The sequence below is a fragment of the Quercus robur genome, chromosome 12, assembly GCF_932294415.1.
Source record: "Quercus robur chromosome 12, dhQueRobu3.1, whole genome shotgun sequence".
NCBI lineage: Eukaryota > Viridiplantae > Streptophyta > Magnoliopsida > Fagales > Fagaceae > Quercus > Quercus robur.
This window is the reverse complement of record NC_065545.1, coordinates 16,338,332-16,482,510: the sequence shown is the minus strand read 5'-3', so window position 1 is coordinate 16,482,510 and position 144,179 is coordinate 16,338,332. Positions and strand designations below refer to the sequence as shown.

General features: G+C 35.1%; 10 protein-coding genes, 2 non-coding genes and 2 pseudogenes across 17 annotated transcripts in view; 6 read left to right on the top strand and 8 right to left on the bottom strand.

The window, feature by feature from the left end:
• Window positions 1-20,079: 20,079 nt before the first annotated feature.
• LOC126708968 (uncharacterized) lies at window positions 20,080-21,399 on the bottom strand. Its single transcript, XM_050409011.1, has 3 exons — window positions 21,137-21,399; window positions 20,878-20,971; window positions 20,080-20,477 (listed from the first exon to the last, which is right to left on the bottom strand). Exons 1-3 carry the CDS (start codon window positions 21,256-21,258, stop codon window positions 20,358-20,360), a joined length of 336 nt encoding a protein of 111 aa, XP_050264968.1. The 5' UTR covers window positions 21,259-21,399; the 3' UTR covers window positions 20,080-20,357.
• A 1,337-nt stretch (window positions 21,400-22,736) lies between these two features.
• Window positions 22,737-32,316, bottom strand: LOC126708964 (leucine-rich repeat receptor protein kinase HPCA1-like; annotated as a pseudogene).
• A 1,416-nt stretch (window positions 32,317-33,732) lies between these two features.
• Window positions 33,733-40,915, bottom strand: LOC126710117 (probable LRR receptor-like serine/threonine-protein kinase At4g31250). Its single transcript, XM_050410493.1, has 3 exons — window positions 40,214-40,915; window positions 35,907-36,512; window positions 33,733-35,014 (listed from the first exon to the last, which is right to left on the bottom strand). The coding sequence occupies exons 1-3, from the start codon at window positions 40,884-40,886 to the stop codon at window positions 34,344-34,346; spliced, it is 1,950 nt and encodes a 649-aa protein (XP_050266450.1). The 5' UTR covers window positions 40,887-40,915; the 3' UTR covers window positions 33,733-34,343.
• Window positions 40,916-43,543: 2,628 nt separating this feature from the next.
• On the top strand, window positions 43,544-46,364 carry LOC126709985 (uncharacterized). The gene is made up of 4 exons (XM_050410366.1): window positions 43,544-44,043; window positions 44,553-45,090; window positions 45,600-45,864; window positions 46,046-46,364. Exons 1-4 carry the CDS (start codon window positions 43,646-43,648, stop codon window positions 46,180-46,182), a joined length of 1,338 nt encoding a protein of 445 aa, XP_050266323.1. The 5' UTR covers window positions 43,544-43,645; the 3' UTR covers window positions 46,183-46,364.
• A 7,025-nt stretch (window positions 46,365-53,389) lies between these two features.
• Window positions 53,390-53,462, top strand: TRNAR-ACG (transfer RNA arginine (anticodon ACG)). The gene has a single exon. It is a non-coding gene; the product is annotated as a tRNA-Arg (tRNA).
• Window positions 53,463-53,642: 180 nt separating this feature from the next.
• Window positions 53,643-57,525, bottom strand: LOC126709119 (trihelix transcription factor ASR3). 5 transcript variants are annotated; one of them, XM_050409216.1, is made up of 5 exons: window positions 57,362-57,510; window positions 57,082-57,136; window positions 56,418-56,995; window positions 54,593-54,649; window positions 53,643-54,425 (listed from the first exon to the last, which is right to left on the bottom strand). In XM_050409216.1, the coding sequence occupies exons 3-5, from the start codon at window positions 56,896-56,898 to the stop codon at window positions 53,896-53,898; spliced, it is 1,068 nt and encodes a 355-aa protein (XP_050265173.1). In that variant the 5' UTR covers window positions 56,899-56,995; window positions 57,082-57,136; window positions 57,362-57,510; the 3' UTR covers window positions 53,643-53,895. The 5 variants fall into 5 exon arrangements, with proteins under 5 accessions (XP_050265173.1, XP_050265174.1, XP_050265172.1 ...); XM_050409217.1 differs by having other exon boundaries at window positions 56,418-56,990; XM_050409215.1 differs by lacking the exon at window positions 57,082-57,136 and having other exon boundaries at window positions 56,418-56,990; window positions 57,362-57,525.
• A 4,336-nt stretch (window positions 57,526-61,861) lies between these two features.
• LOC126709253 (gamma-glutamylcyclotransferase 2-1) lies at window positions 61,862-65,257 on the top strand. The gene is made up of 9 exons (XM_050409402.1): window positions 61,862-62,148; window positions 63,181-63,302; window positions 63,416-63,492; window positions 63,633-63,689; window positions 63,864-63,920; window positions 64,061-64,101; window positions 64,314-64,385; window positions 64,516-64,595; window positions 64,706-65,257. Exons 2-9 carry the CDS (start codon window positions 63,194-63,196, stop codon window positions 64,918-64,920), a joined length of 708 nt encoding a protein of 235 aa, XP_050265359.1. The 5' UTR covers window positions 61,862-62,148; window positions 63,181-63,193; the 3' UTR covers window positions 64,921-65,257.
• Window positions 65,258-78,236: 12,979 nt separating this feature from the next.
• On the top strand, window positions 78,237-82,157 carry LOC126709039 (proteasome subunit beta type-6). The gene is made up of 8 exons (XM_050409109.1): window positions 78,237-78,527; window positions 78,743-78,819; window positions 79,371-79,426; window positions 79,723-79,795; window positions 80,261-80,372; window positions 81,138-81,211; window positions 81,672-81,746; window positions 81,843-82,157. The coding sequence occupies exons 1-8, from the start codon at window positions 78,419-78,421 to the stop codon at window positions 81,972-81,974; spliced, it is 708 nt and encodes a 235-aa protein (XP_050265066.1). The 5' UTR covers window positions 78,237-78,418; the 3' UTR covers window positions 81,975-82,157.
• Window positions 82,158-84,382: 2,225 nt separating this feature from the next.
• Window positions 84,383-88,647, top strand: LOC126708620 (AIG2-like protein D). 2 transcript variants are annotated; one of them, XM_050408432.1, is made up of 6 exons: window positions 84,383-84,579; window positions 84,841-84,913; window positions 86,405-86,497; window positions 87,154-87,249; window positions 87,539-87,622; window positions 88,343-88,647. In XM_050408432.1, exons 1-6 carry the CDS (start codon window positions 84,431-84,433, stop codon window positions 88,484-88,486), a joined length of 639 nt encoding a protein of 212 aa, XP_050264389.1. In that variant the 5' UTR covers window positions 84,383-84,430; the 3' UTR covers window positions 88,487-88,647. The 2 variants fall into 2 exon arrangements, with proteins under 2 accessions (XP_050264389.1, XP_050264390.1); XM_050408433.1 differs by lacking the exon at window positions 87,154-87,249 and having other exon boundaries at window positions 84,387-84,579.
• Window positions 88,648-89,643: 996 nt separating this feature from the next.
• On the bottom strand, window positions 89,644-97,642 carry LOC126708201 (L-arabinokinase-like; annotated as a pseudogene).
• Window positions 97,643-97,901: 259 nt separating this feature from the next.
• On the bottom strand, window positions 97,902-101,288 carry LOC126708619 (putative pentatricopeptide repeat-containing protein At5g08310, mitochondrial). Its single transcript, XM_050408431.1, has one exon. The coding sequence runs from the start codon at window positions 100,890-100,892 to the stop codon at window positions 98,355-98,357; it is 2,538 nt and encodes an 845-aa protein (XP_050264388.1). The 5' UTR covers window positions 100,893-101,288; the 3' UTR covers window positions 97,902-98,354.
• Window positions 101,289-118,091: 16,803 nt separating this feature from the next.
• On the bottom strand, window positions 118,092-134,236 carry LOC126708618 (L-arabinokinase-like). Its single transcript, XM_050408430.1, has 29 exons — window positions 133,877-134,236; window positions 133,575-133,682; window positions 133,058-133,126; window positions 132,872-132,955; window positions 132,669-132,745; window positions 131,934-132,000; window positions 131,129-131,186; window positions 130,937-131,004; window positions 130,794-130,856; window positions 130,099-130,152; window positions 129,883-129,982; window positions 129,683-129,792; window positions 129,480-129,599; window positions 128,956-129,012; window positions 127,675-127,847; window positions 127,423-127,585; window positions 126,801-126,884; window positions 125,438-125,563; window positions 125,043-125,173; window positions 124,891-124,972; window positions 124,047-124,134; window positions 123,600-123,643; window positions 123,385-123,480; window positions 123,222-123,298; window positions 122,582-122,782; window positions 122,216-122,381; window positions 120,578-120,649; window positions 118,825-119,028; window positions 118,092-118,402 (listed from the first exon to the last, which is right to left on the bottom strand). The coding sequence occupies exons 1-29, from the start codon at window positions 133,982-133,984 to the stop codon at window positions 118,283-118,285; spliced, it is 2,970 nt and encodes a 989-aa protein (XP_050264387.1). The 5' UTR covers window positions 133,985-134,236; the 3' UTR covers window positions 118,092-118,282.
• An 8,679-nt stretch (window positions 134,237-142,915) lies between these two features.
• On the top strand, window positions 142,916-143,038 carry LOC126710665 (small nucleolar RNA snoR77). Its single transcript, XR_007649721.1, has one exon. It is a non-coding gene; the product is annotated as a small nucleolar RNA snoR77 (small nucleolar RNA).
• A 652-nt stretch (window positions 143,039-143,690) lies between these two features.
• The window catches only part of LOC126709483 (uncharacterized), a 3,870-nt gene continuing 3,381 nt past the window's right edge, over window positions 143,691-144,179 (bottom strand). Inside the window, exon 3 of the mRNA XM_050409742.1 lies at window positions 143,691-144,179. This exon is cut by the window's right edge and continues 123 nt beyond it. Within this exon, the coding sequence (XP_050265699.1) occupies window positions 143,950-144,179 (230 nt within the window). The 3' untranslated portion in view covers window positions 143,691-143,949.

The following is a 144,179-nucleotide window of genomic DNA, read 5'->3' as shown; positions in this document are numbered from 1 at the left end:
GAAGATCTTCATCAAATTAAATTCTTGCAACCATCTACAATGAAGATTTTGTTATTCATACTTCATTTTTTATCATCTTATTTTATGAGTCTAACTGCGATATTTAGTTTACTTATTTTTAATGAACACCCTTTTAAGTAGGAAAAGAAATTTAAAAAAGAACAAAATAACAAAAGATATCTTTCATCAAAGTTTCTATAAAATAAAATTATAAGTATAGAAGATTTAAACCTAATAAATTAGTATTCTCTAGGTAACAAATAGAAAACCATATATTATCATTTTAACTTTCCAAGCATGACTACCAGTTTACCACATAATATTCAAAATACAAGAAGAAAATTTTGGGACATTAAAATTTAGTAGGAGACATTGCATAATGGAAATTTTAAGAATTATAATAGTAGGAGTATATGCTCATTTACAAAATATAAATGATGAAATTATTCAACTTTTATTTGGGGGGGGATGAAACTACCCCAAACATAACGGAGAAAAGTGCTACTTTGTCAATTTGTGTGTGTGTGAAACAATGTGTTTTTTTTTTTTTTTTTTTTTTTTTTTTTTTTTTTTTTTATGACTTGAAACAATGTGTTAAAAAAATCAACCTAAAAAAATTATGCATAAACAATGAATTTTGGTTCAACAAATTGCCTAAACCAAAAACGAAGTTTAGGAACACATCAAAATGTCACGATATTTTTACAATACCTTTATTTCTAGCTATGGTGGGTTTTGGTTTGATATTTTATTATTTTATTTTAGAGTAATGTTACATCCACAACATTTTCACAATAAATCATAAGTTGTAAATTATTATTAGTTTTAAATTAGGCTAACCACTTTTGACTGTGCATTAAAAAAACAAATAAAAAGCCAATTGAAGAAAATTGTGCCTAAAACAATGAATTTTGGCTTACCAAATTTGACTAAACAAAAAAAGAAGCCTAGGAAGAAAACAAAATGTCACACAAAAAAGAATCCTAGGAACTCAATAAAATGTCACAACATTTTCGCAATTTTTTTTATTCCCAGCTATGGTAGGTCTCAGTTTGATATTATTATTTTATTTTTCACATCCATGGTATTTTCACAACAAATTTTAGATGAAAATTTATTACTAGTTTTAAAATTATACATTTAAAAAAAAAAAAAAAAAGACAACACAAGAAAATTGTGTGTGAAACTGTGAATTTTGGTTCACCCAATTTTACTATATTAAAAAAGAAGTCTAAGAATACAACAAAATATTACAACATTTTCACAATACCTTCATTTTTAGGATCCGAAGAGATAGTTTTTTATTTTTTTTGAAAGAAATGCTACATCCATAATATTTTTAGAACAAATTCTAAATGACAAGTTGTTATTGGTTTTGAACTGAGCCCACTACTAATATCACTTTTTTATCCATAAAAAATGCCTTGTCGCATAAAATTTGTTGTAAAATTATTGTGAAAATGTTGTGAACATAGCATTACTCCTTAAATTTTAAAATCAAGCAATTTTTCCCTTAATATTTTGGAAAATAGAAAATATGTCACATTGTTATTCTCTCAGTTAAACCTTAATAAAAGCTTATAATTCTTAAAATATTTATTGTGTAATGTCTAAAATACTCTCACTAAATTTTAACATCCCCAAAATTTTCTTAATGTATTTTGAGTTTTAGATGGTAGTAATTCTCAGTTTCTTATTTTATTATTTTATTTTGACCTTTAAAAAATTAACACCTCAATAATTGTGAAAATATTGTAAGAATGTGTTATGTCAGTGTAACTATGTATGCACATATAAATATTTAAAAGAAAAGACAAAGAGAGCGCAAGCAAAACCGGCATAAGGTGGAAAAAGGAAAAAAGAAAAGAAAAGAAAAGGAGGCCCATGAACGGTGCAAATTGTCAAATAATTGTGAAAATATTGTAAGAATTTGTTAAGTCAATGTAATTGAATATGTACATATAAATAATAAATATTTAAAAGAAAAGACAAAAAAACAAAAGCACAAATAAAACTGGCTTAAAAAAAAGGGGCCAAAGTAGTGAAGCATAATGTAGGTTGAATAAACCAAAATCACTGTAGATGGCATAGGCTCTTTTTATATAGTTAATAGAAATCTAATACCCCCAAAGCATCGTGCAAAAGGGTCGTCAGCACCCACATACCCGTTAGTTTTACGAAAACCAATGAAAGAGTTAGGCCGACGACACCAAACATGGCAACCCCACAGTGAGACTTGACAGACATCTCCATATGTCAACAGGAATGCTCGAACAAAGCAGATGGCTGATGAATGTAGAGAGGCAGGCGGGGTTAAACAGAACGACGGGTCCAGTTTGGCTTAACTTTATCCCACGAATATCTATGTAAGGAAATTTCTTGTATCCCACGATCAACCCTAATCAAAGGAATCCCCATAAGGAAAGGATCCCGCAAAATACATATATTAATAAGGATCTTCGCTACAAGGAAAGACCCTCTCCTCCAAGAAACAAAGGTCAGCTTTATACTACTATAAAAACACCAAAGTCCTCACAAATCAAAGTACGCAAATTCACTCCAACTCTAGCACTATAGAGTTGTGAAAGTTTTCTAACTTAACCTTCGGAAGGTACTTGGCCGATACCACACCGGTACTCTTTGCAAAGTCTTCTTTGTTTTTGTTTCGCAGGTTCTGTCTAGAGCACGTGAGGACTGTGCGGCTTACTGACGATTTTTAGTATCGTCACTTTTATATATATATATATATATATATAATTGAAATAGTTTAAGCTAGAAATATATGCCTAAAGTGAGAATTGATTTTTCTATCAATATTTTAAAAGTTGTGACTCACCAATTGTTAAGATCTTTCAATGGTGTTTTATTTATTTATTAATGTCTCTTTATTATTTATTTATATATTCAAATTCAGTTCTTATTATTATTATTATTATAAAATAAGGATACATCTATATAATAAAGATATTTAGGAAATATTTAGAAATGCTATGGGTAGATTTCAGGTTTGTTGTACTTTCAATTTACTAGGAACCCAATCGTAAACTCTCTTTTGAGTGAGGAGCAAATATTGTTTTAAAAAAAGTGATTCAATGCATCTCAAAGCTATATTTTATCCTTCTTTTTATTCTTACCCTATTTTTCTAACAATTTTAATAGAATATTTCAATGGAATGAGATTTGAAGTAGACTTTTAAAATTATAAATCAAGGCTTTATGATCAAGTTATAATATAGGTTTGACGGGACCAATTTTGGTCGCCAGAAAGCCAAGATGAAATTCATTCTTACTACATGTTGAATATTATCTACATCTTGGATCGATCCAAACTTAAAGCACTTCCTGAACCAATTCCCAAAGATATCAATTCAATCAGGGCAACAAGGAAGAATCGTGAGGAGGACAAACTTGTTTGTAGAGGGCATATCTTGAGCACTCTTTCCGATTGATTATATGATTCTCTATCTTTCTCTCTCTTTGACCACTTATTTTTCTTATTTTTCACCCTGCCCTCTTCTCTCTCTTTTTCTTGTTTTCTCTTCTTTTCTTTTTATATCTAGAAAAATATTGATGACTAGAAAACAATTGCTATTTTACAGCCGCCAAATAAAAGAAATAGTGAACTTGTAATTTTGTGTGAAATAGTTGCTTTTCAATATTCAATATTAATGTGTGTGAATTTCTTGTTTGTAGACTAGCAGACCTTAGCCACAGCAGGTGCACCATACCAAGCCAGCATGCATAGCTTCAGCTCCAATCTAAGTGTACCACCTCAGTCCAGCATGCATAGCCCATCCATTCCAAGTGCACCATACTAGTCTAGCATGCCCAACTTCAGGCCAGGTGCACCATCTTAGGCCAAGACAAGTTCAGCCACTCAATTTGCACCATCTTAGTCTAGCATGCATAGCCCATTCACTCCAAGTGCACCATACTAGTCCAGCATGCCCAACTTCAGGCCAGGTGCACCATCTTAGGCCAAAACAAGCTCAGCCACTCAATTTGCACCATCTCAGTCTAGCATGCATAGCCCATCCACTCCAAGTGCACCATACTAGTCCAGCATGCCCAACTTCAGGCCAGGTGCACCATTTTAGGCCAAAACAAGCTCAGCCACTCAATTTGCACCATCTCAGACCTAGATACACCAATCTGGTCCAAGTGTAACACCTTATGCTAGGACAAGCTTATCTAATCCATTTCAGGCTAGCAGAAGCACATTCTTCTACTCTTATACACAACAGCACAGCTCCACTCCAGCTGCAACACACCAGTCAGGCAGCACCCACAAAATCCAGGTGCACATCACAACTCCAGCAGCAGCAACCTAAATCTAAGATAGAAAAAGACAAGGGTGGTCACATCAAAGACTCCAAAGGCTTCTAAAAATGTATCCAGATATATGGAAGCAATCAGACATAGTGGGAGTCAATCATCTGTGTATGGTCCAAGAAAATGAAGAGAGCACAAGTTCATTTTTCTTTTGCTTGATGAATGTAACTTGTTTTGTTTATTTATAGTGATAAAGTTAACTATGGAACAATACCCTTTGTTTTATAGAAAGTGATGGTAGAAAGTGTTGTTTTGTTTAAACATAAACCCTTTGTCCTGCTTTAATACTCATAGCAATGAGTAGCAGTTAATGATAAGTTGAAGATGTATTCCTATTGCCTTTGTGTTGTTTAGGTTAATATTGAATCTTGTGTCCTGTTTTGGTTTTCACAGCAATGAGAAGCTGTTAATGAAGATGCTATGTTAGATATTTTATTGAGCTTTGTTGTATATCTTAACACTAGTGATACTGACAGGTTTGTTGTATATGTGTTGATATCCTTGGACCATTGGTATATAGAGTTTCTATATTTCATGTTTCAAACCTTGTTTCTTTCCCTTTGCCCAAAAACAGATACTGATAGGTTTGCTAGGATGATATTTATTTCTCATTTCAGGAGTAGGATCAAGAAAATAAGTCAAATTGTTATTTACTTTAAGATTTAACAATCAATTGGTGCATTATTTGCAAATTTCACCCATAATGAGAGCCTTGAAGCCAAATACATCTTGGGCTAGGAAATAGTAAAGGTTTGCCTAACTTAACTAGGCATGCTTGACTTAACTATGCTTCCCAATAAATATGCACAAATTCATAGTATTTAGGCAAAGATTCACAATATTTAGGCATAGATTCACAGATTCATTAAGCAAGTTCACAATAATTACCATTGCATAACACATCACCAACACACTGCTAGTCTAGTTATCAAGGAACAAGGGTATTCATTTCATTCCAGGAATGGTATCAAAAAAAAAAAAAAAAAAAAAAAAAACCAACAAGTGTTTCCATGCTAACTACCTAACCAAAAAATTTACACACTGCCAACCCTTTACATTAACAATTACAGGATATTGAAACTCCCCCATCTATGTAACATGCTAACCAAACATACACTTCCACCACCCACCTAACCAAATATAAACACTTCCACACTTTTCACTTGCTGCCTAACCAAACTTTCACTACCTGTCTAACCAAACATACAATTACAAAGACAAATCCCACATATCACCAATAAAAATGCCAAAGCCACAATGTAAAACTTCTCTCTCTTGTAGTAGCTTGCAACCTCAGCCTCTAATCTAATAATCCGTCGCCTTTGCTCTGGGATAAGCACCTTACCATGTTCACATATCTCATCATCACACCTGTACGGCACCGAGCTCCCAAAGCCCATACAGGCCTTGGGCCCAGACCCATCTAGGCCCCGGGCCCAAGCCCATACCAGCCTTGGGCGCAAGCCCAGCAGATAGTTCCCGTTACCTTATGCCCTTCTTAAAACTGCCTTAGGGCCAAAAACAAGTTTTGGTTATTAAGCTCCCGGGGTTGACCGGTTAACATTTCTCGGTAGAGCGCATGAGTCAATACCCGGGAAGGTCATGATATGCACGGGAACATGAGTCGCCGAACATAATCGGTGAAAATGGAGCCAAGTTCCAAGATCATAAATGCTGCACCGCCCTCTCACCTAAAACAGCCACTTTAACCAGATAATACTGGACCTTCAATAGCACTAACGATGAACATAATCATAGTCTCCCCACTAACCTTGGCTATAAATAGAGGAAAGTTGGGAGAAGAAGGGGTTGAGAAAAATTGAGAGAAAAGGAGTGAAAGAGAGAGCTTTTCAGCTGAGTGTTGCTTTGAGTCTCTCTGCCGAGAACGACCCATTGTAGGAAATCCTTAAACCCACTACAAATAAATTGTGAGCCCAAGGGATCTAAGGCCTAGAGTTCTTGTACTTGGTTCTTACAATTGGCGCCCACCGTGGGGCCATCCTACGAAGCTGTGGTTCGAGTGAGACTCAAGCAAAGAAGATGTCAGAGGAGCGCTCAAGAGGGCACGTTCCGAGCAATTCCGCAGGATCTTCCCGGGGATCGACGTGGAGGGAGAGAAGGCAGAAGCGGCTGGAGGATAGGGAGCATTCAAGAGGAGAGGAAGGGTCCGGATTGGGAGAAGGATCGGACCAAACGCACCGGACGATTTCAAACGTCTCAGCACATCGGCAACCTGATGATAGAGACCAGGAGCTGGAGCGGTTGCGCAGATTGGTAATGGACTTGGAGCTGGAGGCAAGGGGTCGGCGCCACGAAAGGGACCACAACCCCCAACCCAGAAGGAACCGTGGCGAGGAAGGTTCCAGCCGACCTGTTACGCAACAACACCGAGACCGATCCCATTCTCAAGAGTCACGTCGTCACTCCCGGGATATTCGTCGTAGACGGGACCGTTCCTGGTCACATGGATATGATAACCACGGGTCAGAGTCGCTAGAGGAGCGGCAGCACCACAACGCCGCGATGGATGCCATGAGCAGGGCCTTGCGGATGGCGGCCCGGTCTCCATTCTCAGATGAGATTGAACGGGCACCCATGCCGAGCAGATTCACGCGTCCACCATTCAATTCCTATGAGGGGAGGACAGACCCCGTGGAGCATGTCAGTCATTACATCCACATGATGTCGTTGCATGCGCACAACGATGCATTGATGTGTAAAGTATTCCCCTCTAGTCTCGGCTCTACCGCACTGAGATGGTTCAATGGGTTGCGGAAAGGTTCTATACACAGCTTCGCCGAGCTGATTCAGGAGTTCGGCAGCAGGTTCGTAACATGCAGCCGAGTGCAACAACCGGTCGACGCCTTGCTTTCCATGAAAATGAGGGTCGGGGAAACCCTTCGGAGTTATGCCAGCCGATACTGGGAGCTCTACAATGAGATTGGTGGGGGAAACGAGAAAATTGCGGCTAGCACCTTCAGGATGGGGCTCCCCGAGGATTCTGAACTACGGGAGTCGCTGACAAGAAGACCCCCGGAGGACATGAGGCAACTGATGAGACGCATAGAGGAGTACAAACGCCTGGAGGATGACCGGCTGCAAAGCAGGGGGAAAGCCCCTTTTTCAGGGAGAGTTCGGCAAAGCTTCTTGCCGCCAAAGCCGAAAAGGGACTTCAGAATGCAGGAGCCGGAGGTGCAGATCGAAGGGGTTAATGTGTTGTTTAAAGAGCCCGTGCACAAGATATTGGAACGAATAAGGAACGAGCCATTCTTCAGATGGCCGAACAAAATGGGGGGCGACCCATCTCGGAGGAACCAAAGCCTATACTGCACTTATCACAGAGACAAGGGGCACACCACCGAGCAGTGTAGGGTATTGAAAGATCATCTCGGGCAGTTAGTGAAAGCAGGGCACCTGAAAGGGTTTGTAGCAGATTCCACTGACCGGGAGACCGAGCAGGGCGCACCACAGAGAAGGAATCCCCTTCCACCACCCCGGGGAGTAATCAACGTCATTCATGCCGCACCGAGAGGGGCAGCGGCGGTTAGGATGGTGATGACAGTGGCTTGCGCGGAGGGAGAATCATCCAAGAAGCAAAAGAGGGCTGGACGGCTAGACATCTTGTTCGGAGAAGATGATTTCGAAGGGACAATCCAACCCCACGACGACGCTTTGGAGGTGACAGCCCGGATAGGCGGATTCCTGGTGAAGAGGGTGATGATTGATCAGGGTAGTGGGGCTGACGTCATGTACCCGGACCTCTTCGAAGGGCTCGGGTTAAGAACCCAGGATTTGGCGAAGTATAACACGCCATTGGTCTCGTTTGACGGGAGAATTGTGATTCCCGAGGGGCAAATCTCACTCCCAGTGGACATGGAGGGCAAGGAAGTTGTAGTTACATTCATAGTAGTCCGATCGTTCGCACCTTACACCGCAATCCTGGGGAGGCCGTGGATTCACACCATGGGGGCTGTTCCGTCCACCCTTCACGTGAAAGTAAAGTTTCCTACTGAGTACGGAGTTGTAGAGGTAAGGGGGAATCAGCAGGTGGCGAAGCAATGCCTCATAGCCGCGGTCCAGTGGGAAAAGGAACAGCTCGGCCAAGCTGAGCACGCCGAGAAAGAGACTGCATAGCAATTACAGATACCCCAGGAAAAGGGGGCGGACGTTGCCGAGGAGTTACTGAAGGTAAGAATTCTCCCAGATAGTGACAAATACTTCCAGATAGGTACAAGCATGAATGACCGGGAAAGGGTAGAGATGTTGTTGTTCCTGTTGCAGAACATAGATGTCTTCGCGTGGAACCCGTATGAAGTGCCCGGCGTAGACCTCGAGTTCATTGTTCACAAACTCAATGTGGACCCATCATTTCCTCCGAAAAAGCAGAAGCCGAGAAGAGCGTCAAAGGAGCACGTCGATGCAGTAAACCTGGAGGTCCAGCGGCTGAAGGAGGCTGGGGCCATAAAAGAAATATTCTTCCCGAGATGGCTAGCAAACACTGTCGTAGTAAAGAAGAAGAGCGGTAAATGGAGAGTTTGCGTGGACTTCACCGATTTAAACAGAGCGTGTCCCAAGGATCCGTTCCCGATGCCCAAGATTGATCAGTTGGTGGATGCCACGTACGGGCACCCGAGAATGAGTTTCCTGGACGCCTTCCAAGGCTACCACCAGATTGCCTTGGCACCCGAGGACCGAGAGAAGACAGCATTCATATCCCCGAACACAAACTACCACTACGAGGTCATGCCGTTTGGATTGAAGAATGCCGGAGCTACCTACCAGCGTATGATGACAATGATATTCCGGGAGAAAATTGGTTGCACGGTGGAGGTTTACATCGACGACATGGTAGTAAAGAGCAGAAAAGAGTCGCTGCATACTGAAGACCTTCGGGGAGTGTTCGAGATACTACGGCGACACAGGCTGCGCCTCAATGCCGAAAAGTGCACTTTCGGAGTGGGGGCTGGCAAGTTCCTGGGTTATCTGATCTCCACTCGGGGAATAGAGGCTAACCCCGACCAAATAGAGGCAATCAATCGCCTAAAACCACCGAGCAACCCTAAGGAGGTGCAGGTGCTCACCGGGATGTTGGCCGCCTTAAACCGGTTCATCTCCAAGTTTGCCGATCGCTGCCGGCCATTCTATCAACTTCTGAAGAAGTGGAAGGGGTTTCAGTGGGACGAGAGCTGCGATGAAGCTTTTCGAGAACTAAAGGAGTATTTGGCAAAGGCGCCGAGGTTGACGGCCCCGGAGCCCGGGGAGGATTTGTTTATGTACCTTGCAGTGACCAATCATGCCGTAAGTGCTGTATTACTAAGGGACCGGGGAGTGCAAATACCGGTGTATTACGTAAGCAAGACCTTGGTCGATGCCGAGACAAAGTACCTGCCTCTTGAAAAGTTGGTTTTGGCCTTGGTACACGCCACGAGGAAGTTACCACACTACTTCCAGGCACACACAGTGTTCGTCCTCACCGAGTATCCATTACAATCACTGTTGAAGAGATCCGATTTCACAGGACGGATTGCTAAATGGGGGACTCGGTTGGGATCGTTTGACATAAGATACCGACCTAGAAGCTCGGTGAAAGGGCAGATTCTCGCTGATTTCATCGCAGAATTCACACCTAAGACTGAAGGCCAGGTAATCTGTAGTGCGGAGATTCGCCCGTGGAGGTTATTTGTGGACGGCGCATCAAACGCTATGGGGGCCGGGGCTGGTATTGTCATAATCACCCCTGAGGGTATGCGACTGGAACATTCCTTCAGATTGGGGTTCAAAGCCTCGAACAATGAAGCCGAATATGAGGCCCTGTTGGCCGGACTAAGGGCAGTATTGCAGCTGGGCGCCAGGGACGTAGAAATCTACTCAGACTCTCGGCTGGTCGTTTATCAGATCACTGGGGACTTCGAGGCTCGGGATCCTCGAATGAAAGCTTATCTGAGTACGGCAAAGCAGATTATCGGTCAGTTTGGAAAGGTAAAGATATCCCAAGTGTCCCGGTCGCAGAACAAGCATGCTGACTCTCTTGCGACGTTAGCCTCATCGGCTACAGAGGACACCTCGAGGCTTATCACGATTGAACTTGTAAGGGAACCAAGCATCTGTGTGCAGACTGCCCTCGACCAGGCCGGAGTAGAAGTTGCGCGGGTGGCGGTGGCCGGACCATGCTGGATGAACCCGATCATAGACTTTCTTTCTGAAGATAAAGTTCCAGAGGATGAGGCCGAGGCCAATAAGATTCGACGAATGGCTCCCAGGTACTGGTTGTCTTCGGACCGAAAGTTGTACAGAAGGTCCTTCGCGGGCCCTTACCTCTTGTGCCTGCATCCTGAAAAAGTTAAGGAGCTTCTAACCGAGCTGCATGAAGGAGTATGCGGCGGGCATGCCGGGGGACGATCTCTAGCACACAGAGCAATGACGCAGGGGTTTTGGTGGCCACAGATGCAGAAGGACGCCGCCGAATACGTTCGGAGTTGCGAACAATGTCAAAGGCACGCCCCAATGATCCATCAGCCTGCCGGACATCTAAACCCTGTCAGCAGCCCGTGGCCATTTGCACAATGGGGGCTTGACATCCTCGGGCCATTCCCCCGAGCAACGGGGAACCGCCGTTTTGTATTGGTGGCCGTGGATTACTTCACAAAGTGGGCTGAAGCTGAAGCCTTGGCCAATATTCGGGATATCGACGTGAAAAAGTTTGTGTGGAAAAACATAGTTACAAGGTTTGGGGTGCCGAATTCACTAGTGACAGACAACGGGCTACAGTTCGACAGCAACGCTTTTCGGACCTTTTGCGGCGAGCTCGGCATCAAGAACAAGTATTCAACCCCGGCATACCCCCAGAGTAACGGCCAAGCTGAAGCAGTAAACAAGACTATTTTGAACGGGCTCAAGAGAAGGTTGGATGGAGCGAAAGGAAGGTGGGCAGAAGAACTACCCAGTGTCTTGTGGGCCTACCGCACGACCCCCAGGAGATCCACGGGGGAAACCCCATTTTCTCTGGCATACGGAGCAGAAGCAGTGATACCGACCGAGGTGAGCTTATGCAGTGCGCGGGTCGTTGGGTTTGACCCTGTACAAAACGCCGACCTTATGATGGAGCAGTTGGATTGGCTAGAAGAATGCAGGGAGGCTGCGACCGTACGTCTTGCCGAGTATCAGCAGAAGCTAGCGCAAAGGTACAACCGAAACGTAAGGACCAGGGAATTCAGTGCCGGGGAATTGGTGTTAAGAAGGGTAGTAGGGAACATGCGGGACGTGGCTGCAGGGAAGCTTGCTCAGAGTTGGGAGGGACCATGCAGAGTCACAGCCGTAGCAGGGGCAGGGGCTTACTACTTGGAGGACCTGGACGAGAGGCCGCTCCCCCGACCATGGAACGCCAACAACTTGAAGAAGTTCTACGCGTAACCATCGATGTAAGCCGAAACTTGTATTCTATGAAGATTAAGAGTATGATGAACTTTTTTGTCTTTGCTGTTTTTTACCCTGTAGCCGCACACCAAGAGAATCACCAGCAGAACCTAAGGACAGAAACCTGACCCTCGGCTCGATCAATATCGCCGAGCAGGTGAAAACCTTACAAACAAAATCCTAAGGACAGAAACCTGACCCTCAGCTCGATCAATATCGCCGAGCAGGTGAAAACTTTACAAACAAAATCCTAAGGACAGAAACCTGACCCTCGGCTCGATCAATATCGCCGAGCAGGTGAAAACCTTACAAACAAAATCCTAAGGATAGAAACCTGACCCTCGGCTCGATCAATATCGCCGAGCAGGTGAAAACCTTACAAACAAAATCCTAAGGACAGAAACCTGACCCTCGGCTCGATCAATATCGCCGAGCAGGTGAAAACCTTACGAACAAAATCCTAAGGACAGAAACCTGACCCTCGGCTCGATCAATATCTCCGAGCAGGTGAAAACCTTACAAACAAAATCCTAAGGACAGAAACCTGACCCTCGGCTAGATCAATATCCCCAAGCAGGTGAAAACCTTACAAACAAAAACCCTAAGGGCAGAAACCTGACTTTCGACTCGGTCAAAATCACCGAGCATGTGAAAACCTTACAAACAAAAACCCTAAGGGCAGAAACCTGACTTTCGACTCGGTCAAAATCACCGAGCATGTGTGAACCCTGTAATTAAATCTATGAGGGCAAAAAATTGATTCTCGGTTAAAATCAAACATCCGGACAAACGGAAACTTTGCAAACAAATGCTCGAAGGACGGAAACTCAATTCTCGGTTAAACCAAAACCTGATAAAAACTTAACCCTTTTTACAAAAACTAAGTCCAAATAGCGCTCTCAAAACTACTCACAGCTCCGCACAACAGGTTCTCGGGGGTACATTCTATTAAGCGGCCATAGCATTGGTGTGATTCAAGCAGAGCACAAACGGATATAATTCCATTCAACAAAATTGAAACAGGAAAAGAAAACGGACTTCCAATTAAAAGAGTAAAAGCAATTGTTCAGTCACCACAGCCCGGTGACATAGGCAAATAAAACCAATAAAATAAAACAACGGTTCAATCACCACATCCCGGTGACATAGGCAAATAAAAACGAAATAAAAATAAGCTAAAATAAAATCAACTAGGGGGTTGAGTCGGTGGTGGCACTTCCTGTTGGACGATCAGGGAGAAAGGCTGGGCCTCGTCAAGAAGTTCCTGCACGGTCGGTGTGCTCGTAGCCTCCAGTTCCTCGGGCTCAGCATGAGAGTCTATTTGCTCAACCAACTCCCTCATACTGGCCGTCTCCTCCTCATCTAGAGCAGCCGGGGCGTTCTGGACGGCAGGTAAAGGACTCGGAAATGGAATCTGGCCGGGGTCTCTCAGCGGCGAGTCTTCAGGAACTCCCATTGCTTGAAGAGCAGCAAACCACCTGGCCTCGAAACCCATATGCCGAGCCCGAGCCACCACCGGCTCTGCGGAGTTCTCGGCGTCGGCAAAGCCCACGTCGTACCACTTCTGCTCCGCGGCCGCCAAGCCCGCCCTGAGATCAGCTATCTCCTCAGCATGAGAAGTGTTGAGACTGAGGGCTTGGGCCAGTTTAAGTTCCGTCTCATTTTGCCTGGCCAGGAGTTCAGTACACCTCTGTTCGGCAGATGCTCGGAACTTCTCCGCGGCAGCAGCCTTATTCTCGGCAGACTCAGCAATCTTGGCCTTTTCCTTAGCCGTTTTTACTGCTGCCTCCCGCGCCACCTTCTCGCGCTCATTTTCCTCGTCAAGCTCCCGTGCCCGGGCAGCCACGATGTGAGCTAGTTGAGCGGCCTAGCAAGCGTGAAGGTTAGCAAAGCGGCAAAAGGAAATTTACATGGAGCAAATAGACAAAAGAATTACCGCAATGGCGTGCCACTCTAACCGGCGCCCCACGGACTCCTCGGACCCGTCCTTAAAGGCGTGCACGTCCTCGGGAAGTTGGAGAGCTCCGGCCAAGGTTTGGGCAATGCGGCCGCCCTCGCCCTTATCCCATATCCGAACAGAGGCCGTTGATGGCAATGGTTTGCCATCCAGAAGGAACTTCGGCTCCCACGCCGGAGCCACTTGGGAGGAGGATGCGCCCCCCGTGCCGGCTTCGGTCTGCGGCTCACGGATGACAATCCCCCCTGTTGGTCGGGGAGGAGTCCGGACAGCGGCGTCCCCCGGGGCCATGGAATGTGGCTCGGCCACTTTCTGTTTTTTCCGGGCACGTCCGGACTGCGAGGTTGGAGGAGGTTGAGAAACTGGACCCCGACCTTGGGTAGGCGGGGGCTGGTTGGTCGGCCGGGCACCAGGCACGAACCTGTCTAGGGTCATTATTCGCCTTGCCACCATGCTTGCACCGGGCTGGATCGCTTCAGCTAGCAGGTTAGCCGCGTCTGTCACTTGCTGTTGATGCTCGGCGGGTGGATCCTCGGGATGGGTCTGCTCTTGGGCTTGGTCCCCTTGTTGTATAGCTTCGTGGGCTCTCTCTCTAAGGCGCCGGGATACTTGCTCCGCGGAATCGTCTCGAAGGGGAACTAGTTCGTCCGCGGTAGTGAACCGCCTACCAAATTCCCTCGCTTCCCCGGTTGTAAGCTTCGGTGGCAAGAAGTTCACGTACCGGACGTCTATGTACGAGAGCAGAGGGCTGTCAACTAACAACGCCTGCTTGAATGATTGCCAAGTGGAGTAAACCGGTTCCACGCCGAGGATCAGGTGTGAGGCCCGGAGTTGCCCGTCCCAGTGCACGAAGATCTCGGAACGAAGGACGAAGTTTAAGTCCTTGACGTGGACGGCTCTGAGGTCCTGAGTAAACACTTTGCCGTCTGCAGAAGAACAAATAACACGTTAACTTTTAACAATAAAAGATTTTCTTTTACTTAAACAACTACAAGAAGGGGAAGGTACGAACCCACTTCACGCCGTGTGAGGGGGCAAGGGATCTCCCCGGCAAACCAATTGCCGCGCACCCTGACAAACTCCCCGGCGGAGTTCCTGTTCGAATCGGGTAGGCACGATATCAGCCGTACCCAAGCATCCCTTGTCTTTAAGTAGTAATTTGTGGACTTGCTCCCACAAAGGCTGTACATTTGGTTAATATCATGGTGATCTAGTTGTAAGTTAAAGGTATGGTTTAACTGGCCGACACAACTAACTACCCGGTAAAAATTGGGGGGAAGCTGGTCGGGGCACAGCCCATAGTAGGTAAGTGTGCTTATCAGGAGGGGATCTACCGGGAACCTAACCCCACCTTCTAAGATGGACATCAAAGGAAAGAAGGCTGTACCATGCCCTCGGTGGAGTTCCATATCACTCTCGTGGCAGTAAGCCACGTCCACGTCACGGGGGATACTAAATTTACTCCTAAAGTTGGCCAAAGCAGCCGGGGTATCTAGAAGGTAAGAATAACCCATCTACAAAGCCTAAAACTACAAGAATAAAATCAAAGAAACAAAGCTGAAGGAACAGGAAGGGAAAAAGAGACTTACGTTGGGTTCTAAGGAGGAAAAGAACGCTGAGCAAGCAAGCACACAGAAATGTGGTCGGCAGAGAGTAGGCGCTAAAAATCAGAGGCAAATGAAAAATGGAGTGACGTTTGGAGAAGAACTATTTATAGAGCCAGAAGAAATGGGGAAAGATGAAACGCTTGATCAAACAATAAATGGGCACAGCGAACGAGCGACCCAGCAAATGCCAAGCGTAACCGATTTGCGCACCGCTTCGGTTCACGAACCGTCAGGCAATAATGACGTCTGCGCCTGGCGCCGCGAAACGGCGCGTCTTTTGAGATGGCTATTAATGAGAAATGACAGCCAAAAGTCCCAGACTAAAAGATTCCCGAGGTCAAGAAGCCCAGGCAGTTCCTTGATTCTCCTCGGCAACCGAGTATGAATCAAGGGGGGGCTATTGTACGGCACCGAGCTCCCAAAGCCCATACAGGCCTTGGGCCCAGACCCATCTAGGCCCCGGGCCCAAGCCCATACCAGCCTTGGGCGCAGGCCCAGCAGATAGTTCCCGTTACCTTATGCCCTTCTTAAAACTGCCTTAGGGCCAAAAACAAGTTTTGGTTATTAAGCTCCCGGGGTTGACCGGTTAACATTTCTCGGTAGAGCGCATGAGTCAATACCCGGGAAGGTCATGATATGCACGGGAACGTGAGTCGCCGAACATAATCGGTGAAAATGGAGCCAAGTTCCAAGATCATAAATGCTGCACCGCCCTCTCACCTAAAACAGCCACTTTAACCAGATAATACTGGACCTTCAATAGCACTAACGATGAACATAATCATAGTCTCCCCACTAACCTTGGCTATAAATAGAGGAAAGTTGGAAGAAGAAGGGGTTGAGAAAAATTGAGAGAAAAGGAGTGAAAGAGAGAGCTTTTCAGCTGAGTGTTGCTTTGAGTCTCTCTGCCGAGAAAGACCCATTGTAGGAAATCCTTAAACCCACTACAAATAAATTGTGAGCCCAAGGGATCTAAGGCCCAGAGTTCTTGTACTTGGTTCTTACAACACCATTGGAAGAATTTACACTTTCGCCCAACCTGAAATACAAAACAAGCATGAAACACAAGAAGTTTGAAAAATAAACTTCCACCACTAAAGAAGAATTTAAACAAAAAAAACTGAACCCCAGTAAAACAAAATACACAAATTGAAATACCTAGTAGTTTGGACAACCATAAAACCCTTTGCCAGGGTTGTCTGTTGTTCACGAAACGACTAACACTAGTTTTTTAGCACAGTAGCACCTCAATGAAGCTCTCTTCCTCAAGCTTGAACTGGTTGAAGAGCTTGCTTGTAACACCCCATAATTTTGATACCAATTTAATTCTTATACATAAATTAAAAATGAGGCCTCCAATTAAATAGATTTAATTGATTAGGGCCTAAAATATTAAAAATAAGATAAATACTATGGTATATGAAGCCCACGTGAGGTGGCATGAGTAAATATATGGGCCTTGATAAGCTTTTAAAAACCCTAGCCTTTTACCACTTAAGTTATACATGTATATACATAAGAAGGTTCCTTTTGTTTCAGCCGCAACACATTATTAAGGTTTTATTTTCTTCTATGCGGCTGTGCGTGGAAACCTGCAAGTATGATTTTCCCATGCTCTAAATTTAAGAATTTTGAATATTCAATAGCTAGCAATTGTCATGAACCTAGACTATAGTTATATTAATAGAAAAAGGGCTCCTATAATTGTTATTATATTAGATTAGAAATGGTCAATATGGCTGTATGTCAGGAAAGGGTACTCCACAGGCTTTGAAATTGTACCTAATAGAGTAATAGGCTTGAACCTTATCAATTCAAGTTTGTCACCATGTGGAAGGGTAAAGGTTGCTTAATGGTTGATATTTATCTTCTTATCATCCTTTTAGTGACGTGTATTCAACTCTAAATTATTGTAGAAGGTAGCAATGCTTTTCAAGCCTAGACTATCTTGTTAGCCCCTATAACGTTGGAATAAGAAATTATATATTATTTAAGTTAACCAATTTCCATCCATGCACTGCCATTGTTCAAAAAATTGACTAGCAATATCTTATGTTTTGTGGCATCGGGGATTTATGGTGGCAGATATAGGAGGACACTATAATTAGAATAGTTGTGAAAATTTTGGAAACCTGATTGACAAGTTCAAGCATCAAATGGGGCATTTCAATGCTCCCATTTATCAATTTAATAACTGCAATCCCAAGTAGTGATGGCCACGAATTCAATAGCCAAGCACACTGACAAAGTTGAAATGTATTTCAAAGAAACTAGACACCTTCATAGGCCTTAATGATGATAGGTTAAACTATTTAAGTGTGAAAATTGATTTTAAGTGGGCAATTGTGTATTGATGGACTTATCTTTGGTGTTGCTAGGTTCTAATTCTACTGATTTGTTGTGATTCAAGAGAGGTTGGTTTCATATTTTTGCAAATAAGAGGTAAGTGGTGTGTACTAATTTTGGGGGTTTTTCCAAAATAGTGTTGATTATTAAATTATCTTATATCAAAGAAATATGTTGATATTCTATATATAAATTGATATTTTATAAATGTTTGATTTGCACATTGACTATTCGTTTTATGAAAAATTTGTGGGACAACCTGAATTTATTTAAACTTGTGTGTGTGAATATGTCTTTATATTTTTGAGAATTATGAATGGATTATTTTTGTGAGCATATTGAATGTGTTTTGAAAACCTATGGCAAGTTGTGATTAAAAGCTCAATATTATATTTAGTCCTTAGTAAGAGATAATCATACTGTAACTAGTCCTTAGTAAGGGACGATCTCAGAAAAGGGGACAGTGCACATTTGATAGCTCCTTAGCAAGAGGGTATACTATTGATGATCCCAAAAGGAAGCTCCTTAGCAAGGGAGTGCACATTTAGGTTCCAAAGGAGCCTTTCTTAAGAAAATGGATGAAAAAGAGGTTCTAATTCTAAAAGGGGACAACACAACCTTGTCAACGGAGCGTAAACGTTGACCATGAGAAAAGCCTAGGAATTTGTTTATATGATGGTATTGATATATATATATATATTATGTTGGCTCACAATATAAAGATATTTTTTATATGAAATATTTGATGATAAAATATTGATGAGTTACAAGTTATGAATTTGTTGTAAGAATTATTTGTTTGAAAGGTTTGTTCCCACGTCCCAATGTTAGTGAATTCCACTTATTGAGTTATTTCACCCTCTCCTCCCCCCCCCCCCCCCCAACCCCTCCCCCCTCCCCCCTCCCCCCCTCTTTTATTCCCCCTTACATATATATTAGAAGGATCATTAGATTAGAGATTTTTGGAAGACAACAATTACAAATTATTTTGTGGAACTGAGGATTTTATTATTATTTTTATGGTATTAAACATTATATTGGAGAATTATTTTGAGGATGTTTTATCTTTGGTAGATTGGAGCTATGACATTTGTGATAAGATTTTAAGTTGCTGATTGCTTTTATTTAATATTTTTATGGATTATTTAGATTGAATACACTTTTATTACTTATGATTTTGGGGTGTTACATTGCTTCCATCTGATTAGGGACTTTGAAATGGTTGATGATCTTGAGAGATGGTTGATGATAATAGTGGCTTCAAGTGATAGAGATGGTTTGAGAGGGAGGCTGATGATTTAGAGAGACAAAGAGGGTAATTCTAGGGATTCAAGTCTGATTTGGGGATTTTCAGTGTCTAATTTTTTATGAATGCCTCACATGACTGGGTTTAGGGCAGGAAAGCCACATGTCGAAATGGGGCATGCCATGTGAAAAAAAATTATTATTTTATTTTTCCGTCAGCCACATATGCTTTTTTCGTTTGTTGGCTGACAGCAAAGACTTAAATGTCACGCGATAATTGGTTTAGGGACTAAAAGTGGTGAAATGAAAATGTAAGGACCAAAATGGAAAAAAGCCAAAATATAGGGACTAAAAGTGTATTTACGGCTATAATGTAAAATGCATTATTTTACCTTAAAAAAAATTACAAAATTAGAAAATAATCACATCATTTTTAAAAAAAAGTTTTGGACTAACACTTATTACCATTTTCATTTTTCACTTAACAAAAAAACAAATCGTCAATTTTTTCCGTCCATTGCGCGAGTCTGTGATTGGTTGTAAAAATGAATTAGTTATAACATTCGGAAACAACTATTGAATCCACGGTTACAATCTGGTTTTAAATTGTAATAATTTCATCATGTTGGCTTATGAGTTTACTTAACTTCTACTTGAGATGTATAAAGATTGAAGTATTCAACATAGGGAAATTCTCAATTAACCACTTCTGCACGTCAAAAGACTCAAAACCTAACTCCAGCAGTACACGTTGAGATCGTGAGATGATGCAATCATGCGGTTGATTTTTTTCTTTTTAAACAAAACTACACTGCCTTAGTGGTTGGATCAGTACAGTCTGATATAATCAAGACTAGAAAGGTCATATAACAAAAGAAGAAACAACTCCACAGGTAGTGCCCAAAATGACAGTCAGTGGACTGCCATCTTTGCTAGCATAGCTTCGAAAGTTAAGGACTCAATTTTTATCTATAGAATTTACAATTTCCCCCATTTTTACAATTCCATAGGACAAATTAATTCCTAAAACTTGATTTTGACATGTGGTTGCTGGCTGCCCCGGACCCAAACAAGGTCAATACTCTCATTCCCTTCCCTCTACTTCCCTCCCCTACCCATTTATCTAAATACACTTAAAGAGATCCTAAACCAAACAGTACATTTTGAGTGACTCAATGCTTTACCTTAAGTTAACCATTTCTTCAATTTTGAATATGCCAAAATCAGGTCTCACTAGTCACAAAGTTAAATTAAGCAATCTTACAATGTAAGAGTAGATATTGATCTAGACAGTAGACATGATAAAAAATATTCACCAAAAATACAGCCTACTGATTAAACTACAAAGTAGCATGGAAGTCAATGCCAATGCACCAAGCATGAAAATGAGTTTGGACAGTTTGACCATAATGCAGGAATTTCAGGACCCACATCTCCTGTGTTTTGCTTACAGGGGTTCAATTTCTCCTTCTTGACGCCCTGGAAAACATTTCTTTGATGTTCTTTGATTCTGTCTCCACTTTCGCCTTTTTAGCTTGCTTTCCAGTTCTTGTACTCTTTTTGTCGCTCCCTTTTCCCTGATAAATAGTGCAGTATAAAGAGTATTTATAATGTAAAATTATTTAACAGCAAAAGCCTGTATAGCCATTTGTAGAACATATTTGCAGATAAATTTAGTTAAGGGCTATGTGTCCAAAGTTAAAACAGATCAAATGTCATGGGTTAAAATAGAAAATGGCCCAAAGTGAATGGTTTAAAAGCATTGGAAGAATATTCAAATATCCTTCCCACAGAAACTTCGATTTTTTAAAATTTTTCCCGGGGGTTTTTTGGGAGTGGCTGGGCTACAAAATAGGGGTAGCTCTCTCCTCCACCAAGATTTTATAACAATCCACGTATGACCAGCAGGGAAGCAGACATATCACAACTTGAAATTGATTTACATAGCAAAGTGGCTTTAACTCTGAAAGTTCATACCTGTAAGACACTCTGAGACCCTGGGTTACTTTCTGTAACAGCTGAAAGGATTTCAACATCTGGTGCTTTTCCATTTGCCTCTGCTAAATCTAACCTGCAAACACGTTCGGTAAACTAGACATGGTTAAAGCATCTTCAAAGAATACACTCTAATCATAAAAAGTTGTGTGATTGCAATACTTCCTAAATTCATACAAAAACAAGATTAGATGTAATAGTGTGTCAATGCGTTGAAGAGGAAAAGTTAGGGAGGGAATACTTTAGATGGTTACACAGAAGCTTCAGCCAAGGCTCATACTTCATGTACTCCCCCAAGATTGAAACTGCATCAGCTACTGCACTAGTAACAAGGGAATTAATGAAGAGAAACTGTAATTTCATGCCAAAACAAAGCAAGCACTCTCTCCCCTTTTTTCTAGTATGGGCAATATTAAATAACCAGTTATAATACTCTTATGGTTTGTTTGACAATCAGATTATGTGGTATAAAAAGAAAATTAACTGATTGACATTAGTTCAACCGATGCCGACATTCTTCAACCTTTTATGTATAGAAGGGGATTAAGTATCACCATATTAAATGGACACAACAAAACAAATACAACAACTACATGTCGTTTTTTAACTGGGTTTGAAGTCGAGTACCGCACCTTTTTTTTTTTTTAATGGAACGTAGGAAGTAGGAACTACCGTGTAATTTTTATTTTTATTTAATCCAAATAATATTTTGTTACTTACATTTTACATTTTACCCTAACAACGAAAACAAAAAATTGAATCGATGATTTTTAAGCCAAAAAGAAACAAATTTTTTGATTTTAAAAAAAACCTTCAAAAGTCTTTTAATTCAATCCAAACACAACCAAATAAAGAAAAATTGGCTAGAAAATGTACCAAATACACAATCAATGGAACTCAAATGCATTTTATTTTCTTTCATTTTCCAGTTAATTTGGTTTCTACATTTTTGTCACGGTCAATTTAGTCATTGTTATTTTATTTTGTAGTTAATTTGGCTTCTACTATCAATTCACTAACAAAAAACACCTATATAGCTAACGGTTTGTACGGTTGGCATACTTAAAACCTACATGGCTTATAAAATAATATTAAAAAAAATATAACTAACACTAAAAAATGTCACCTCATCATTTAATAAATAGAAAAGGCCACATCCAAAAATTAAAAAACAACAAAAACAAAAAAATGAACCAATGATTTTTAGGCAAAAAAGAAATGAATTTTTTTATTATAAAAAAATAAAATAAAATAAAAAAAAAACCTCAAAAGTCTATCATTTTCTTTCGATCCAAACACACACAAAGAAAAATGGGCTGGAAAATGAACCAAATGCATAATCAATGGAACTCAAATACATTTCATTTTCTTTCATTTTCCTGCCAATTTCATGTCAAATTAGTGAAAAAAAAAATTATTTTTTTACAAGCCATTGTAAATTCCTTGGTTCTTTCATTTTAAACGATTGGTTTTCTCATTATCACATGCAGAATCCAATCCAACAGTCTCCTAACTTGGATCACATAAAAATCAAATCTTGTGATAAATGTCTAGTTATAGATGATCGACATTGGACAATAAATAACCCATGCACTGCTTTTAGGCCTTAGACAGTGTAGTTCATCATAGCCATTACAAACTCTATTGCTTAAAGACTTCCACTTAAGTCACTCACAACATTTACATTCAGCAATCATCAGCATAGCCAAAAATACACAGTGCATGATTTAGATTGAAATAGGCAAATAGGACACTTAAATTTGTTTGCAAAAGTACCACAAGCAGATATACTTGGCACACAATTTTGGTAGATTATTATAGTAGGAGTATTGACCAGCTCGGTCTGGAATTTCTGAAACAAAAATTTCAATTTATAACTTTCTCATTATTGAGTTCTTTACTATGTAACTAACTCAAGACAACTCTTTTGTGATGTATTCACAAGCTAAAGAATCAAAGATTGCAATCACAGACCAAAAAAGGGAATACATTTCAGAAACTGTTCCAGCTCTTTGCCAGACAATATAAGTATGGTTTCAAGACAAATTGCATGTTTTACCCAAACTGTGGTACAGGGAAAAAACTTTTTGATTCCAAGTTCAGCATTCTGAATTGTAAAATCATATTCACATAGGCTCTATTGAAGGAGGAGGGAAGGACCCACTATAACCAAATACATCATTGCTAGACGGGTGATGAGAACTGCTCTTACTAGCTTCATAATAATTTGTTGTAGTGGCTTCAGAATCAGCACTAAGGTTCATCCCAGAAAGCTTCATAATGTTCTCAATTTCTTTAACAACCTCATCCATTGTAGGCCTTTCGTCTCCTGAGTCTGCCACACACCTCATTGCTAAATCCACAAACTCTTCTAAGCCTTCAAGATTTTTTCCCATACCAATGAATGGATCAAGAATTTCATGAAGATTGTATAAATCCTTTGACTTATCAATTGCTTTCCTTACTTCTATCACAATATACTTCCCTCGCTGTATTGGCTTTCTTGCAGTTATTAGTTCCAACATGACCACTCCAAAGCTAAAGACGTCACTCTTCTTAGTCAATTGTTGGGTCATGTAATATTCAGGATCCAAGTAGCCCTAAAAAAACAACAAAAAACCCATTCTCCATGTTAAAATATGATGCAATGCTTTGAAAATTTTCTACACAGATACTTAGGATAAAATAACAAAATAAAATTATATATATATATATATATATATAGATGGATAGATAGATAAATAGATACCAATCACCTTAAAAATGAAGGGAATTGGAAAATTTAAATGGGAGGAGGTCCTATCCCCTATTATGGGGACTTCAGATCATAAAGTGCACATCTCTTTCCCAACAATGACATGCTGGTTCTGGCAGTAAAAAAAGTGCGTGCGTGTGTGTGTGGGTGCATAAATGCTTACATTTGCTAGCATGCATAGGGGCATTCCTAGAAGGCTAGCAATCAGCATGCATGACAAGATTATATACTAACCAATGTTCCTTTAACTTGAGTGGTGACAGAATTCCTTTCACCATCAAACTCAGACTTGGAGAGACCAAAATCGGCAACTTTTGCATTAAAACTTTCATCCAATAGGATGTTGTTTGATTTGATGTCCCTATGTATGATGGGAGGATTTGCATGTTCATGCAGATAGACCAAGCCCCTAGCCGCACCAAGGGTTACTTTAAGTCTGCCCATCCAATCCAACCTGATTCCTGACTTCCCTGCAAATACAATATGCATGTTATCAAATAAAAGGCAAATGATTGTGTTCTTACTTGAAAATTTTTTGAAGGAAAGTTAATAGGTACTACATATGTCATGATTAACAAAGCTGTCTCCAAGTTGGGTTGTTAAGGGAGGGGTGTACACTTGAAACTAGAACATAGGACTTCAAGGTAGACAGGACAAGTCACAAAGGAGGTTTTGGAGACTAAACCCCCAAACTCAACTCGTTAAATCTTTCAGCTGAATTATATTAGGAGTCTCTATGAGGTTTATATTTTCTGGCTAGCAATGTCAGGGTAATTAAAATAGCCACTTTCATTTTTTCAAGAAGATGAGGCCAGAAAAGCATCGAATGATGTTAATATAGACACAAAATTCATCTCAAATGTCTCTAGTTGGAGGCATATTATTGAAACTATATAAAGATTATATGTTCATATTCTAGTACAAAGTTCATCATTGCTTTCATAGTTGAATACAAGTTATTATGTTGCCCAAATTAATTCCACAATGGTTAAAAATATTAAAAATAAATAAACTGGAAATTTTTCATGTGGTTATTTACAAAGTATGCAATGATATTCAATTGTTGCTAGAATTTATATCGAGTGGAGAATGTAAAGAACTGATAAAAGTACCTGAAATACTATCCATTAGAGTACCATTTGGAATATACTCATACACTAGCATTTGTTCACCTTGCTCAAAACAAAAACCCAGAAGGCTGACAAGATTCTTGTGATGGACCCGTGATAGAAGTTCAATTTCAGTTTTGAACTCAAGCCCACCTTGCATAGAATCACATTGAGCTCGTTTGATGGCAATCAGTTGCCCAATGGGAAGAGTTCCTTGATAAACCTGTACAAATGTTCACAAATAGACATTTGGTTATCACTTGAAATAATCCATGAATATTCTAAGAAGGCTGAGAAGTTAGCTTTAAGTAGAATTTTCTTTAAAGAATAGAAGTTCAAATTCATTTTGACTTTTGAGTAATCATTTTATTTATATCGATAAGTTACACATGCATCCAATGAGTCTTGCAAAATAATAAATAATAATTATAAAAGACTATCAAAATTAACCTTCCCATAACCCCCAGATCCAATACTATTTGCTTCTGAAAAATTGTTGGTGTATTTCTTAAGCTCTTCAAAAGAGAACCACTTGGCTGCTTGTAATTGAGGAGCACTACCATTTCCCATATTTGGATCCCAATGTGCTGCATTTTCGTGACATGAATGCAATAATAAGTCCCTATAAATTCCATATGATTAACTAGAAAGTGCTAGGCCTACATTATAGCCATCTTACCAAAAGGATTGTTCTGTTCACTAGCTCTTTCTGCTATTTTCTTTTGGTGGAAAGCATAAACTACTGCAAGCACTACCAATAACAAAAGGACAGACCCACCAACTGCTACTCCAATTATAATGCCACTGCTTGTGCTTGATGATTTGTTCAATGCTATAGGTACCTCAATGATAAGAGAGAGAGTATGCATCATGATAAAATTGCAATAGCATCCAAATAACATAGAGAAAACATAATAACTATTACTTTCCAATTCAGTGTGAAATTCAGAGTTACCTGCTGCACAATTCACCTACGTAAAGGCCATAAGATAGAAGGGTCCAAAACTTGGTGGAGGGTAGAAAGACAGATTGTTAAGTGCAAATCCAACCATTGTAATTGCTGTTTGATTGAAACATTCCTGACCAGATGGGAAAACTTCCAGGCTCAGTTCAATGTTTCCTGATGACTCCACAGTAGGATTACTTAGAGAAACTGAATCCACAGGAAGTGCAGAGGACTGAAGAGTTTCCATGAGAAACTTCGCAAGTTTTGCATAGTAAGTTGTGTTTCCCAAGTCAAAGGAAGCAAGACCTCGGAAGACTAGTATGCCCTTGTATGGATACACACATTTACAGTTTGGGCTGGCAACCTGATCCGAATTGCAGGAAATTTGCATACAGTTATTTGGTGGTGGAAAATATGAGGAATTTGGTATGGAAGCCGTGCAGTAACTCTTTGTCACTTGATCTGTTTTGTCACATACTATGTTACCTTCAAGTCTGCAAAATGTTGTTGATAATTACAAGAAATAAAGATAATAGATAGGAAGTACATTGTTTGCCAAGTTAACTTCTACCAAGTAATCAAATAGCTTGCACTTTTTCAATACAGTTAAAAAGAAGAAGAAGAAGAAGCAATGACTAGATAATTAAAGGTTACTACTTACAATAACGTAATGTTTCCTCCAGGAATTTGTTCAACATTACTTATGGAATTGTTTCGCAAATCTATAAGTTGCAATTGGTTGCTATTTGTGGTACTGATATTCAAGGTGCCATTGAAACGGTTGTTCCTTAGTACCCTGTTCACACATGCCAGAACATACACCTTTTAATCATCATTGTCATTCTATGAGGATAATGTGTAGAGTTTTTTGTGTTCAAATAGGTTACACATGTTTGTTCTGTTTGGATTTTCTTAACTCTCAATGACAATGACACTAAATGTGGTGCTACTTGAGAGCAAGCTGATACTCACACTTTCATTAAATCGGGAAGGCTGAATAGGTCAACAGGAACTTGTCCTTGAAGTTGTGTATTTTCCATCATTCTGCCATTCAAGATTAATATGTTTATTAATATTGAGCACTTCAAACCTCCATGCAGCTTGACAGAATTTTATATTGGATTCACACGCACACACATAGAGAACTATGGAGGAGGATCATACAATTTTGTCAATAACGGTAAGGAAGCAATCCAAGGAGGAACATCAGAAACAGTGAAACTATTGTTGCTCATATCCCTAAAAAATACATTTCAGTCAGAACGAGAATTGATCACAAAATATTAGATTTATCATAATAGATATGAGACCATGATTTATATCTGTTTTAAAGAAGAAAGAACATTTAACTGGATCTTTTATTAAAAGAATGTTTAACCGATAATCTTTTATAATAGTCTAACCATGCCTACTTGCCACCACACCAGTGAATTCAGTCACCATAGTTATCACTACTTACAAATAGCTGAGGGAGTTCATGCCAGTAAGGTTGGCCATAGGGCCACTCAGGTTGTTGTTGGACAAGGACCTGGAAGCAAATTACTGTAAGCCTCTCTTAGTTAAGTGAAAAACTTCTCAAAAACAAGTTTAAAAGCTTTGATCATCATATCTATCTTTTTTGCTTACAGCTCGATAACATTTGTAAGACTATTGAGATTTGAAGGTAGCCCATTTAACGAATTCCGATCAAAGCGTCTGTAGCCAAAACAATATATTCAGTACACAAAACTTGATAGAAGTTCACAGCTAGCATAATCTCAACTATGAATTCTATTAAATGACAGAGCTTCTTACACCATCTGCAAAGTCTGCACTAGTCCAAGTGTGGAAGGGATGCTACCAGTTAAATTATTGCTGTAAAAAAGCCTGCCCAAAAAAATCAGTAGCAGGTAGAAATTAATATCTCAAGTGACAGTGCTCATATAATTATTGGGAATTTGGGATATCCAAATTTAGAAGTTGTATTCCTTAATTTCCATGGCAAAGATATTTATTCCGGTATTCTACATTAGAGAAAAAGGGCATTAAGAAGAGACTATATTAGTTACATACATTTCCCATATGTGGTTATTTCAAAAGCTAGCCACCCATTTTCTCCACTAGTCAGACCATATGTAGACAAACAATGGATAGATCTTTTTCAGCCACAAAAGATATAATCACAAATTCATGATAGCAGACAGTTCTCAAAACTTACACATGTATGAGAGTCATATTTGGGTTGAAAAGTTTAGGTGGAATTGTGCCCGACAGCTTATTGTTTCCAAGATGACTGTAGATAATGAAAGAATCTTACATGGATATTAATTGGACAAAACAAAGCAATAGTGCAAAGAGGATTTAATAAGCTCAAAAGCACAATGAGCCTTAACATACAAGTGCCTCGTTTGAAGTAGCATATCAAGACCAGATTTAGTCCCATTCCCATCAGAGACTGGGATGGATCCTTCAAGCTGGTTGCCAGTAAGGTCCAAATAATAAAGGTTGGACAGAGTGCCAATGGAATTTGGAATTTGTCCAGTGAATTTATTAGAATTCAAAGATCTGCAACAAAGAGAGCCAGAAATCAGTGTCTATCAGAACAGACATAAATCTGCCCTTAAATTATTAGAAAGTAAGAATGTAAAAGAAAGGATACTAAATCAAATATTGAACAGCCTCATCCAAAACACAAGCATCCATAAGGAATTTCACGTGCATTGGCCATTACGGCAAAACAATGAAAGAATTGCAAACTCAGAAAGCCTTACAAAGAGATTAGCTGCTGTAAAGAACCTATTGTGCTTGGAATAGGGCCAATGAAACCGCAACCCATCAGGCTTCTGGTGTGCATATAAAAAGACCAAATGTTAATTACAAGAATTCTAACCACACTATCAAATTCTCTGAAACCAATCATTATTTCCTTACAAGGTTTGTAGCTTCTTCAAATTCCCAATTTCTTTTGGAAGTGTTCCTGTCAGGTTCATGTTGAAAGACAGATCCCTATATGAAGCTGGTAATTAGGATTGAATTACAATAGACTAATTGAACAGCCACTACCAAATACAATGTATAATGCTGGTGCTCTTGAATTTGATTCACTTGAACATGCAAATGAAATACATATTCTTATTCACTATTTTTATGATAGTAACCCCAAAATGATTAGTTGTTAAGACTGAAGTCTTAAAGATAAAAGAGCACGCCTTGGAATTGGAAGCATGCATTGAACATATTGAACACTGAAGCTTAAGATATATGAGCGCTGTAGACTAAAAGTAAAATTAGCTCTAAATGGGTTCCCATTACAATAGAAGAGGCTAAGTGCAATTAGAACTTAGAACACCTACAAAGTCTGTAACTCAGAAAATGTCCCGATATCTCCTGATAGCTGACCCGTCACATTAATGTTTGATAACATTCTGAAATTGAAAGCAGTCAGCTTAATATCAATTTGAAAGAATGAGCAACCTTCCTTCCAAAAGCATTAATTGGTGAAAACAAGCCAAAGAACATACATGGCGGTCACACGTGAATTGTTGCACTCAATTCCTACCCAAAGGTCACCACAGGGATCAGAACCCACCCAAGTGGAAGGAACGTTCATCCAGTTAGACTTGAGAGACAGTAAAGCTGTAGCTGCATCAGAAAAAGAAATGAAAATCTAATCATTCAATCACCAAAATTGAGTACAAAAAATAATAGGATCCTAATAATAATAGAAAGCACCTTACAAAAACTTACCCATTTGTCACTGTGGACCAACCAACTAAGTATTATATTTCCAAGTTGTTGGAAACATATGTGTGGCATGTATTCCTATTTGTTTTGTGTTTTGGAAAGCTAAAAAAATACTAATACGTTTTTCTATTTTTAGCTGGGAAAGCATAGTCGCCCTTAAATATAAATGTTCTTGTTATGGATATTCATATCTATGAGCTGAGAGACTGGACAAAAGAGAAAACAGAATCATTCAGCTCTGGATTGCTGAAGATTCATTGCCAAGCCACTTAATTTGTATGTCTTTGTTTTATTGCTTTAGTTCCATATTGTATTTGTGTGTTCTTGTAGATGATTCTGTTCTGATAAATTTAACGGTTGTCAGTTGATACCATTTGTCAGGACTTGAGTAAATGGAAACACTAGTCATGTCTTTTCTATATTCCAAAAGAATTAGTCAAGTTACAATTAGGCTCCTTATAATCACTTAAATAACCTAATTCGATATAGTAAACAGCCAATTTGGGAGTCACCATACACCTCACATGATACAATTTTTCAATGCAATTCACATAGTCCAGCTTATCAGAGCTCTAGTTAGTAAATTCACAACAATTGGAATCAAGATGGGAGAAAAAAAGAATCACAATTTTGCTATTTTCTTTACTAGATTCGTGGAATGGTCGAAAGAGGTTTTGCTGGGAGTTAGAGAAATCATTAAATTAAAGATGGAAATTTATGAAATATAAAAAAGTGGTGTGTTGGAACTTGGAATTGACTGTGGTAGAAAGGAACACTCACGTAAATGTAGGTTTTCATTGTGTGGGAAACCTGGCAATTCATTTGAATTGAATGAGATTTCTTAGGAGGGGGAGAGATAGACACCATTGGGGTTTGGGGTTTAGACTCTGCCGCTTCTTTTTACATGACAATTTGTTGAAGGGCAAAACTTAGGTACACTTCCAATCTTTGGTACTGTACTTATGTTGAAAACATTTTATACACTTCCAATCTTCTGCTGGTGCCTTTTATATTAGTATAAAACTATAAATGGGTATTGGGGAAAATCTTTTTTTTCAAAACACAAGAGACTTTACTAATTGAGCTATCTAGAACTCACTTATCTGGAGTTAAAAAAAAAAAAAAATCAATATTAGAATAATATTTTATTATTATGAAATAGTTTTTTTTTTTTTTTTAATAAACTCCAAACTTTAACTTTAACCTTAAAATTGTTTTAAACTTTAAGGACCCTTTAAAGCTCTTTAGTAAAATCACCAAACATTTAGCACTTTCATTTAAAAGAGCTTTAATCCCTTAAAAACACTTATGAATTTCAACCCCTCTAAAATGTAAATTCTTATAGACTCTAGAGTGTGTCTTCGTATTATCAAAAAAAGTACTTTAATTAAAAAAAAAATTGTTTGTGATTAATTAAAAATATTTTTATTCTTAGTAGAAATTGATAAACATTTGATGATTTTACTAAAGAGTATAAGGGCCCTTAAAGCTGAAAACAACTTTGAAGTTAAGTGTTTGTTTGGCATTACGGTCAGAAGTAGAGTTTGTGTTTTGAGTCTTGACAAATAACAATGAATAGTATTTTTAATTTCTTGATTATAAAACATGAATAGTGGTTGTAGAGCTTTAAAGCTTTGAAAGTTAGCTTTAACCTTAAAAAGCTAAAAACAACTTTAGGGCCCCTTCAAATGCTTCTCATGTACTTTAGCACCTGCTTAGCTAAACTAAAAAATTAAAAATTGAAGATCCTAATAAGTTTTATGTCTAATGATGTTATAATCCTGAGATTAACACACACAAAAATTAGAAATGGAAAATTCGTCTCCAATTGGTCAAATTGTTGTCATTGGTCAAGCGGATAATTGGTTTTGTTCTCCTAAGCATTATAAATGCAACTCAAAAGAATTTATTCTTGTCACTTCCATGTTTTTTTTCTGCAATCATATAAAGGGTTTGATTCCCCAAAAAAATGAGAAGATAGAAGTGTTTGATTAAGAAGGAAAGGAATTGGAATAAGAAACCCAACACAGATATTGGCCTATAATTAATCTTTAAGGTCTGAAGAAATAAGTACCTAACCATGGATGCCAACTATATATTAACAACGAGTATAGAAAGAAATCTAAAGAACACATTGTCGTCTATCAACATATCAACAGAAACATCATCAAAAATATATATATATATATATATATTTATATATATATCAACAGAAACATGAATAACTGAACTACAAAAAAGACACAGATCAAATTGAACCAAACTTACAGTCTAAAACGTCTGTAAACGCTGCTATAACCGAGAATTTGATGAATGCAAGCAACACTAACGCCTTACTCCATTGACCCATCATCAAGAACAATAAGCTTCAAACCCCACAATTCTAAAGTTGGTAAGAAAATCCTTGGAGAGGTTTCAGAATACACCCGTATAATATGTTCCCAGTAATCAACTCCTGCAACAATTTTTTTCTACAAAAGTCAACCGTTCGAAAACTCTTGTTCATACAGCTGTAATCGTGTATATATGGTGAACTTATTTGAATGGATCATATTTGTTCACATAAATTAAAATACAATCACCATCAACATGATATATATAATATATATTTCTAAATTAATGTTGCATGTTACTTGAGTTAACAATGAACTGCATAAGAAAATACTTGCATTGGTTAACTTGTAATACTTTACAATAAAGCTACTATCATATCAGAAAGATAATTTGGCTAAATTTTGATTTGATCGATTTTTAAGAGTTTTCATGGTTTATTGATCAGTTTGGTTGAGAAAACTAAGAAGATTTCTAGGCAATAGGTAATAACTAAGATAAAATTGTCATCTATCAGATAGAGCCTCGTCGTGTACGTACGTAGGACCTTCCCTAGTATTGTCTGCAAATACTCCACCTGAAGACTTCTTACATTTGACTATCTCCTGTTGAGTTCCCATTTGGAACCAAAAGATAGTAAGGAAAAAAAAAAAATACTAACACAAAGTTGCTTGTATTTCATTGGAATATGCTATTGTGTGATCATGGTACAAGAGTACATTTTTGCTACATATAGCTCTTTGTCATCCATAATTTCTTAGATTTCACATGATTCATGAGGTTTTGGATTCAAGTTTTCTATACCTTAAGGTCTACTATAGAGATTTCTTCCAATAGTTACCCGGTGTATGTGGAATAAGAGATCTGCATACTTTTATATATATATATATATATATATAAATGAAATAGTTTAGGCCAAAAAAATATGCCTAAAGCAAGAATTGATTTTTCTAACAGTATTTTAAAAGTTGTGACTCGCCAGTTGTCATGATCTTTTATTATTGTTTCTTCATTATTTATTTATATATTCATATTTAGCTCTTATTTATATATATATATATATATATGTATGTATGTATACACACATCTATATAATAAGGATACATCTATATAATAAAGATATTTAGGAAATCTTTAGAATTGCTATGGGTAGATTTCAGGTTTGTAGTACTTTCAATTTACTAGGAGCCCAATAGCAAACTCTCTTTTGAGTGAGGAGCAAATATTGTTTTTAAAAAAGTGATTCAATGCATCTCACAGCTATATTTTATCCTTCTTCTTATTCTTACCCTATTTTTCTAATAATTTTAATAGAATATTTCAATGGAATGAGGATCTGAAGTAGACTTTGAAAATTACAAATCAAGGCTTTATGAAGTTATAATATAGGTTTGACGGAACCAATATTTTTGGTCGCCCGAAAGCCAAGATGGAATTCATTCTTACTACATGTTGAATATTGTCTACATCTTGGATCCAAACTTAAAGCATTTCCTGAACCAATTCCCAAAGATATCGATTCAATCAGGGCAACAAGGAAGAATCGTGAGGAGGACAAACTAGTTTGTAGATGTAGAGGGCATATCTTGAACACTCTGTCCGATTGATTATATGATTCTCTATCTTTCTCTCTCTTTGACCACTTATTTTTCACCCTTCCCTCTTCTCTCTCTCTTTCTTGTTTTCTCTTCTTTTCTTTTTATATCTAGAAAAATATTGGTGACTTGAAAACAATTGCTATTTTACAGCTGCCAAATAAAGGAAATAGTGAACTTGTAATTTTGTTTAAGTTTTCTTTTTTTATTTTATTCTTTAAAATTAGTTTAGGTGTACATAAAATTTTTATTGAATTAACAAAACAATAGAATGAACCTAGAAACAGAACCTACTAATACCCAAAAAAAAGAAAACAGTTATTTATTATAGATGATGGTTTTCATAATTGTTATTATTTGGTTTTGAATCAATCTGTTATAAACTAAAATATTCCAAAAACAAAATATTGTGTTTCCGATAAACAAACCGAATACATTATCCTTTCTCTTGCACACAAACCATGTCATAACATCCAATCTTATTTTTTAGTAACTATATAATACTGATCGTTTGCCTTTTTCTTTATTTCTCTTTAATGAAAGTTTTTAAAGAGCAAATTTACAAATAAGAAGTTCTAAAGACATAAATTTTGCCACAATTTGTTGAAGTAATCAACTGTATGTGAGTGGTAAAAAATAAGTAATGAGTTTATGTGAAATTAATTGTCGACAACTTATTATAATCGACAGTATCAAGACATTGTGATAAAAGCCATATCCATATATAGAAGAACTGTTTACAAATAACCAGAAGATAGAGCTCATTACATTATTATTGCCACCAAGGTAAGGAACAAAAAATGAAAATGAACGAGATACACAGTGATACTAGTAAAAAATAGAAATGATCATAGAACCAAGACTTTCTTAGTTTCTTGCTACCTTTAGAATCCACCACCCACCCTTACCAACTTTTTAAAAATCCAATGCACATGCAGATTCTCCAAGCCTCAACACTCACCTTTTAACTCATCATCAAATTATTCAAATTAACCAAGAAAAGAGAAGTCTTCCTCAGTCAATGCCTTAGAAGAATACATATCTCCTTCACTACCATTAGAAGTATAAGGGCCTTCTTCATTCACATCCCTCTCACTCAACTCTTCAATCTTCTCCACAGCTTCCTTCAAATCCCACCTCCTCTCCACATTCCACTCACAGCAGCACATTCCAATCTTCAAAAGCTTCAGCATTTCTTCCTCACTGTCTTTTGTTCCTTTCATGTCCATATCAAACACCTCACCTGTCCACTCTTCTCTCACGACTGAGTTGACCCAAGTTGCCAAATCCACATTAGCTCCCTTACCATGTTTCAGATAGTTTGCAGGGAATTTTCCAGTTAAGAGTTCAAGAATGAGTATCCCCAAGCACCACACATCAGTCTTTTTCGAAGTACGGTCAGTTTGTGTGAACTCTGGGGACTTGTATGCTGCCATGTATTGATGAGCATGGTCTTTGTTGATGACTGGGACAAGAGCAAAGTCTGATAAGATAGGCCTGAAATTGTGATCTAGAAGAACATTGGAAGATTTTAGGTGACCGTGTGGTAGTAATAAGGTAGGGCACTCTTTGTGAATGCAAGCTAAGCCTCGAGCTACTCCTTTGATGATCTTTAAGCGAGTTGGCCAATCTAGACCTGACTGCCCTGGAGCACGTCTACCTGAAAAAACACATAGTAAAGCCATGCATGATATTAGAGCTTTGCTTATACTATAATGCCATGCATGATATGTGCTTTAAGTTTTTGTTTCTCTTGTTCTCAAATAAAAAAAAAAAAAAAAAAAAAAAAAAAAGGGCTTTATATATTTCCTCGACTTAGTTTTCAAAACTACTTTTCGTTTTCATGGTAAGCCAAACTTGTTTTTAGAGTCCTCCGTAATAGCTCAATTGCAATATTGAATACTTCTACAATCTCAATCAAATTGATGGGTACAGGAAAATAGTGGATCATAGACTTTTTTTTTTTTCTCTTTTTTTGGCTAACATATTGGATCATAGACTTAGTACTGTAAGTTCTTTTTGCATCTTATTTTTTTTTTTTTTTTTTTTTTTTTTTTTTTTTTCTCATCTTTAAGTTTTCAGGCTCAGAGAATTTCGAAAAAAGAAAATCACAAAAGTCCAGTTGTCTTGCCACCTAATACACAGCCACTACACATGGGACTCACAATTTGAGTTGTAGACCCCTCTATGTGAAGTGGCAAGACACCTCAAAGGCTCCAACTTTTTTTTTTTTTTTTTTTAATAAATAAAGGCTCAAATTTTGTAAGAGTTTTTATGAAAATTTTAAAACACTATATACATTGATGTGACAAGGTTTGGAATAAAATGAAAGGTTTGACTTAAATTTAATGCTCCAATACATTAAACGGAATACACTTCAACCATGTGCTCAAAATTGATAGCGTATTCACATTGTGTGACATCCAACACAATGGAGGCTTTGCCTTAATATGTTGAATAGATAAATCTTAGACTTCAATCTTGTCTACTAAATAATAAACAGAAAAGAAAAAATAAAATATACCAAATCAAAAGAGGCTCAGAGAGCATACCATGGAGATGACTGGCGAGGCTGCCATTTTCGACGAAGTCAGAGATCAAAAGTTTTTCTTCTTTGGTATAATAAAAGGCCATAAGAGGAAGCAAGTTAGGGTGTGACAACCTTCCTAGCTTTCTCATATGATCATGAAACTCATCTTTCCCACTATTGTTCATTTGCTTAAACCTCTTCACAACCATAGTAGGCCCACTCAAAAGAACAGCCTTATAAGATGACCCAAAGCTCCCACTCCCCAATACTTCAGCTGAGGCTCTAAGTAGGTCTTGTAAATCAAACCTCTCCCTATCATTTCTCACAAAGAACAACTTTTCATGCTCACCTTTTCTGTACCCAGCAGGTATACGTAGCTCAGCTGATTGGTACTCCTTCAAGCTCACATCATAACCAAAATTCTTGTGGGCCTTTTCCTCTTGATCATGAGCCATTTCATATTGGGATGTTTTGGCTCGGCGGCCATGTACGTATAAAATTGCACCTAAGAGAGCTAATGCGGCAGTAACAATAACTAAGATCCCAATGGTTAGGAGGTAGTGTCTCTTCGGCTTTGGGGTTGGGGGCTTGCATGGGTCCAGAGGCTTTCCACATAGACCTTTATCGCCTGCTCAACCAAACACTATTTATAAGTTGTACGTCCAAAATTTTACACCAAGAAAATTCTTAGAAAAGGTTTAGTAATTAAAATTTTCCTGCAGCACTGGCTTCATAAGATTCTTTAAATGAATTCAAACATTTAATTGCGTTAACTAATAAAATACAAATAGTATTATCTTTCTAAGAACAATTATATTCAATATAGCTATCACTACCTAAGTTTTACCCAATTCATTATTAAAGAAAGAAAAGTTATGGGCTACTCTTCACTAGTCTTCAGTGAATGTATATCAGTATATGTAGATAGCTGCTTGTATAGAATAAAACTTTGAAAGAACTGTTTAATAATGAAGAGAAATTTATGCTGGTCATCTTGGTATGGCTCATACAACAAGTGACTGGTGACCATTGATGGTTTGACTTTCGCAATCAATATTGCTGATGGTATTGGTATCAACGTGCAAACCACTTTACAAGTATTAATTCTGTTTGGGATTCAGGAACCAGATATGGTGACAGGAATGTCGATCGACATTCTGTAAGTTTAATATAATTAAATAAATTCTATAGATCCATCCCTTAATTTGTTGGGTTCAAGTCCCTTGATTTGTTTAATCTTCCATTTTTCTTCAAGTTTCGATTCCGCTAATAAATCCAGAAAATACATGCTAAAGTTGTTATTATTATTATAACTTTGTTGGACTTAATCTTTCCAATTTATATAGTAGTATCCACCATTATTAATATCTTTCACAACCTTAATGATTAGTGAAAAAATTTTAATAAAATTTCATGTAAAGTAAACTATCATAATAATTAATGAGCCACATGACAAAAACATAATTTTACAATGAAATTATGATATATAATCAAAATAATTAACCAAAATAAAATTTAAACTTTATTCTAAATTATTTAAAATTTTTTATTTTAGAATCTTAGTTTGAGTAAAATTTTAAACTTCTTGAAATTTAGGTAATATAGAATTTTGCTTAGTGTAAACTATTCTAACAATTAATTATAATAAGTCACATAAATTGTGGTTCTTACCATATATTTAACTAATGGGACTCAATTATTGGCTGGGTTTGGATTCGGCTGAAACCCACGTTTTCAGTTCTGCGTTTTAGCTTTTTTTTTTTTTTTTCCCCTGCAGGCGTTACTTTTAGGGGACAGCAGCACTGTTGAACACTGTTTATCACTGTTCATAAACTAAAAAAATATTAAAAATGGGTCTCACGGTACTATACACACATTTAAAAATTATTTTACTACAGTATTTTCAGTTTTCAGTTTCAGCAACAATAAGTTCAATCCAAACAGACCCAATATGTGAAAAGTAGGAGTATTAGTATCATGTCGTTATATTCTCAAAGTATCAAACAATTATGCCTTGTTTGGTTTAAAAAAGATGGTCACTCATCACTCAGTTTTCATCACTTCTCACTCATCACTATCACTCAAAAATACCCCAATTTCTGATGACTCTATTTATGGCTTGTTTGGGTGAAATATCTGAGTAAGTTTTGAAACTCCATCACTCATCTTTATGTCAACTCACTGGGTCCCACAAATATCAATTAAAAATCTCTCTATAGAACGGTCATAACTCTTACCCACAAATAGTTTTTTTCTCCCAGCCGCCCCCTTCCCAAATTCTTTTCTCTTCCTCCAGAGCCGTCGCCCTCCCCAAATATTTTTATTATATTTCCTCTTCCCCGGCGCCATCCTCCCTCTACAGATCTTCGAGTTCCGCTACTGCATCATGATGCACACTCTCCTCCAGACCGATCTCCGCTTCAGCGTCATTTTATCCGACTCCGTCACCGGCGCTGCTGAGAGAGCAGCAAGCTTTGCCTGAGCTCGAAGACACGGCATTTGACGCGTCGCGGAGAGAGCATGGTCCTGGGAGACGAACTGGACGAAAGCGACTCCGCGGCTTTGGCGGGTGACGCAGTCTTTGAGGACAGTGACGCGGGCGATTTTGCCGAAGGTGGAGAAGAGAGTGTGGAGGTCAGAGTTGGTGAGGGTGTAGTCTAGGTTTGATTGGTAAAGCGTTGATTTTGATGGGGCTAGCCCTTTAGACCCACCTTTGGTTTTGGCGGCTCTGTTATCGTTGGCATTGGGGTTTTGTTGGGGTTTTGAGGTTGTGGTAGATGCTGGGTTTGAAGAAGAGGAAGAAGGGTAGCGATAATAGAAGGTGTCGTCTTCATCTTCGTTGCTATCGGTTTGGTTCTTCCGATATAATAAATGGAGAGGGAGAGATATTTACTGCACCTGGGAGATAATATCGCACCTGGGAAAGGGAGAGTAACAGGAAAGCAAGCTCCAACGGTCAGATAAATGGGACAATTCACTGGTTGAATGGGTCCCACTGAGACAGCTTATTACGAAACTACCACTGAGTCATGGGTGATGAGTCTTGAAAACAAGGAAAATGTGTTTTCATTTTTGGTCTTCATCACTCAGTTTTTTGAGTGATAGGATCACCAAAACCGGATGACCAAATATGAATGATGGTGTCCAAACAAAAAATTTCCCGTGGGTCCCACAAATTTTGGATGATGAGTGATGAAAACAAAATCATATCACTCAAAACTCACTCATCCAAACAACACCTTAGTCTTCAGTAATTAATGTCTCAAAAAAAAATAGTACGTCTTTGATAATATAGTTTAATTTTATCTAAAATAGACTATCTTAGTAATTAATGAGAGATGATTTGATAACCACTTTTGTTTGAAGAACTAGGATGAATAAGAACAAATAATAAGAAGCTCTCATAAAAAATAAAAATAAAATAATAAGCTTTTATTCCATTTATAATTGCACTGTTTATCAATTATCAGTCCTAACTGGGAAAAATTTAGGCCAGTACTATATATGTTACTAAATATGAATAAATCTTTCTGCAGCGCTTTGGTACGGCACCACTCCTATAAAATACTTCCCTCTCCGATTTTTTTTTTTTTTTAAAAATCAACTATTTTGTGATATACATTAGACACCCAATGGAACTGAATTGTTTTCTCAAATTGGAAGGAGAGGGAAGAAGAGTTTCATATTTTTTATCGAACTTTTTTTGTTTTGAGTTTTGATATTTTGTCTTGAGGGGTGTGACTCTAGCCTATTGGTGGACTGTAATTATTGAAATACAACAACAAAACAAAAAACAAAAATTGCTATCATTTGGTGATTGTGAGTTTTTGTATATAATTGGAACAAATCGGACAACTTCTACGGCCTCACATGTCTAATTAAAAGAAATCGCCTATAAAAAAAAAATTGTAATTATAAAGAACGTTCTTTGCATTATCAAATAAATTATAATAACATGGGAAGATGAATGTTGTGAAAAAAAAAAAAAAAAAAAAAAAAAAAAAGGTTGAAAGGGAATGTCAACTTTATACATCTTTCAATATATGTACCTAGCCTTATAGTACCATGCCTATGAACAAATGAAATGGAAAAAATATTAATGGGGAAGGGCAGCAAATATATGCCAAAACAGTAAAACTTGAATATTCAATTGGAAACTAGCTAGTCCATGCTTGAACATAGAAATTATCATTACCATATCAAGAGAAGAAAAGAATTGAAGTTGAAGTTGAAACACCTCTTGTTATTTTGGAAATCGATGATTAAGAATGTGTATATGAATAAAGAAAAAATAAAATGAAAACACATAATGTGACTGAAACAACTTACCCAAAAATGAGCTTGAGTTCACCAAATTGCTTAGTTTTTCCGGAATCGGACCCACAAAGTTGTTGTAAGATAGATTGAATTTTCTCCATTGACTTTGTTGAAAATCTGGTATGTTTCCTTCAAATTGGTTACCCACAAGGCTCAACTCCCAAAGCGAAGGCAATGCAACAAGGGACTTGGGGATTTTACCCGTAAATTCATTTCTTTCCAAATAAACTTTCCACAAACTATTCATTCCATCAAAAGCATCATCTGGAATATCACCTGAGAAGCCGTTTAAAGACAAATACAATACCCTTGTTAAACTAAGTTTCTTCACAGTAGGCATTGGACCTTTGAAGCTGTTATTCATGAAACTTAAACTACGCAAAGTTGGTATCTCAGCCAATGCGTCTATGTCAATCATGCCCGAAAGAGACATGTTCTCTAGGCGCAACCCATAGAAGACATCATTGCGGCAAAGCACGCCAGCCCAGTCACTTTTGTTACCATTGCACAAATTAATGGAGTCGTTCCAGTTGCTTAGCGCGGTGGCGTTAGACAAAGAGGACCTGAACTTGAGGAGGCTAGCCTGAGTAGCATTGTCCATAGCACCGTACGTTGCCACAACATGTACTAACATGATGAACAACATGAAAAGCCATTGTTGTACTAGTACTTTGTTGCTAGCCATGATGATGAGGAATGTTGAAGTTGGCTCTCAAAGCAATAGGCGATGGGAATAATGAATATGAAGATGAAGATGAAGATGGGGGGGAATGTAAAGGGTACAAATGGTGAAATTGACAAAGTCCCAGCTACCAGGAATGAGCTGTTTATGGCCGGCATTTAGAGAATTATTGGATGCATTCCCTTCAAATTTTTTTTGTTTATTATTATATAGCTTGTTGTGTGCTGGTAAGTTTGCCAGTTTTTCTTAGTCAATCATCAATGTTGATGATACCTGGCCCAAAATGATATACTCCTATATAAATTAAAAAACACAAACTTTGATTTTGATGTTTATTGATGCCTCAGCGGGACAGAAATGCAAATACAAGAATTACCTTTATAGGCATGCTGTTTCTCACCCAAAAAAAACAAAAAAAAAAAACCTGCTGAGTTTTGTCCATGGGTTATGTGGATGGGATAGATGGGCTGGGAAATTAGGCCCAATCCTTCATAGACCAATTTCATGTGGACTTAGGGCCAGGAATTCCTCACTGATTGATTGGACTTCTAATCCAGAGGTGGAACATAACAAGGGATTGGGGTTAGTACGAGAGCATAGAAATCAAATTATTAAAATACATTAGCCCTTAACGTTTAGGATTATTTTAATTTTGGCATTTTATATTTAAAAATTTTCATTTTAGCTTTATCATTAATTTTTGTTAGTAATTTGACTAGTAGGTAGAGTACTAAATAAGTGATGTCTATTTAGACACGACACTCATCTAATGTCAAGTGTCATCAAATTACTAACAGAAATAGATGATATGACTAATAAGAAAATAGAATCAAATATAAAGAGATAAAATAAAAATCTTGAAATATAAAGAATATAGATAAAAATAATATTAACAAGTATATTTTAGTAAAATTAAGTCTTCATTTAAATTTTGAGTTTAAGAAACTAATATGATAATAGGTTCCAAATAGAAAGGCAACTAACTAAAAGAGCTTCAGGGGAGCATTTATTCTTCAGTTCCTTGAAACCTCATCTAACTACTAGAGGTCAAACTCACGAGACAAAGCAAAGGCTCTTGCTTTTTCTTTTATGCTTTCGGCACCTGAAATTCGTGTTATTATTCATTTGTATAGTTACCAGTTGAGAAGTTACTAAAAGTAAAATTAGGGCGGACGAAATGTTCAAAAGATAACTTGACAAAGATAAATTATACAGATTAGCCCCAAAAAAAAAACAAATAAAATAATATAATCCATGATATTTTTTGTAGACTTTCTTTTAATAAGGTAATTGAATGAGGCAACTCTATCTATATTTTTGTTTAGTATGATATATTTTGTTCATTATCAATCCCAAACTTAAAAAGATGAGGACTACAATAAGCTGATGGTTAGAGTAAAATTTAGTCACTATTATGAATAGATCTATTATAAATACATGTAGGGACGTCTCCTAGTATATGTAGTCAACCTTGATTAATTTGTTGTGAATTCATAACCGATCTAAAAGGTTTTAGGACTAAAATTTAGTTGTTGTAGTTAATTAAAATGCTTTTGTTCATTACATAAATGTCTGATTTGTGAAGAGAAAATTTTATGAAATAGTCATTGCAACATCAGTGGACACAGTTAAAAACAATTTAGTTAAATTAGATACTTCTATAGAGGGGATCTAAAATTTGTTGGTCGACTAATAGTTTATGCTAAAAGTAAGCTTTGAGAATCACAGGTTGTTTCAATCGTACAAGTTTCCCAGAACACAAATCTAAAGATTGAAAATCTTTGAAGGATTACTTCTTTTAGATGCTCAACAACCTTTAAATGGTGTATATTATAAAATAATGAAAATAAAGGACATATATTGGGCTGCAGTACTCTAATCTTTTTCCTCATGACATTAAGTGCTCATTTGGATAGCACTTATGCTGCGTTTGTGTTTCCTCCGTTTTTTTTTTTTCTTTTTTTTTCTTTTCAGCCGTAATGGTTGACCTGTTCTTCTGTGAACAGTGTACTTATGCACTGTTCACGGGTCCCACAATCTCCACTTTTTATCAACTTTTTCATTAAAAATGGGTCCCACAATACTATTCACACATTTAAAAATTATTTTGCTACAGTGTTTTCTGTTTTCAGTTTTCAGTTTCAGCAAAATAAATTCTATCCAAACAGACCCTAAATCATTTCGTGTTTGTAAGAAAAACATCATTCTTTAGCCCTAGTTTCATTTGGCTTAACAACAATATTACAGTAACATTTAATAACATATTGAATAATGGATCACACACTTAATTTAATTGCACACTTGATTTCATAACATATTGAAGTAGTTGGTTATAATTAAGTAGTGGAAAAAAAAAATAATGGGTCCATGTAAAAACTAATGTAAAATTAGTGACCATCAATTTATAAGACCTATGTAATAAAATTTGTAATATTCACGATATCACTTTTTTTTTCTCTTTCTTTTTTTTCTTTTTTTTTTTTAGATCCTCAGCATTACACTTAAAAAAATTAATTTTAGTATTTTCCCAACACACCAACCATTCAAACACTACAAGTCCACAAAAGCATATTTCTCAAATCCCATTTTCCAAGCAATGCTTTCTCACTTTTCCAACTATTTGGCTTTTTTCCCAACCATATAAAATCACTGCGTCACACTCACACTCACACTCACACACTCAAAATTATTGTTTTAGAAAAGCTTCCCTAGAGTCACAGACTCCCCACCTCTAACCTCATAAACATAAAGCCATATTAGCCATGAACTCCACCACCACCTCCCCTGACACCCACATAGACATCAACTTCACCTCTGGCTGCCACGCCGATGAACCAAACCAGTCCAACACCACAATCGTCCCTTTTCTCATTCAGCCCTCCAATGCCGCATCAAAGCCTTTAATCCTCAACCAGTTACGCAGATTCCGCATATGCCTCATGTGGTGTGCACTCGACCACTCTTCTTGCTTTGGAAAATTCATCTCCTACTTCATATTCATATTCTTCACCATCCTCGTCCCCCTTATAGCATGCTTCTCTGCTCGAGTCCCTGCCTCTGCTGAAATTGACGACCCCATCTCTTTCAACCTGCTTGTCCAATTTCCTGAGTCTGGCTCAGCCATCATTGCTTTCTTCACTCTTTCCCGGTTCTTCAGTAGGTACTGTTTAATTATAATAGCTATCTATATATTCTATCTGAAAACTTAGAATAATGCTAATGACACTATATTTTTCACAATTACGTAGTCTATTTGAATTAAAGTAACACAATTTTCACCAAATTCATCACTGACACCATTACGTACCAATCACAAATCATATTAGTAGTTGTAAAAATTGTTGTTCTTAAACTTATTAATAAAATTTATTAGAGTAACTTATTTTGTTTCTAGTAACACTTTCATTATGCACCAATCACAATAGGTTATATAAGTACTTTGTGAAAAATGTTTTCCTTAAAACTTATTGAAAAACTTAATTAAGTAGTTAGAGATTAGTTACGTGTATTACTAATATCATTTTATTATTATATCAATTGCAAAAAGTCTCCCATCCAAAAAAAAAAAAATTGCAAAAAGTCATATCAACCTTATGAAAAATTCTGTGTAAACTTATTGAAAAAGTTAACATGTTAGAGATTTGATCAGTTACTTGTATATAACAACAGGTATGGCCTTCGACAGCTTCTATTCCTTGAGGGCTTAAAGGATGATTCTTCATACGTACAGCGAGGATACACACGTGAGCTTGACAAGGCGTTCCGGTTCTTAGCTTTCATACTTCTACCATCGTTTTTGGTGGAAATTGCTCACAAAATCGTATTCTTCACCACCGTCAAAATATCCTTACCATATGTCAGTAGCGGCGTGGCACTGAATGCCATTGTGTTTGTTTTTGTTTTGGCCTCGTGGGTTTATAGGACAGGGGTGTTCTTGTTGGTTTGTGTTCTGTTTCGGCTCACTTGTGAGCTTCAAATACTGAGGTTTGAGAGGCTTCGTAAGATGTTGGAGGATTGTGACTCTAACTGTAGTTCAATATTTAAGGAGCATGGTAGGATTAGAGAGCAGTTGTGGTTGACCAGCCATAGGTATAGGTTTTTCATAATAGCATGTATGGTTACCATCACTGTGAGTCAATTGGGAGCCTTGTTGCTGGCTTTGGCTTCAGACTCTCAAAAGACTTTCTTCAATTCTGGTGACCTTGTGGTAAGTATTGCTACCTTAATACATATAGAGTAAGGATCATTTTAACAATTTTTTATTAAAAATTTCATAGTTAGAATGTTTTCTAGATTCTTAACACGCACTGCTAAATTTTGTGTCACTAAAATGTTATTTTACTATTTAGTTAATTTATAAATTTATGTTTTTATATAATCCTAAAATTAAATAATTTAAAATTTAAATATTTTATAGATGAGATAGTTATTAATTAGCATTCTCTAATCTTCATAATACCTTGCGTATATACATATAAGATACATAGAAAGAGGACTAACAAAAATGTATCGATAAAAAGTTATCTTGTAATGTACTATTAATAAAAGTAGCTATCATTAAATGAAACTTGAATCTAACCCTTTTTATTTATTTTTTTTGAGGTGGAACCCTCTTTTTTTATTAAGAAAGAAATTATAATACATTTTCAATGCAGTTTCTTTAATTATTAATTTACATGAAGCCTATAATTCAAAATTTTGGACAATTATATGCAGGTTTGCTCAGCTGTTCAACTTAGTGGATTCTTGTTATGCCTAGTTGGAGCTGCAAGAATCACACATAGAGCTCAAGGAATTGTGTCGGTTGCAACTCGATGGCACATGATTGTGACTTGTGCATCTTCTGGATCACCCCAATGCCATACGCCAGAGGTTGATGATACCCCAGTATCTACACACGACACTGATTCTGAGTCCTCAGACATTTTCGTAACAATATCTCCACAAGAACCTTACTTATTCCAAACCAGACAAGCTTTAGGTAAGCATATATATATATGCACAATGATGCCAATACCATACAAGTTTGGACTGTCTTTTCAAGTATGGCAATGTTTTCCTACTTACCCTTTAATCCTTTATTACTAGTATTTGTTTGTCAAAGAATTAATATATTCCTTGTTGTTTAATATAGTGTGCTTATGATATTGCTTTACGTGCAGTAACATACTTGCAACACAACCATGGGGGGGTCACACTGTATGGGTTTGCGCTTGATCGGGGATTGCTTCACACACTCTTCGCATTTGAGTTCTCTTTGGTGCTGTGGATACTGAGCAAAGTGATTGTTTTGTCTTGAGCAAAAATATAGTCCTATAAAATATTCTGTTTGGAGGGTATTTAGCTAATTTGATGTAGTAATGTAAAGGGACAGCCAAAAGATTCAGCTCAATTTTCTTTCGTAACAACGTTTTGTGATTACATGTTGAAATTTTTGAACTTCAATCAATTGGTTTTCAATAAATTAATATGCTTTTTCAACACTTATTGATATGGAAGATATATTTTCATTCAAGTATGTATAGTCACAAGCACTGTTCAATATCTATTATGTGGATTATTGGCCCTGCCGCTCAATATTAAATTCTAGACAAAAATGTAAATTATATTATCTAAGTTTGGAGTAATTGTGATTTTGGAATATAATGTTTCAAATTTTGGATTTCAATATCTAGCATTAACGTTTGATAGTGTTTTACCAAGAGGTTTGTAACTTAACTAATAAACACTTTTGATATTTTTAGTAAAAATATCAAGGGTTCAAATCATCTATTTCCATTGTAACTATATCAAATTATAAAATAAAACAAAAATAGTGAATAGCTTTTTATTTTGAACAAAGTTAGCTATAAAATTGGTTGTAGTTTTAGGGTACAACCTTATGCAATATCTTTTTATCGGATGTGAATTTTGACAAATCCACCATTAGATTACATCTTCTTCTTATATAATTCAAGCTTGTAAATTTTTTTGAAAATTAAAGATCAATAACTGTGTCATCAATAAAGTATTTAAATTTCAAGTTTTTATAGTTTAAGAATATACATAAAATATAAGCTTATAAATCATATAGTAAATAATATATGATTGATACAAACTTTGATATATATATTAAAAGTGTAAAGAATACGCATTTCAACAATTAGATTTTTAAAATATGTAATAATATTTATTTTATTAAGTAAAGTTGTATTCTAAGGTTACAACCAATTTTGTAGCTAAATTTTGTCTTTTTATTTTTGTCTTTAGGTATATTATCCATTAATTAAGTAACCATTAAATGTCAGTTAGCTCAACACAACATATATAATATTCATACACTACACCCAAGAGCAACCAGCTAAGATATGCCTAACTAGCACACAAAAATTACCCACTGTGGGTGGATTAGCAACCCATTAGCCCAAATGTATTTTAGTTATAATGTTTATCCAGACTGTATAAATCTTTATCTTAGGCAACATATTTTTATATTCTTTTATTCCTTCAGTAATATCTCTCTCTCTCTCTCTCTCTCTCTCTCTCTCTCTCTCTCTCTCGATTTTATGTCTCTCTGGATTTTATGTCTTTGGTTTGCGAATTGTGGGTTTTGCAACTATGATGGAGGGTTTGCAATGAAGGGCAGGGAAAGGAGAGAGAGAAATGTGGGGTGATAGGAGAGAAACTGAGCAACTATGTTAATTATTTAATTAATGTACTTAAAGTGCATCACATGATATAAGGAGAAAAAAAAATTAGAGAAATAAGGAATCCTTTTGATGATACCTCAATCTATTATATATAGCTTTTATTATATAGAATACTAGTCGCTAACTCATGCGATGCACGAAATAGTTAGCAAATGTTGAATAAATAAATATATATTCAATTTTTTCAATGCTACAATTAGTAAAAACAGAATGATAATCAAACCAATATTTGATAAAAGGAGGTAAAGAGATAATTAGAAATAAAGACAAAGTTAGTTATTCAAAAATAAATTATAAATAATAGCAAAAAGTTAGTTATTCATCACTCTCATCCCCAAGGTACCCTTCCTTGATGAGGTTTCCCATTTTAGATCTATTAGCCTTTGCAATGTCATTTATAAAATCATTTTAAAACTAATGGTCAATAGACTCAAACCTCTAATGGACAGCCTCATTACACCCTTTCAAAATGCTTTATCCGAGGGAGAAACATAGCTGATAACATCTTGATTGCACATGAGATTTTTTATTATCTAGGAAAAAAAAGAGGCAGGAAAAAGTGTTTTGGGGCCCTGAAAATTGACATGACCAAGGCATATGATAGGGTTGATTGGAGTTTCTTGAAGGCTATTCTTTTGGCCATGAATTTTAATGATAGACGGGTGCAATGGATCATGGAGTGTGTTACCTCTGTCCAGTATACCCTTCTCATAAATGGCAACATCACTCAATCTTTTACTCCTAGAAAAGGGCTCAGGCAAGGATACCCTATCTCCCCATATTTATTCCTTATGTGTGCAACCATCTTTTCTCTAGCACTAATGAAAGCTAAAAATCAGAAGAGAATAAGAGGGATTAAGATAGGCAAAAATGGCATCTCCTTAACTCGTCTATTTTTTTATTGATGATGCTTTGCTTTTCCTCCAACAAGATAACCGTCCTTAATCAATATTCAAGAAATTTTCAATTGGTATTGTTCCTTATCTGGACAAAGCATCAATCTCTCTAAATCTGACCTGTGTTGCTCACCTAACAATGTTAGAGAAAGGAGTTTTAGCTCAAAATCTTGGTGTCAACTTGGTTCAAAGCCCTAGTAAATACTTAGGTTTAAACTTCTTCTTAAGAGGTAAGAGAATTGTTGATTTCCAGTTCCTAGTAGATAAAATGCACTCTAAATTACAGGGATGGAAGGCAAAACTCCTATCTTAGGCTAGTAGGACTACTCTAATCAAATCCACCCTTCAATCCATGCCTATGTACACCTCACATGTTTCAAGGTTCCTAAAGCTATTTGTAACAAGATGGATGCAATCTCTAGAGCTTTCTGGTGGGGTTATGATCTAGGGTAAAAAAAGATGCACTTGGTTAGTTCGGATAAGGTTTGTAAACCTGAGAGAGAATGAGGTTTAGATTTGAGAAAATTTGGACTCATAAATAAATCCATGCTGGCTAAACAACTCTAGAGAATCAGTCAGAACCCTCATTCCCTCATTTCCAAAACCTTCAAAGCCAAATATTTCCCCAACACCTCAATCCATGAATTCTCCTCTAATGGTTTTGAAGAGGCATTATTAATCAAAAAAATAGCATTCTAAGTGAAGGAAGATGGATCATAGGTTCGGATACAAATATCCCTCTCAATCACTCTGTCCAGTTCCCTTGTTAACCACAGCTACTAAACTAGCATAATTTAAGTGAGGGTACTGTGGCAAACCTGATTGATCACACAAACCACTCATGGAGTCCTAGTCTTGTTAAATCTTTGTATCCCTACCCCATTAGTGAAGAAATCTTGAACCTTCCTATCTCTAAAACAGGAATTTGGATTGACCAACTTGTTTGGAAACACTTCTTTTCAGGTGTCTACCAAGTTAAAGTTAAAAAAGCTTATAACCTCCTCTCAAAATAAACTGCATGCCTTGGTTCAAACTTATGGCAGTTGATATGGAAAGTTAAAGTTCCTCCAAAAATCTGCAACTTTATATGGAGGCTTCTCCATGATAGTCATCCCACTTTTCTCACCTTGAAAAACAGGGGTATTTATGTTCAAAGCTCATGCCCCCTATGCCTTGAGGAAGATGAATCCCCATCTCACTTGTTTCTGTTTTTCCCCTTCTCTAGAGCTATTTGGCATGGATCTTCTCTAGATAAACATATCTCAAATTTCACCTACATGTCTATTGTGCAATGTGTTGGGCAAATTCTTCAACTTCACAAAGATATGGAGCAGAATAATATGCTTTACCTCCAAGGAGTCTTTGTCACTTTATGGACCATTTGGACTCACAGGAACCTAGTAGTCCATGAAGGTAAACATCCAAACCCAATGGAAATCACACTAATTGCTCAATCTCTTACTTGCAAGTACAATGAAGCTTATTCCAACTATTCTACACCCTCCTATAGGAAATCTGATCACCTCAATTTGAACAAATTACCTGAAAAACCATAGCAACTCATCATTAAGGTGGCTAGAGCAAGACTGAAGAGACTCAACAGAGCTAATTTTGCCTATGAAGCCAAGAACATGCTAGGGGATATCATTTTGCAAGGGGTATCAAGCTGTATAAGGAAGACAATTCCAATAACCATCCAGGAAGCAATGTGGGAAGCAGCTATGAAGGCTAGGGATTTGGGCTACAACAATTTTGTGTTTCTTGGCGATAGTAAGAGAGTTGTTCAAGTTACCAATAGGAAGTGGACTCCAACCTAGTAGGAGAGGAGTCTGTTGGCTAATTGGTCTCATTTAGCACACAATGACACTAGCTATCTCTCTTTGTATGTCCCAAGACCTATAATTAGTCATGTTAGCAACCTAGCCAAGATGGCAACTAGAATGCCTATCCATTACTGAATGGTTAATCAAACTCTTTTGTAATTTCTTGTTTTCTGGAATTGTATCAAAAAAAAAAAATACAAAAACCAATTGGACAAAGAGAGAGAGGACCTGTTAAATGAAATCAAATATCTATGGGCTAAAACTTTTCTTGTGAATGCATAATCCAATTTATTCCAAACCTACAGTGACTGAAATTTCAACTAAAATTTTTGTCAGATATGAAACACATAAACAACCCAATTTCAAGGGCAAAAATTGGTCCAAAAATCGGCTGAGAATATACAATTCAAAATAAATCAATATTTATATTAATTAATCCTAAAATTAGGGTACCATTAAATAACGTTAACAATTATTTATTGGGAAAGCAAAAAGAAATGTCCAAGGGTCATGTGCAATGCATATGAGACCCTTAGACATTATGTGGCAATTGCAGCATACAAGTATACAACAAAATCTTTCCCTTATTTATTTATGATTCTCACAAATTTAGTTATTTATTTTTTAGTAAGATACAAACCTAAACCATGAAATTAGATATAGAAATTTTAACAATGCAAAAGTTGCAATATAGTCTATTTTTTTCTTATAAAGATGCAAATATGCAATACAATTATACAGTGGCATGCACTTAGAAGGGGGAAGAGAAAGAAATAGAGCCACCAAATTACTCAAGCAAACTTTCACCGGAAGGAGACTTCTCTAAATAAACCAAAAAAGGGGAAAAAAAACTTACCCTATGACTCTCACCTACAATAGACCGAAGACTCATTTATGAAAAACAATAAAGGAATGCCAAAGTTGTTGACCATGTGTGGGGTAATAATTTTTAGGAGAAGTTTTACTATTTAAAATTTTGAATTTGATGTAAGAAAAAATAGATGTAGAACAACAATACATTTATTGATTATATTGAGTCAACTAATCGGCTATGTGGCTGAATAAGTCCCAAGAAAAGAAAGGCTGAGACCATTCTTATAAGGGAAGCGAATGGTTGGGATTTTGTTTTCAATTGTAATTAGCGATAGTAGCGTGAGAGTAGTAGTCTTTTGCGGCTGAACGGATTCTAATAGAGTTTTATAAAAAAAACTTTAAAAAAATTAATGATGTGGAAAAAATAAGAACAAAAGGGATCGTGAAGAATTGTAGCGGGGTCAGTTTTTTCTTTGATAACTTTGTGTTATATATAGAGGTAGTTGTAGCCTGAAAGTAGGCTACATATTAGCCTAGAAGTAGACTTCCAAGTATACCATACTACGAATTGTGAGGGAGGGGTTAGGAATATAGCGTAGTAGACTTCTAAAGTATATATGAATGAAGCAACAATGGTTTGGACTTCAAAGAATATATATATATATATGATGACCAATTAGTTTCCATGATATTATATAGAGATTACGGCTAAAGGGGAAAAACAACAATTAATGATGTGAAAAATTGTGAAGAGATCAACCAAAAGCCATTAGTTTCTATGATATTATATAGAGATTACGGCTAAAGGGGGGAAAAAACAATTAATGATGTGGAAAATTATGGAGAAGTCAACCAAAAGTCAAAGGCTTCGATTTATATATATATATGTGTGTGTGTGTGTGTGTGTGTGTGTAAGGACACGTTTTGCTCCACAGCCCAAATGGATGGACAATGGCCTAGTGAGCCCAAAACAATGAATTTGTTAAAGAGTGGGCTTGAGACAGAACGTTCAATGAGTTAAGAAAATACTGATCACAATAGGCTAGTTATTATTGGAATGAACAAAACAAACAATTTGAACAGGAAAAGTTCTCCTCGGTCAAGTCTAAGGAAGGTATACTCTTATATATTTCTCTTAGACTTATACCAAAATTACAGTTCTTAGTTGCACAATGATTTTTCCTGGTTTTTTTGATGATCCCCTCTGTAATGGAGCTCTTCCCTTTTATATTACCTTCTTCTCTCTCATCTCAGCCTTCCACGTGTAGGTTAGATTGTTAATCTTCTTGATACTTGTCCCATCAGTACCTTCTTGAAGTCTATGTGGGTAGCTATAAGGCTGAAAATTACTGTTCATGTATCACTTCCACATTAATGCAGCCAAGGGGTTAGATGTAGAGCATTTAATGCGGTGATAGCAATTTTCTTCCCAGATATTTCTCAATTCTCTGTTATCTCGTTTCTTTCTAATGCTTATCCTTCCAAAACACAATTGCCTGCTACCCAATACTTGATGGGTGGTCGAACCTTAGGCCTCCACACTGTTGGGCAAGGTGATATTGCTCCTCGGACAACGTCACCTACTCATCATGACCTAACCTCTTCCTTGGCCCAATATCTATCTGCCTTCGTTTGTACTTATCTGTCCTCAGGCTATTTGACGTCCTCAGGCGCGACCCACGGCCCAGTATCCTTATTTGAGTCTTTCATCCCTACAATATATATATATATATATATATGATTTGGACATGATGGATTTATATAATATATATATATATATATATTTTTTTTGAATGTTTTAGTACCAATAACTAAATGATTATTATTATTTTTAAAAAAAAAAAATTAATTTAATATAATTAACAACTCTCATACAACATAGTAGTGGTCTTGTAATTTCATATTGAAGAATTGTTCATGTTCATCAGATAAATTTCATTCACAATATGTAAATTTTTGTTAATTTCAATTAATAATGAAATATGGCCGACGCGAATTGAAACGATTTATAAAGTTCATGATTTTAATAAGTACATTTAAACATTTAGGATTTAATTTGAAACCACCCTAAACTATCGGGGAGTTATATAAATAAAATGTAACAAAGTTTTAATTAATGATAACCACTTGACAAAATAAAAAAATTGTTGAAAATAATATAGAACCTAACCATTATTACAAGCAGTAACCAAGAATCTATATCTTGGTAGACCGCGGAAGTTTACGTGTAATATATTTAATTAAATCTTTAATATAGTAATTGTCAAGTTGCCAACAAAGCAGATGACTCCATGGCCCAATGGATAAGGCGCTGGTCTACGGAACCAGAGATTCTGGGTTCGATCCCCAGTGGAGTCGCATGCCCAGGATTTTTTTTTTTTTTTTAATGCATAATGCACATTCTGAATGGGAAAAGGGAAATGAAAACATAATGAATATTTTTCTTAACCACGACTTTTGAACTACACATGGCTAGAACAGAGTATTTTCTCATTCATTCATGCTGATTTTGTTCTTCAGCTGCAAATAACATGGTAATGAACCTTAAAAAAATGAATTTGTGTAAGTGCTAGAGCCTAGAAACACTCATGGAACTTTTTTTTAACATTTGGGGATATAAACACCCAGTAACATTATAAACTTTCTGCAGATTAACTACCACTTTTGAACTACATTACATAGATTAGCATGCTAGAAGGGGGAAAATTCACGCTGATTTTGTTCTTCACATCATTTTCTTAATTAAAAGGTCAAGTTCACTAATCAAAAGGAAATCAAGGAAAGCTAACAATTATTCACATTCTTGAACGTGACCGTGGAGCTGATCAAGGGTGTTTACAATGTCTCTGAGGCATGCAATAAGCTTGTCCCCTTGACGTCTTACAAAATCAGTTCGGTAGTCCTCCACATTACTCACATTGGCAGCCCCTAAGTCGACATTTTCAGAAACAATGGCATTGATCAGTTCTGCATTCTCCTGCAATTTCATAACCATCATTTGCTCTTTTGCTTCTGTGCCGATTGTCTCCTCTTCTTCCACATGACTTCTCCGAGTCTCTCCTTTACCATGACTTCTCTTAGGCTTTTCTTCTAGAGGGTTCTCCACAGGTTCTTCTACATGGCCTTTTTTATGCTTTCCCTTAATGCAGCTTTTCTGAGGATTTTCTTCTGTTAAGCTATTCACAGGATCTTCAAGGCGTCTTTTCCGAGGCTTTTCTTCCGTGGACCTTCTTGAAGGCTCTTCCTTTATGTGGCATTTCAGTGGCTTTCCTTCCAGCCAACTTTTCTGAGATGTGAACCGCCGTCTTTGCCTCTTGAACCCTGGTGATACAACATTTTAAGAAAAAAGATGGTGCCGACTACAGTGAAGCATAACTACAACAATCTTTTGGTATACACAAGATCATCCATTCACAATCCTGAAAATGAGAGTACACCTAGGCAAAGTTGCAATTGTTCTGGATAAATAATAGGAAACAGAATCAAACCTGTATCAGTTCTGTCGTGATTTGGTCTTTCAGATTGATAAACTACCACCCCTAGTCCTAAAAGATTAAGCCATTAGGAATGAGTGCATTTAATCATTTAACCATTATTCTAACACTTCCCCTTACACATAGACTCATACTCCTTAATAAATGAGATCCAACATGTGGGATTTTTAACTTTTTAACTCAAGATCACCTGCATGATAAACTACCATTAGTCCTAAAAGCTTAAGCCATTAAGAAATGATTAATTTTTTTTATAAGTTATTAAGAAATGAGTAATATAATCATTTAAGCATTAATCTAACAAATATGTCTCACAATCATTGATTGTACTGCTTATTTTTCTATCTATGTTATGATTATTACTGATCTATTGATCATTATGCCATGTCCATGTATTGAAGGCCAAATTTGCCCCCCTCCCATTGCAGCCATTAATTTCAATTTTCAATGTTAACATATTGATGAAAGCCTATAATAATTTTACAGTTAATAACACATTAATGTTTCCTTGTCTAGATCTGGCTTTATGTAAGCAAAAGTTTTCCCACTTTCTTCAGATAAATTGATATAGAAATTTCAGTGAGGTTCTTTTATACTCAGATGTACTTGTATCTGAAACATTTTTCTTATGTGATCCTCAAACACACCTCAAATTAAACTTTAATTAGAAAACTATTAGTATCAATTATAGAAGTCAAATCCTAAATATAGGAATATAATAAATCAGAGCACCTAAAACTGAATACACTGACCAAAGGGGTTATATATTTGATAATTTGTGCAGAATTTAACCATACAAAATTTCTTAACCATCCCATCTAACAAGTGGAAGATTCATTAGACCATTGAACTTTATCCTCCCCACCATAACATGATGTGTTCCCAAGTCAATAAAAGGTAACCCATCAAATGGTATTTAACATCAAGAAAACTTCAAATTAAAAAGCTTCCCAAACTGAAATATAAGAATTGCTACATCCCATAACATTGCCAACAAAAAATAAAAAACCGTAACCAAAATCCTTTTTGTTTGGACTTAATTTAATAATTCTTAGTTTTTAAAACTAAGAAATAATGAAGTTACCACTGAAAGGTGGAGTTGAACATGTGTTAGTCAGAAAATTCTTATCTCAATCAGCAAACAGAGCTTCCAATACTGATAAATGCTTTGGCAGGGTCATACATGGCAGACCGTAACACATGGAACATCAAAATAATAAATGTTCAGTTAAGGGAAAAAATTCTCAAGAGACATCATTCCTCTTATCAGCAAGTAACCTTCTTCTTCTTTTTCTTGGTATTCCTAACACCATGTAAAGCCTTCCCTTTTTTATTGGGGAGGGGTGGATCAGTCATGTAGAAAGAAATTACAAAACAAATCTTCAGAAATATGTGCACAGAAGAGACCACCTATCCATCTAACTCCCCAACAGAAACTTGGGGGAGTTAGTCAACAGAAAAGGATTAATCTTCTTTATCATTAATGCATTATGACAGAAATAATCAAGAAATCTTTAAAAATGTATCTTTGCTAAAACCTTGAGAAGATTTAGGCATGCTAGCATTATAAATTATACAGCATCAAGTAATCACAGCCTGATAAAAAACTTCAGTGTGTTTCAAGTTAAAAAATAGGCAACTGATAACAACTAGATGACAACAGAACTAATATCTACTCAGGATTTCAATGCAATAAACGATTAAAGAAAATATATTAGATAGACAAATCCACAAGTGACATTTTTGGAAATGACCAATAACATGTATTCAATATATTTTATTAAAAAGTACCATTCTTAGACTTGGAGATAAACCATACCTAGTTCTTCAACTACATCAGCCATCTCTGCCTTTGCTTCTGGGTCACTTTCTGGCTCAGTATCCGACCGGTTCTCCCTTGCACTCATGAAATCATCAACTGCTTTGAACAGCTCATAGTCAAATTCCTCTGGAAGCCCAAATTTTCTTCTCCTTTCACTTTCCAGAGACCAATATGAACCACTCCTGGACCGGAACTCCCACTTCTTGATCTTGCCATACTCAGCAGCCAAGGAGTCCCACTTCCTCCGGCACTGATTCAAAGTTCGCGGTACATCCAAAGCAGTGCAATTTTCAGCTATTATCTTCCACTTCTGGTAGCTAGACAAAGCATCTGAACAATCTGCTTCAACAGCAGCATACTCATTTGCAAGAATGAGGGCACCCTTTACAGTCCACTCTGGAGCTGCCTGAGAACGCGTGTGTCTAGATCCTGAAGCACGCAATTGGCTGCTCTCTTCACTTTCCATTTTACACTTCATGTCTTTTTTTTTCGGGGTCTAAGTTAGTTTTCAAGCTTTTCAGCCTAATGGGTTACTTTCATTTTTTTCCCCCATTCAATCAAAGTCTATGCCTTTCCTACAAAATAATCAATTGGTTTCTTAGAAACTAAAAACAAATGATGAATCCCAACTACACTAAAAAATTGACAATGAAAAACTTACTTATTGGGGTTTCCTTAATGAGAAATGAGACTAATAACCTCGTGCAGTAATTTGCCTAAAAATTATAATGATTTACATTGAAAACTCAAACAAAAACCCACAACAAAAAACAACAAGGGAAGCTGAGAAAAACATGATAAAGTGGCATTGATTTGATATTATGACGAAAATAGAAAAGAAAACTGTTGCAAATTGCAATGACAGAGACAGACAATAGCATTTCCAACATAGTATTAATTAAGAAATAGAAACAACAAGGCAATTAGAAAATCAGCTTTACCAGGTAAGCCATAGGCGTGAGCTGTGAGCTATGAGCTGTGAATTGTGATCTTCAACTTAGGAACTGAGCTCACTGTGACAGTGTCTTCAATTGGGAACGGTGAGACCCAGATGACACCTTCATAGTATTTTTTCCAGAGTGAAAGAGTTTAATTTAGACTTTAGTTTAAAAAATAAATAAATAAAATAAAGGTAAATTACAAATTAACAATTTAGATATTTGGATTTAAAATTTGAAATTTACTTCTAAATTTTGAGAGTGTTTAGATTTTACAATTAACATTTCAAAATTTAGATTTTACTTTATAAAGTTTTGAAATATTTAGATTTTACATCCTAAATTCTGAAATTTTATAGGGTAAAATTCAAAGATCCCTAAATTTTAGGGTTAAAATCTAAATTTTGAAATTATAAAATGTAAAATTCAAACACTTTCAAATTTCACTGGATAAAATTTATATTCTAAAATTTTAGGATGTAAAATCTAAATATCTCAAATTTTAAGGGTAATTTACAATTTTCCTTTTAAAAAATATACAGTTTAAAATATAAAAATTTATATATACTCTTTCTCAAAAAAAGCAATCAAGTGGGTCTGTCCCACATAGCCCAAGTCTATGTCTCCCAATGGATTTAAAGCCTTCACACAATTTTCAAGAGTTAACCGACTTTTGTATGTTGTGAGTTCACTGAGTTGTGTGATATTAGATCCGGATTCCACTCCCCTGTGTGTGTCGGTGTGTGTTTCGGTCCTGTGAAACCCTTTTTTTTTAATTAAAAAAAAAAATATATATATATATATATATATATATAGTGAGCAGATATTTATACTTTTGGGCTCCAGCAAACTATGATACTTGGTGGGCTGGCCGGCCCAATAAAAATTCTCTCTCTTCTTTTTTGGGTTTATTTATTATTTTCCATATTTTGGGTGAAGTATGGCATAAGAAAATATTTATATATTTAGGAGCCAAGGGTCCCACTTTTGTCCCCAAATCCTGATCGTGTAGTCGCTCGTTTGCCACATCTCAAATTAACCATTCCATTGTTTTCAACAAACAACAACCCCATCCCCAATTAATTTTCGCTTTATTATATTTTATGTTCACATTTACTCATTGAATAATTCTTTTTCAATACCGAATTGTCAAAAGAAGAAGAGAAAAAATACCAGTCAAATTGACATTCCACTGTCCACAGTTACTCGTTGAATAATTCTTTTTCAACACCGACTTGTCAAAAGAAGAAGAGAAAAAAATACCAGTCAAATTAACATTCCAACTTTTTTTTTTCTTATAGGACATTCCAACTGTTGACAGACCTATAAATTAATATTTTTCAAAAAAAACTTATTCTAAAATAAAAATTACAAAAGTAAATTGAGCAAATTGCTAAGTACTTGTTGCTAGTTTCATAGATGAGGGTTTATATATATATATATATATATACATAGATTTTAATGCCTTTCTTCTTTAAAGAAAGCATTCAAAACTTTTTATCAAATATACATACATGTGTAAGTTTTCATTTCACTAAATACATTATGCTTCAATTTTCGTACTCACTAAGTGTATTTCTCAAAAAACATCTTCAACTTAAATTTTATCTATCATGAGAAATAGACAAGATAATAATTCACAACGTTTTAGCAAACATACATACATACATATATATACACACACATAAGTTTTTCACTACAACGAACATTTTTCCCTTCAATTTATGCACTTAGTCTGTGTAATTCTCGAAACAGACACCTTTAACTTAAGTTTTATCTATCACGATTTACAAGAAAGAGACAACATAAAAATTAAAAACTTTTTAACAAACATATATATATAAGTTTCCTACTACAATGCGCACTTTCTCCTCCAATTTTTGCACTCACTCAGTGTATTTCACAAAATACACTTTCTCCCCCAATTTTCTTCTACTAAAGTTTCATCTACCAATACAACTGTATTATTACAACTTTTTATCAGTAACGCTTGTCTCGTTGTTGGATGACAAAGTGAGCCATGGATCTTAAAATGAGCAAGGTACTCGTTAATTTTTACTTTCTCAATCTTCTCTTCCTTTGGAAAGTTTTTATTCTTACCAAACTCAACTTCTCTTCACCTACAAGAATTGTTTTGTTATGAGTTTTCAAAAGCTTCAAGCTATAGTAAAGATCTTCTTCACTGTCATGTAGTATTAAGCAATCCTCTCTTTCTTTGCCTTTTTTTTATTATTATTTTTGTTTGTCATGATGTTATCAATCTCACTCAAAATAAGGTATATTCAGCTTCTCTTGCATGGATAACCTTTGCTTACCACACACCTCTTGCATTGTTGCATGTATAATATGATTATTATATATAAATTGATAGTATGACTTTATTATATAAAAAGAAAAATGCTAACAAACCTTAGAGAAATGGTTAATGATCTATTTAAAGAAAGTTTTTATAGGATAAAAAAAAAGTAATTAATGTGTTGATAATTTTTTTCGTTTCTCATAAAATAGTGTTAAAACTTTCTTAAAATAAATTGCTAATAATTACCTTAAGGGTACTCGTTAGTATAAACCATATAAAAAATATATATATTTCCTTGGTTGTTATATGGATTAATGGTGCTTTATGTGGATGTTATAAAGGCAGTCTAGAAAAGGAGACACCCAATGAAATCCCAAAAGATTGTTTAAACCTAACACCTAGGTTTGGTGGCGAAATTGTGTCTAGGTTCAATGAACCAAAATTTAATAAGCGTCATGCCTTTTTTGACTGGAACAAGTACACCACACGTTTTGTGGTACCAAGTAATAGGTAATAGCTAGCTGCACTGTAGGCAGATGCGACTCGCTTAACGATGATCTCTACTTGCCTCTAAAAAGACGCATTTGTAAATTAATACGTCCAGGTTCAATGAACCTTCCTTAAATTCACAATTTAATTGCTGCCGTGTATGTACTCCATGACATGGATGCATGATTTATGCTCCTAAATTTAAGTACTCCGTAGATTATGCGTACTATTCATGTATATCAAATGAAAAATTTTAAGACATTTCACACTTTTTTTTTTTTTTTTTTAATAAACAGTAAAACTTATTAAAACACACACGAAATAGTAATATTAATATTTTAAAATGGGTTTATAATACATTACATAACTAAAGTACAACTACAAAAAAAAAAACCTAACATTTGTAATTGTAGACAAACTTTAAGTTAATCCAAACCTACCACGTAAGATAATTGTGAAAATATATATATAATTTATTATGGTTATAGAATAAATCATATCAAACATACAAAAAGAAAAAGTTGAGGAATAACCCAAAGTCTCATTATCTCACAATAATTTCACATTCTTATTTTCGAAGAATTATCTTTTGCCCTACATTTTTTTTAATATTCCACCAATTATAATGTCATGTGTTCATTAGACTTTCTATATAAAATAAACAAAATTTAAAATAGAAACAAATTAAACACATGATATACCATAATGAATTATAGTATAATTTTATTTTATCTTATTTTGACATATTGTAAATTTATATTTCAATTTATTGTAAAAATATTGCAATATTTTGTTGTATTTATAGAATAACTCTTAATATATAATATATAATTTTTTTTTTGAGAAAGTATAATATATAATATATAATATATAAATTTGTTGATAAGTTTTTTAGTAAGGGAATTGTTCTATGGCTATTGAAATTGGTGGAAAGAAACGGATAACGTTACTAAGACAAGTAAGATTCTCTGTGCTGAAAATAGTTATATAACTCGACTATGATGTGATGAAAAAAAAACAGCTAAACAAATTAAGAATAGGACGAGGTCCTCTTTGGCTTCTTCTTAATATATTCTTATTTATAAAAAGAAAATTAAGAATATTCTTATTCATAAAAAGAAAATTTAGAGTTGGTGATGTATTTGTATGAGATTATGGATCAAACACTCAAATCCCTTATTGTAAGGGGAAAAAAATCTAATAACATGCTAATTTATGTTTGACAAATCAATTTAATAAGTACTGACTTTTTTTTTTAGATAGTTTCAATATATGATGTTTATTTTTTATGATAATTTTTTATCATCAGACACTAATCAATTTTTGGTATAGGCAAATTGAATCTCAAATCTCTAATAAATACCAACTAAATTGCAAGACACATACTATCTTTAATAAATTGAAAAAAAAAAAATTAATGATAAAAATAATAAAAAGGATTTTGTAATATGTTAAAGCATCAATTTAGAAAAAAAATTTAGAAAAATTTTATGTAAAAAGAAACAAATAACTTATTTATATTTTCCATAAAATCGTTTTAACATTTTTCCTAAAATAATTTGAGGTCCTTAAAAAGAAAAAAGAAAAAACAATATATACTTAAATGAATTTATTTAATAAAAAAAAAAAACATAAACATTAATTTGGTATACATATAAAGACATATACATAAAGACACATTAACAATACATCATCCATTCGTGTGACGTGCATTACTCCTACGACTTGGCCATGGGCTTGAGCTTCCTATAAATTCTCTACTTTCTCGTCTCCGCTCATCCTCGAAAAACAACCAAACACAAAGACACAGAGACAGAGAGTTAGAGAGAGAAACAAAGAGATTGAGAGAGAGAGAGGGAGACCCTAATCGCTGAAAGTTAAACCCGGGTTTCTGGTTTCTCTCTCTCTTTGCCACCATAAAGCAACGGGAAATCTGAAAATCTAGCGACTTTTTCTCTCTAGAGTTTTCTCGGGAAAAAAAAAGAATTTCACGATCTTCTTTGTAAGAACCGATTCCCTTTGATTTATTATTAATATTTATTTATTTATTTTTGTTTTAATTAATTAGTGTAATGTGGGTTTTACTTTTGATGCGTTGAACAATGCTGGTGACTTTCTATTTTTGTGTATTTTTATTTTATTTTTTTATATAAGTTGAATTGTGGTTATGCATTGTAATTTGAGCTATCTGTTTGGTTGCTGAGAAAAAAACGTAGAAGGAAAAAAAATAATAATTTAAGCCCTCTTTATATGTCATTATTTTGATTTCAAGATAATGGAAAACTCAACACCTAGAAATTTGGGATTTTGTCTATTTTTTGCCTCTTAATTTCTTTCAATAGAATGAAGTCAATGGTTAAATAGTCATACTGTTCCAGAATTAGAAAATAAGTAAGAAAAGAAAGAAATTGTTGACTAATTTAACTTGTTGAACACTTTTGTGGAATTCACTTAGGTTTAGATCTATTTTTTTGGGAATGTACACAAAATAGGCTTTGTCTAAGGTGTTAGGGAAAGGATGCAAGAAATAATGGTCAATACTTAATATTCAATCTGATGGGTTTTGGGGGATATATTCTGAAATTAAGGGGATAAGTTAGATAAAAGTTGTGATTTAACCCCACTCGGTGCTAGTGTAACTTAGTAATTAAAAGAAAATAAAAGGTTTAGTGTTTCAATGTTTTTACAAACTTGGATTTAAGCTACCATATAAACGAGTCCATTTAAATTACTGGTCAAAACCTAGGAAGCACAGACATGGATGGCAACCTAAATGAAGTGTTCGTGCTTCCTAAGTCAAAACTTCTATATATTTTGTTAGTATTTGATTGATCAAGTTTTGGGCGGTTTTGTGTTTGTATGGTGGCAACTGCTGATTTGAGTTTTGGTTCAACCCCGTAAACAATGTTTAACAAAGCAAGCTAATAATGTCTAACCAGCTTCAAGCTGTACAAACTAATAAATCACAACCCATTTGCTTGAAAAAGCAGTTATTTGCTAAAATGTGAACCTGAGGATAATTTTCTTTTGGCAGGTGTTACACAACCATGGTTTTTTGGGTTTTCGGCTATGGTTCACTGGTGTGGAACCCAGGATTTGAATACGATGAGAAGGTGATAGGCTACATTAAGGACTACAGGCGTGTATTTGATCTTGGTAAAGATTTATCAGTACAAGTATTTGTTACACATTATGCATTATCAGTCTTAATCATATTCCTGAACATTTAATTATAATTGCTTATGCATGTTTCATTCCTTCTGTCTCAGCATGCATTGATCACAGAGGCACACCTGAACATCCTGCGCGCACTTGCACATTGGAACAGAAAGAAGGAGCCATATGCGTAAGTAGAAGATCTTAATACTAATTATCTTGTATGCTACTTATCTATGGTAATTGTGAGGCCACAGGTGATGAATCATTCCCTTCAATTAAGATTTGGATTATGTCAATTGATTTTTAACTCTTAAATTATTCTTTCAGTGGGGTGCTGCTTATCGTGTTGAGGGAGACCCTGAAAGGGAAAGATTAGCAATGGAGGTAATATTATATATTAATTTTAAGTTAGCTTGTTTAGATGGGGAGTGCTAGGTAGTACTTTTGACAAAATGTAAATTGCTTTTTATTTTTTATAACTGGGAATTCCTTTCCACAGAGTTGGCTTGCAATTGTTATTTTATTGTATAAGTAAACTAAAGAATCTTTTAAATGCAGTATTTGGAAAGGAGGGAATGTGAATATGATGAAAAGACACTTGTAGACTTCTACAAGGTAAGATTTTGATGTGATTTACAACCGTTGTCTCTTGGCTAGAGTTGTCATTGTTATCTTTTCTTGTTTTCCATGCCTGTATGTTTTGTTCATTCTTGTTTTTTTACTTATTTCCTATATGTGTGCTGTCTTCACTCCAGGAAGAAGATTCCTTGCAGCCTGCTTTAACAGGGGTTATAGTGTAAGTTGTCTTGTTATGTGCTTTAATTGTCATATCTTTCTTTTGTGGGGAAAAATATTAATGGATGGAATCTGCAATGGTTTTCTTTATCAATCCGAAAAAAAAAATGGTCTCTCTCTACCTTTAAATGATATAATGACATCATATGGTGCATTTAGATATGGTATGTTTAGTGGAATATTCCTAACAGAACCTTTCTTTTATTTTTGCAGTTTCACATCCACTCCAGACAAAGAATCAAACAAGTACTATCTTGGACCTGCACCATTGGAGGAAATGGCCAGGTAAAGTGATTAGTAATTCTTTCTTCTTTTTATTTCCTTTTCACCATCACCTAATTTGGTTCTTCTACTTCTACCCCTCATTTTGTGAAAATTTCTTCCTCAAGCTGATTTCTTTTGTGCTTTTGGTCAGGCAAATTGCAACTGCTAATGGGCCATGCGGAAACAATAGAGACTATCTTTTCCTGTTAGAGAAGGCCTTGTCTCAAATTGGTGAGTTTTCCACCCAACATGAAATATCATAATACATTCAGACCTTCCTTCTGTTGAACATAGAGACCTGGTTTAAACTTTGACGAAGTTTCTGGAACATTTGTGAACAGGCCATGAGGAAGACATGGTGATAGAGCTTGCAAACGAGGTGAGGAAGGTACTTGATGAAGGAATTCCGAAGGAGAGGAAGTCGGTACTTGAAATTGAAGGAATTCCGAAGGAGAGGAAGTTGGTTGGGCCACCCCACATCCCACACAACAAGTCCCATATGCCCACCCTTCAACTGCATCCACTTCCAGAAGCCATTGCCATGGACTCCTCCTAGCCAGAGAAAGATACCAACTGAAGGATTTGCACAAGCTTCAGGAGTCTGCTAACCCATTTATTACCTTATTTTGGCGCTTATTTATTCTTTTCCTACAACAGGGCAGTTTTTTTAGCAGTTTTTTTGCCTGTCAAAACTACTACACGGCAGTTGGTCACTCCTTTTTTGGAAGTCAATAATCTTTGCTTAGCTTAGCTTTGAGGCGCTGCAAGAAAGTGGTAACTGGAGTTGAAATGAGTGACTAACAATTTTCATACGAAATACAGAAAGTAGAAGACGATGATGATGCTAATTTCATTTTCCAACGAAGAGAAATCAATTGTTACTTCATGCGAAATACAGTATATGGTGTGTGTGTGTGTGTGTTTTGTGGTGGCATTTATGCCTTCATTTTTATTACTTAGTTTATTTTTGATAATTTGATTATTAATGTCATTCAAGATGATAATTGGATCAGTTTTGACACTAGATCAACAATCAAAATTGAAACTCAGATGCAGATTGAAACCCATAACCTAGAAGCAAATTGTTCCGTGTTATGAATTTTCCTAATTTTACATTGATGTGCCAATCTTTATTACCACGATAATTCTGGCAGGGGATGATCACTTCAAGCTAACTGTTGAGATTCTGATTCATTCGAGTCTTTTCTGAAGTTGACCCCGGTGGTTGCATCACTCAAGTCTTAAAAGCTAAACTAAGTTTGGAATTGGTACAAAATCGAATGCTTACAATTTGGCCCCGTTTGGTAGAGTTATTAAACAACTCATTTTCATTTTTTAAGCAATATTATACACATTTTCACATATATTTTTACACATTTTTTTACTCACATGTATTTTAAAAAACTACAAACAATATTACTTAAACTTCTCTATCAAACGGTAATGATCCTAACCTTATTAGGCAAGAGAGGGAGAGCCCTTATATGTACCAATCTTTAATGTAGGCAGCAGAGAGATTTTTTAGGCAGAAAGAAAGAATCAAATGCCACAATTTGGGGGATCATAGTACCTCATTTTTTAAAATAAATTTGTTCCGATTAGAAATGCAAGGAATACTATAAGATGCCTTTATTATTACAATCAAGGGCATAAGGTAGGAGATCCCGCACTACTCTAGGAGATGGCTATTAAATTCAATGAATAACTTCTTGGAACCTCTCACAGTAGTTTCAGTGTAGATGATGCTGAACTAGTTGCTCAATTACTTCGTCGAAAGATTATTGTGGAGCAACAGAGGGTCATGCAGGCAAAATAACCGCTGAGGAAATACAAAAAGTTATTTTCAATCTAGATGGAGATAAAGCTCCAGGGCCAGATAGCTTTACTGCTCAATTTTTTTAAAGAAATCTTGTGGAGTATATAGTTCATCAAGAAGTTAGTGCAGCAGTTAAGTCTATATATCTGGTAAGCTACAGGGAGAAGTAAATGTATTGTTAGCTCAGGAAGTTATGGAAGTACCATAAAGAAAAAGGGCCTGCTAGGTGCAATTTAAAAATCGACCTTATGAAGGCTTATGATTTTGCTGTTGGAGTACCTGATCAGTTTGTTTCATTGGTTAGGGAATGAGTTACTACTCCAAAGTTCTCTGTTTCCTTTAATGGGAATTTGATGGGCTATTTCAAGGGAAAAAGGGGTTTTATGCAAGGCGATCATCTATCCCCATATCAATTTGTATTAGCTATGGAGGTGTTTTCCAAGCTGATGCAGCAGATGGTGAGTAATTCAGCAAGTTCAAATTCGTCCTAAGTGTGCAGATTTGAAATTAACCCATCTGTGCTTTGCTGATGATCTGATGGTTTTTTTGGGGGCTGATGTTCAATCCCTTGGATTAATCCAAGATGTATTACAATCCTTCAAGAAGCTTTCAAGGCTGAGAGCTAAATTCATTGGAAAATGAGGCTAGCTGCTGTTCCTTTGACTTTGAAGCAACAAATATTGGCAGTTCTTCAATTTAAGGAAGGGAAACTTCCTGTGAGGTACCTTGGTGTACGTTTGATATCAAAGAGGTTAACTGAAAAAGAAACCTTTGGCAAATAAAATTATAGCAAAAATTAACTCTTGATCAGTTAAACGCCATTCCTATGCTGGCGGATTGCAACTAATTAAATCAGTATTGTTTAGCTTGTAAGGCTACTGGTCCAGAATGTTTATTCTCCCCAAAAAAGTTATTAAAGAAGTGTGGAAAAAATTAAATAGTTTCTTATGGAAGGGATTTGATCATACTACTACAGGAGCTAAGGTAAGGTTGGATTTGGTATGTAATCCAAAGAAATAAGGAGGTTTAGGGTTGAGGAGATTGGAAGAGTGGAACAAATTAAGCAGCTATCATGGAGTTTATATGGAGTTTATTTGCTCAAGCAGGTTCACTTTGTGCAATTTGGGTTCATTCTAATTTGTTGAAAAATAAGTGCTTTAAATTCCATCCAAAGAAATTTAGTGAACCTACAAAGCAAGATTGGTTTGGTGGTATTGGGAGAGGAAGACAAGCCAGTTTGGATTCCATCCAAATCTAGTCATTACACTTGCGCAAAACCCTGGAATCACACCAGAAGCAAAAACCCATAAGTGAGCTAGTGGAAAGTGGTTTGGTTTCCTAGCCATACCCCTAGCATGCTTTTATAGGTTGGCTGGTTATTCAGAATAGACTAGCAACAAAGGATAGATTGCTACAATGGGGGCTCAATATTGATCCACAATGTGCTTTATGTAGGAACAAAATAGAGGACAAAGATCACTTGTTTTTCCAATGCCATTTTTTTTTTTTTATAAAAGAATTTAAAAAATTATTTCAAACTGGTGCCTTGTAAGACACCCAAAATTCCACTTGAATGAAGTCATAAGTTGGGGAGAGGCGGGGTTGAAGGGTAAAGGAAGGTATATATATTGAAGATGATCAAATGGGAAGTAAAGTGCAGATTGGAATCTCAGAAAGATTTCTGTAACTCTGTTATTAACAAAGCCATTTATTGTTTTTGGTGTGTTTCTCATTCTGTTTTTAGGGACACTTCTTTAGGTTGAATCCCCTTTTGTTTCAGTGTTTCTTATTGATTTGGTGTGGGTTGTATTAGAGCTGTTTATTTTCATCTCTTTGGTTCAGGTGTTCTGTTGTACATTACTTTTCAATTCTTTTGAAATAAAATTGCTCAAGAAGTTGACCTTGGTGACTTGATCACTAGGCATTGAGGGAGCTTAGTAATTCTGCTCCATCCTTTTCTGCATGGGGTCATCTTATTAATGATATTAAGCTGTTGTTGCAATTTGCAAAGCGTTTGTTTATAAGGTTAGCTTAGGAATGCAATGTAAAAACAAACCGGCCAAAGCTTTAGCACACTATACCATTTTCCAGGACTGTAACCATGTGTGGGTTAAGGAATGTCCTCAGTTTCTTTTCTTACACCTCCTGGTGGTCTCTGATACATGCTTTGTAATTTTGTACTTTATAAAATTTTATTAATAAAATTGCCTACATATATGTTATATATAATAACCATTGAAGAGGAAGGAAATCAGAGGTGACAGATCCATTTAGATGGACTTGACAGTGCAAGACAAATGGGCTAAAGTAAACGGATCCGATGTGAACGGACCCAGGGTGGACAAATCAAAAGGCCATGTGGCACTCAATTGGTCATTATGTGGTCTTCAAGAAACCCTAAACGGAAACGACTTGCACCTCAAGATTAACCCTAGTCCATAAAGTCCCAATTTGAATAGAATTCTAACATGAAGAGGATTTTGGAAGATACGCGCATTGATGGAGATTTTCTCCATAAGGAAAAGACTTGTGACACAAGCAAAGAAGTTTGATTCTACACTACTATAAAAACTTGAAGACCCTCAGAAAAAAGGTACGCATAATTCACCCCAGTTCTGGCACTCTAAAGTTGTGAGAAGTTCTAACTTGACATTCGAAGAGTATTTGGCCGGCACCACACCAGTGTTCTCTATTAGGTCTTCTCTTTTTATTGTACAGGTATTGTTTCGAGCATGCAAGGACTGTGTGGCTTACTGGTGATTTTTCGGCATCATCAACCATTATAAGTTTGGTCATTTTTTATTGTCGTTCTTTTTTTTATTAGTTTTTTTTTAAGTCACTATAAGTACAGCTTTTCAATGAATCAAAATTTTAAAAATATAGTTGTACTTCTACTTAATGATTTTTTTGGATCAATTTTTATTTATTTTTAAATCTTCTGCCTTAATTCTATTAGGTAGAAGATGAATCCTAAATAATAATAATAAAAAAGAATCCTATTAGGTATTAGGGTCTTTCTCAAAAAAAGAAAAGACAAAAGAAAAAGGTATTAGGGTGTGCTAGAGTATAAAAAATTATATTTTTATTTTATTTCAAATAATTTGAATAGAGTACAAAATGTCTTTTTCTTTTTCCTTTTTTCCATTGGTGAAATTTATGGATGGATTTGGGTTTTACTAATATGTAGATTTTTTTTGGATATGTCATTTCAAATTCATAATATTACAAGTTTTGTTGTTTGGACAAAATTTGTAAATTCCACATTATTATATGTGGTTAAATAAATACCAAACCATTTCTACTAGTAATTGTTCTTCAAATCCCTTAATTTAAAACTTTCTTATCCAAACACAACTTAGGAGAATGGACCAGATTGGATCGAATAAGAACGGATGGATTGAATAGGACCAAAGTCGATAGAAGGCCGAATAGAACCAAATTGGACTGAATATGACCGAAGTGGACAGAATGGACTAAAATGACTGAATAGAACCAAATGGGACCAAATTCGACCGAAGTGGACAGAATGGACTGAATTGGACCAAAGTGGATCGAATAGGACCGAAGTAGATAAAATGGACCAAATAGGACCAACATGGACCGATTAAGATCAAATTGGACCGTATATGAGCGAAGTGGACAAAATGGACTGGATTGGACGAATAAGAATGACTGGACTGAATAGAACCAAATTGGACCGAATATGACCAAAGTAGATAGAATGGACCGAAATGACTGAATAGAACCAAACTGGACCGAATGGACTGAATAGGACCAAAGTACATAGAGTGGACCAAATAAGACCAAAGTAATCGATTAGGACCAAATTGGACCGAATATGACCGAAGTGCACAAAATGGACCGGATTTGACCAAATATGACCAAATTGGACCAAATAAGAACAAATTGACTAGATAGGACCAAAGTAAACCGAATAAGAACGAATAGGACCAAAGTGGATAGAATGGACTGAATAGAACCAAATTGGACTGAATAAGAACAAATGGACCAAGACAGAATGTACCGAATATAACCAAATTGGACCAAATATGACCAAAGTAGACTAAATGTACCAAGTTAGACTAAATAGAATTAATGTGGATTAAATAGAACCAAATTGGACCGAATATGACCAAAGTGGATAGAATAGACCGAATATGACCGAAGTGGACTAAATAAAATCAATGTGGACCAAATATGACCAAAGTGAACAGAATGGACTGAAGTAGCCCGAATATGATCAAAGTGGACCAAAGTACACAACATAAATATAAGAGAAACATCGTTTGTGATGGTAACATTTGTTTTAAAAATAAAATAAATAAAATAATGATGTTCTGAAGCCTTCAAAGTGAGGTAGCAAATATGAATATAGAATATATATGATATTGGGTTTTATTTATTAATTCTTATTTAAACATGCAATTCATGCATCATAAATAAATATAGGACATTTAATGTTTGGCACCTTGTTGTTAGTATGAGTTTCGATGTATTTGACATCATAAAAAGGGTGACATTATCCCGCGTACTCTTAGCGTCATGGTCACTCTACAAGTATAAGTGCTTGTAAGGTACAGGAAACAAAGGCTAGGGTTCAAATCTCCAAGAGTGAGATTCATACACATGTATACTTAGATTATGCTACAGTAGACTTCTATTTCAGATTATAATATATATATATATATATATATATAACCGCTCCTTTTATGGTATCATAGCCACTCTTTTTTGGCCGGTGATAATGTGGTTGTGTTCTCTGTCTCTCTGTCTATGTTTATCTGAATCATTGATACTCTTTTGTTGTGTTCCCTTCTTACCGTCATTGGCACCACCCGTGTTGAAACATGAATTCCCAAAACCGAACAGTAAGGCCCGTTTGAGCCATGAGGGTGTGTAGGGCATGAAAGGTATAGGGTTGACTAGGGTATGTGTTACGAAATGCAACGGTTGTGAGAAAAACATGATAATTGAGTGTTGAACCTAAGATAGTATGGATAGGTTGTGGAGATCCAACTCTTCTGTCAGCTCTAGGACTAGTTGTCCTCTTGATATTGTAAACGAAGAAGATCACACTATTGATGATAATGAGTTGCCCCCTGATTTCCATAGATGGAATATTCCTAAAGTTGATACTAAAACTGTTTATAAAACTAGTTTTGTTGAGAGTGCTTTTCATTCTGCTTACAAAACTAGAATTGTTGAACAAATATTCTCTATTTCTAAAACTCATGAAAAAGGCTGTTTGTTTTCTAAAAGAAATATCAGTGAATTTATTGCTGCTAAAAAATTCAGTTATTTGCATATTGGTATGGTTCAAGTTGCTATTAAACCACTCACCCGAAAGGGTATTAATGCTTCTGTTCTTATGTGTTTAAGAGACGCTAGATTTAAGCACTTTAAAGATAGCATTCTTGGTATGATTACTACTTCTTTATATGATGGTCCTGTTTATTTTAACTGTTACCCTGATCTTACTCTTGCTTTGGATGATCCTAATATTGCTAAAGCTTTGACTTTGAATATTGCTTCATCTAGTTATCACATGGAAGAAGGTAGTAAGCCTTTTGCTTTGATTTATCGCATTTATTATAGACTGTTGGGTACTCAAATAAACCCTGGTACTAAGATTCATAGAGAACCATCTGGTAAAACCATGTTAATTCAATGTTCAACCCCTGATTCTAAAGTTCAAGTTCCAAAAATGACTCAATGGCAAGATGTTAAGCTTCCTACTGATTGGTTGTTGGAACAAGAATCCCCTCCTGCTAAATCTGTTTTTGATGAGCTAGATCTCACTCATATTTAACAATATCTTGATGGTACTGTTAAAATAAGTTTTCAAAACAATTCACATTTGAGAATCAACGAAGGAAGACATTCCTTTGCTGGATCTGAAAGTATTTCAAAAAGAGATCAAGAGATCAATGAGTTTTTGGAAAAGAATCAAGAGATCAATTATTTTTTGCAAAAGAATTTTGAAAAACCCATTGATTTAAAGCTAAAAGGTGTTTCAAGTGATAAATTTCAAATCAGCTTTGTTTACTATTCCACTAAACCTGAAGCTTCCCCTCCATATAGCAGAACTGCTAATGAAGAAGAAGATGACACTAAATCTATTTGTCCATCTAATTCTGATTTTCCTCCTATTGACAATCCTGTTTACCAAAATCAACTAAGAGTTTTGAATATTTTGGATGAAAGTTTTAAAGTTGATATGGTTTCCCTGTATAATGAATTTATGCTTGCTAAAAACAAAAATAAAAGAAAATACTTTCAAAATAATTTTGCTCAGTCTGAAAAAGACCGTGTTAAAAGAAAATGGTTAGAAAAGATGAATCAATTGAAAAAACATGTTTTGTTTTTTGATTTTCTTGAAAACCATTATGTTTCAAAAGATGAAGTTTCAAAACAACATCTAAATGTGATAAAAGCGTTTATAAATGGCAGACCAAGAATCACTTTATCAGTCATGTTTTTAACAAGGACATAAGGGATCTTGAAACAGACATTATCATGACAAACATGAGCATTATTCAATTCATATCTAATCTTCATTTTACTACCATTAGCAGAAATCAATCTTTCAGTTGATTTTTCAAAATATTTTGAAGGAATCAATCCTTCTTGGATACAGTTCATATCCACACCAGAATCAATCATAGCAATAACAGTGAAATGATAATCATAGGAAACAACAATTTTAACTTTTGTAAACTATTTTGGAGGAAGCAATTTATTAACAAGACTAAGTTGAGAATTATCAACAATATCTTTATGCTCATCTTGTTCGTCTTGTTCGTTATTAGATTTATTAAGATTTTTATCAATTTTTAACATTATCAATTCTTATTTGAGATTATTGTTATCACTTTTAATGCTTTTAAATTCATGTTTTAATTTATTTATCTCTTGTTTAACAACATTAATTTCATGTTGAAGATCATTAACAGTCCATTCTTTGGATTTCTTTTTATTAAATCTCTCCAAAGTTTCTTCAAAGCTTATAGTTGATTTTAGTTTTTTACCAGTTTCATCTTTTATCAAATTTTTCTTAAACTTATCAAAATATTCTTTTTGTAATTCAGGATTTTGAATTTGATTTATCAGTTGAATTATTAATTTTTCATCTTCTTCACTTTTAGTGAGAGTATTAACAGATTTAATAACATTACAACAAGAATTTCTACAACCAATTTTAATATTAGGTGAATCAGAAGAATCAGTAGCAGATTGATAGCAAGAATCAGACGAAGAAGAAAAATCATCTTCCAAAGAATCAGACGAATTCTTTGATTCAAGTATTCTGAATAATTCTTCTTGATTTTTATCATCAATATTTAACATGTTAAACTTGTTTTTCAACTTACCAGGTTTTTGCTTACAATCTTTACTAAAGTGTCTAGGTTTACCACAGTTAAAGCATTTACCTTTACTTGATCTCTGGTTATCATATCTTTTAGAAACATTTTTCTTCTTAGCATAGAAATCATTAGGTTTAACAAAGTTGTTTTGTATTTTTTATATTTTTTTTATAGCTTTTATCATATTTTTTACCTTTTTGCCTGGAAGGAGTAATAGGAGGCAAACCATATTATTCATAGAAATTACCCATTTCATATTTAGCTTTTCTTTTATTCTTTAATTGGTGTTTTAACAATTTTTCATCATTACACATGTTGATACCAAGTTTTTTAATAGTACTAAAAATATCACCATAGGTTAAATTATCATAATCAGTAGAATCATTTTTACCCATTAACTCTTGTTTTACCTTATGAGCAAAGATAGGCAGCGGACCGTCAATAAACTTTTCTTTCCAATAAGGCTTGTGGCAATCTTTCTGGAGCATCACTCTGGCAGTAAAAACATCTTGATACCATCTGTAATTAGACATAGTAGGACATCTCAAATTATTTAAATAATCAGAAACTCGAGATGCAATATTAGATGGAGTACCAACAAAATGTTTGAGAATAGTATAGATTAGGGTATTAACACCATCAAGAATACCGCGACCAATACTTTCATCAAAAATAGGCAAACCTTCATCATTCTTTTTAACAGCATGTTTAATAGACTCTCTAGATTCTTCTGTAAGATATGAATCCCACCATCCACAAAGAGCACCAGAAAAACCAGTAACAAGTAAATTAACAATATCAGGTTGATCAAGATCATGGTTATTTTGATAAGCAATACCAACCATAGACATATGACCCATTTTATTAATGATTTCTTGTTTAGACAAACCATCAATATTTCATTCATAAAGCTTATCAGCAGATACAGAAAACTGTATTTGAAAAGATCTTTCTTCAAACTGCATATCAGGAGGAGTGAGTTTTGAATACCAGTTTTTTGTAAAAGACATGGGTTTGAAATTTCCAACAAATCTTTTAATTTCTGGTAAATCATCATCAAAAACCTTTTTTACAGAAACAGAAGAAACAGTATCAGAATCTGTATTTTCTTCAGAAACAATTTCATTTTTAGAAATAGTTCGAGTAGCCAGAGTACTTGTAGAAGTACCCTTAATTTTAACTTTTAAATCAGAGAGCATTTTCTCAACAATCTCAAGGGTTTTGGCCTGAGAGGTTTTGAAATTCACCTTTTCTCTTTGACTGGGTAAATCAATCAAAGGTTTTTCAATTTTGATAGAAACAGACTTTTCAGAAACAGGTTTTTCAAGAGAAACAGTTTTTTAAACAATTTTTTCTTCAATGCGGTCAAACTGTTGACCAATAATATGCAAAGATTCATTAGTAAAATTGTTTTGTTCAATAAGACTAACAATGGGAGTTTGATCATCAGCAATTTTGAAAGGAGAAGCCTTCACTTCATCCTTCTTAGTAGTTATCAAAATTGTCTCAAGAGGAGGATGACTAGACCTAACAGTGGTTTTATCTGCCTTAACAAAATTTGATTTTTTTATTAGATGTTGTTTTGAAACTTCATCTTTTGAAACATAATGATTTTCAAGAAAAAAAAAAAAAAAAACATGTTTTTTCAATTGATTCATCTTTTCTAACCATTTTCTTTTAACACAGTCTTTTTCAGACTGAGCAAAATTATTTTGGAAGTATTTTCTTTTATTTCTGTTTTTAGCAAGTATAAATTCATTATACAGGGAAACCATATCAACTTTAAAACTTTCATCCAAAACATTCAAAACTCTTAGTTGATTTTGGTAAACAGGATTGTCAATAAGAGGAAAATCAGAATCAAATGGACAAACAGATTTAGTGTTATCTTCTTCTTCATTAGCAGTTCTGCTATATGGAGGGGAAGCTTCAGGTTTAGTGGAATAGTAAACAAAGCTAATTCGAGATTTATCACTTGAAACACCTTTTAGCTTTAAATCAGTGGGTTTTTCAAAATTCTTTTGCAAAAAATCATTGATCTCTTGATCTCTTTTTGAAATACTTTCAGATCCAACAAAGGAATGTCTTCCTTCATTGATCCTCAAAAGTGGGTTGTTTTGAAAACTTATTTTAACAGTACTATCAAGATATTGTTGAATATGAGTGAGATCTAGCTCATCAAAAACAGGTTTAGCAGGAGGGGATTCTTGTTCCAACAACCAATCAGTAGGAAGCTTAACATCTTGCCATTAAATCATTTTTGGAACTTGAACTTTAGCATTAGGGGTTGAACATTGAATTAACATGGTTTTACCAAATGGTTCTCTATGAATCTTAGCACCATGGTTTATTTAAGTACCCAACAGTCTATAATAAATGTGATAAATCAAAGCAAAAAGCTTACTACCTTCTTCCATGTGATAACCAGATGAAGCAATATTCAAAGTCAAAGCTTTAACAATATTAGGATCATCCAAAGCAAGAGTAAGATCAGGATAACAGTTAAAATAAACAGGACCATCATATAAAGAAGCAGTAATCATACCAAGAATGCTATCTTTAAAGTGCTTAAATCTAGCGTCTCTTAAACACATAAGAACAGAAGCATTAATACCCTTTCGGGTGAGTGGTTTAATAGCAACTTGAACCATACCAATATGCAAATAACTGAATTTTTTAGCAGCAATAAATTCACTAATATTTCTTTTAGAAAACAAACAGCATTTTTCATGAGTTTTAGAAATAGAGAATATTTGTTCAACAATTCTAGCTTTGTAAGCAGAATGAAAAGCACTCTTAACAAAACTAGTTTTATAAACAGTTTTAGTATCAACTTTAGGAATATTCCATCTATGGAAATTAGGGGGCAACTCATTATCATCAATAGTGTGATCTTCTTTGTTTACAATATCAGGAGGACAACTAGTCTTGGAGCTGACAGAGGAGTTGGATCTCCACAACCTATCCATACTATCCTAGATTTAACACTCAATTATCATGTTTTTCTCACAACCGTTGCATTTCGTAACACATACCCTAGTCAACCCTATACCTCTCATGCCCTACATGCCCTCATGGCTCAAACGGGCCTTATTGTTCGGTTCTGGGAATTCACTTTCCAACACAGGTGGCGCCAATGACGGTAAGAAGGGAACAGAACAAAGGAGTATCAAAGTTTCGGGTGGACATAGACAGAGAGACAAAGAACACACCCACACAATATAAGGTGACAGAGTTGTTATTGTAGTTGAATTTATGGTTTGATGGCACGGGCTCTATGCATATTTAGCATGTGAAGATTGGATGATCTTCTTGTACTTGGTCATGGTGTGTTTCTTCTTTTAAATGTCTCGCTGATGTTTCCATAGGACCACAGCAGGTTTACCATGGCTCGAAAGTTGAAACTATGACTACAATGTTGTTTAATTTTTCTATAAGGGTTTTTGCTTCCTATATAAATGTATGAGTCTAGCTTAGCCTAATTTTTTTAATCTTATATGATTTTTAAGAGAGTATACAAATATGCTTTTAGAAGCAAGTCAAAGACTTATACACCATTTTAAGAAAAACAATTCCTAATGGGAGTCTAAATACAAACTACGTTTTGGGTATTAAAATGAGTGATTGACATTTGATTAGTTTTTATCAAATAAATAAGGAAATAAAAAAAATTATGTGTCAAATAAATAAAGAATTAAATATATAAAAATTATGTGAAAAATTGCAAAGCTACCAAAGCTTATGTGGCATGATATGGAAGATTAAAAAAAAAAAAAAACGTCTTATGTTTTATATATATATATATATAATTATATATAAGTGTATGATGATTATAATATATATATATATATATATATTTTTTTTTTGTAAATAATAATTATTATTATGGGTTTTACTGACGTATGCCCTCAGAGCATATGTTAGTAAATCATTTTAGGAAAATTTTAAAATATATATGATTATCTCTATATGTTAAGAGGATTTAGAAAATTAGTCATGATTTTAGAAAATGTCAAAAATACCCCTAATCTAATTAGATAATTCATATTCTTAAAAAAAAAAATAGGGTTAAAATTGTAATTCAACATAATTTTAAAAAAAAAAAAACTACCAGAGAAACTTTTTTCTTAAAAATTAGAACACTCTATTTAAATATATCACATGCACATTTGAAACATTTTTTTCCCTAAAAATTAGCACACACTAAATCCAGCAGTTTACTCTATTTTAAAATCCAACTTTTAGTGTTTTTTTTTTTTAATTTTTAAATCTTATATTTTATACAAGATAGAAATTCTACTTTAACTTAATTTAAGTGTATATGTGTGTGGAGCTAAATTCTAAATTTTAGTGTTTTTTTTTTTTTTGATTTTATGTTTTATATAAGATAGAAATGCTACTCTAATTTAATTTAAATGTATATGTATGTAAAGTTTTCTTCTGAAAACTTGAACTTGTCCCTTTTCGGCTTTTCCCTTACACCTCACAAACACTTACAATTATAAAGTAACCATCACGCCAAGGATGCGCGGTAGTAAATTTTAGTTTCTTAAAAATCTCTTCCTATGTATTCTCAATAACAGTAAATAAATTCAAATTAAAAAATTACATTAATTTATTAAAAAAAAAATCATCACACGTGCCGAGCCACCAATATATTATTATTTTTGTTAAAGCAAAAGAAAAAAAAAAAGAACTTGTTGTGCAAGAAGCCAGGTCCATTAATAAAACTAAAAAGAGAAAACCCATTCCTTCACTCTCTGAACTCTCCCCACCTCTTCCATTCCTTAAGACTCCGTGCTTTCATCCAGATCTTCATACTTTTACAGTCCACGCTATTAGGGTTTCTACCCATATCTCTCTCTCCCTCGAACATGGATCTTAGCAACAATCTAGATGCCCCTCACTCCATGGGCACCACCATCATCGGCGTCACTTACAACGGCGGTGTTGTTCTCGGAGCCGACTCTCGCACCAGCACTGGTATTTTTCTTTTTTAATTTCCCTCTCTGTTTGGCTTCCTAGAAAATTTCTTATTTTCTCGTCTTTTTCCCCAATTCCAAACCCTAAATTTAGTTGCTCTCTCACTATCATCTTAACACATTGCTTAATCCTTTAGGTTTGAATTAGTTTTCGATTTCAATTAAAACTAACATCGATGATTTATGTTTGATTCAATTTCGTTTTTGTGTTTGCAGGAGTCTATGTTGCTAACCGTGCATCGGACAAGATTACTCAGCTGACCGATAATGTGTATGTTTGTCGCTCTGGATCGGTATTATTCTTTCTCAAACAACTCACATTCATTTTTGTTCCTGATTTGCTTATGGTGAAAATGCTTCAATTTTAATCACCATTATTGGTTGGTGAAGCTTTTGTAGGAGGCTTTGATTTCTTTGTGATGTATCGATTTTTATGTCGCTAAAAAAGGATTGTGCATTGAGCCAAGAGCCAAGAGCCTCGTAGCTCAGTGGCATTGCTTGGTTTCCTTTACAAGGAGAACCAGGGTTCAAATTCTCGCTCCCCCAATTGTTGTAACAATTGAATTATCAAAAAAAAAAAAAAAGGATTGATCATTGAATAATAGTTTTAATTTAAGTATGTTTGTGGGGTCAGTAGGTTGTTTGTGTAATGTTTGTTCTCACGTGTTGGACAAATTTGGGGTTACAATTTTATTGAATTAAGGATTGTCGTAATTCTAGAGAATGATAAAGAAAGTAAAACTGATTCATCTGCTTCGTTTTTTTGCTCCATCTGTTGGCTGAGCCTCTAACGCATGGCTTTCATTCTGATTACATGTATTATTTACTTGTCTGCTTCTTGCAGGCTGCAGATTCCCAGATTGTTTCCGACTATGTGCGTTACTTCCTTCATCAGCACACGTGAGTGGTTCTGTTCCTGTTTATTTCCTTGACCATTAAAATTCTATGATTAGTTTGGCGCATTGTATCTCTTGGATCATGTTTCGTTATATTACTGAGAGTCATCTGTAATTTACTTTATTGATAATCTGAGGTGCTTGTATTGAAACTACGGGTTTAATGAAGGGTGGGGGTGTTATGTCGACCACATTTGGCAGTAACTTAAAAGACTTTTTGTTGTTTTGGTTTATGTCATTGTCATGTTAGTTACTGTTTCAAGTACTGAAATTTTAATTATCAATTATCTTTATATACAGGATACAGTTAGGGCAGCCTGCAACTGTCAAGGTTGCTGCGAACCTCGTCAGGCTACTAGCCTATAATAACAAGGTCTGAGTTTACTGCTTTAGTTTGTTCAGTATGATTGCTTTCTTGCTTTGGTCAGAGTAATATATAATTGTTTCATTGCCGCTCTTTGAATACACTGGTTTTCTTCTTTTGCCTCATATATTTGTTCATGTTATGGTAGATTGAGTATCAAAATAGGATTGATTTTGAGATTTTTTTTTTTTAAAAGAATTCTGTTTGAGAATAATAGGACTCTTCATGAACGCAAATATTTATACCAAAATAAGCCAGTTGTGGGCTGCACTATGCAGTTTATGGCAATAAGAAAAATTTATTTGTGAAGGTTAAAACAGTACTTCTCTCTGTATGTGGAGGTTAATAACTTTTAACCTATTTGATGTTTTCAATTTGTGTATTAAAGTATTTCTTATTAGCAAAAATTTGTACCATTAAACTATTTCTAGTTTACCTAAATACTTGCTTTGTCACAATATTTGGACTTGGCAGAACATGTTACAAACTGGCATGATTGTTGGTGGGTGGGACAAGTATGAAGGTGGTAAAATTTATGGAGTTCCTCTTGGTGGAACGATAATAGAGCAGCCTTTTTCAATTGGAGGTATGCTTTTCTTCTGTTTGTCTCATCAATAAATATTCCCTTGTATCCTATGTTTTGCGAGTGCTGCACATTCAATTTATTATTATTATATGTTTTCGTATTGTACCATATTCTTTTGTAGCAATTGCACTGTAAGATTCTGTATAAACTGTTCTCTTGCAGTCTTTTAGTAGGCTATATATATGAAGGGTTTCTAAAGCCATTTGAAATTTCTACTTCCCCCTTGGGGCTAAAACATTTTTTAATTTTTTTGAAATAAAAATAAAAAGAACAGAAAAACCTTAATCTGGTTTGGAGGTGTGGGAGAGCTTAGCCTGAGGAGTCTAGTGATAAAAGTAGAAGATTGGCTTAGAAAAGGATTAGTTATGCTGCAACTTATAATCTTAATTTCTCTGGCTCCTTTTTGTTTGTTTCTTTTGTATACTTCCTTTCTATTTGGAATGGATTGCATTTAGCACTTCACATTCAGAATTTACTGTCTTGAAATTGATGGTATAAGTTTTATATGTTGCCTGTTACATGCAGAGCATTCATTCATCTTGTGGAAAATTCATGATCTTGCAGGATTAGCTTTATATGTGCCATATTATATGACATTGTTATCTTTCTATCAGGGTTGGTTCTAACACAATAAATTAGTGTATATGTTATGTGTTTTTGTAATGTATGTTGGGTAAAGTTTTCTTTATGATGCCATCTTTGATATCAACTTCAGTGCTATATTTTTGCATGAGCGTTTGGTTTGACAAACTTTGTGTTTCACAGGATCTGGTTCTAGTTACTTGTACGGGTTTTTCGATCAAGCATGGAAAGAAGGAATGACCAAAGATGAAGCTGAGGTATGTAGGTCTTGATCTTTGTAAATGCAAAATTAGTTAATGCCTTTTGAGGTGATGATAAAATTCTTTCAAGCTTCTGTGAGATGTGACCTCATTATTATGCTTGCATCAATAAACAACTAAAGGTTACAATCAGGGAGAAGTAATAAACATGACAACCTATTTTTTTTATTTTTGCCTTATTATTTCCCCCTTGGCTGTATCTGAAAAGGTCAAATGTGATTTAAAAAAAAAAATTAGTATAGGATGAGTCATGATAACAGTTATTTCTCTTCTTTTCATTTGTCATTACTTATTACAAAAGGAGGAATATGTGTGTAAGGATGGAGTATGAGAGCAAAACATTTCTTGTAATTCATACTCTCTCATTGCTCATCCAATATATATATATAAGTATAAAACTGTTTTTTTTTTGCTGTGCTTTTTAGGCTCTTAATTATCTTTTGGTGTTTTACTGCAGCAATTAGTGGTTAAGGCAGTTTCCCTTGCCATTGCACGTGATGGTGCTAGTGGTGGTGTTGTTCGTACTGTCATTGTAAGATTTGTGCTGAGCATTTCCAAGTAGATTCTTTTTCACCATTCACATGCTCACAAATTGACTGAAACCCCTTGGTCTTTGATGTTCTTGCAGATAAATTCCGAGGGAGTGACAAGAAACTTCTACGCCGGTGACAAACTTCCGTTGTGGCATGAGGAATTGGAGCCACATAACTCACTGTTGGACATACTGAACTCGACCAGTCCTGAGCCAATGAACATATGAAGTGGAGGAATCATAATGTTGATAGGCCTCTAGCCTCACTTTAGTTATTTCTCTTTAGCCTGCTACATCTGTTTTCCAATCAGGAACGAGATTTTAATCATTTTATATTTGAGAATGGTTCATGTACCCTATCTTGCTGGATATATTTCTTATTCAATCTAGATGGGTTTAAGTTATTTGTTATTGCCTGGTGTCATCATAATCTCTTCTCTGGGCCAACTAGAGGTCTGTGGAAACCGGAAATAGATATATTTGCACCTCATCGAGGGTGACATTTTTGATTCATATATTCCTGCTCATTGGTCAATGCTCGGATTTCAAATTTTAATACTTATATTTTAGTAAGGTGATCAGCGAGTAAATTCTTATTTCTTGTGATTCCTTTCTAGTGGATAGAAGATTTTTTCTAATCCCTAACCCCAACGAGAGAATCCAGTTGACTTTGTTTAGACATGAAGGGTCTATCGATTGTGAATTCATGGTAAATTTTAATTGATACCATTATTAGAAGAAAAGTAATAATATGGATACTTATCATCAACATCTCTATTCAGGAATATGTTTTTCACTTTTTAATAGGATGATTCAAAATTTTGTGAAAATGAAAGGGGAAAATATAAAAAAGAAATCCTCAGTGAGTAAGGGCCCGTTTGATAATGTTATTCTAATAACGTTGTTTTTATTTTTTAGAAATTAGTGTGAGTAAAAAAGTGTGTGGAAACACATAATGTTGTTTAAACACTACTAAGTTGTGGACCTTACGGTTATTGAAGGGATCAATTGTTCGGTATGCCAAGGTGTTTTGAATAATAAAAAGAACAAGAAATGTTGAATGCTGATCAATAATCAATTGATATATGATTCAATACATGCGCATACAAAAAAATTAAAAAAAAAAAAAAAAAAAAATTGATTCAATACATGCGTACATGACTTTGCAACTTTTTTTTTTTTTTTTTTTTTTTTTTTTTTTTTTTGTGGTTTCTCACATTCATATAGAATGGTAAATACTAAATAGAAACTACCGCGCACCTTTAATGCGATAGTCACTCCACAAATATAAGTATTTGTGTTTGTGGGGTATAGGGGGGAAGGGTTGGTGTTCAAGTCTCCAAGAGATAACTTTACACACACATACACTTAGATTAGACTAAAGTAAAAATTCTATCTTACATAAAAAATAAAAATAAAAATCTCGTATTCTCCACGGAGTAATTAGTTTGTTACAAATTATACAATGATGTGGCAAAGCGAGCAGTAATTGGCGATTGGCCCAAGTACTAAAAAGAAAAAAGACAATCACCTTCCGATCAAAAAAAAAAAAAAAAGACAATCACCTAACATCATTTTTTCATAAATAACTATAAAAGACAAACTATTTTGTTAGTTAGCAAACTTTTGAAACAATTTTGCTATCTAACAATTCAAACATGTTAGTGTCGATTTTAGGCTATTATATACAGTTTCATGTTGCGCCAGTAGTTGAGGTGGATGTCCACATAGGAGGCATTGAAATCAAGTGCAGTCGGCTCGAGTTTTGGAAATCGAGTCTACTGGACTCGGTTTTTGTTCATGGAAACCGAGCCCTATGGACTCGATTTAGTAACGCAGAGACAGAGAGATGCTAGAGATCAAAACGCAGAGTCATACAACGAAGAAGAAAGAAACAACGATGCAAACCCAGCAACCCGGGTGCCAATTCTGACCAAACCCAAGCAGCAAAAGCTTCAGGCGATGGAAATCGAATCGAGCGTGGTTTCTCACTGCCGCTCCAGTGGAAGAAAGAAGTAACAATGCAAAAACCCAGCAACCCAGGCGTTGATTCTGACCAAACCAAGGCAACGAAAGCTTCAGGCGATGGAAATCAGATCGGACATGTGGTTTCTCACAACCGCTACAGTGGAGGAGAAGAACACATTGGAGAATGGGTTTGATTTGTTTTGGATTTGATTTGTTCATGGGTTTTTGGGGTTTGGAAGTGGAGATGTGGGATGGCATTTGGAGAAAAAAGGAAAGGAAGAACAAGAAAAAAATCCGTGTAAGTTTGAGTGATGTTTTAAGTGGTCTGGGCTAAATTGAAATCGAGTTCAGAAGGCTCGATTTCTATTAAATTAAACCGAGTCCTTTGGGCTCGATTTCCATGAAGGACAAGCAAGTTCTTTGGGCTCGATTTCCATCCTATGTGGACAGTTTGTCTAGCTCAACTGCTGGTGCAATGGGAAATCGAGTGCAATATACTTGATTTATACACCAAAATCGAGTCCTTTGGACTCAATTTATTAGATACCAAAATAGTTTCAAACCTTGGCTAACTAATAAAATAGTTTAGATTTTATAGTTATTTAAAAAAAAAAAAAAAAAAAAAAAAAAAAAAAAAATCTCACTTAACAGCTAACCTTAACCGCAAAGCTGGAAGGAAGGCCAAACTCAACCCAAAAAAAATAAACGCAAACAGAATGAGTGCGAGTGCGAGTGCGAATCCAGTTGGAGTTCCAGTTCAACATCATCACAACGTGTTCGTATACGGCAGCCTCTTAGCTGATGATGTCGTTAAGGTTCTCCTTAAGCGCGTCCCTCCCTCTTCCTCTGCCATCCTCCACTCCTTGTTAGTCTCTCTCTCTCTCTCTCTTTTCTTAAACCAAGCACTTGATTGATCCTTGTTGTTGTTGTTGCTTTCTAGTTTCTACACAAATCCCACTTTAAAATAAATAAGCAAAAGCCCATTTTATTTGAGCCTATAGTTTTCCAATCCTTTATTATTATTTTTATTTTTTCTAGGCCCTCTTCTGCCCTTTGATAGTCTATAATCTACACCTTGTTTACTAACGTTGGTTTTTTTTTTGGGACATTGATTTTAAACCCGCAGTCATAGATTTAGCATCAAAGGAAGAGTTTATCCAGCTATTCTACCTGTGGAGAATAAGAAAGTAACTGGAAAGGTATGTTTCCATTTCATTTCAAGGCCTAATTTCCTTTGAATAATTGTACCCTTTCTATGTCTGTATGTATGGTTGAAATCCATTCATTAGCTTTTGCATTTTTGTCTAAATCATAATCATAGAACCTTTTCATGTACCCAATTTGCTATTTATCAGAATTTAGGTGACATGATGCATCTTATGTGTCAGCAGTATCAGATTGTTTCATGATTTGTCACACACATTCTCTGCAAGTTTGGAGCAGGTTTTTATTATCTTAAATTCTTGTTTATTTTGAGGCAGACCGCAAATTATTCTAGATTTTCTGAAACAAAGTGGAGACTCAAAAACTTGTTCGATTTCATCCAAGATTTCATAAGATATTATGTAGAATTTCCAGAAATCTGAACCGTCTGGTGTCACTGATAGAAAGTTCATAATTCCAAATAATAGCTGTAATGCTGCAATTCAAAGGCATAATCAGATTGCAATTAGCAATTAAATATAATTTTATTTACTAGAGGTCATACCTTCTTGCGATGGCAAGTGCCCACCCTCAAAGAGACGTGTCGAAGATTTGAGTCCATGAATTAGCCTCTTCAAAATTGGGGTGTTGTTTCCTATTGATGACCTCTCCCAAAACCTATTGAAACAAGGAACTTGTGCAATGGGTTACAGGTATGACCTTTTTACTATATCCACCAGAGACAGAGGAACCGGATATCCTTTATTTGCATCAGCAAGCACCTTGGAAGATAGTACACGCCCATGGTCAAAAAAAAAAAAATTCATATTCCATCAATCAGCAGTAGTATGGATTTTTTGAATAAAATGCGGTGCATTAAACTATAAAAGCATAACAGGTCTAGGCCAAAGCATATTGGGAAGCATTTGTGATAGATGTGCTTGCATGGTACTTCTAGTGCATTTTTAAACTTTCCAGGAAGTTTGTGCATTTCAGAAGGTTTTCTATTACTCCACCATTTTCCCTGGAAATATAATTAAGGGTAAAATATCATTTTCGTCCCTATAATTAATCATATTCAATTGGATGACATGAATGTGCCCATTCACTTTGTGAGATGTTTCAGTGTGACATTCACTGTTCTCATTCCTCTTCCATTAGCATGATCTTACTTGTTCCATTTCAAGTTTGTTTATCTGAACAACATTGGAAATATGTTTGAGCACAAATCATTGGCCTTTACTCACATGATTTGTTCACCACTTTAGTCCCCAAATCCTGACTTATTGTCCTGTGTCTTGAATCTCTTGATGCTAGAAACTTTAAAAAAAAAAAAAAAAAAAAGCAAGATGTGTAGTGAACAAGAGAATAAATTAGATTAATATTTATTTGCGTCTAATGGTGTCCTACTTCACATATGACTGGAATCATAATTATGTTGGCCTTGCTATTCTAACCCACATTTATGATTTTGTTTCTGAAAAGTTCATGCCCTTTATGATAACAATATCACATAATAAATTTAACCAATTTTTGCATTTTTGCAGGTCTTGTTTGGTATTACAAATCCTGAATTAGATATTTTAGATACTTTTGAAGATGTCGAGTATGAAAGGAGAACTGTTGAGGTTTCCTTGATGGTGAGTGTAATGGAAATCCACTTGATTGCTTTCCGCCCATCATTTACAGATTAACAAGCTTGCATATTAGGAGATCTTGAAGGGCAGGTTGATGTACCAAGTGTAAAAGTACCCCTTCTAATGACCACACTTTCTAAAACACAAAGAAAGGTGGGCATGAGATGCCGCAAGGCCTTAAAAAAGGCAGTTTCCTCTAACAGCATGGTTAGGTGTACTTTTGTACTAGTGTTTTTTTTTTTTTTTGGTAGAATATTTTTGTACTAGCTTGTAATGCTTTTAATCCTACAATAAACTATGATGGGGCAGTATCCTATCAATCTTGCAAGGGCATCACTCATTTTTTTCAAATTTTGGTAGGATCATTTTTTGTTTCAATCCACTATTAACAACAAAGATGAGTTTCACATTTTGCATATATGTGATTAAATTTGAATGATGAATAGCATTATATGTATAGGTCACAAAGTACACCTTTGTGGAAAAGCATTGAATTTCATATTTTTTGCATTAGTTTTTTTATATGACCTCCATACTCTATTGAATAGTTTAAATTGTAATCGAAATTCAAAACTGATTGTTTTATGTAAAAATGGGTGATGTTCTCTCAATTATAATGGGTGGCATCCTATCATAGTTTGTCCCTTTAATCCGTGTAGGGTCGCAAAGAAAAAACTCATTATAAAGGATTATTTTCCTACCAGGCTTTGGAAACCTCATTCCCTTTGGTACCTAACCTGCCTGACATGAAGAAGGTATACCAATTGGTTTTTTGGCATCTAACCTGCCTGACATAAGCTAAGCTACCAATTCGTTTACTCCCAAATAGAAATGAAAACTGAAAACTGAAATTAAATTCATTTGGTATTCTTACTTGTTGGAAGTGCATGATCAATTTCAAGGGGGAGGGTTTAAATCAGGCTTATCATTCATTATACCTGATGACAACTTAGAAAAGTGGAGCCATTTACTCTTGATAGTAATTTTTGAAAAATTCCTGCTTTCTTAAACCATGCTAAAAAGGAAAGTGACTTTTTTTTGCAGGATAGTTCTGAGAAGTTACAAGCTCACACCTATGTATGGAGTGACAAAAATGATCCAAACTTGTATGGAGTTTGGGATTTTGAGGTAAAATTGTGTATTCTTTGAGTCTTTTCTCACCTAAATACATGCAATAGGTAGCGCTAGGCTTTGGACAATCTTTATTTGATATGTCAATGCTTCTCAATAATAACCTGATTTTATGTTTCTTGCTCTGTTACTCTCACTGCATGGTTCTGCTCACCTCAATTTCATATTATTTCCATTCTGTTCCTCTTATATACCTCAATTTGTGTTTACTCTTGAGGATGTTGTCATTCTTCATTTTGTTCAATTGTTTTCAAGGGGAACCTGGGCCCATCAAGTTTCGAGCACTTGTCTAAGATCTTGATGGATGTATCTTCTAATTTTCCTAGTTTCTAGCCCTTTTTCATGATAATGAAACCAAGTAGCCTATGTGGCTATGTCCTCTTGGTTTAGGGGGAGGAAGTATAGAGAATTTATATAGTTGATAAAGATAGTTGTCCTGATGCCATCAGGGGGAAAAAGAGGAGAGATAAGATGACCCAAAATGACATAACTATTATTATGCCTCATTGTGGGTTCAATGCCGACACAACATTTGATTGCCAAGGCAGGTAGTTGCTGTCCATCAATGATAAATTAATTGTCACTATATCATGAGATTAATATCACATTACTTATAAGGTGTTATTTTATGGGTTTATATTATATTTACTTCTCTTCTGAAATTGGTTATTGTCCCCGATGTTTTTCTCTATTTGACTTGTCGTATATATTCTTAAGGAATGGAAACGAGTACACATGAATGATTTTATCAAGATGACCACTGGGTTTGTGGAAGAATTGGAGCAGCCTGAATCAAAACCAAGAGTTGCCACATATGAATCATTCTATAACCAGGATGGTCAAAATCCCCCTACCTCTTGATACCATTCTTGATTTGTAAATCCGAAACTATTTTACACCTGTATGTTGTTTTACCATTCTCAATGCTTCCATTATTAAAACTATGCTGTCATCCATTCTACTTTTTCTCCAGAATTTGTTGCAAATAAAAATTGCTTGCATTGCAGTGGTTTAGTTCTCAATTTTTAACTTCTTTTTCATCCTTGCGTGGAAAATAGTAAGATATAGAGACTGGGAATTATTTTTTCACCACGCAGTCTCTAGAAATATGGTGCCCAATTTCAGTAATCTTATAGGTGTATTAACCTAACCTTAACTATAGCTACCATGTTTATTATACACTTGGTTTAACTCAACGTTAACTATGGCTAATTGGCTATCATTTTTAATTGGGTTCACTCACTCTCCTCTCTCAAATTACAAAGAGAGGCCAAGAGTCTTATAGCTCAATAATAGAGAGAGAGAGAGAGAGAGAGAGAGAGAGAGAGAGAGAGACTTAATGCAATTGGGTTTATTATTATAATGTGAGTAAAATCTTCGGTATTTGATGAAAGACAGCATAAGCAAATGAATAATTGAAGAGATTGAGAGAGAGCTTCTTTTTGTTTTAGCTGGCCAGGAGATTCGTCATTCGATTCATTCCCTTGCCGCTAAGTTGGCTCTGTCATAGATCTGTCTACAGTATGCAGAATGCATGACTTTTGCTTATTATATGCTAGAGGAACAACATTTTTCCATTTTAGCGTGGGCGTCATGAATGCATGATTTGCACTCATGGCCTACAAGGTTTAAAAAAAAAAAAAAAAAAAAAAAAAAAAACCTTGTTATAAAGGCTTAGATAGTTAAATTCAAACAATCATTTGCTGAAACCATACATACATACCGAGTGGAATGAATGTTGATTGGAGGGCAGATTAGAGCTAGTTAAAGAGCATGTGAATGCAAAACTAATACGCTAAAAAACAAAAACAAAAACAAGAAAACAAAAAAGGGGTACAACCTTCATTTAAAGGATGCCACATACAAATTTTATTCTTGTCCTCATAATTTTTTTTCCAGGATTTAGACGCATTGATGCAGACACAGTAGGCGTCTAATGTACCACTTTGTACAACTCTTCAAAGCACAAAAATTTTTCATAGACAGTCAATCGGTTCATCCCAGAAGTAAAATTGGAGGTAAAAATTAAAAATGATAATTTTATTATTATTATGCTGGAATGTGTTTATTGCCATACTCCCCAGCTGTTCTGATCGGAGTCAATCATAATAAACCCTTACAAAAATACTTAAATGACGCCTAGAGACTTGATCTGTTTCTAGTCTAGACCAGAATCGCTTCCCTTTAATTATTTTATCCCAGAAAGTTGACATTAGTTTAGCTTGTTGGGGATGCGGCATATTTTCAGATATCCAAACTTCCCAGAGCCTGGTGATGAGCCTTCAAAAAGAAATGGCAAATATCCCGTTGCTTTTTTGTATCTCTGCTGAATCTGGAAATCAAACAGCATAAAGCTCATTGTTTCAGCTCAATATGGCTCATTTATAAACAACAATTAAATCACTAAATCACCATATAATCAGCGATATAATGGACTATGAACAACACATGAAAAAGCCACACAAAAGTTTAGAGAAAAGGATCTTTTTTTTACTATATAAATAGTGGGAGTGGAGTTCAACCACAGACACTGAAACACAAAGGGTGCTAGTACCACCAAGTTATCACTCAAACCCCATAAAAGGTTAGAGAGAAGGATAATTCACTCTCAATCAACAAGGCCAGCTATAAAGTAAAAGAAACATGCTAGGGACAAGATCTTTTCAACCAACAAGCAGTATCTTGGTATATGGGTAGCGCCTGACCTGAAGTGTAACTTTCTCTTTTAAGGAAAAAAAAAAATGAACAAAATTACCTCAAGAATTTGTTCACTGCTTCGTAGACTGTTCCTGCCAATTACACAAACAGTTCCACCAGAACCTCCACCAGTAATTTTCGCTCCATATATTGTCCCCTCTTTGGATTTAGATAATTTACCATGCTGTATTTCCTGGACTAACTGTACAAGCCTATCTGTCCCATCCGAGTCAAGCCCACAAACACTGTAGCTGAAGTGACACTGAAAAAGAAGGTAATATGTAAGAACCATTTCATTCCTTTTATTCTATTTCAACACAGAAAACAAATCGATAAGAAAATCATAACTCCACAATTTCACTAGGTTTTCTTAGATTATTATTTTTTTTTTGTAAGTTCTAATTTTTTTTTATTGGTCAGGTACACACGTGTCAGATAGATCTTGAACCCACAACCTCATTCTCCACCTAGCATTTATAAGGCCAGGAGGTGCCAATTGAGCTAGAGTTTATTAGCACTAGGTTTTCTAAGATATTCAGAACATGCATACAAAAGAAGATCAAGACACAATTTTCAAACTCATAATACCTCCTATAAAGATACGATAAAACAACATGCTGGCGTTGGAAGCATAATGATAAATAAATCACCAAATATGGATCTGGTCCTGAACAGAACAGAGACAGGATGGGACCTTCCAACATCCTACAACTCACCGGATATAACATAGTTCAGGTTTCATTGGGTTAGCAAGGTTAGGCTAATCAACCCTCCAACCCTAACTCAGGCCAAAAGATTTATGAAGCCCTAACATCTCTCTCTCTCTCAGGCCAGAATAACATTTATTTCTCTTCTCACATTTTCTTAATTTTTGAAGGTTGGGAGTCACCATGATGGTCAAATGGGCTGGCTTGACTTTCAAGTTTAAACTCAAACCAAGGCAAACTCAATTAGGCCTATGAAATCAGTGAGCATATGCTACTCCCCCAAACCTTGTGTTGATTGTCATATATCAGACCAGAACATAGATTCTACATATGAAGGCTACAACTTAAATAATTTGTTGTTGTACCATTTTTTTACAAGTAATATTGAAGAGGAGCTGTGCACACATAGCGTACTCCCAAGTAATTACAAAGAGTGAGAGTTGTGATCCAAAAGAAAGAGAATTAATGAAATCTACAATGGAGCCAAAATATTGCGTCATTCAAACAATGTTTTTATAAATGGCGATTTCAGCTGCATGACTGAGACTACCACATGCTCAAATCATCAGTCCTTGGACCTATTTCCAGCATTATTATTATTATTATTTTGATCGGTAAGCTACGCACTCACTCAATGGGTATTAACCCCATGACCCGACCCTCCACATAGCACATGTAAGGGGGTGCCAATTGAGCTAGAGCTCATTGGCCTATTTCCATAATTTAAATTGCCATCGCTTCTAGTAGTCAACCAATTATGTATGATAAAAATTACGTGATTATTTTTATGTATGTAAAGTTCAATTTTTTTAAGGATTACAAAGCTGGACCTCTGAAGTCTGAAAGAACAGTTTACCTATACTAGGTACCTTTGTTCATGAATTATTGAAAGCATACTTACTACTCTCTAAACAATCAATTCCAGGATTCAAATTTACCTAAGCATTTAATGAGTTACTTTTTTGTTTATTTCACATAAAATTCCTCAGATCCATTAATAAAACACTCGTTCATACAGGGAATAGAAGGGGCTGAGTTTTATGGGTATAAATGCTTCATTAATTTGATTCCCCGGATGTCACTTGTCTCCATTGCATTATTTCCGTCTATGAGGCCTGCCTTTATATATATGCAGAAGTAGATTTCAAAAACCAAGCTTAACAATTTATCAAAACTAGAAATTTGTATATACCTGATTCAATAGTTCACCAAGAGCCGTAAGTTGCTCATCTGAAGTTGCCGATGTTAGAAGTGCTTTAAAGGCCTGTGAGTAAAGTAATTAAGCAAAGTAACTCAGCTGACATGTAATAATATAATCAACAGTTAAGTAATACAAGGTATCCGCTGCACATGATCTCTTGAGTCTTTTATGTCTTAAAGTGATTAAGTCCACAAAATGTGCTTAAAAAAGAAACCATAATACAAATTTAAATGAAGAATATAATCTATGGACTGACAGTAACATAAACATGTAATATCAGTCAAAGTTATCACTACTTAGATTAAGCACATATGAGGCTGATCAGAACCAATGACAGCACTGAGCTGTGGCCATCCTGTCTAGCTAAAAAAAACAATTTGATATATTAATCACTAAAGTGATTAAGTCCACAAAATGTGCTTAAAAAAGAAACCATAATACAAATTTAAATGAAGAATATAATCTATGGACTGACAGTAACATAAACATGTAATATCAGTCAAAGTTATCACTACTTAGATTAAGCACATATGAGGCTGATCAGAACCAATGACAGCACTGAGCTGTGGCCATCCTGTCTAGCTAAAAAAAACAATTTGATATATTAATCACTAAAGTGATTAAGTCCACAAAATGTGCTTAAAAAAGAAACCATAGTACAAATTTAAATGAAGAATATAATCTATGGACTGACAGTAACATAAACATGTAATATCAGTCAAAGTTACCGCTACTTAGATTAAGCATATATGAGGCTGATCAGAACCAATGAGAGCACTGAGCTGTGGCCATCCTGTCCAGCTAAAAAAAAACAATTTGATATATTAACCACAATTCAAGCGGAGATTGCTCCTCAGTAAGAATATCTCCTACGAGCTTCAGCTACAGTAATTTTCAAATAAAGTTATGTACAATGATGAATTTTTTTACCTTAGAATAACAATTAATGAAGAGGAAAGCAACAAAAGAGGTAAATAGAAAGAAATGGAAAATTTACAATTTGATGTAGCATTTAGAAACCTAACAAATGATTATATTAGAAATCCAACTTCAAAGAAACAAAGGATGGTAATATATATATTAAGCTACATTCTGGACCATTTAACACTCTCAGAGATATACAAGAGCATTCAAATAAATGATTCATATTAAGAAACAAAGGATGGTAAAAAAACATTTTAAAAAGCCCAAAAAAATTGATAAAGTACCGACTCTCCCAAAAGCTTAAACTTTTAGGAAATGATGAATTTAATCATTCAACATAATTCTAACAAAAATATAGATATTTTTCATTGCAAAGTTCAAATTCAAATATATGCAAAAATTCAAGGGGGTTAATAATAATTACAACTTATTTTAAAAAGTTTTAAAGGATTGACATATATCAGGAATATTGCAAGTACATGTATAACAGCCACACTTTATTGACTGTACTGTTGAGCAGAAGGTCAAACTTACAAGTTACAATCACAAGACATCAAATCAACAATTGCAACCAAAACAGAAACTACCCATTGCACTTGACACTAGTGGTAACGGAGTGAAGTGAGATTAGGGGACGTCAAAATTTTGAACTTTCACATGAGCATGCACACACGTGTGAGTATGTGACAAACAGAGTTAAAGTAAAGAACAATTAACCTCAAATAATTGGAAAAAAATAACAATGATTTATACCACAATAGGTATTATTATTAAATCCTCTTTTGGATTGACAACATCATGAATCTCTAAATTAAAGTTCCTTTTCCATGAAGTAACATCCATATCAATCCGCTACTGACATTCTCCCTTTTGGATAAGTTTTGGCCTCAAGGAGAGGGGAACAGGGAGATTGAAACTAATGACCCCTGCTTCATGAGACATGACCTCTAACCAACTGTGCTGCCCCTTGGGGTTCACTATTGACATTCATGATTCAATTCTCTAACTATTAAACAAACAGTTAAAAACCTTGACACAGAAATTTTCATATATAGGATGTTTAGCAGGCCCTCTAACTCTCTAACTATCAAACAAACAGTTAAAAACAATTAATAACCTTGACACGGAAATTTTCATATATAGGATGTTTAGCAGGTGCTCTAACTCCATAAGTACGCTTGGGATCAATAACTGTGACAGGATCGTGGCGATCAGCATATTTCTCCAAAAATGTCTCACCAAGCATGGACTATGAAAGCACCTTTGCATAAAGAGCCTCATATTTGTGATTGAAGTTTAAAAATCAAGAACCCTGATTATTGGAGAACCGAAGGTGCCAATAAAAACAGGTGCAGAAATTAAAGAGGGGGGCCCGCGGGGGGGTGGGTGGGGTGGTAAAAAACAGGCCACTAAACCTCAAAAATTAAATAATTCATTTAATCTCTTCACTAAGATTTGATAAAGAATTAGAGTATCAAGAAGGAAAGCTTTCTAAAGGACAATACCTGTGAGGTGAAAGGTTACATAAGTAATCTAATGAAGCTTCATCTTCCAATAGTTCAACACCAACATCCTTCAAATCATCAAGGTTTAGCCCATCACCTTTAGGTAATGACCGAGACAAGATCGAAGAAGCAGTAGACTTTATCATCTTTCAACCCATATAAATACCAACTCTGACAGATCCGTAGTCTGCACCACCAATGCTGCCACCAAAATACCCTTAAACTTTGCATTCAAAAACTTTCACAAAAAAAGAAAAAAAAAAAAGAAAAAAAAAAAAAGAAAAAAAAAGAAAAAAAAAAAAAGAGAGAAACAAAGAGCATAAATAAATTAGGATTATACAGGATAGCAACTGCTGCACCAAGATAAGGGGATTAGGACGTTAAATTCATTTGATAATATTTACATGAAAGCACAATTAATCATCATGATAATGAATATATGGATACAGGATGGAAGGTGAAGAAGAATGATCTAGGATAATATGAAAGAAAAGGAAGATTACAACCATAGGATTATATGTAAATCCTATAATCAAATGTTCATAATGTTCCAACACAATATGAACGACAGGAAATCTGCAATCTCAACTCAGCAAACTCATCCATAAAAATTAAAAAAACAAGCATGATAAACTTATGTCAACACAAATCAGGAGAATGGAAATAAACATATTAAAGGACCATTTACCTATGTCTTATTCCTGAATCAATTCCCCAAAATCGGATATGGGAGGGAATTTCTACAAGCCCAACCATCTTAGCAGGCTGCATAGATTCAATTTTAGACATCAATTTTTTATCTGTAAAACAACCATAATAGAGTAGCTTTCTACAGAACTAATATGCGTACCTGACACACCATTGCAAGAAGTTTGTTGGCTTCACCACATGCTGAAGTAATCTGGTCCCTCACACCACATGGAGGTCCAACAATGTGATTCTCAACCTAATAAACAAAATTAAATAACAAATGAAGTAGCATAACATGCTCAAGGTACATAAAAATTAAATAATATATGATTAAGGGAAGAATATCAATCTGAAGGTTCTGCTAAAGAGTCAGACCTTTTTGCAGAGCAAAGCAAGATCTCGAGGACAGATGTTTAATCCTGCAAAGTGTAGAAAAAGAATTAAGGTTTTTTTTTTTTTTTTTTTGTTTTTGGTTAATAGCAAAGAAGAAGAATTAAGTTGATTAAGCATTTCCCTAAAATTTCTGGGTACTCAAATTGAATTTCAAAGACTTGAATGCTCAAGATATTAGTTGTTGTCTATTTGATGTGGGTTTTTGAGACATCTTAATTACAAATGAGTACGATTTTATTTGTCTTTATAACTAGATTTAGTCTTTGATGTTTTACTCAACTACAACTAAACCCATTCTTATTATCTAAGGCATATGTAGGGATGTACCACATACAAGATATATAGAATTTTTTTTTTATAAGTAAATAAAAAGATGTCAAAAAATTGAGTCCTAAAAAGACAGTTCTCAAAGTTTGGAATATTTGATAAATAAAATTACCACGAGCAGCAGCTATGGCAGCCATGCTAGCAAACTCCACAGAAGCAGAAGATGATACAGCTTTGCCTTCTGGGACAGCAGAAGAAACCTGTATGTTCATAATATTGAGACAATACTAATGGACTTTATAGGTACTTAACTTCAAAGCTGATGAAATACATTGAACACTAATAAATTCTCAACGTCAACCTCATATAAAAGAACATATTCATAAGCATAAAAAACTAGGAAAAGTTTCACACAAAAAAAAAAAAAAAAAAAAAACTAGGAAAAGAAACTGCATTGGTTTTTGGAATAACTAAGTATTAGTAGCAGCCACATAATAAAAATATCATGAGAAACAAAAAAGTGATCCACGGTAGAGAGAATATTGAAGTATATTTTAGAAAAGCAAGATCGTCCAGAGAGTGGCTTTATACCAAAGTAAGCATGATACAAACTCAAGTGAATCTATCAAGATAATAAAGCAAAGTAAGTGGATTGGTAGCCTAAAATATATAATGATCAAATTTTTGGAATGTAACATCAAAAGCCAAGTTTAAAGCCTAAGAATAAAACAATTCTACACAAAGCAAGGTACCAGAAAAGAAGGTGTATCATAATAAAAGCCGCAAGCCAGAAATGAGCTAACTCAAAATTTAATTAAGGCAAGGAAACAACTAAGAAAGGCCAACATGACAAGATGGAAAAAAAAAAATATATATATATATATATATATCAATTATCCTGTATCCACTCACATATTGGGCACTTTTAAGGACACAAAAAAATGAGGATATATGTTTTAGCTTGTATTAAGAACGTATGCAGTGGCTATGAATGAATCAAAACATTCCAAACAAGATAGGGAGAAACTTATACCAGCATACTGATACTATCCTCAAAGCGAACGCCTAATTCTGTCATTAAAACCAGAATCAACCCCGCAACAAAAGCTGCCCACCTACAACAAGAATCATATAAGTGGCATATTATTTTACAAAATTATAGATAATCAAACAAAAGTGACCTGCGATTTGGATGGATCTTTAGCAAAGTATTCCTTTGCTTTTTCATATGATATTGGCTGGTCTCCGTCCATAAAATCAGATAAATTCATATCAAAGGTTGGTCCACGATTGCTCAATTCTGAACCATATGATACCTGATTTGGCCAAAATGTGGAGATAACACAGATTTTATAAAATCAGATACATATAATAAACACACGTAAACATATTTTTTTCTGTGACAAAAAACACACTTTAAGTCATAAGCTCCACGCTTATTGTGACTAAATTTCAATCACTCAAAAGAGAAAAATTATATCCCTCTTCACTATCCCAAAGAAGAAGAAAAGTCAACCAACTTCTATAAATGAAAAAACTGGAAAAAAGATAATGTCTATTTAAAGACTCATACATACAATTTCCAGAACAGGTGTTGATCCTTGTCCTTTGGCTTGCTGCCGAGCCAGCGCATGCTTCCAAAGCCTATGTTTACTTGGATGATTCATTTGCACAGCAACATGGCAGGCTTCTCTTTTTGGCATCTACAAGAGAGCAGATAAAAAGAAAAAGTGAGAGGGGCAGAGGGAGAGGGAAAGAGGAACATGTCATGAAGGAACTTCAAAAAAAATAAAAGAAAACAATAGCACCAGTTCTATGACATTAGACAAACTTATTAGCGGAATTGTATTTGATTCTATAAATTTTTCATAAATAAGTTTTTCATAAAAAGATTCATAAATAAGTTTTGCATCCAACTAATGGATTGAATTTGATTGAAAACATCTTCAGTTTACATAGAACAATAAATGATCCATGTCCAATATTTACATCCACTTGTAGAATTGTTTTCATTTAAATTCTATCCGACTAAAGGATTGATAAATTAAGGATTCTAAATTAATTCATATTCAGTGTTCTTTATATAATTCAAATCAATAATAATGAAAAAGAATGACAGGATTTTCCCAAGACAAACATGAGTCACTTGGTGATGTCAGAGTCATAAACCCCAAAGGTAGGTTGATTATACAGAGCCTTCCCTGCCGAAAATAATCCACCATCCAAATTTAAGCTGAGAAGGACATGTTGCTTTCTTTAGCCTGAGCACCCCAGTTCTATACTAAAAATTTCCTTGAGCATATCTGTGCTATCTTAGTGACTCCTAATCAATCAATAAGTTCATGTCAACCTTCATCTTTGACGTCTGAACAGCATATTTTAGGAATTCTACCCTCTGCAATAAGATTTCTAACTCTTGAAGAAGTCCTGGCATCTTCCAACAACTTAAGTACTGCATCTCGAACAATAAGACAGTTCTTATCCAGTGGATCTGGAAAGTTTCCTTTTCCAGCCATCTCCTTTAAAATTTCAAAAGCCAAGGGTAGGTTAAGATTACATAGAAAACTACTCATTAGTGCTACATAGACAAAAGTGTCAGGTTCCATTTCCTTCTCTTGCATCTGGTGAAGATATACAAGTGCCGTGTCAGGCCTACCACACTTACAAAGACCATGAATGAGGGCCATGAAAGCAATATTGTTTGGAGAACACCCTTCTCTTCCCATTTCATTCCAAAGCACCAGTGCATCATCGGGTCTTCCAGCATTGCATAACCCATTCATCAAAGTAGTGTAAGTAATTACATTAGGCTTTCTATCTTTTACAAACATCTGGGAAAGGAACAGCATGGCCTGATCAACATCACCATTTTTGCACCATCCATCTACAAGCAGATTGTAGGTAATGACTGAGGGGACAAGCCCCTTGACCTCCATCTCATGCAGAATATCTTCGGCTTCAGAAACTCTCTTTGCCTTACAGAGCCCACTTATCAATATGTTGTATGCAACCACATCAGGACAATAGCCACGAGAACAAATGTCCCGGAATAACTCCAAAGCTCGATCCACTTCTTGAGTTTTGATTAAACCATCTATGGCTGCAGAATAGGGAATTATATCAAGGAGGAAACCTTCTTGAACCATGCTAGCAAGAAATTTGCAAGCTTCTACTGCTCTCCCATGTTTGCATAGCCCTTTTACAAGCAAGGTAGAATGTTTTGTATATGGTTCATATCCATAGACACGCATCTCTTTCACCAGATCAAGAGCTGCGACAACATCTTCCATTCTACATAGGCACCCATATATAGAGTTGTAGATAAAACGGGTTGGTTCAAATCTTGACAGCTTCATCTCTCTGAAAAGCTCATAACTTTCTTCCGATCTATTTGAATTGCACAGACCATCAATTAAATTTTTATAAATCATTATATTTGGTGCACAACCGATTTGCTTCATATGCTGGAAAATGTTAAGTGCTGAGTCCAACTTACCAGTCCCGAGTAGACCATCAATAACAATACTAAAAGAAGTGGTGTCAGGGCGAATGGCTTTCTTAACGCTTAGGAGTTTATGTTCCACAACATCAGCATCAGATTGATCCCCCATCATTGCCTTGAGCAAGAGAAAAGCTTTATTGATTGAGTTGTTTTTAACAAGAGCATTCAGAACAGAATTGTAAAGCAAACTCATAGCTTCCTCATCAATATCTTCTTGCATTTCCTCGAGTAATTGGATCATTTTTTTCTCTTCAGAGAAAAATGTCACAAGCTTTGTAAGTATTTTAACATCGGGATGAATTCCCAACTGCTTCATTTCTGAAAACAAATGTAAGGCTTTCTCCAGCTCCTTTACTTTACAGAGTCCTCCAATGAGCACATCATATAGTGAAACATCAGGATAGAAACCTGATTGCTGCATTTTATCAAACAATTGAAGGGCCTTATCCACTCTGGACTCCTTTACAAACCCATGAATCAAAACGCGAAAAGTCTTCTCATTCAACGTAATATTATGGTCTTCCATTCTCTCAATCAATTCAAAGGCCTTATCTACCTCACCCCACTTGCTAAAAGACATAACTAAGATAGAGAATACGTGCAGGTCGACCCACCCCCGCTCATTCATATCATTGAACATGCTCAGAGCTTTTTCAAACTTGCCAGCATTGCAATAAACTTGTAACACCGGGGTCAGCGTGTATTTACTGAATTTCCAACCATAATCGTGCATCTCTTTCATTCTCATTTCAATTAAAACAACTGAATTAGACTTAGATAAAGCCTCTAACAAACAATTATAGCTATAGTCATTGGGAACGCAAAGACCCATCCTTCTAGCTTGATCAAACAATACGTTAGCTTCATCAAACAGTCCTGCACTGCCCAAACACCTTACTAGATATCCCAGAGCTCCTGGAGACATGGAACAACGCAAATTTACAATATCCATGACCATGGCTCTCAGTGGGGGAATTTGTCCAGCACGCGATAGGATTGAGGCCATGGCATTATAAGTATAACAATTGTGCTTATAACCACATTGATTTGAGGCCCAAGTAAAGAACATGTGAGCTATTTTCCAACTCTTGAGGCAATTTAGCACACTTTCAACAACTTGGGTGGTGAGTCTTGGTGAAAGGCTATTGAGTTCTGGGTTGTGTGGGGAAAATGGTTTCTTGGTGAAGATGGAAATGAAGCCATTTGTAATGCTGGTGAGGTCAGAATGAAAAGATGAGTCGTAAATATTAGTATGAGTTTTGGTGCAAATGGGTCTGTGAGTGTGAGAGAGGTTCTTGGTGAAGAGAAGTGAAAGCAGAGCACAAGGTCTGATGGATTTACGAAGATTATTGCGTGCTTCTGTGATTTTTGGTAGTGCCATAGCTTTTCATACAAATGGAAAAAACCCAAAGGCTCGGGAATCCGATTTTCTTTCTTAAGACCCAAATCAAAAATTTAGATAATACCCAAAACCCCAAAGGATCGGATTTCTGCAAATCTGATTTTGAGAGAGAGAGAGAGTGAGAACCCGAAGTGGAGAAGTTCAGTCCGAGCCGATTTTTCCCTCGCCTGGGGCCTTCGCCGCCGCCTGAAGCGTTCGCCGTTGGGTTCAGTCCGAACCGTTGCTTCACCGCCTGGGTTGCTTCGTTGTGGGTCTCTGGGTTTGCACGGGTTTATTGATCGTTGGAGAAGAAGAGTTTTTGGAACAGGGTTTGTTGTAGGCTTGTAGCAGCTCTTGCCGTTATTTTTGGGTTCTATCGGTTTTTTTTTTCTTTTTTAAGAAAGGGTTCTATCGGTTTGATGTTCCTTATTTTTGGGAATTTAAAAAAAAAAATAAATAACGTTAAACGCTCTTCGTTTTGATGTGTAAAATATTTCTAAGAAATTTTTTTTTCCAAATATTTTTAGGAAAATATTTTACCATTTTACGATGTTTTGTTTTACGGTAAAATATTTAGTTAACCAGCAACCAGAAGCTTCCTTATTTAGAGCCGTCTACTTCTAAGCTGTCCTATGGAAATTTCAGTTCACAACTCCAGCAAGTGTCGAGGCAGGCAACAATTCGCAAGGGAACGGACATAGTGGGGTTGGAGGTAGTGGCGATGTTGCTTTGTGCGAAGTTCAGTGGAGGAGCGATGGTGTGGGAGATCCAAGCGCGGATCGCTCTGAGACCGGCTCTATGCAAGTCCTTCAAGCCTGAGAGACTCGTGGTGAAGATGATTTTGGAAGTCGGGACACTTGCAATTTGTCTCAGGAGCATCAAGCCCATACCCAGGCCGGTACAAGTGTTTCAACCGATGGTGGTGGGAATTCTCGAAGTCCGGTCAACCATCTTGCCAAGGAGAATGCAGGCAACGAAGAAGCTACTGAAGTTGGGATGGAAGTGGAAGGAGGAAGGGCTGTCCTTTCCCACTTCTGAGGAGGTTCTTTTCTCTTTCCTTTTCAGTGTGATGAATTACATCATTTGGAATAGCAAGGGTGCTCTAAAGCCCAATTTTCAGAGCCATGTTAGAGATCTTGCTCGAGTGCATGATCCGACAATTTTTGTGATCATGGAGACCCGTCTTGGAGGGGAGAGAGCTAAGGACATTACAGACCGTCTTCCCTTTGATGGTGCAATTCACACGAATACGATTGGTTTGACTGGGGGGTTGTGGCTCCTATGGAACTCAGACTTAGTAGAAGTTGTTCCTCTAACCAAAATAGAGTAGGAAATCCATGTTACTGTGAAGGTACGTTCTTCCAATCTTTCTTGGTTATTTTCAGCAGTTTATGCCAGCCCTAGATTTGCTGAGAGGTCTATTCTTTGGAATAATTTGATGAATGCTGCGGACTTGCATAGAATGCCTTAGATTATTGCAGGGATTTTAATGAGCCTATTGTTAGTGATGATAAACTAGGTGGTAGACCTGTAAGCATTAGCAGATCTCTCCTCCTCAAAAATTGCATGGACAAGTGTAATATGATTGACTTGGGGTTCTCGGGGTCACAGTTTACTTGGACCAACCGAAGGGATGCTCAAGTTCTCATTCAAAAGAGAATCGATAGATTCTTTGTAAATCCGAAGTGGTGTACACTGTACCCTGAAGCTAGGGTCTCCCATCTTACCAGATGTCATTCCGATCATTGCCCAGTCCTGCTCCAAACTGCCCCCACTGTATGGGCCAGACGGAATCATCTGTTTAAGTTTCAAAGTTTCTGGCTCTCGGACCCCTCTTTTCCTTGGGTGGTTCAAAAAGCTTGGACTAATGCTCCTCACCTTCAGGAAGCTATCAAGTCATTTACCCGAGATGCTTCGGAGTGGAATAGGTCTCACTTCGGCAATATATTTGCTAAGAAGAGGAGGATAATGGCTAGGTTGGACGGCATTCAAAGGGCATTAGCCTTGAGACCGTTGGATTCCCTAGTAGAGTTAGAAAGGAAGCTCCAGGCTGATTTGAATTGTGTTCTTAGTTAGGAAGAAGAGTTATGGGCACTGAAGTATAGGGTGAATTGGTTGATTTCTGGTGACCGGAATACGACATTTTTTCATGAGTCTACTCTGGTGAGGAGAAGAAGAAATTCTATCATTTCTATCATGTCCAAAGAAGGGGAATAGGTGCATGATGAGATAGCAGTTAAGGAAGTTATTAGGGACGGATTTTCAGAACTCTATACATCTTCTTTAAGTTACTCCCCCCTTGAGATTCCTGCGGCGTTGGCTTGGCAAACCCGGCTTTCTGATGAGGAGCGGGATAATATTGATAAGGCTGTGTCAGAAGAAGAGATAAAGAGTGGTCTTTGGTCTCTCAAAGCTTTTAAAGCCCCTGGCCCTAGTCCAAATGGGCTTCATGCAGGCTTCTTCCAATGTTTTTGGCTCACAGTGGGTACCTCTGTGAAGGAGGAAGTTATAAAAAATTTTGCTAACAGGGAAGTTCCTAAGGAAGTTAACAAGACCCTTATTGTTCTTATTCCCAAGATTCCTGGACCAGAAACCCTCAGCAATTATCACCCAATTAACTTGTGCAATATGATATATAAGATAGTCTCAAAAATTCTGGTTGCCAGATTAAGACCCCTACTTGGTAAACTTATATCGCCGCTCCAATCTACTTTTGTGCCAGGGCGAAAGGGCACGGATAATGCTATAATTGCCCAAGAACTCATCCATACCATCAGCAGGAAGAAGGGCATGACTGGTTTCATGGCAATTAAAATTGATCTGGAGAATGCTTATGACAAGCTTGAGTGGAGCTTTATCAGAGTTATGCTCAACAGGTTTAACCTCCCACAAAGTCTTATAAAGTTGGTTATGAGTTGTATCTCTACAGTTTCCACTTCGATCTTGGTCAATGGGGGGACCTTGGATCCTATTTTTCCCTCCAAAGGCATCAAGCAAGGCAATTCGTTATCACCATACATCTTTATTCTTTGCATGGATTTCCTGGGGCAACTTATTGAAGAAGAATGTAGCAAGAAAAGATGGAATCCAATTCGAGCATCTAAGAGTGGCTTGGCATTCTCTCACCTTTTTTTTTGCGGATGATCTGGTTCTTTTCGCTAAAGCTGATCAAGCAAATTGTTTGGTGATTAGAGAGGTGCTTTATGAGTTTTGTAGTAGATCCGGGCAATTTGTGAGTGGGGCAAAATCGAGGGTTTATTTTTTCCCAAATGTTTGAAGAGAAAATAGGGAGTCTTTTCTTGATATATTGGGTTTTCAATGTACTCCCAATCTTGGGAAGTATCTTGGTATTCCTTTAAAGCACCCAGGGTCTTCGGCTAATGATTTTAATTTTATTCTGGATCGTGTGAAGCAAAAGCTGTCAGGCTGGAAAGCAAATTTGCTGTCCTTAGCTGGTAGAGCTGTACTTGTTAAACATGTTTCCTCAACCATTCCCAACTATGTTATGCAGTGCAATCACCTCCCAGGTAAAATCATTGATGGGATTGATAGAGTAAACAGGAACTTTTTGTGGGGTTCATCGAAAACGGTAAGGAAAGTGCACTGGGTGGGTTGGGAAAAAGTTACTCAACCAAAGAAGGAGGGTGGCTTGGGTTTCCAAATGGCAAGGGATAGGAACTTAGCTCTGCTAGCAAAGCTCAATTGGAGATTTCAGAATGAAGGAGATTCTTTGTAGGTTAAAGTGCTTAGGGGGAAATACTGTAATGCTCGAAAATTAAGCTCTAGTAACAGAGATAAGCTTCCTTGCTCCAGAATTTGGTCAGCTATGAAGAAGGGATCAGTAGTTTTCCAAAAGGGGGTAAGATGGACAATCGGTCGAGAGAGTAATCTTAGCTTCTGGGACGATAATTGGACAAAGTTTGGCCCTCTTAGGTAGGTCATCCAAGGCCCTATTCAATGTGAAAGTGTGGATCTGAGGGTAAGGGATGTGGTGTCAACAAATGGGTGGGACTAGTTTGCAACTTCTTTTGAGCTCCCAAATTCATTAAAACTAGAATTACAGGCCATTCCATATGTTGTAGCATCCCGTGGGTGTGATAAATTGGCGTGGAAAGGACTCGGAGCATGGTATGTTTACCCTTGGGTCAGCATACAAGATAGCCATGAAACAGGTAAGGCCTTTCATTTTTGGGGGTAATTGGATTTGGAAGGTGAAGATTCTGCCTAGGATTTAATCTTTTGTGTGGTTATGCCTTCATAATAGCATCGAGGTGAAGGAGTGCTTGGCTAGGAGAGGAATTGTGACCGAGAGTGGATGCGCCCTCTATTATTCAGGCAGTTAATCCATATTACACGCTCTCCGAGATTGTGATGTTGTGAAGCCCGTGTGGTCCCAGCTAGGCGTTAATAGTCATATTAACCATTTCTTCACCAGCAACATCTTTGCTTGGCTAGAAGAAAATGGTACTAACCACCAGGTCTGTGGTAATCATTATATCCTGTGGAGCACAACTTTTCTTTTTGCAATTTGGATAATTTGGAAGCACAGGAATCAAGTTTTATTTAAGAATCAAGGTCCGAACCCTCAGCTTGCATAAGTAATCAGTGTTTTGGAATATTCCTTCTGCGCTGCACCTACCAGAGAGGCCTCCAGTCATGTCCTTAGACCGGTCCGCTGGACAGAATCGGATTCAGGTTGGTTTAAATTGAATACCGATGGGTTTGTACTCGGTAATCTGGGTATTGCAAGAGGGGGGGGGGGGGGGGGGGGGCTAATCCGAGACAATAATGGGAGTTGGATTGTGGGTTTTGCTTGCAAAATAGGGGTGACTACTTGTTTCCTTGACGAACTTTGGGCTCTTCGGGATGGTCTGAGCCTCTGTGTCAGCCGTAACTGCCAAGCCGTTGAAGTTGAGATAGATTCTAAGGTGATCATGTACGCTTTGAGCAATCCGAATTACTCCAATCTTTTTGTTTCGTCCATCATGGATAACTGCAGGAATCTGCTTTCACAAATTCCTCGGACGTGTTTCAGGCATTGTTATCGTGAGATCAATAGATGTGCGGATGCTTTAGCTCGCAAGGGTGGCTGTCAAGCTGCTGATTTTGTGATTTTTGAAAGTCCACCTATGGACATTTCTAGTTTATTAGATTTTGATTTGAGTGGTTTGTATTTGAGTAGGGTCTGCCCTGCTTCGTTGTTGTCTTTCTAGTTTAATGCAATTCCCCTTTTAACCAATATATATATATATATATATAGTTAAAAGTAAAATATTTTCAATCAACTAAATCAACCTAAACAAATTTGTTTTACACTTAAAATTTTGGTAAAACATTTTACATTTTACACTTAAAATTTTGGTAAAACATTTTACATTTTCTCTCCTCCCTCCTTACCTGATACTTTCACTTCCTCACACCTCAGTCCCTCTCAGTTTTCGCTCTCCCTCTCTCATGACTATTGACTACTATACCTTCTCACTTTCAAGTTCTCCCTCATCTCTCTTCTTTTCTCTCTAGTAGTCACACTGTCACCTTTTTTCTTTTTTCCATGCATTGTATACAAGTATGCAATGAGAAGCTTTTCATATGGTAATTGTGGGGTAATTTCCCAAACAAGCTGTTTATCTGCTTTAGGGAGCCAAGCCCGCACTTTTTTGTTCTGCAAGCAGCATGGAAAGACTTTGAGTGCAGTCCCACATCGGCAAGAGAAGCGCCCCACTCATGCCTTATAAGCGCTTGGCGCAAGCATGAGTGTACCATTACTACACATGTGACATGTAGTAGTGGTAGAGGCGTGCCCTACAAAGGGGTAACAAAACCATGCGGGTGTCGGGTCCGAGACATGGCCAAGCCAATCCCACCCCACCCCAAAGCGGACAATACTCTTAATGGGCATTGCCCTCAAAAGTGCCTTTTTGTGGGATAATTTCCCGCACAAGCTATTTGTCCGCTTTGGGGGGGCTAAGCCCGCACGGTTTTGTTCTGCAAGCGACATGGGAAGACTTTGAGTGCAATCCCACATCGGCAAGGAGAGAGCACAGCAGGAATATAGAAGCATAAATAATGATAAAATAGTTGACAAAGAAGAAAGTTGATAAAGAAGAAAATAGCAAAATAGATATAGTCAAAATAAATTAAAACAGGGTATGGAATATGAAAACTGAAACAAATAAAATCTTACTTGAAAATACTTCTGTCTTTGATTAAAACTGAAAAGTTCTGTCTTTCTTACAAGCTTTGAAAATAAATACTGTCTGAAGAGTTACAAGATTACAAAGTAAAATCTGTAAAAGGTTACAAGATTATCTATCTAGGAAAGGTTACAAGATTATCTATCTGAAGGGAAGGTTACAAGATTACAAAAAAAAAGTAAAGTACAAAAGTCTTTCGGAGAGGGAAATGGAAAGCTATTACAAAGTCTTTCTAAAAGTCTTTATGAGGGAGAGAGCTATCTTGGATCTATTGGACCTTGGAATTGAAATGGAAATTTTGGACCTAAAATCTGGACCTATCTTCTGTCTTCAGAGTTTGTCCTTTTATAGATGAAGTGAACCATGGTAAGTCTTCAAAAGTAACCTGAGTTAAGTAAAGTGAACTCAAGTTAATCTGTCGGTAGAATCTTGAACAGTAAAAGTCTATCTTGAACAGTAACTTTTCTATCTGTGAGAATCTGCGTACGAATAATATTCTGCTAAAATATCTTTCTGGATCTGTCTGCATTCTGTTATTTTATCTTTTAGTCTTTTGTCTTCTTTTTGTCTCCTTATCTGTCTCTTGTCTTCTTTTTTGTCTCCTTCTGTCACATGAGTCCTATAGTTTGGAGAGGAGGATAGAGGAGGATTCCATCTGTCTGTATCTGTTGGAAACTAATCTGGTGCAAGGGGATAGTGACCTAGCGCAGTGTGCAGTGTCTATCTTGTCTATTATTTTGTCTAACCACTTGGATAGACTGTCATTTTTGACCTTGTATTCTGAAGGGATATTGTCTCTATTGAGACGCCTTCATGCTTTAACTGAAATTTGTATTAAAGATTTCTATTTTTGGCAGAATTTGGTATGAGATTTTAGCCTTAGAATAGCTATCTTGCTTGCCAGGCAATTGACCGTTAATTTTAAAATTAACTAATTAAAGGTTATTATGAAATGGTAAAATATACGATGAGAAAGGACAAGAATAAACTAAAAGTCATGAACCTATAGTACAAGACAAAGATCCTGGCAAAGGGATATAGGAGAAATGATGGAAAGATACGTAGGAACAAAAGAAAGACTAGAATAGTCAACAAAAGTAGGAAATCTTTATATATATATATATATATATATGCATACTTAAGTATATATATACTTAAGTACTACTGCTACTGGTAGAATAGTATGATCTACCATTGTAGGAATCTCATCATTATCTATCGCTAAGTCTGCCATTGTAGGAATCTCATCATCACTTTTATCTTTTGAGATGGAAATTTCTTTCAATAAGTATATATATCTTTGGGGAATGGGGGTAGGAGGAACTTAAAGAAAACTTCTGTCTTTAAAATATTAGTACATATTCCATTATCTGTCGTGAAGAACGGGTAGATTAAAGCCAAAAAAGGATTTCCTAATATAACTTTAGAGGACAACTTATCTGTTAAGAAGAAAGGTGTTCTGAACTTGATTCCATTATTATATATGTATGCCTTGGTTAGCTTATTACTTATTTTAAGTCTATCAACATTAGCCTGAGTTAATCTGTCTGTTGTTGATTCATAATACTTAGAGGGTATTAATCCTTCTTGTATGCAATTCATATCAGCACCTGAATCAACAAGGGCAATAACAGTTAATGAAGATTCTTTATGAACTACCAAAGTTATCTCTGTGTACCACTTTTGAAATATCATTCTGTCAATTATATTTAAAAATTCATCTTTGTCATCTTCTTTATGAGAACTTTCACCAGTATAATTATGTCTGTCAAGAAGAGAGGAGTCTGTCAGAGGTTCATTACAATACTTAATTCTATCTTTTATGCTAATTACCTGCGCAGTTATCTGTTCAACCATGCCTTTTAATATGAAATTTTCTGATTTTAATTTTTTCAGTTCATTTTTTAGGTTATTAATATCTGTCTGTAGGTCTGTCACAGTTATAGGTTTATTGGGTTTAAATCTATCAGTAATTTCAGTAAAATTATAAGTTGACTTATAATCTTTTAGATCTATTTCAAATCTATCAATTTCAGTTAAAGATTCTTTTAATTTAGATAAATAATCTTTTTTAGATTGTAGGTCTGGAAGTTTATCTATCAAATCCATTATTATGTCTTCTTGTTTTGTTAAGACACATTTTTTTAATTTTCTTTTACAATAACAATTATTAGGATTATTACAGTTACATAATTGAACATTTCCATCATGTGAAGAAACATCTGTAGAGGAGGATGAAGTACTATTACTATTATCTATCTGGTGAATTTCATTATCTGTTACATCACTATCTGTTAGTTCTATTATACTCATTAATTTATCCTTTAATTTTCTTGATATATCAAGTTTATTTATCTGTCTTTAAAGGTTACAGTATCTGCTAGTGTGTCCCTTTTTCCCACATTTGAAGCAAGTAATGTCACTTTCCCTACGTCTATCATGTTTCTTTCTTTTGGATTCTTCTTTCTTGTCTTTAGACTTACTTTTATAATATCTTCTATTATTGTTCTTATATCTATCACTTCTGTCATCTTTCTTTTCTTTTCTTCTTTTCCTAGAGGGAGCAATTAATGGATCAAAACCATATTGCTCACAAAAAGTTCCTAACTCTTTTTTAGCAAATCTTTTTTCTTTTTCTATCTGGTTTTTTAGCCTTAAGTCATTACATAGCCATAAACCTGTTTTATTAATTGAAGATATTATGTCTCCATATGTTAGGCTAGGATAGTCTATAGTTCTGTCATTATTAACTATATCAAGTCTAACTTTCTTAGCAAAGAAATAGGGTAAACCAACAATGAATTTTTCTTTCCAGTAGGACTGTTGACAATTATTCCTACTTAAAACTTTTAAAATAAAAACATCTTTATACCATCTAAAATCTGAAAGTTGTGGACATCTTAAATTAATTAAAACATTTGAAGCTCTTTCTTTATATTGATTGGGATCACCAACAAAATGTTTAGTTATAGTAAAAATTAAAGTATTAACTGCATCTTGTGAAGGCTGTCTATCTGTCATTATAACATTTTCATCTGTTTCTCTTTTAACAGCTGTCAATATTCCATTTCTATCATCATTATTTAAATAATGATCCCACCAGCCTTTCAACTGGCCAGTAAAACCAGTGACAATTAAATGAGCTATCTGATGATCCTGTTTTCCATGATTTTTATAAACATTAGTGAGCAAAGTCATTTCATGTAAAAGGTTTATAATTTCATATTCTGACATTCCATCAATATTCCATTCATAAATTAAATCTGGCGAATAAGATGAATTAACATAAGTATGTCTTTCTTCAAATTGTAAATCAGGGGGAGTAGGTTTAGGATACCAATTCTTTCTGGGGTATAAATCTTCAATTCTTCCTTTTTTACGATCTTGCGATGAAGATGCTAAAGTTAATTTATTCATCTGTAATTTATCTGTGAATTGTGATTCCAAATTATTTATGTCTATCAAATCTGTCAATTGATTGTCTTCTGATTCTTCATCCTCTAAAGAGTCAATTCTTCCTGTTGTATTCAATGTTATAATATTCTTATTTTTTAATGGCTCTATATCCTTTAATGATTCTAATTTCATTAAGTCTAATTTTTTAATTTATTTCATTAAGTAAATTATCAGTTTTCTCTGTCATGGGTTTCTTTAAAGGTGCTTTAAGGTGAGGAGGTATCTCATGAGGGATAAATAAAGGGGTATTAGACGTGTTTTCTTTTTTTATGGAAGTAGAAAGGGGTATTATTCTGTCTTCTATATCTTGTAGCTTTTGACCAATAGTTTTTAGATAAGTATTGGTGTAATTGTTCTGTTGAATTATACTGTCTAGATTCTTATTATCATCACTTAGACTGGGTCTTTTGATAGGTGTAGCCAAAACTTGGACTCCACTATTTTGACTCAATATAATTGATTCAAATGGTGGATAAGTCTGATACACTTTCTCATGATTTTCTGTCTTTGTCCATGATAATACTTTCTCTATTACACTTATCTTTTTGTTATGATAGTCCAAAAAGTCAAAGAAACTAAAGTGTGTCTGTAAATCTGTCATCATTTCAAAATACTTAGTTCTTAAATTGTTTCTTTCATGTTCATTATATTCTTCAAAAAATTGGTTCTTTCTGTCATTATTTTCAGGTTTTAAGTAATCATATTTTAGTAGTTCTTTATCTAAAACAAATTCTTTAGATAAAACATTAATTTGTCTATCATCTGTAAATCCTAATATATCTATGTGGGTAGGAGAATCAGGTTGAGGTTGGGGCTGATAAAGAGGTTGGTGAACATTAGGGGTAGGTTGTGTGGTATCTGTCGGATAATAAGCTGGCTTTGTCTGAATAGGGGTTTTCTTAGTGTTTATTGGGGGAAGGTGTATAACTGGAGGAAGATTCTAGGGAGGTAAAGGTCTGGAATCAGAGAAAGGTGTCCTAGAGGAAAATGAATTTCTAGGGGTAAACATCATAGGGGTCTTTCTGCCTGTAAAACTACTAGGTCTTATGAGACTATCAGTATATCTGTCATTATTATTAAAAGAAATAATAACTGTACCATTTGTATTTTGGGCTATGAAGTCTGGTTCAGTGTTTTCTATTTTTGGTGTGGGGGAAATAGCTTCAAGTTGCCATCTTTCAGGAAGGGTTATATCTTTCCACTGTATTTGTTGAGGTACCCGTAATCTAGTATTCCGGGTTGAAGCTTGCATAAGTAGAGTCTGTCCTTTAGGGGAAGGGTCAACTATGGATTCAGGGTCTAAAGTGGTTTTCATCAGTTTATAATAAATCCTATAAATAATAGCTAAAGGTTCTGAGCCTTCTTTCATGTAATAACCATTTGTTTTTACATTTAAAGTTAAAAGAATCCATAATATTTCTGTCAGATAGGCTTAAAGCAAAGTTAGGATAACAATTAAAATATACTGGTCCTTTATGTAAACTTGTTTCCATCATTCCAAGGAGTGAGTCATCAAATCTTAAATTTCTGTCATCTCTTAAGCAAAGTAAAACACTTGCATTTAAAGCTTCTCTTGTTAATGGTTTAACAGCTACTTGAACCAAACCAACCTGTAAAAATGCATATTTTTGTCTATGTCTGTCAATTGAATCTATTGAGAATAACTGAATTATTTCATATTCATTAAATATAGAGTAAGTTCTTTCAACAGTTTTTATGGTGTAATCTGTCAAGAAAGATAATTTAGAAAAAGTAGTCTGTCTGTAAATTTTATCAGTTCTTTCAGTTGGTATATTCCATTTATTCCATTCTAATAAATTTCTATCTATATCTTTCATGCTAAATTCTTCAGAATTAACTATCTTATCACTTTCCATGTTCAGATTAGTGTGTGCCTGACCTAAGTGTGTCTTAGCAACAGATAATGAGCGACGAAACATATTCATTTTATCTCTAAGCAATTAATAATTACTGGCGGAACTATTACTAACCACTGGTATCCTTGCTATCGGGACCACCTCCTTGGGAAACTCCATTGTGGGACCACCCAAACAACGCCTGTCTGTCGGCTACAACAAAGGGGCTGACCAACACGAAACTATGGTTTGCCAACGAGTCTCTAGGCTGACCAACGCTAACAAAGAGCAAGTAGTGGCTATGTAATAATATAAGTTCCTAGTAACTTCTTAATTGCAAAGAAATAAAACTCATACACCTACCATCCATGGCTCTGATACCATTGACTACCCAGGAGAGAGCACAGTAATAATATAGAAGCATAAACAATTATAAAATAGTTGATAAAGAAGAAAATAGCAAAATAGATATAGTCAAAATAAATTAAAACAGGGTATGGAATATGAAAACTGAAACAAATAAAATCCTACTTGAAAATACTTCTGTCTTTGATTAAAACTGAAAAGTTCTGTCTTTCTTACAAGCTTTGAAAATAAATACTGTCTGAAGAGTTACAACATTACAAAGTAAAATCTGTAAAGGGTTACAAGATTATCTGTCTGAATGGAAGGTTACAAGATTACAAAAAGAAAGTAAAGTACAAAAGTCTTTCGGAGAGGGAAAGGGAAAGCTATTACAAAGTCTTTCTAAAATTCTTTCTGAGGGAGAGAGCTATCTTGGATCTATTGGACCTTGGAATTGAAATGGAAATTTTGGTCCTAAAATTTGGACCTAAAATCTGGACCTCTCTTCTGTCTTCGGAGTCTGTCCTTTTATAGATGAAGTAAACTATGGTAAGTCTTCAAAAGTAACTTGAGTTAAGTAAAGTGAACTCAAGTTAATTTGTCGGTAGAATCTTGAATAGTCTATTTGCATGTGAATAATATTCTGTCAAAATATCTTTCAAAATATCTTTCTGGTTCTGTCTGTATTTTTCTGGAATATAATGGATCTGTCTGGAAGCTATTCATGCATGTTGGTAAATAGTGATCTGTTGTTGGTGAATAATGATCTGTCGTCGGTGAATAGTGATCTGTCGTCGATGAATAGTGATCTATCGCCGTTGTCTGTTCGGAAGTGTTCTGTCTGTCTATCTGTCTATCAGTCTGTATCCGCGTAATTATCATAATCTAGCGGATCAGAGTTGTCCTCATATTGCTCATGCTTATGGAGCACTCCATAATCATTACATAGGGCACAATATGAAATAGGAACGAAAAAACGAACATGATCTTTGGCTGTCATCAATCTGGGATCTTTAACAATCCTTCTTTTCCCAATGAGCCTTCCTGCTGAAGATCTTGGGCCATACACAGCTATCCTGTCGGTGTAGCCATATAAATAGAAACCTGTCTAATTCTTTCTATACTTCATAAATCTTATTACTCATGAAATTAGACCATTCTTGAGCCAGAGCACCTGGATCATCAAGTGATAAATAAGTATCTCCTATATACCAGTTATATTCAGGGATACCACACCAATCATGGATAAGGACTAAAATGTGTGCTGGCTGAGCTTCCATATAATAGCTAGTGTCCCAAACTAGAAGAGTACTCCATATTTCCATCTTCATATAATTAAGTCCTCCAATCTGTGCTGCTGCTTTTTAGATGACTCTAGGAAATAAACTAATCTGATTTGCAGAAGTAATGGTTAATTTGTTGATAAACCCTGCTTCTAGCATTTCAGATAACCATAAGGGATCACAGATTACTGGATCTTCTATCTCTGTGTTGATAAGTAATCCCGAGTAGGGATTAAATATATCTCCTGTTCTTTCATAAACTCTGTCTAAATTTCCAAAGCTCTCATACCATTTAGCTTTATGAGATAACCATATATCACCTGTCATGTCTTCTGTCCTGATAAATGCTGTAGAGACTATCAGTTTAAAAAGATACATCCATCTATCATAAGAACTTGTTATAGCTTTATGAGTTAATATATTCTGTTGGATTTCAGGGGGTAAGGTTCTAATAGCAAGTCTCGTTTTTTGCTAAATCTTAGGGTGGAGCTTTGAAAAGCTTGTTCCCATAAGATAGCTTTTTAGAGATTGTAGTTCTGTCTTTGTGGAGCTTGAATCTCCATCCTCCTTGCCAGGGAGTTGACAACCGAGTGCTTCAATAAATGCCCCGGTGCTAACAAGATGTAATTCCAAAGCCTAAAGGGTCATTTGGAATAAGGGTTTCTGTCTGAGGGTGAATGCTGCCTGTAAATTATCAAGAAGTAGTTTAATATGAAGAGGAAGGTCTGTAAATTCTCCGTCTTGAAACATAAGATCACTGTCGAGCACTTTTTGCAGAATTACACTTTTATTACCACATGAATACATTGCCTCTACTAGCAACGTATCCTGAAGGGATATTGTCTCTATCGAGACGCCTTCATGCATATCCGAAATTTTTACTGAGGGCTTTTGGAAACCTCTGGGTTGCATCGCTGGTGCCTTGCCCTTGTCTTTCTGAGAGAATCTTTTACTCATGGTAGTCTGCAATTGGGTTTTGGGAAAAGGATTATGTTTGGAACAAATATTTTTTGTCAAAACTTCTTTTGAAATTCTTTTGCCTCTGTCTTTCTGTGAAATTCTTTTGAAATATTTTATAAGAAAAGTAATAAAAGCATTTACAAAACAAACAACATTTATAAAACAAACTTTTCTTTGTACACTTTTGTGCTCTTACTGAGTAGCAACAGTATTAAAGTAGTCATGATGGGATCTGTCAAGGTAAGTGAGATTCAAAATATTTCTTAAATCTAGTATGATTCTATCTTCGTAAAGTCTTTCATTAATAGGACAGTCTGTCAAGGGATTATAATTAATTCTATCTGTTGGGAAATCAAATCTGTCATTATTTAAGAAATTACCATAATTAATATTTTCTTTAATGATCAATAAAGAAGAGTCTGTCAAAGATTCTTTTATTAAAATATCTGTTATATGAATATTTAAAGATGCTATAAAGGGTGTACATTTGTCATTTATTTTTATTTTGTTTAGTACTTCTATCAGTCTTATGAGACTATCAATATATCTGTCATTATTATTAAAAGAAATAATAATTGTATCATCTATATTTGGTGTAGGGGCAATAGTCTCAAGTTGCCATTTGTCAGTCCATATACTATTAGTCCATGCATATTGATTACAAAAGATTGTATTCATATTTCCGTCTTTTATGCCTTTTCTACTGAGTTCTTCTGTAGATTGGACTTTATGCAAAAAGGCGATAGGAAAATAAGAACGTATCTCTGTCTCTTTGTCTTGTTTATCTTTCTTTTTGTCATTTTCTGTCAATTGATTAACAAGTAGCATTTCTGTCTTTAAAGATGACAAACTTCTTTCAGTTCTATAGATTCCTCTTTCGCTAATATCTGTTAAAATAGTAACCTTTTTGGAAGAGTGTATTTCTTTCAAGACAGGTGGTACAATGAATTTAAAGAATATATCTTTTTCCAATATATTAGTTTTAATTCCTTCATCTGTCACTAAAAAGGGATAAATTAAAGTCATAAAAGGAGTTCCTAAAATAATTTTAGAAGGAAGGTCTTTAATTAAAACAGAGATTGTCTCAAAATATATTCCATCATGGCATATATGAACAATAGGTATTTTATAATTAATTATTAGTTTTTCTCCATTGGCTTGAATTAATCTTTCAGATGATTTTTCATAATACTTTAAGGGTATTAACCTTTCTTGTATATAATTCATATCAGCACCTGAATCTGTCAAAGCAATTTCTATCAAAGAAAATTCTAAAGTGATTTTTGTATGCCATTTTTTGAAAATTACTCTGTCACTTAAACTTAAGAAATCCTGTCTCTCAAATTTATTACTATTGTTTGAAACATTAATATCTGTAACTTCTTTATCTGTGGGAGGATCAGGGGGGTCTATCATGGGATTAGAAAATTCTTTTACAATATTATGTTCATTTATGTCCGTCAGATTTTCTTCTTTAATTTCTTGTTTTACTATTTTTGCTTCTGTCATATTTTACCCTTTTCTTTCTTGTCTTTTTCTTTCTCTTTCTTTCGGCATTCTGTAACATGGTGTCCATATTTCCTACACCTAATGCAAGCAATAGGTATTTCTATAGAGTCTTTCAATTTTAATAAATATTCTTTCTTGTCTTTATGGTGATTTGGTAGATTTTCTATCAGTTTTATTATTATGTCTTTTTGTTTTCTTTTTCTTTTATTAATCTTAAGTGGGTTGGTTGATTTTAACTCTTTCTTTATTTGATCTATTTCTTTTTTACTAACATTGAATATTTCCATTAATTCTTTTATAATATCTTTCTCAAATTCTAATTTACTAATTTGTTTAATAATTCTACTATGTCTGTCACATTGTTTTTTAGTATGTCCATATCCTTTGCATTTATGACAAATAGTATTGTTAACATGTCTGTCAATTTTCTCATTATCTGATAACTCAATAGCATTTAAAACTGTTATGTCTCTTTTTCTGTCTGTCTCTATTGGTAAACTTAAAATTTCTATCAAACCATCATCATTATTTCTAGGACTATCATCTTTTGTCTCTTTCTTTGTCATGTTTCTTTGTTTACTTTTTTTTATTATTATCTATTAGCTTTTTACATATAATTTGTACTGAACTAGAAACTTCTCTATTATTTTGCTTTTCCATCATTTATTTTAGTCTGTCATTTTCTATAGTACTTCTTTCTTTTGTGAGATCTTTTATTTTATCTTCTATACGTGTTACTCTTTCCTTAATTGGGTCAGTTTCTTCATCAACTCTTCTGTCAGTTGCTTTTAACATCTGTAAATTCTTATAAGGTGTGAGTGGGCCGATTTTCTTACCGATGTGGGACTGCACTCAAAGTCTTCCAATGTCACTTGCAGAACAAAACCGTACGGGCTTGGCTCCCCAAAGCGGACAAACAGCTTGTGCGGGAAATTACCCCACAGTAACCGTTTTTGTTTTCTATTTTCAAAAACTTGTTTTTGGGAGTATAAAGAAAAATTAATTTTCTTGTATTTTTTAAATCAAAAACATGTTTGGTTAGCTGGAATTAAAAAAAAAAAAAGTTTTTTGAAGGAAAAAAAATAAGAAAATACTAAAATATATTGTTACTAAGATTTGAACTCTAGTACTAACTCATTAAATGGGACAGATTCATTAAATTAGTCGCGTATTTTCATTGATTTTTGAAAACTAGAAATTGAAAACAGCATTTTACATGTTTTTAGTTTCCTTCACGAATTAAGTTTTGAAAAAAGTTTTTGTTTTTGTCCATTTTGGGTTGCCAAACAAGTTTTTAAGTTTCAAAAATAGAAAATTATTTTTAGAAATAGAAAATAAGAGGAAAAAACAGTTACCAAACATATAGACTAAAAAAACAAAACAAAACAAAACAAAAAAGGGGTACAACCTTCATTTAAAGAATGCCACATACATATTTTATTCTTTTCCTTATATTTTTTTTTTCCAGGATTCAAACGCATTGATGCAGACACAATAGGTGCCTAATGTACCACTTTGTACAACTCTTCAAGGCACTCTAATTTTTCATAGACAGTCAATCAGCTCATCTGAAGTAAAATTGGAGGTAAAAATTAAAAAAATGATAATTTTATTATTATTATTATTAGGCTGGAATGTGTTTATTGCCATACTCCTCAGATGTTCTGATCGAAGTCAATCATAATAAAGTCTTACAAAAATACTTAAATGTCGCCTAGAGACCTGATCTGTTTCTAGCCTAGACCAGAATCGCTTCCCTTTAATTATTTTATCCCACAAAGCTGACATTAGTTTAGCTTGTTGGGGATGCGGCGTATTTTCAGATATCCAAACTTCCCAGAGCCTGGTGATGAGCCCTCAAAAAGAAACGGCAAATAGCCCGTCGCTTTTTTGTATCTCTGCTGAATCTGGAAATCAAACAGCATAAAGCTCATTGTATCAGCTCAATTGGCTCATTTATAAACGACAACTAAATCACCGTATAATCAGCGATATAATGGGCTATGAACAACACATGAAAAAGCCATACAAAGGGTTAGAGAAAAGGAATTTTTTTTTTTTTCTATGTAAATAGTGGGAATGGAGTTTAACCACAGACACTGAACCACAAAGGGTGCCAATACCACTAAGCTATCACTCGAACCCCATAAAAGGTTAGAGAGAAGGATAATTCACTCTCAATCAACAAGGCCAGCTATAAGGTAAAAGAAACATGCTAGGGACAAGATCTTTTCAACTAACAAGCAGTATCTTGGTATATGGGTAGTACCTAAGTGATCTGAAGGGTAACGTTCTCTTTTAAGGACAAAAAAAAAAGGAACAAAATTACCTCAAGAATTTGTTCACTGCTTCGTAGACTGTTCCTGCCAACTACACAAACAGTTCCACCGGAACCTCCACCAGTAATTTTCGCTCCATATATTGTCCCCTCTTTGGATTTAGATAATTTACCATGCTGTATTTCCTGGACTAACTGTACAAGCCTATCTGTTCCATCCGAGCCAAGCCCACAAACACTGTAGCTGAAGTGACACTGAAAAAGAAGGTTGTATGTAAGAACCATTTCATTCCTTTTATTCTATTTCAACACAGAAAACAAATCGACAAGAAAATCATAACTCCACAATTTCACTAGGTTTTCTAAGATTATTATTATTATTTTTCTAAGTTCTAATTTTTTATTGGTTAGTTACACACGCATCAGATAGATTTTGAATCCACAACCTCATCCTCCACCTAGCACTTATAAGGCGAGAAAGTGCCAATTGAGCTAGAGTTTATTAGCAGTAGGTTTTCTAAAATATTCAAAACATGTTTACAAAAGAAGATCAAGACACAATTATCAAACTCATAATACCTCCTTTAAAGATATGATAAAACAACATGCTAGTGTTAGAACCATAATGATAAATAAATCACCAAATATGGATCTGGTCCTGAACAGAACAGAGACAGGATGGGACCTTCCAACATCCTACAACTCTCCTGATATAAAATAGTTCAGGTTTCATTGGGTTAGCAAGGTTAGGCTAATCAACCCTCCAACCCTAACTCAGGCCAAAAGATTTATGAAGTCCTAAAATCTCTTTCTCTCAGGCCAGAATAACATTTATTCCTCTTCTCACAGAACTATTGATTTTCTTAATTTTTGAAGGTTGGGAGTCACCATGATGGTCGAATGGGCTGGCTTGACTTTCAAGTTTAAACTCAACCCAAGGCAAATTCAATTTACAACAAGGCCTATGGAATCAGTGAACATATGCTGCTCCCCCAAACCTTGTATTGATTGTCATATATCAGACCAGAGCATAGATTCTATATATGATTGAAAAATGATTAGGAATTTTACTGATAATAGAAAAAACCTCTTACAAACAGGGTGTCAAAGATTCTACATATGAAGGCTACAACTTAAATAATTTGTTGTTGTACCCTTTTTTTACAAGTAATATTGAAGAGCTGTGCACACACAACGTACTTCCAAGTAATTACAAAGAGTGAGAGTTGTAATCCAAAAGAAAGAGAACTAATGAAATCTACAATGGAGCCAAAATATTGCATCATCCAAACAATGTTTTTATAAATGGCAATTTCAGCTGCATAACCGAGACTACCACATGCTCAAATTATCAGTCCTTGAACCTAACTCCAGCATTATTATTATTATTTTGATTGGTAAGCCACACACTCACTCAATGGGTATTAACTCCATGACCCGACCCTCCACCTAGCACTTGTAAGGGGATGCCAATTGAGCTAGAGCTCATTGGCCTATTTCAATAATTTATATTGCCATCACTTATAGTAGTCAACCTATTATGTACGATAAAAATTTTGTGATTATTTTTATGTATATAAAGTTTAATTTTTTTAAGGATTACAAAGTTGGACCTCTGAAGTCTGAAAGAACAGTTTACCTATACTAGGTACTTTTGTTCATGAATTATTGAAAGCGTACTCACTACTCTCCAAACAATCAATTCTAGGATTCAAATTTACCTAAGCATTTAATGAGTTACTTTTTTGTTTATTTCACATAAAATTCCTCAGATCCATTAATAAAACTAGAAATTTGTATATACCTGATACAATAGTTCACCAAGAGCCGTGAGTTGCTCATCTGAAGTTGCCGATGTTAGAAGTGCTTTAAAGGCCTGTGAGTAAAGTAATTAAGCAAAGTAACTCAGCTGATGTGTAATAATATAATCAACAGTTAAGTAATACAAGGTATCCGCTGCACATGATCTCTCAATTCCAAAAAATGTGCTTAAAAAAGAAGCCATAAGTATCTATGGACTGACAGTAACATAAACATGTAATATCAGTCAAACTTATCACTACTTAGATTAGGCACATATGAGGCTGATCAGCACCAATGAGAGCACTGAGCTGTGGCCATCCTGTCTAGCTAAAAAAAAACAGTTTGATATATTAACCACAATTCAAGCGGAGATTGCTCCTCAGTAAGAATATCTCCTATGAGCTTCGGGTACAGTAATTTTCCAATAAAGTTATGTACAATGATGAATTTTTTTACCTTAGAAAAACAATTAAGGAAGAGGAAAGCAACAAAAGAGGTAAATAAATAGAAAGGACTTATCAAAAAAAAAAGAGGTAAATAGAAAGGAATGGAAAAATTACAATTTGATGATGCATTTAGAAACCTAACAAACGATTATATGAGAAATCCAACTTCAAAGAAACAAAGGATGGTAATATAAATATATATATATATATATATATATATTAAGATACATTCTGGACCATTTAGCAGTCTCAGAGAAATACAAGAGCATTCAAATAAATGATTCATATTAAGAAACAAAGAATGGTAAAAAAACATTTAAAAAAGCCCAAAAAAATTGATAAAGTACCGATTCTCCCAAAAGCTTAAACTTTTAGGAAATGATGAATTTAATCATTTAACATAATTCTAACAAAAATATAGATATTTTTCATTGCAAAGTTCAAACTCAAATATATGCAAAATTCAAGGGGGTTAATAATAATTAAAACTTACTTTAAAAAGTTTTAAAGGATTGACACATATCAGGAATATTGCAAGTATATGTATAACAGCCACACTATTGATTTTACTGTTGAGCAGAAGGTCAAAATTACAAATTACAATCACAAGACATCAAATCAGCAATTGCAACCAAACCAGAACTACCCATTGCACTTGACACTAGTGGTAACGGAGTGAAGTGAGATTAGGGGACGTCAAAATTTTGAACTTTCACATTAGCATGCACATGTGTGAGTATGTGACAAACAAAGTAAAAGTAAAGAACAATTAACCTCAAATAATTGGGAAAAAAAAATAACAATGATTTATACCACAATAGGTATAATTATTAAATCCTCTTTTGGATTGACAACATCATGAATCTCTGAATTAAAGTTCCTTTTCCATGAAGTAACATCTATATCAATCTGCTACTGATATTCTCCCTTTTGGATAAGTTTTGGCCTCACAGAGAGGGGAACAGGGAGATTCAAACTAATGACCACTGCTTCCTGAGACATGATCTCTAACCAACTATGCTACCCCTTGGGGTTCACTATTGACATTCATGATGCAAATTCAATTCTCTAACTATCAAACAAACAGTTAAAAACAATTACTAACCTTGACACGGAAATTTTCATATGTAGAATGTTTAGCAGGCGCTCTAACTCTCTAACTATCAAACAAACAATTAAAAACAATTACTAACCTTGACACGGAAATTTTCATATATAGGATGTTTAGCAGGTGCTCTAACTCCATAAGTACGCTTGGGATCAATAACTGTGACAGGATCGTGGTGATCAGCATATTTCTCCAAAAATGTCTCCCCAAGCATGGACTCTGGAAGCACCTTTGAATAAAGAGCCTCATATCTGTGATTGATGTTTAAAAATTAAGAACCATGATTATCCCTGATTATTGGAGAACCGAAGGTGCCAATAAAAACATGTGCAGAAATAGGGAGGGAGACAGGCCACTAAACCTCAGAAATTAAATAATTCATTTAATCTCTTCACTAAGATTTGATAAAGAATTAGAGTATCAAGAAGGAAAGCTTTCTAAAGGACAATACCTGTGAGGTGAAAGGTTACATAAGTAATCTAATGAAGCTTCATCTTCCAATAGTTCAACACCAACATCCTCCAAATCATCAAGGTTTAGCCCATCACCATTAGGTAATGACCGAGACAAGATCGAAGATGCAGTAGACTTTATCATCTTTCGACCCATGTAGGTACCAACTCTAACGGATCCGTAGTCTGCACCACCGATGCTGCCACCAAAATACCCTTAAACTTTGCATTCAAAAACTTTCAAAAAAAAAAAAAAGAGAAAGAAAGAGCGTAAATAAATTATGATTATACAGGATAGCAACTGCTGCACCAAGATAAAGGGATTAAGACGTTAAATTCATTTGATAATATTTACATGAAAGCACAATTAATCATCATGATAATGAATGTATGGATACAGGATGGAAGGTGAAGAAGAATGATCTAGGATAATATGAAAGAAAAGGAAGATTACAACCATAGGATTATATGTAAATCCTATAATCAAATGATCATAATGTTCCAACACAATATGAACGACAGGAAATTTGCAATCTCAACTCAGCAAACTCATCCGTAAATATTAAATAAACAAGCATGATAAACCTCTGTCAACACAAATCAGGAGAATGGAGATAAACATATTAAAGGACCATTTACCTGTGTCTTATTCCTGAATCAATTCCCCAAAATCGGATATGGGAGGGAATTTCTACAAGCCCAACTATCTCAGCAGGCTGCATAGATTCAATTTTAGACATAAATTTTTTTATCTGTAAAACAACCATAGTAGAGTAGCTTTCAACAGAACTAATATGTGTACCTGGCACACCATTGCAAGAAGTTTGTTGGCTTCACCACATGCTGAAGTCATCTGGTCCATCACACCACATGGAGCTCCAACAATGTGATTCTCAACCTAATAAACAAAATGAAATAACAAATGAAGTAGCATAACATGCTCAAGGTACATAAAAATTAAATAATCTATAATTAAGGGAAGAATATCAATATGAAGGTTCTGCTAAAGAGTCAGACCTTTTGGCAGAGCAAAGCAAGATCTCGTGGACAGATGTTTAATCCTGCAAAGTGTAGAAGAAGAAATTAAGGTTCTTTTTTTTTTTGGTTAATAGCAAAGAAGAAGAATTAAGTTGATTAAGCATTTCCCTAAAATTTCTATGTACTTCAAATTGAATTTCAAATACTTGAATGCTCAAGATATTAGTTGTTGTCTACTTGATGTGGGCTTTTGAGACATCTTAATTACAGATGAGTACAATTTTATTTGTCTTTATAACTAGATTTAGTCTTTGATGTTTTACTCAACTACAACTAAACCCATTCTTATTATCTAAGGCATATGTAGGGATGTACCATATACAAGATATATAGAATTTTTTTTTATAAGTAAATAAAAAGATGTCAAAAGATTGAGTCCTAAAAGGACAGTTCTCAAAGTTTGGAATATTAGATAAATAAAATTACCACGAGCAGCAGCTATGGCAGCCATGCTAGCAACCTCCACAGAAGCAGAAGATGATACACCTTTGCCTTCTGGGACAGCAGAAGAAACCTGCATGTTCATAATATTGAGACAATAGTAATGAACTTTATAGGTACTTAAACTTCAAAGCTGATGAAATACATTGAACACTAATAAATTCACAACGTCAACCTCATATAAAAGAACATATTCATAAGCATAAAAAACTAGGAAAAGTTTCATACAAAAAAAAAAAAACTAGGAAAAGAAACTGCATTGGTTTTTGGAATAAGTATCATTAGCAGCCACATAATTATAATATCATGAGAAACAAAGAAGTGATCCACAGTAGAGAGAATATTGAAGTATGTATTAGAAAAGCAAGATCATGTAGAGAGTGGCTTTATACCAAAGTAAGCATGATACAAACTCAAGTGAATCTTATCAAGATAATAAAGCAAAGTAAGTGGATTGGTAGCCTAAAATATATAATGGTCAAATTTTTGGGATGTAACATCAAAAGCCAAGTTCAAAGCCTAAGAAAAAAAAATTCTACACAAAGCAAGGTACCAGAAAAGAAGGTGTATCATAATAAAAGCCACAAGCCAGAAATGAGCTAAGTCAATTTAATTAAGGCAGGGAAACAACTGAGAAAGGCCAACATGACAAGATGGAATATATACACACACACATATATTAATATCAAGTTTCCTATATCCACTCACATATTGGGCACTTTTAAGGACATAAAAAAATGAGGATATTTGTTTTAGCTTGCATTAAGAATGTATGCAGTGGCTATGAATGAATCAAAATATTCCAAACAAGATAGGGAGAAACTTATACCAGCATACTAATACTATCCTCAAAGCGTACACCTAATTCTGTCATTAAAACCAGAATCCCCCCTGCAACAAAAGCTGCCCACCTACAACAAGAATCATATAAGTGGCATATTATTTTAAAAAATTATAGATAATCAAACAAAAGTGACCTACGATTGGGATGGATCTTTAGCAAAGTATTCCTTTGCTTTTTCATATGATATTGGCTGGTCTCCGTCCATAAAATCAGATAAATCCATATCAAAGGTTGGTCCACGATTGCTCAATTCTGAACCATATGATACCTGATTTGGCCAAAATGTGGAGATAACACAGATTTGAATAAAATCAGAAACATATAATAAACACATGTAAACATATTTTTTCTGTAACAAAAAGCACACTTTAAGTCATAAGCTCCATGCTTATTGTGACTAAATTTCAATCACTCAAAAGAGAAAAAGTATATCCCTCTTCCCTATCCCAAAGAAGAAGAAAAGTCAACCAACTTCTATAAATGAAAAAACTTTGGAAAAAAAGATACTGTCTATTTAAAGACTCAGACATACAATTTCCAGAACAGGTGTCGATCCTTGTCCTTTGGCTTGCTGCCGAGCCAGGGCATGCTTCCAAAGCCTATGTTTACTTGGATGATTCATTTGCACAGCAACATGGCAGGCTTCTCTTATTGGCAACTGCAAGAGAGCAGATAAAAAGAAAAAGTGAGAGGGGCAGAGGAAGAGGGAAAGGGGAACATGTCATGAAGGAACTTCAAAAAAGATAAAAGAAAACAATAGCACCAGTTCTATGACATTAGACAAACTAATTAACGGAATTGTATTTGATTCTATAAATTTTTCTACATCTATATCAGGTGCTAATGTGATGACATTTATGACTCAAAAACGACTCCTTGTAAACAAAGTCAAAATTTCAGAGAAGATATCATTCACTTTTAAATAGAAATCATGTAAATAAATAAGTTGACAAAAAAGCCACACGAAGATCGAAAGTTAGTGATTCTGTAGTGAGGATATAGCACATCCCCCACCCAGTGGAAAGTAGAATAAAGCTTTAACCAACCATTAAGAGAAGAAATGGATGACTTGAAAGATATTACTACTATCAAAAGAAAATACCAATGTCTTTATAGTTATCCAACAGAACTTTCCCTTCGATCTTGATAGTAATAAATGTAATATGCCACATCATTCATGTTATTCTATGGTCAACATCCTCTTTGGTCCCCCTAATGGAAAGTTTAACTAAGATAGCAAACAGGTCACTGTGATTGTATTAGTCATTACCATCATTAAGAAATCTTCTTCTTTTTTTGGTAAGTTACCATCATTAATGTACCAATCACTAAGTTCAGGGAGTCTTTCCTTAATCCAAACTTCATGTCTTTACATATTTTTGAGGAAACTTCATTTTGGAGGTTAAATTAATTATACAGTCAAATGATCTTAAAATATGAAACAGTTGCTAACATCACAGATCATGTCCCTATCTCCTATTTTCAGTCTTCTCATTCTCCTCTTCCTTCTAGAATTTCTAATGTGCTTCCCCTGACAAAGAATGTCAAAGTTCAGTATGATTTAATTTGATATGCATCATTGGCAACTCCCTCAGCCTGAACTCAGAACAACAAGCATCACACAAAGTCTAAATATGTGGCTACTAATGCCCTTTCCTTCATTCTTCTTAAACAACCTAATGGTCTGAATCTGTTTATAGCAGTATTATTAGGTGTAACACAATTAAACTTAAGCAAGAAACAGTTAGTAAATATGCAACCAGAAATAGTTCAAGGAAAATAAAGCAGAATCTTAATTTATAGAAAGATGAACTTTGAGGGAAAAGAAGGCATCAGATGGAAACAGTGTGCCTATATAGACAAAATAAAACAACTAGCAAACTGAAAAATGTAACCTGCAAGACAAGGCTTCCTGAATAGTCAGCAATCCCTCCCATCACATCCAACCTTCCAGGTGCTCTTGACACAAAGATTTCATCCTGTAAAAAAATTAAGAAAAAAAAACAAAACAAAATCATCTAAGAAATTATCAAGATGCCAAAAACCAAAACAGAAGCCAATAATATATTATTACGTTTATTTGCCTTACATGATCAAACATTATAAACTGTCTCACAGCTACAGTTCACTAGATAAGGTTTGAACTAAAAATGAAAGTGCTTCCTGAAGCATATCCGAACTTTAATAAAATCCAAATAACTCAGCCATTAATCAGATCATTGAACCTCAAATAGGTTATTTATAGACCAATGTGTTATTATATAGTAAAACAAAGAAGCACCCATTTATATAAACTACTAATGTCTATGTCTATTCAAACAAATAAGCGCCCATTTATATAAAGACCAATGCGTGATTATATAGGGAAAATGACAGCTACTGATAATGTATTGATTGTATTGAATTCAACTACAATCTTATGCATTATCATCCATGTAGATGGATGCTACCAAGACAAATCATCTAGGGAGGAGATGTGGAAAAATATAAACGGTTTTTAGATGAAATAAGGAAGACCTCCCAATTGAAGAGTCCAGCAGCAGCCTTACGCTCTCGGCGCGTCTCACCACTCTTTTCAGAGTCATTTACAGCATCTAGCTCTGCCAAGCTCTTTAAGAAACCAATTGTATCTGGATAATCTCGAGGATCTCCATGAAGAATCTCAAAGTCCTCGGTGCATCTAGTTAAAAATAATGTAATGATTTCAATGAAGTAGTCAAAGTAATTACACAAACACACTAAAATCTATTAAAAGAAAGAGAAACTCACGATCTCATTATGGAACCATTATCTGAACTTTGGTAAGTCGGTGATCCACCAGAAATACCCAGTTCATTTTCAGCACTTGCATACCATTCTGGAATGAATGCATCTCGTCCAGGGGCTCTTTGTAGTTGATAACCAAGAATTATAGCATCACGCAATCTTCTTGCCCCACTAAGCTGCATCTCAATAAGGTAAAAAGGGAATTAGAACCTGAGTGTTCCTAAAACTAATCCTATGGATTGTTAAAAAGAAATGTACCTAAGTTCCAGTATTTCTTGAGAATTTGTTCATCCTTTGATCTTTATCCTATTGGCACTCTTTCACTAACTATTTCTTTTGTTGACAGATGAGAAAGTGGAAAATGCAGTGTCATGACCTTTTCCTTAAAAGGCATCCCCTGTTAACGAACCCATCCTAAGCCTAAAACTCTCCTAAGAATGGTTATCCCATTTGTAAAAAAAAGTATATAAAACAGGATTCCAAATCAGGCTTTCCTCACTTAAGTAGAAAACTTACTTCCCATCACATGAAGGACCAGACTTCCCCACAGTGAGTCGGGTCCATTGCAAAACTTTTTAAATTTAAATGTTAGGCATAGAATAGAGAGAGTTTGAGCTTAGCATCTGCTTTAATCCCATGAAAAGTTACCAATTTTCCAAATGCATAAGCTAATGCGAAATTGTGAATTAGGGTTTAACTGCTATTTTTAAAACTACATTCGCATTAGATAGCTCGACATTTTAAGATAAATGGGTTGAACTACTCTTGTTTTGAACCTATGTTAAATTTGAAATGGTGCAAGGTTTAATCATGGGTATTGAAAATTTTATCAAGAGAATTCTTCAATTTTTTGGTTCTATAAACTCTAACACATAAACAGACAACACATGCAAATTTGTGATATATATGTTGGCATAAAAGTCATCCAACTCTAGATTTGGTTAAAATTCCCCTACTCCATAGTGTCCACTAAAAATATCTGGGTTTTTTCTGCATAAATTATACCATAAAAATAAAAATAAAAAAACTTAACAGACTTTGGAAGGCAAATTCTCCTGCAGTTCACCTCTAAATATTTTTTTCTAAAATTTTTTGTTAAAGTGCACTGGAGCAGACCATATACATGACAGTAACAGAAATTGTTTTGGGTTGCGTTTCTTGATATCTGAATTAAACAGCTATCACAACCAATCGAAATGATGAAAAGAAACACTGCACCTACAAAATCAATGAAAGCCAACACCCAAATAAACATATATTATACGAAAACAAACATTTAATTACCTTATCTGATGCATAGTTTTTCCCAATAGCTGTCTCCTGCAGGATTTGAGCTGCCCTCTAAAATTACAAAATGCACCAGGAAATAATTGTGAGAACAATACATATCAATTTAAATATGCGGGGAAAGTATTTGACATACAACACACCTAGTGAGCTTCAAACCTACAACCTCAACCTCCACCCACTCTTATAGGAGGAGGATTTAGGAAGTACCATTTGAGCCCAAGCTCATTGGCAAGGTCCAAGAAGAATTACAGATCATGGTACTAAAGTTTCTAGACAAGGAAATACTAAATAGTACCCTGTCCTGGAAGAATTACAAAACCAGGAACTATTTCCTTGTCTAGAACCTTAAGTTCTAGCAGATGAAATTGGATTATTCAACCTCTTTTGGTTGTAATCCATAACTAATGGTAATTATTTAAGATATACTCAATGAGAAGCTGAATAGAATTGCACTAGTCCATCACTGTGAACACCTTTCCTAAAATTGAATTATAAAATTCCAGCAAAGAAGAGGTTACCTCACCACCATTGGTGCCTCCTTCATAGCATGGTTTCAAACTAATTGCACGCTCAAGGTATGGTGTCCAATGACCAGTGAGTAAGTCCCTCCTAATCATCTCAACGCCGCTTTGGTAATACTGTTCAAAATAATTTATAACATCTCAATCAGTAGATGATAAGAAGACCAAAACAGAAGAAGAAAAAAGGTAGGCAACTATACCTCAAGCATATTTCTCAAAAATGGCTCTTCATTGAAATAATCTCTGCGTACAAAGACAAATGGCAACTTGAATGCAAGGGCTTCACTGCAAGTGCCATACCCAATTTTTCCTGAAATAATGCAGGTTCTATTAAACATATTTTATATCAATTTGTTTGAGATCAGATCAGATTAAAAAAAAAAAAAAAAAATTCACTTACCAAGCATACAGTCAGATGCTGCTATAAGATCAGGAGTATATGCATCTTTTGCAAGCTTTATGAAATTTGGTGGAAGCTCCTGGTTAGGAGCACCACAAACCTGAATAAAAGAACAAAGGTGCCATCACCAAAGCATGCACAATGGTACAACAATGTCAATTATCAAAGAAAATTTAAACGGGACAAGAATGTAGAGTATAGGCTACAAAAAGATACCAGGCACAACCAACCAGAAGGTAAGTACTCCTCCTTTAGATTCCAGCCAGCTGGCTGCAAATGACAGCAAATAAAGGTGCAATTAGAATTACACAAAGGAAGTGAAATTGTTCAAAACTTGAAATTCAAAAATAAGAGTTGCCGTGTATCTAAAGTGTGAGGCAAATATCATCTTGTCCATAACACATTCACATAAAGGCAAAACATAATTAACACTGTTATTGCATCTCTGCAAACGCATCAGATACAGCACATGTTCCAGGATACAAGCTCGGTCTAACAAGTATTCAAACTACCACTCAGTAAAAAAAATTTCAAACTACCAGCATTTTGTCATAAGCTTTCTCAATCAATGAGAACTCTATGCAGCCAAACATTTGCCTAAATCATACAATGTGCATGCAACTAGAATTGAATGCTAATATAACATGTGACACAGTCAGAAGTCTTGGCCATACGTTATGCTACAACAATAACTGGTTTAGCAATTTACTTGCATAACAAAAGAAAACTTTATGGAGGGTGACTGATTATGCAACCAATGCACATCCCTCAACTAGTTGATAGGCAGTTACAAAGAGAGGGAGAGAGTACATGAATCATGCATCACCAAAAAATTTCAATGAAATATTTCCAAATAAATAAAAAAGACACCCTAGTAACTAACCATCACAACTGGTCAATCAGTTACTCACCTGTCCACCAAAGTTTAGAATAACTAGCTTCACATCATCCCCAATTCCAAGCTCCTTTCTCACCTACAAAGGAATGGTTAAAAAGAAAAGTGCATTTTAAATTAAATAACATTGAGGGATTTAGCAGCTTTTTTGAGCCAAACCTCCTTTCGGGATTTATGCAACCTCCTCACAACCAGAGGTACGTCAATAACATCACGGAAAGCTGGCACTGCAAATTTAATGATAAATTTTTAGACAAATTCCTTAAAAGTCTGAGCACAGGTTTATCTAGTTTGGGAAGGTTAAAATGGACACAATGAAAAACATTGTCTTGGAGTTATGCAACCACCTACTTGGGCAATATCCAGGGAGACGGATCAGGAACTCACAATGGGAATAATCCTCTGCTATCTGTATCAATTTTCAACAGACTAAACAGATTTAGTATAATAAATATTATTAACCACAGCAAAAACCATCAGGCCGAATTGAAATCTCCAAGAAAGTGAAGACCAGTATCATCACCTTGCATTTCATGTATATTAAAAATTTTCCTGAATAATGAAAATGGTAATGATTTCAAGAAACTAGTAAACTATAAATTTTTACAGAAATTGCCATGATGAGAAAAGAAAAAGATGTACCTTACATCCATGAAACCTCTCCTTCTTGATTACGAGGAAAAATTTTGAATCCAGAAAAAATTAATAATTTGGACATATTAATTATTACAGATAGACATCCAGTTAATGATCTCACTTGTCTCACTTCATTCTACATTTTCTGATTTTGGATAGGGAACAGGAACAATTAAATCATGAGTATGCATGAAACTAGAGTGATAAGAAGCATGCTTTTTCTCCAATTTTCCAATTGATTTTCATGGAAATTTGCCTATATCAGCCACCACTCCGTATATGTCTTTACTCAATACATCCAAAGCACATCATCACTGGAGATGGCTGATTAATATTTTGAGAATGATTTCTTCTTCTTTTTTATAAATACTTATTTTGACAATAAACCAAATTAAATCATCAATTATGGCCAAATAAAATTAATTTTAAAAAGATGCAATTAACAATTGACAAGACTTCTTTCCATTAGAAGGAGGAACCCTAAGAAGAAAATAATTTGATTCCAAGAAAATTAGGTCACCTGCCAAACTATTGAACGATGATGATTTCCAGCTGCCATCACATACTCCGCGTAGATAAAGTCCCAACTGCAAACAGTAGGAAAGATAAAGGCATAAGGAGTACAGAATGTGCCCGATGATAATTCATCTTAAGTCATTACTTGAAACATATATACCAAATTCCACTATATTGCTCTCTCTAGTTTAGCATCCACGGGCAGGTCTGTATCTTAAGATGATAATTTAAGTGAAAGGGGAGGCCAATTAAAGAAAATTAAATATAGACAGAAAAGGACATAATAGGTTAGATGAAAAGGGGCAAAAGAAGTAGGTAAAATAACAGATGAGTAAAGAGAAGGAGGTGATGAGTTAGGTTCTTTAGCCAATGCAATAAGGGGATGGGGAAGTAAAAGACTGATGTATGCAACTAACTAAACTTAAAAATTATGACTGAAAAGAGAAAGTAAGTTTAGATGAACACGATTGAAAAGAGAGAAATTGGCAAGTATCCGGCATCATTTTCCCCAAAGACTCTTCTTCACTTATGTTTTGCTTTCATCATATTGACAGTTCAATGAAAGAGTAAAAGACATTGATCAATAGGACTAATGCGAGTCCATTATTCAAAGAAAAAATAAACTATTTTGTAAAAGCTATATCTAGGTCATGCAAAATAATCTAAAGCCATTACTAATAGAAATTACAAAAGCACACAAAATCAAGTGAAAAAATTAGTAGCGGTATAACACAGATACCTGAAGTTCGTGACACAAACAGAGCGTATTCCAGCATCAGCTGCTGCACGACAAGCAACTGGAACAACATCTGAGACCTGATTTTGTATAAACATACACACACACACAAAGGGGTCTTAGCACTCGAAATAGCCAATGCAATGTGATTAAAAAGACTAGAACTGATAAAATTTCAGTAACAATTCATAGAAGCATGTAAATACCACTAAGTCAGCTTTGATGGAGTTCAGCCACTCTATTTCCGTTTCCAAAATAGAAGCCCGAGGCACCACGGCTGTCTCGTTGTACTAAAAATAACCAAAACGAACCAAAACATGAATCAATAATTTGAAAAATTAAGAAGCCATCAAAGATAACCAACATTAACAGTACAAGTGACATTTGCATACCTTCTCCAAAGACGCAAGACGATCCACTGTCAAGGCATCTGCCTGAACTGCTCCACAATCTAACAGCACCTGATTTTCCAAACACCAACATGTAACTATTATAAATTGTGGCCACTCCTCTCATATAAAATCTATAATCAATAAATATAAAACCAAAGCCATTTGACTTTTAGTCGATCTCAAAAAAAATTTACCTCATAAGCATTTGAATCTTCACAATTTTACACGTAATTGTTCTGATATATATATATATATATATATATAAATATATTTTTAACAGATTTTAAATCATTTTTTTCTTAAATGATATAAGAAGTAATTCCATATACAAAACATAATCAGAATAATTATCAAATTTCATAGTCAAACCACAAAAATAAAAAATAGAGAAAATCATTTTTCGTTAAAACTTCACGTGCATTACACAGGTTATTTGGCTAGTAAGAAATCTATAACAGAAACTTCATATATATATATAGAATTTTCTAGGGAAACAAACAGAAAGTGGTTAGATGACCTTGCGAATGAAGAGGCGAGGGGACTGAATCTCAGAGGTGAAAACAAAATCAGGAGCACCGGTCACCACGTGCACATCATGCCCCGCCAGAATCAGCTGCCGAGCCACCTACACTCATATCACCATCGCATCCCATTCAAATTTCACTACTATCCCAAAATTTCATCAATGTATTCTTCATGTATATACGAGAATTTCGCAACATTTCAATAACAAAAACAAAACAGTGTGATCAAGCACCAAATCGATCTAATAAATCCATGGCCAAATTGATCAGAGAATTTTGGATAGAGAATTTGAACCTCGACAACACGAGTGGCATGGCCGAAGCCATGGCCAGTAACGTAGTAAGCGAAAACCAAGTGATCTCTTGACGCCGATACTCCATCATTCTCTTCGTTAATCCTCATTCTTTTTGGTTTCAGATTCTTTGTACCTCAGATGATCACTTTTTCAAAGAATTAATAGAGGGAGAGAGTAGAGACAAAAATAGAAAGGAGAGAAAGTGAGATCCTCCAAATATGGACAAAGCTTTTGGGTAGAGACTGATTCTGGCGGGGGCTAAATAGAGAATAACATAACAGATGGATAACGCCTTTGAGAAACTGGCGGGGCTTTTCTTTTCTATTTTTTTTTGCATATTAATTATGATCTTTTTTTTTTTTTTTTTTTTGTTAAAGAAATTTTATCGTCAACACAACAAATTATAAGTGACGAAACTTTCACTTATAAACCTATAATTCCTGAATCTGGTCAAAAAAAAAAAACCTATAATTCCTGAACGGGCAAATGTAATGAATCATAAAAGCTTTCTAATTCTATCAGTAGGTCACAAGTGGTAATTATAGTTCCACAATTTTTTGAAGTGAAAAGTTATAATTCTAGTGTTCTACTTGTTACACAAGTGATTTAAGCTGACGTGATATTGTATGTCACATAACATTGTGTATAAGCAAGAATTTGAATATCAAATCTCTTCTCCCAAATTCAGCCAAAAAAAATCTCTTATCCCAAAATAAGAGACTTTAGCATTACCACTAGTATATTCTTTGTGCCGGATATATTTGCCACTGGCTCGAATGATTGTCTTCCGTTTTTTGATTCCCGATTTGCCCTTTACTTTACCTTTTCATTAATTCGGTGCGTGATTTTGCATTTGATTAGATGTTTTAATTGATTAAGGAAAATCTCAAAAACGTCAGTGCCACGTCAGCCTGGACTCTGGATAAGGTCGGTGACAGGGTAATCTAATCAAATGTGACAAAGCAGCAAAAAACTCGCCTTTTCCTGTTAAAAGCCAACAAAACCAGTTTTGGAGAAATGATTGAGTAATTTAGTGGACCATGTTACTTATCCATTATTTCAAAAAAAAATTTCATTTGTTTAAAATTATTGAGTCAGTAATTAATTTCTGTTTAAAAATTTTTTCTAACTAACAATTTTAAACAAATAGAAATTTTTTAATGAAATGGTGGATCATATCACTTATATACCGTGTGAATCTTATAACTTCTCCAGAAAATAATCAAGTATATCTTTTTTTTATTATTATTACTTATTTTAAAATAAAGTGGAGATAGAAAATAGTGTGGAGCCTACAAATAATGAATGATTTAAGAAAAAAAAAAGTTTATAGTTGGTTGACAAAAGTAAATTAATTTTTTTTTAATAATGCTAAAGATACAAATTATTTTGCAAAAAAATTTACAAAATGTTAATGCTATGAGTGATTATTAGTAAATGAAAAAGTGATATTAATGGTAAGTCTAGATGAAAACCAATAATAGGTTGGCTACATCAACATTTTATAAAAATATTGTAAAATAGTTTGTAGTTATAACATTACTCTAATTTTTTTTTATTTTTCTCCATCTAATTAGCTATAAAAAAAATTATGGAATACCACTCTTTTAGTTTTGAGGAGTAATTATTCACATGAGTGGTATTTTTTTCTTTCACATAAAAATAGCTTTGGCTAATTAAATTAACAGCTAGGATTTATATCGCTATATTTGGAAGACTTAGTGTCCATTTGGAAATAGGTTATTTAGCTAAAACTGAAAACTTTTTACTAGGATTTATCATTCATGTGAGAGGCAGTATTATATCGCTATATTTGGAAGATTTAGTGTCCATTTGAAAATAACTTATTTAACTGAAGTTGAAAACTTTTTGGTGAAAATATCATAAAAGTTAGCTAAATAGTACAGTGGAACTCATGAATAGTACCAAAAAGTGCAATAGGACTCATGAATAATAACAAAAATAAACTAAAAATGCAAATAAGCTGAAATTTTCAGCTTGTCCCGAATGCACACTTAATAATAAATCAACCAAAGAGTACTCTCTCATAAAAAATTACTCAGTGTCACAAAGTAGAGTTCTATAGTTCTCTTTCTTCTAGTCTCGTTATGAATTTAGTTAGTGGAATCTACCATTCCTATGAGAAAAGAAAATACCACATCACATGTTATACTATATAATAAAAGTTAGATCACAAAAACTGTGATTGCATTAAGTGACTTTTTTTTTTTTTGGCACTAAGTGTCTACATGCTCATTAATTATTGGAAAATATTTTTTATACAACCCATTATGTGGCGGATAAGAAAACCATCCAAGTGTATTTATAGTCACATTATATTTTTAAGGAGTCATGTAACTTACTTAAATAATATAAGTGAATGGTTTTTTTAACTATCACATAATGGGATGCATAAAAACCTTGCTCTTAATTATTTAGCTAGTTTTTCTTTGATTAAATTTTATAAATAATTTCAAGTTACCCACTTGTGGTTAAGCTAGATTTTATATTACCTACCCGTGGTTAGCTCTTAATGGCAACTTCAAGAATTTTTTCTAGGTGGGACAATAAAAAGATAAATATTGGGTAGTAGATGAATCTTGCAGTTTACATGATTTTCTTATTAAAATTTGTCTGTAGTAGTAGGAAGAAAATAAAAGATAAACTATAAGTTAATTTGGTATATTGTTTCTTAATATAATGAACATACTAATTATAGTTGTTAAATTTAATCTTAGAAATACTCTATTGCTTCTAAATACAATACCATCCATCACCCTTGACGTGATAGTCACTTCACAAGTACAAATTCTTGTGGGGTGCAGAGGCAAGAGTTAGAGTTCAAGCCTGTATGAGGGAGTTTTATACACACATACACTTAAATCAAACTAAAGTATGATTTCTGATGATGCACAAAAATTAGTAGGTTGAAATACTTTGGGCTATGGTAATGGCTGTAAGTCCTAAAAAGAAAGAAAGAAAGAATTGTCAAAGGTGACCAATGTAAACCGGCCAAGGATCTTCCGACGGTTAAGTCAATTTTTTCTCTGGAACACAAGGATAGGAAATAGTAAATGGTAGGAACTTACCTTGGATGAATGAGATTTGCTCATTTTGTAAAGAGTTAGAAGTGGGTCTACTTATTCGAACCCACCATTATCATGGATGGTGTGGGTGGTTAATGGAGAAAATGGGATATGTGGAGTGAAATCCGAGGAGTCCCTTCCACGTATTAAGAGCAATATGTCGTGGTATGATTATGTGGAATCTTTGGAGAATTCTTCGTTGGATTTATCAAGTATAATCCAATCGTCCATGTACCTAATCGTCCATAGAGGACTTCCCTCAAACCGAAACATCTTGTTATTAATGGATAGGCATTATTCATGCATTCTGTCATTCTTAGACCTCTTTCTTTGGACGTGGTCAGGTCATGGATGACAACCAAGTATGGGTTAGCCTTAATTGATCTCCATCACTTTCTACCTTAGATTAAGAAATAATATAAAAATATAATAAAGATATTAATTATTGTTGTTTAGTAAACTTTAATTATTATTGGTTAAACTATTTTTATCAGTTAGTTTATTTCTTTACCCTATATAGTTCTTTTATTTAACAATTCAACTCAACTTTGACAATTATTGGTTTTTGTAAATATATTAAGAAATCTTTTATTGTCTTAACATTTGTTTTTGTCTTCACTTAATCACTCCCCTATCCCACGTTTCTTGTCTAATTGTTTTTAAGAATCACCCATTGTTTAATTGTCTTTTAGTGTTAACATTTTCTAATTACTGACATATCCATGCCCCCATTTCCCACTTAAACAAATAACAAATTAAAAACACATTCAAATTCAACCACTACACTCATAGATTTGGTCAAATGTATAAATTAATTGTAACTTTATCTGCAATAATAAATTATTAAAAGAATCATATTCGAGCTTATTATATATATATATATATATATATACACAATATATAAAATGATTTCTCTATTTCAACTGGACTTTTATATGGTTCAAAAATACCCTTATTAATGAAGGACAAGTTCATTTAGAAATAAGGTCATAAATGTCAAATAACAAATTTAATTTTGAATTCAAAATAGAATTCCTAAAATTTAGGATTTTTTTCCCTTCACGTTCAAAAAAGAAATTACAGTTATGGTTTATCTCTAAAGTTTATCATTTTTATTTGTTTGAAAAAAAAATATATTTATAAATTATAATAAACGTAAATTATTAACCTTTACTCAAAAAAATAGAAGAGCCTCTGAGCACGCATTCATGTGCGTGCTTAGATGCTAGTACTATTTATAAGAAGATTCTATTATTTGTACTGAACTTTTATGTGGTTCAGAAATAGCCATAAACCATAAGTTTAGCAAGGAAAAAACTTGAGGACAACCCAGTAAAAATATCTCAAACTTCACTTAAAATTCTTACAAAATAGGACACTTTCCTACTAATTTATGTTTTTCAAAACAAATTTATCTATAAAAAAAAAAAAAAATTATGACACTAGATCAAAAAAATAAGAAAGTCTCATCACACGTGCAAAGCGAGTGTGATGAGGTTAGTGTGTATGTGTATGTGTGTGTGTGTATATATATAGGTGTAAATGCACTTTTAGTTCCTACATTTTGTACATTTTTCTATTTTGGTTCCTTTATTTTATTTTTACCATTTTTAGTCCCAAAAACAATTAACGCCCCACATTTAAGTCCTTACCGTCAGCTAACTAATGGGGAAAGTTGATGTGGCTGACGGAGAGAACTGTAAATCATTTAAAAATATTAAAAATCCACCATGGCCAAGTCTGCCTTGCCATGTGGCCTTCCCGCCCAACTTACTCGCATGCGTCCCTCACGTGACCACCACTACCACGTTAATCTCTCAAATCAGTACCAGAAACCCTAACAACAAAAAACATTCCTCACCTCCACCCACACAGCTATTCCTCAAAGCCCAGACCAGAATGGAAGCAAGCTGCTTAACAAGTTCCAGCGTGAGGAGGAGAGCACCAATGAGGTGCTACTGTAATAAAAAACCTATCATAGTTGTGTCATGGACATCAAACAATCCTGGCAGAAGATTCTACGGCTGTCCAAACTATTGGGTAAATTGTTAGTTATTTTTAGTTAAAATTGTTGATTCAAAATGTGATGGTTCTAAGCTTATATGAATCTTCTTGTTGTAGTATTATATTTTGTGAAAAGAGTAGGCATGAATTTAAGCAAAGAGTCAAGACTCAAGAATTTAGTCGAAATGTTACATGCCTATTACATTTTCATTGTATATTGAGTTCTAGTTTGAAGTGCAATGGAAAAGCAAATACAGATCCCATGGGTCAAATTTTAATTCAGTTTTGCCCTCTCCTTCAACCAATAAATTTCAGAAAGGGTACTAATAGACACTTTATATTCTTCATGATTTTTAGATGAGAGTAGCTATTTATGTCACTATGTTGTTGTGTCTATTTATGTCACTATGTCTGTTGTATCTGTGGATGTTCTTCATGAATAGCTTACTGAGTGAATAACTAGATTTTATTGGATGCTCAACAAATTGATCTTTACTTGCGATATTGATGGTCAAAGATGGAGCATTCCTCTAATTGGATGGCCAAGAGAGATGATTTTCTTCATCCGCCCACAATTTAGAAGAAAGCTTTGGGAACAGATGGTGGCTTAGAAGTTAGAATCTAATGAAGGAGCTTAGTACCTCAAGTAAAGTAGACTTGAAGCTTTTTTTCCTTTCATCATTAGCAATGAGGAATCTGCCCATTTAAAGAAAATGGACAAAGTGTGAAGCAGTCAAAGCTCTGAGATATCTTTTTAAAGATTTTGGGAAAATGATGAGAAGCCTTGACTTGGGAAGAGCATCTAGGATAACTCAAACAGGATCTCCCATAAAAGGAAGGTCAGCTGGGGACTTTTGGGTTACTAAGTCTCAAAAGGGGAAATAATGAGAGAAATAGGAAATGACCAGCCACCAATGTTACAAACATAACATTGATTCTAATACCTAGAACACCAACATAATGGATCAATGGCATGGAAAAAACCTTAGAAGTGGTACTATAAAAGGGGATGAAGCTCCTACCAAAAGGCATTCAGGAAGAAGCACTCAGATACTACAAAAAGATATTAAATAGAGAGATGTGAGCTTGAAATAGAGTGGAGAGTGAGGAATTGTGAAGGATCCTACAAAAAATACTTAAGTATACACTTGGATTCAAAGATATTCAAATTTCATAAGTCTTGGAAGCCTAAAAAGAGCTATTTAAGTCTGTGATTTTTGAACTTTATTGAACCTTGTGATATATCCCAGCAAAGTAGGACTCAATGTATTCAAATACTTGATATAATTTTGAGCATCCCTGACGTTATTTATTTGCACTCTTTTAGTTCCTTTGCTGTTCTTTAGTTATTTGTTCAACCAACACACACACACACATACTATCTTTCCGCAGTGAGTCAAGCCCAGTCCACCAACTATTTACACTATCCTTTGGAGGCCCAAGATCCTCTCAGACTATTGGCCTTGGGCTCTGTCTAAAGCAGTAACCCACACACATAGAAATTTAGATTAAACCTTAAGATTTTTTTTTTTTTTTTAGAGAGTTTCAACTTATGACATCCGCTCTTGATGATAACTTTTTATCATTAAACCATAAGAACATAAATCATGCCTGATATATAATAATTTATAATCAACTACAGTAAATGGCACCATGTTAGTAACGTTATTCACCCAAGGAACTAATTTGGAAACAAATTCTCTAATATGTAATCAGTCTTAGGTAGCATTAAAACCAAATTCTAATAAATGCTTGTGGAGGTGGGGGGTAAGGGTTGGAGTTCAAATTTTCAGGAGGGAGCTTCACATACATATACACTTAGATTAGACTAGAGTATAAATTATATCTTGTATAAAAAAAATAAAAAAATAAAAAACAAAAAACAAAAAACAAAAAACAAATTCTAATATAGAGTACGTTGGACAAGAGAATATGTTTGATAAGGAAAGATTATAAACAAGAAAGGGTATGATGTACCTCCAGTACTTTTTTTAACTGGATATGTCCTTTTATTTTAAATATACAAGGCAAATGATAGTGGGTTTTAATTTCCACATTTTATTTAGTTAGTGGATGATGTGACAGTTTCTTGTTAAAACAAAAAGAGATTATAGTTAAAAAAGTATTGGAGTTAAGTCAACTCCATAAATATGTTTGATAAGAAAAGATTATAAAGTCACTAATGACATTGCCAACATTCAAATCATAATTGATACCGGAAATAATATTGAGTTTGAATTTTAGTTTAAGAATAGGTTTAAGAATAGGTAAGAAAACAGAAATTCCATCAATTAAAAATTGATCTTATTTTTTTCTCTTAAATTACCATTTAATTAGGATTAAAAATTATATATAAGTTTGAATTTTAGTTTAAGAATCGGTAAGAAAACAGAAAGTCCATCAATTAAAAATTGATCTTATTTTTTTTCTTAAATTACCCTTAATTAGGATTAAAAATAATATATAATAAAATAAATAAAAATACTCCAACAAGTGCATATCAGATTTTATCTTCATTATTTTTTTTTAGAGAGAGATAATAATGTGAAAAAGTGATACATGATGGATTGTTTGTTATACAAAGCTCTATGGCCAAAATGGCCCAATACCATGTTTTTTTGAAATTTTTAGCAACAGAGCACTGTTTCGGAAATAATTTGGGATCTACCACTTTTTGGTCAACATCTTCTCAAAAAAAAAAAAAAAAAAAAGTTGCCCGAAAACGTCACTATAGGGCTTAAAAACGCCACTATAGGGCCCCTTGAACCTGGTATGGGGACTTATAAAAAAAATTTTGCAGTAAAACGCCGCTATATGGCCCGAAAACATCACTATAGGGATTAAAAACGCCACTATAGGGCCCCTTGAACCTGTTATGGGACTTATAAAAAAAATTTTGCAGTAAAACGTCACTATAGGGCCAGAAAACGTCACTATAGGGCCCCTTGAACCTGGTATGGGACTTGTAAAAAAATTTTTGCAGGAAAACGCCGCTATAGGGCCCGAAAACGTCACTATAGGGCTTAAAAACGCCACTATAGGGCTCCTTGAATATGGGGCGACGGTGGAATGGAAAAATGTGGTACTCGAGCTCACCAAGCTCGATTACCACAAAAAGTGGTAGTTCCTAAATTATTTCCGAAACAGTGCTCTGTTGCTAAAAATTTCAAAAAAACATGGTATTGGGCCATTTTGGCCAAGCTCTATCTAAAATTATCTTATAGGCCCACTCAATCGGGCATATAAACGAAGAGATTCTTTCTCTAACTCTACAGGCCCAATGGGCATACAATGGCCCAAACAAACAAATAGTAGTACTTTGTTGAAGGGTAAAGTCGTGAATATGAGTTGAGATGAAGGCAACTAGGTTGTCTCACTCGTATATATATATGCCTAAAAGGCTGAGGTTCACAAATACATTAAGCTCGTCTTAGGGTTTCTCTTCGCTTCTCTCTCAGCCTGACAGAAAATTGGGGCAGAGTAACCTTTGAACTCGCTGCTAGGGTTTCTCACATCTAACTATACATTGGTTTCACTAGTTTTGTTCCTCTGATCTTTTTTTTGGTTCATTGGCAATTTTATAATTGTATATGGGGCTTGAGTTTGGCTCTTTGGCTAACAAAAAACTGTGCCATAGAGATGAATATAGTCCCTATATTAAACTTTCAACCTTTTCATCCATATTCGCTATGACTTTTTATTTAGATCTAGCGAATTTCTTCGATTTGGCTGATACATTTTTCTAAGCCTTTCTTCTGATAATAAGAGTTGCTTGCCGATCTTTGTTTTATCATTAGTATGTTATTGTTTTTGGGTATTCTAGTTCATGTGTCGAATTTTCTCGATACTCGATTTAGTTAAGGTTTTTGTTTATGTTTTATTTATTTTTTAAAAATATTTTGAATATTAATCTAATTCTTTGCACAATTTAGTTTCGAGTAGTAATTCAGGCAGCCTCTTTGCTAAAGTTTAATGGCGAAGAAGGTGTTGTACTGCTCGTAAATAAATGTCTTTTGCTCTTCAGACTTGCTGAGATGCCTTTGAAGCTGGTCTAGTAAGCTCAAGTACATTATTTTCTTGTTTTACAAAATTCTAATTTGAAATTTCACGAGTATAAGTTTCTTTATGGAGAATCAGTATGTAATAAGAAATTCTAATAAAAATAGTGCTGAGTGAAATTTTTATTAATTAGCAAACACCGTATGCAACAAGCACCCAGTTGATGTAAAATGAACAAATAAATATCACAGGCAGAGGATCTCCGTTGTCTATTGCAAAGATCTTTCATATAATCTGTGAAAATCTTTAGCACTCATTCATTTGAGAAAAAAACAAGTTTCCTTCTCGGCTTCTCTCCATTAGAATCAAAACAATTTCATGGTGTGGTGAACTTGTTAAATTTCAATCCTTTTTTGATGGGATTATTGTAGCTGCCAATGATATAACCCGATATGCTAAAGACCTTTTTTTCAATTCACAAATTCATAAGTTTCAATTTTCAAATGTCATGTTCATAATCACTGAACAGGCTGATGTGTAATGATGAATAGTGAAAGTAAATTTTGGTGATTTGTGAAGGGGAAAGATGAATCCATTGTGTGCTTGGGGCATAAGTTTCATATTTGCCATTTCCTAAAACACTAGTTGTGTAATACAGCCTTAACTAAATACTAATTACAAGTCATTTCAAGACAAAGAAAAAGACAACTGACTATAGGAAAACTGAAAAGAAGGCTTCCCAGAAGCTGATCATGGATAAAAACGTGAGAACAGTGATTCAGAGTCCTTGCAGTTTGCAACCTACCATCTCTTTTATTTACATAAAATCCCCTTTAGAGTTTAGAGGGCACATTGTAATTAGCACTGCCTGGAAAAAGAAAATCAAAATCAGGGTGAAGAAAGTCCTATTCTGTTATCTTCTAAGTTCTAACAACTGGGCCTACATGTACAACATCAAGTGCTGAAGCAGCTCAACCAATGTGTTACCATTCGACAGGAGCCGAATTGTTTTTAAGGAAATGTGGCTGCATACTGTGTTGTTGCTGCCAGTGTGGTAATTCTCCAGCTTCTTGCACCATTCCATCATACTCAAAAGCCCTTTGACCACTGATATTTGAATCGGAGTCATAATCTGTGTCCATCATTTCCACCTCCTCCGTTTCCATGGCCTCTGACACACCTGCTGAAGGCGACTTTGCTCCTGAGGCTAAAG

Excerpts from the sequence above, each read along its gene's own strand:
- LOC126708968 (XM_050409011.1), bottom strand. The coding sequence starts at position 21,258 with ATGAAATTACAGTTTCTCTTCATTAATTCCCTTGTTACTAGTGCAGTA. Across the intron at positions 20,972-21,136 it reads CTTCTGTGTAACCATCTAAA|GTTAGATTTAGCAGAGGCAA; the intron begins GTATTCCCTCCC and ends ACGTGTTTGCAG. Across the intron at positions 20,478-20,877 it reads GGTCTCAGAGTGTCTTACAG|GGAAAAGGGAGCGACAAAAA; the intron begins GTATGAACTTTC and ends ACTATTTATCAG.
- LOC126710117 (XM_050410493.1), bottom strand. The coding sequence starts at position 40,886 with ATGGCTAGCAACAAAGTACTAGTACAACAATGGCTTTTCATGTTGTTC. Across the intron at positions 36,513-40,213 it reads GAACTCAAGCTCATTTTTGG|GCGATAAAGGTCTATGTGGA; the intron begins GTAAGTTGTTTC and ends TTGGTTGAGCAG. Across the intron at positions 35,015-35,906 it reads CCTCGCCAGTCATCTCCATG|GTAGACGTGCTCCAGGGCAG; the intron begins GTATGCTCTCTG and ends GTGTTTTTTCAG.
- LOC126709985 (XM_050410366.1), top strand. The coding sequence starts at position 43,646 with ATGAACTCCACCACCACCTCCCCTGACACCCACATAGACATCAACTTC. Across the intron at positions 45,091-45,599 it reads TCAATTCTGGTGACCTTGTG|GTTTGCTCAGCTGTTCAACT; the intron begins GTAAGTATTGCT and ends AATTATATGCAG. Across the intron at positions 45,865-46,045 it reads CCAAACCAGACAAGCTTTAG|TAACATACTTGCAACACAAC; the intron begins GTAAGCATATAT and ends CTTTACGTGCAG.
- LOC126709119 (XM_050409215.1), bottom strand. The coding sequence starts at position 56,898 with ATGAAGTGTAAAATGGAAAGTGAAGAGAGCAGCCAATTGCGTGCTTCA. Across the intron at positions 54,650-56,417 it reads TGATGTAGTTGAAGAACTAG|GACTAGGGGTGGTAGTTTAT; the intron begins GTATGGTTTATC and ends TTAATCTTTTAG. Across the intron at positions 54,426-54,592 it reads TCACGACAGAACTGATACAG|GGTTCAAGAGGCAAAGACGG; the intron begins GTTTGATTCTGT and ends TTGTATCACCAG.
- LOC126709253 (XM_050409402.1), top strand. The coding sequence starts at position 63,194 with ATGGTTTTTTGGGTTTTCGGCTATGGTTCACTGGTGTGGAACCCAGGA. Across the intron at positions 63,493-63,632 it reads AGAAAGAAGGAGCCATATGC|TGGGGTGCTGCTTATCGTGT; the intron begins GTAAGTAGAAGA and ends TTATTCTTTCAG. Across the intron at positions 64,596-64,705 it reads GAAGGCCTTGTCTCAAATTG|GCCATGAGGAAGACATGGTG; the intron begins GTGAGTTTTCCA and ends ATTTGTGAACAG.
- LOC126709039 (XM_050409109.1), top strand. The coding sequence starts at position 78,419 with ATGGATCTTAGCAACAATCTAGATGCCCCTCACTCCATGGGCACCACC. Across the intron at positions 79,796-80,260 it reads TACTAGCCTATAATAACAAG|AACATGTTACAAACTGGCAT; the intron begins GTCTGAGTTTAC and ends TGGACTTGGCAG. Across the intron at positions 80,373-81,137 it reads GCAGCCTTTTTCAATTGGAG|GATCTGGTTCTAGTTACTTG; the intron begins GTATGCTTTTCT and ends TGTGTTTCACAG.
- LOC126708620 (XM_050408432.1), top strand. The coding sequence starts at position 84,431 with ATGAGTGCGAGTGCGAGTGCGAATCCAGTTGGAGTTCCAGTTCAACAT. Across the intron at positions 86,498-87,153 it reads CTGTTGAGGTTTCCTTGATG|GGTCGCAAAGAAAAAACTCA; the intron begins GTGAGTGTAATG and ends TAATCCGTGTAG. Across the intron at positions 87,623-88,342 it reads ATGGAGTTTGGGATTTTGAG|GAATGGAAACGAGTACACAT; the intron begins GTAAAATTGTGT and ends TATATTCTTAAG.
- LOC126708619 (XM_050408431.1), bottom strand. The coding sequence starts at position 100,892 with ATGGCACTACCAAAAATCACAGAAGCACGCAATAATCTTCGTAAATCC.
- LOC126708618 (XM_050408430.1), bottom strand. The coding sequence starts at position 133,984 with ATGAGGATTAACGAAGAGAATGATGGAGTATCGGCGTCAAGAGATCAC. Across the intron at positions 129,013-129,479 it reads GAGGCACCAATGGTGGTGAG|AGGGCAGCTCAAATCCTGCA; the intron begins GTAACCTCTTCT and ends TTGTAATTTTAG. Across the intron at positions 123,481-123,599 it reads TTGCTTTGCTCTGCCAAAAG|GTTGAGAATCACATTGTTGG; the intron begins GTCTGACTCTTT and ends TTTGTTTATTAG.